General features: G+C 37.5%; 2 protein-coding genes and 1 long non-coding RNA gene across 4 annotated transcripts; 1 reads left to right on the top strand and 2 right to left on the bottom strand.

Moving 5' to 3' along the window:
* Nucleotides 1–30,691: 30,691 nt before the first annotated feature.
* On the bottom strand, nucleotides 30,692–70,893 carry LOC149817614 (uncharacterized). Of its 2 annotated transcripts, XM_089985856.1 has the most exons (3): nucleotides 69,983–70,893; nucleotides 65,216–69,773; nucleotides 30,692–30,835 (listed from the first exon to the last, which is right to left on the bottom strand). In XM_089985856.1, the coding sequence occupies exon 2, from the start codon at nucleotides 69,722–69,724 to the stop codon at nucleotides 65,447–65,449; it is 4,278 nt and encodes a 1,425-aa protein (XP_089841982.1). In that variant the 5' UTR covers nucleotides 69,725–69,773; nucleotides 69,983–70,893; the 3' UTR covers nucleotides 30,692–30,835; nucleotides 65,216–65,446. The 2 variants fall into 2 exon arrangements, with proteins under 2 accessions (XP_089841982.1, XP_089841983.1); XM_089985857.1 differs by having other exon boundaries at nucleotides 65,216–70,429.
* Nucleotides 58,075–59,569, top strand: LOC149817615 (uncharacterized). Its single transcript, XR_016427421.1, has 2 exons — nucleotides 58,075–59,457; nucleotides 59,536–59,569. It is a non-coding gene; the product is annotated as an uncharacterized LOC149817615 (long non-coding RNA).
* Nucleotides 70,894–93,788: 22,895 nt separating the features above from the next.
* LOC149817613 (uncharacterized) lies at nucleotides 93,789–95,404 on the bottom strand. The gene is made up of 3 exons (XM_089985818.1): nucleotides 94,917–95,404; nucleotides 94,287–94,445; nucleotides 93,789–94,095 (listed from the first exon to the last, which is right to left on the bottom strand). The coding sequence occupies exons 1-3, from the start codon at nucleotides 95,388–95,390 to the stop codon at nucleotides 93,934–93,936; spliced, it is 795 nt and encodes a 264-aa protein (XP_089841944.1). The 5' UTR covers nucleotides 95,391–95,404; the 3' UTR covers nucleotides 93,789–93,933.
* Nucleotides 95,405–125,213: the final 29,809 nt, after the last annotated feature.

The raw sequence follows: 125,213 nt of genomic DNA, 5'->3' as shown, positions 1-125,213 counted from the left end.
GTAGATGAACTATTGATAGGTTTCAGTCTCATCCCCTCTCTTGATTTTAGGATTAATGAATTATCTATTCATTTTGTTAATGGATCAACTATGTTTTCTTTGGATCCAACATAGTCCACAACAACCACTAACTGAGACACCAGTTCTTTTACAAATTTTATTCTGACTTGGATGTGTTGTGCTTTTAATTTTTGTAATTGTAGCCATATTATCACAATGCACATATATCACAGGAATTTGTTTGCTCATTAAAGAAAGTTCTTCTAGAAGTCTCTTTAACCATTCAACTTCCATTCATGTGATATCTAAAGCACAGAGCTCAACTTCAAAAGTAGACCATGACAAGATGGTTTGCTTTATTGACCTCCAGGCGATTGCATCGCCACCCAAAAGTAAATATATACTCAGTTACGCCATAACTCCCAGAGTTCATGGCTATCCAGCTCACATCATTATATCCTTCAAGTACGACAAGAAAACTCTTATAATGCAAACTCAAGGAAATAGTTCCTTTCAGGTACCTAAGTACCATGTCCAATGCCTTCCAATGAGTGCGATTTGGACAACTTGTGTATCTACTTAATTTTGTTATAGAGAACGAAATATTCAGTCTCGTGCAATTTGCAAGATACATCAAACTTTCAATAATCTGAGAATACCATAATTGAGACACATGAATACCAGTCATATTCTTATAAAGAGGAGTAGAAGGGTCATATGGAGTTGCTACAGATCTTCCTTTGTTATAGCCAAATTTTTCAAGTACTTTCTCAACATAATGGGATTGAGAAATAGTTATTTCATCAGTTAAACGAGTCAGCTTTAAGCCTAAGATCACATTTGCAATACCCATATCCTTCATATCAAATTTACTACTAAGAAACCACTTCGTCTCATTCACAATTCCCATATTGAAACCAAACAATAGAATGTCATCTACATACAGGCATAAAATGATACATGCATCACTTTTAACTTTGCAATAAACACATTTATCAGATTCATTGACAACAAAGTCAAATGATAAAATAATTTTATCAGTTTTTTCATGCCATTGTTTAGGGACTTGTTTTAGTCCATATAATGACTTAACAAGTCTACAAACTTTATTTTTATTACCATTAGCTACAAAACCCTCAAGTTGATCCATATAAATCTCTTCTTCAAGATCGTCATGTAAAAAGACAGTCTTCACGTCCATTTGATAGACCAAGAGATCATAAATGGAAGTCAGTGCAATAAGTACCCTAATTGTGGTCATTCGTGTAACAAGAGAATAAGTGTCAAAATAATCTATTCATTTTTTTTGTTTGAACCCCTTAGCAACCAGTCTAGCCTTGTACTTTTCAATGGATCCATCTGGTTTTAATTTCTTCTCAAAGATCCATTTGCACCCAATAGTAGAGCTACAACGAGAGAGGTCAACCAGTTTCCAAGTGTCATTAGAGACAATGAAGTCCATTTAACTCTTTATGACTTCTTTCCAATGCCTTGCTTCAGGTGAAGCCATTGCATCTCGAAAAGTGGGAGGATCATCCTTGATAAGGTAAGTGATATAATCACTTCCCAAATCCTTGGTAATCCATGATCTCTTGCTCCTTCTTGGTTCAACCACTTCCTCGGACTCATTTGGTCTAGAGTGGGAACAAGATGACTTAACCCCTACATCTGTCATCCTTTTCACATGTTCGGAAATGAAACTAGAAGTTGAAGGTACATCTAAAGAAGAAAGTTTTTGAGGTACACCAACTTTCATGGGAAATACTTTCTCAAATAATGTAGCTTCTCGAAACTCAATAATAGAGTTTACATCTATGCCAGATATTTCAGACTTAATTACTAAAAACTTATAAACATAGTTATTCTCTACATAACCCCAAAAGACAACATCTACGATTTTAGGACCCAGCTTCTTCCTGTTGTGCTCTAGGACAAGTACCTTTATAAGGCACCCCTATACTTTGAGGTATTTTAAACTAGATTTTCTATTTCTCTAGAGTTCAAATGAGCTACTATCCTTATGCTTCTGGGGAACTCTATTCAGAATATGGTAAGTCGTATTCAAAGCATCCCCCCACATATAGGTAGGTAATCCAGAACTCTCAAGTAGAGCATTTATCATGTCAGTTAGGGTTGTATTCTTTCTTTCTGCAATCTTATTAGATTGATGAGAATATGGAGCGGTAAACTCATGAACTATGCCAACGGATTGACAATATTCATCTAATTTGTTAGACGTATATTCTCCTCCTCTATCAGACCTCAATCTTTTAAGTTTTCTACCAATTTGTGTTTCTGCTTTATTTTTAAAAATAAGAAACTTATCAAAAGCTTCATCTTTTGATTTTAGCAGATACACATAACAGTATTTAGTGTCATCATCTACAAAAGTGATAAAGTACCTTTTATGATTTCTAGTTAACACTCCATTAAACTCACAAATATCTGTGTGCACCAAATCCAATATTTCAGAATCTTTAACAATCGTATGGAATTGTTTCTTACGTTGTTTTGCTTGCACATAAATTTTATATTTTTTTGTTTTATCTATGAAATATTCAGGAATAATCTTCAAGTTCATCATGCGTTTTACAGAATTAAAATTCACATGACCCAATCTATTATGCCACAAATCAGATGATTCTATATTATAAGCAACATTAGATAATAAATCAAAAAAAATATCATTCTCTAATTTATTACTATAAATATGTTCAACACAAAGTTTAAACAAACCATCATCTAAATACCCCTTGCCAATAAATATTTCAGAACGTAAAATAACAACTTTATTATATTTAAAGTTAAACTCATAACCCTCTCTAACTGGACATGAACTACTTAAAATATTCATTCTAACTACAGGCATATGGTGCACTCTATGTAGAGATAGAACTCATCCTAAAGGAAACTTCAGGTCCACGCGTCCAATCCCCAACACCTCTGCAACTGTGGCGTTGCTCATAGTCACGAATCTGCCTACAACAACTTGGTAAGAGACAAAGACAAACTTATCAACACAAACGTGCACATTAGCCCCAGTGTCAACCAGTCACTCAGTTGGCTCATAAACATGATAGATTTGAGGGTTAACAGAAACATACCTAGCATTGGTCCCAACGACCTCAGTCACCATATTGACTTGAGGAGTACCATTTGTGGTCCTATGAGCCATGGACTTCTTGAAAGGACATTCCTTGGCCCAGTTCCCAGCCTATCCACAGTTCCAACAAGGCTTATTCTGTCTTTTTCTGGATTTTGGCATTGGGTTTGAATTGGTTTTTCATTGCAAGTTTAACTTTTTGGCCCTTGCTTTTAGAAGATTCGGTCATCACATTAACTTTAGGTTGTTTAGTTGACATCATAATTTGTTTCTGACACCTATGCTCTTCCTCAATGGCTATGGCTACCATAAGATCATCCAGGAAAATCTTTTCTCTACGGTGCTTGAGAGACATGCCAAAGTCAATCCAAGACTTAAGAAAATTTTCCATATTAGTCATGACTAGAAACTTTTCAGGAAGTTTCATATATGCCTCAGCCAAACTATGAAGCAATAGCAGAAACTCATGTGCCTGTTCAATGACCGACTTGCCTTCAACCATTTGATATTTCAAAAACTTGGCAACAGAGTACTTTTCAAGACCTTGGTCTTAGGTATTGTACTTTTTGTCAAGTTGATTCCATAGAGCTTTAGCAGTGGTGGAGGAGAAACTGTATACGTCGAACAAAGTGTTGGACAGAGCCAACAGAATGCAATAATGATATATACCATCATTCTCTTTTTACTCTACAACAACAATAACAGTGGCGAGATCAGGATCAGTATTAGAAATCGAAGGGCATTCGAACTCCAAAACATAAATCAAGCCTATAGTCACGAACCATATTTTCATACGTTGTTGCCAAGGCTTGAAATTCTGTCCGACAAAATTTTTAGGCATACCAAACATGTCTACTTTCGGTATAAAACTAGATGAAATCAACATGCTTAGAATCTTCTCTAAGACTGTTAGAATCAAATACAATATCATAATGCAAATCAGATTACAATACAACACGATATGCATGTAAAACAATTGATTCAAACCGTAACAGGGTTCAAGCATGTCATGTTTAGTTTTAAACCAAAATTCAGACGAGGACAACAAATCAAACATATGCAAAGAAAAGAATAAGAACAACAATGAAAACATGTTAAGACTCTGCAATAGGCTAAGGCGTATAAAAATACTCTCCTTAGAGAAGATTTTCCCCCACATACAGTGCAAAAAGAGTTTGACGGCCTTCTCCTAGGATACAATAGCCGCAGCGATCTGGATCGGTGCACTCCGATAGTAGATCGCCCTTCGAAAATAACCTCTGTGAACAAAAGTTGCAGAACTCCCATTTATAGGAAAGCAAAGAGAGAAGAAGGAAAAACATTCACTGTAGGATTGTTCGTATCTTTGAACCCCTCCAACCATGTTTTATAGTCTCTGAAAAGACGTGGAAGAGAATCGTTCGAAAAGACGTGACTCTAGATGAGTTGCCCGCTATGAATAGACGTAACTCTGTAACGGGACTCTGATGAGTCACCCGTTTCGAACAGACATAACTTTGTAACAAAACAATCCCCTTTATTTAATCTAAAGAATTAAAAATAAAATAATTAATGTGGGACAAAAAGAATATTGGACTTAGATAATGGATATGGCCCTAAAGAGCCAATTACTCGAACCCAAACTGGCCCGGCTCGGTACGACGCGGCGGGCACATGCGCGTGTGTAGTAACCATCCCATCCCCTTGTTCTTTGAAACAAGTGATAGAATCTCCATGTAAGTTATAAACCCCCACAACCTTTTTGAGATTCTTCAATATGAGACTATTCCACATCATCAGAGTCCAAAAGTACTCCGTAAAGGAGTGGTCCCCAAATTATTTTCTTCTTTGAATTAATTCATAATCTCTTCTTACATCCAACACTTTTTACTCCCCAACACATCCAAGAACAATAATACTTGATTGGTACCCCACCTTGAGAGATAAAAATGCATAGGATTAGTTGAATCTATCTCTTAACAACAACAGAGCACGATGGCCAAAATGATGAATGTCTGAAAGAGCTACTACCTTTCCAATTATGACCAGTATCAGTGATAGCAAGTCAATCGTTGCCATGACTTATCCACACTACATAACTGCCCGTTCTTTGGACAAGAGAGATGGAGAGTAAATGTCAAACAATTTAGAGTTGTTCCACTAAGGGCACATTTGATTGCATCCCCCAAACGATAGCATCCCTTGAACGATCACCATGGAACATAACAATGTTCACGCTCTTAAAAAAAAAACAAATCAGGTCTAAGAGGTGGACACACCTTAACTCTCCCCAACCCCCGTTCATCTCTCTCCCTTCTTCCCCTTCTTCTTAATCTTCTTCTACCTCTTTCTCTCTTCTCCTTCTTTTTTGAATTAGGGTTTTGATTTAAGGTTTTAAAATTAAAGATTTTTATTTAGTGTTTTGAATTAGGTTTTTGGAACTAGGGCTTCAAATTAGGGTTTGAATTAGAGTTTTTTGAATTAGGGCTTGTCGAATTAGAGTTTGATTTGATTAGGGCTTTTTATATTAAACTTTTATATAAAAAATCTGATTTCCTGTTTGAGTCAAAACAAACAATGGATGAAGTACAAATTGTTATAGAACAGAATGTTATCTTAAATGGGCCTACATTCAGCCCATTATCTTAAATGGGCCGAGTTTTAACAAAGGTTTATGGCAACATCACTGCAAGTAAATAAGTTGTGACAGACGCAATGATGAGCTAGGAATTTGTCTCGCCATCTTTATCATTTCTTTCGAGAAAAAACTGTCCCTCTTCAAAACTGTATATATTTTTTAATTAATGGGCCAGCATGGGAGTCGTATTGAGTTGGTCTGGCCTCTGTTTGAAGTAGTCATAGGACAACCCAAATATTGAAGATAGAGCTAAAATTGTACGAAACAAGCTAAGCTTGATCAAGCAATATGGCTATTACAGGGTTCAAAATAGAAATTAGCTGCTAAAATGGATGCAAAACATGAAAAGGAAAAAGAAAAGCATGACAAACAATAACCTCAATCTGAGATTCTGAATCAGATTTAAAACGAGAGAGCAGGATCAGCAGACCGCCAGGCTGCAGTGAGAGCCTGCAGACTGCTGGCTCGTGGCTGAGAGAGAGAGCAGGGCCAACAGGCCGCAACTGTGAGCCTGCTGGCTCATGGCTGAGAGAGAGAGAGAGAGAGAGGCCGGCTTACCTCCCTCAATCCCTGATGTCGAAAAACAGTGGTGGAGCTGTGAAGGTCGGAGGGGGATGGGCAACAAGAGAGAGGTCGGTGAGAGTCGAGATTTGAGAGAGGGAAAGAGGGCCGGGTAACCTCCTTCACGCTTAGAGACTGTTGCTGGAAACCCAATCGCCGACGCGGAGGCCGAAGGGGGATGGACCACCGGAAAATGGTGGCAGAGGGGTCGTGAGATGCTGACAGTCAGAGATGGAGAGTTAGCTGTGAGAGAAGAAAATTGGGAAAAGAAGGGGGGCAGGGCATCGATTCGTGTTCACTTACTGAAAAAATAAAAAAGAAACGTAACTCGTCCGACTCGGGAATCGGCCGATTAACCCGAGTTCAGGTCATGAACCAGACGAGTTTTTGTTATTAACGAGTCATCTTCGTTTTTTTACTCTGATAGGCTCCGATCCACGTTGACTCGACTGAGTCTCTAGTTAACTCGGATTTCTCAGTGCCTAACAATTTCAGCTTTAAAAGATGGCTGGAAGATGCTATCTTAAGAAGAAAAAGTAGGTATATGGGTATATGCTTGGCGTACTGCTCCAATAATGTCTGAATTGGTTTCAATCCAATTGGTCCATCGCAGTGCATTTAAACAAATGATCTTTCTTAATTCAAGACTATCAGGAACAAAAAAATCATATATATATATATATATATATATATATATATATATATATATATAGAGAGAGAGAGAGAGAGAGTAGCTGCTAACCACTTTTCTAGCTAACTGCCCAATTAATATGGCTTTGAAAGGGTTTTTATGTTTTTCTTAAATCAGACAGTACAAGTATGTTCTACATCCTTGATTTTATGGGAATCTACTCTTGGATCATTCGACAGAGGTATAAAACACTTAGGGTCTAAGATTTTCATAAATATTCAAGGCTTAAAAAATTATGTTTTGTATAAAAAAAACAAGATCCAAGTGTCATTTCCTAGTAAATCGACAATGCCAAACACATCTAAATAGTAAGATTAAAAAAAAAACATAAAAAAAAATCTTCAAAACCATGGTTAGCTGGTGGTTTGCTAGAAAAGTGGTTAGCAACTACCACACAGACTCTCACTTTATATATATATATATATATATATATATATATATTACATTCACTTTAGACTAGCCAGCCAACCCACTTGGGTTGAATTGATTTTTTTAGTATTCAACTGATACTTGAGTGACATGAATGTAATATTTTGATGTATCAAGGGTAGTTAGTGTAATAAGTGTGATTTTTTTATAATTATTTGAATAAATAAAAATAATTTTTTATGTCTCAATTTGGGTTAATTAGAATTTAATTTGAATGTTTATTTAAAATTTGAATTTCACATTAAATTTGAATTACAAAATGAATTTGAATTTAAGGTATAATTGAATTTGGATTTGGATTGCATTTGAATTTATAAAGTTAATTAAAAGAAAAATAGTCACTTCAATTTAATTAATTAATTATGTAGGAGTTCATAGGGTGAGATGCCTCTCATGTTAGTTGTAAAAACCCTAATTTGCGAGTAATTTTCTTTCAAAAGTAAATTCTGACATTTAGGTCTAGTAAACCTTATTTTCGATACGAAGAATGGATTCAAACCAAAATTTTGATGAATTTTGACTTTTATTTTGTCAAAATTGAACTTGAATTGGCATTAGAACACCCTCGGTAATTTTTAGAAGCAATTCGAGTAAATTTGAAGCCCTGTAGGGGTATTCTTTACTTTGAAGGACATAGTCATCTCAACCTAGGTTGACTACCCAAGTCAACTGCATGCGACCCATATTGGTCTCATGCACTTTGACTAGTCTTTGACAAAGGTAGGATTTTTTAAATTATTTTGTAGAGTGAAGTGATTTAAAAAGTAGAAAATAAGGCTTTAAAGAGATAAATAGCTTTTCAAAGCCACTTCACATTGGGCCAATGCATGCAGAGCTGGGTCAACATGCATTTCAGCCCCTAAACTTGTGCAGTGGGCTCATCATGAGCCCACTAAAATGTTGTGATTGCCGCCTCCTATATCTCATTAAAAAAATAAATAAAATAAAAATATTTAATAAAAAGAGAATTGCATAACTCACCTCTTGTTGGGCCAATGCATACAAAACTTGGTCTGCATGCATTGACAACAACAGGCTGCTACTCTCATTTGGAATTAGTGGTTGTGTTGCCCATTCTGGCCAATCCATTTAGTGGATTCAAAATAAAATATAAAGAATGAAAAAAAAATAGTTTAGAAAGGAAATGATGAGAGTGGGGGGCGATTTTGGACTTAGAGAAAAGAAGGAGAGATGGGGCATCTCTCTCTCTCTCTCTCTCTCTCTCTCTCTCTCTCTCTCTCTCTCTCTCTCTCTCTTATTCTTACATAAACACGTTTTGGTGTTGTTAGAGTTTTTGGATCTTTAGGTGGTAACACTCCAACCCGTCTTTGTTGGTGCAACTAAGGAGGCCAATTAGCTAAAAACCAGTTTTGTGGAGTTTTTGAAGAGTACCTAGCCTAGAGGAGAAGGCCAAGTCGACCCTGGGTAGGTTGACCTTCTTATCTCCTTTTCCTTTATATTTTTCTCATTTTTATGAGATCCATTTTCTGGTTTCTTTTTTGGATTTCTTTGTTTTTGTTTAGGACGATTTAAGCAAGAGAATCACCGAGGAGTCCCACTAGAATGTGTGTCTAACAGTGCCTATGGATTGTACTTGTCAGACTTTGTGAATCACGATAAGTGTTGACCCCTTTTTCATGGTAGAAGCACGTGTTAGGCTCGATTCAAATTAAGATTTGTTTGAAAGGTATAGTGATTGTGAATCCATGATGATTTGATGATATTATGTGCTTTTTTGATGTGAGATATGTTAAATAAAATTATTGAGCTATGATATCCTGACTGTGATGAATGTTCTAGTACGTGCAATATTTTTGTTATTTGTTTAAACTTACCTGCTCGAAAGAGTCTGACTATGTTTTATGAGGATATAAGTGATGAACGAACGACGATGAGATGGTGCAATGTTGTGGTGAGGCTACAAATCATATTTCTATCTTTTTGTCGATCCTAGGCTTTTTGTATCTTAATTAGATTGAGATGTTTTGTAACTTTGTTGTATGGACATGGTCCAATGGTTTTAGATACATTTAATTTTTGATGAAATGATATTATATCTTTATATTTATTCTTGTTCGGTAAGATTTTTGTTGTTATTGTTATTAGTTTCTCTAACCCGCCCAGGGTTGTCACATTTGAAAATCAAAACTATTTTCGCTATGCGTCAATCATCTCGTTCAAGTGTGATTGTATTATAAAATATATATATAAATAATAATTTGGTTGCAAATTTTTACTTATTTTAAATTCAAAATTTTGGGATGTTACAATTTCACACTACCTCTTGGAAGTTGTGCACGTTCACACTCATCTATTGTAAGAAGGCTACCCATAGCTCGAGGTGAGATTAGATACCTTGTTTATATATTTCATCTATTTCTTTTATTTTTTAAGTTAAGATTTGTCTAACCCTCACATATTTATGGTCTTTCATGTTTTTTTCGAGTTTCAATGGCTCCCACCACCAAACTCAGTTTTTTAAGATTTTGTGTTTGAAGTATAGTTTTTCGCAACACAACCACCCCAACAACTATAATTCGAAGTTCCTGATCCAATGAAGATTTTAAAGAACAATCTCCACACTCTTCACAAGTTCGAATCCATCTTGGATCCACTTTCTAAAAAAATATTTTTCATGAAAAACTTATATTTTTCTCAGTTCTTTGAGCCACAAAGCACGATGGGTCCGTGCAACAAAGTGTGGAGAAAGAAAGATTGAGAGAAGGTAAAAGAAGCTCGAGAGTTCGAAAGAAAAAGAGAGGAGGTGGAAAAGAGGGAGAAGGAGAGGAAAGGTCCAAAAGAGGGGTGTTGCCTTTTTTTTTTTAATGTTAACGGCGTTTCGACAGTTCTTAGTCAGCCTGTACCAAGGTCCCACAAAAGCACGTGACACCTAAAAGAAGAACCAAACACGAAACTAGTTGGTCCAAACACCTAACCACGTCCCCCAACGAGCCTACTTGAATAAGGCAAAGTGTAATCGTTACATCTATATAGGACTGGACAACGAGCGCGGTCAGGCTTGACCAGCCCATTGATGGGCTAGGCCTGGTCAATCCTGGCCACTCGTGTTTAAGCCTGGTTTAGGTGGCCTAAGGCAAAGTTGGGTTGGGCCAAACCATCTGGTCAAGCCTGGCCCATCATTGGCCGCTCGGGTTGAGCTTGGGCCGGCTTAAGCCAGCCCCATGTCCAGCACACCAATTACGTCAGACCAGGCCTAGTCCTTTTTTTTGTAGGCCCTACTTGAAAAACTAGGCCCAGGACGGCCGGGCTATGAGCTACTCGTGGGCCGCCCAGCACGTTGTCCATTCATACATCTAGCCATCTATATAAGCCCGAACTGAGCCAATCGAACCCACAGTTAGCCCAATCGAGTCATAGTTCGACCCTTCAAGCACGAGACTTTGAAACGAGTCTTGACCTCAGGGATTCCTCAACTTACTCTCGTGTCATGTTTTTGCATAATATTCGTGTCTCGTGTCATTTTGCCAGTGTCCTTGTGATATATTTCTTGGCGACCAAGAATGGCATTATCAATATACCCAGCCGAGGCGGCAACCGAGCTCGTTCATATACGAGCGGCTCCTGTTTATCAAAATCAAGGTTAGAATTTCGCCCCCTCTATCTCTTCCACCCACCGTAGTCTCATCACCAAGAAGAAGAAGAAGAAGAAGAAGAAGAAGAATGGCAGTAAACGAGTCAAGTGGTCGGCCATCCGACGACAGAAGTAGTGCACCGGAAGCACGATCATTCCGACGGAGATCGCTGTTTCACGCAATGCAGCAACCCCCACAGACTGAGACTGCACCTCCCAAGAACCGCACCATCTCCCATCTTCAACCATCACCACCATGTCCTTTTCCGGAGACAACCAGTAGGCCACCGGAAATTCAACAACTGAGCTCATCCACGACGGTCAACATCTTTCCCCACGAATCTAACTCCAGAGAAACTCAGCCGCTGAACACGACGACCTACAGGGTGCTTGGCCTTCGTGGCACTCCTCCTCTACGTCCCCACGTTTCCAACGCTCGGCCTCCGCCATACCGGCAAGAAAATGGTGGCGGACCGTCGAGAAGGAGACGGCAGTCTTCAACAGAACCTGAGGACGGACCTGTGTATTCTTCCCAAGAAAGGGATGGTGAAGGCATCGTTCTTAACGTACCGTCTCGGTATCCGACTCCAAGAATCCGAGAACCGGTGTCTCACGTCATGAGAGCCGCCGGATACTCCGCCACCACTCAACCTTTCTTGGCTCAAGGTGGCAACAAAAAGAAGGATGTTCCTTCGATGGCTGGGCTTGATACAGAGTGTGCGTCGGCGACCGTTGCATGTTCGTATTACAACCGACTCATCCAAAGTCTAGTCGATTCTCGGCACCAAATTATGGACTCGCTGATGGAGACTAGGTACGTTCGCTACCCGATCCAAATGGAACCCTCCGATGAACAAACCAGTTCAGTGAATCCCCAGCAGGCCGCTGATGAACCAAACCAGCTTAAGCTGGGAGTTACATGTTCGTGCCATGAACGAGTCATCCAAAGACAAGTCGATTCCCAACCAGTCTGTATCATACCGAATCAGAGTGAGACGTCACCCTTGGGAATATCTCGGCACCGAATCATGGAGGCGCCGACGGAGACTCGGTGCTACCTTGGCGACCTGATCCAAGTGGGATCTGAGGATTCACCCATCATGATCCTCACCGATGAAGAAGACGGTTCGGTGAACCTTGAGGCGGCTGCTGATGAACAAACCGGTTCGGTGAACCTTGAGGCGCCTGCCGATGTGTCAAGAATATCTCAGCATAGAATCATCGAGGCACCACTGACGGAGCCTGACCCGATCCATATGGGATCAATGGACCTACCGATCATGATCCTCTCCGATGAAGAAACCGATTTGGTGAAACCCGAGTCGGATGCCAACGACAATGTACCAGTTGTAGTAGATAGAGCAGGGCCACCAGGGAATGGGCAGCTGAACCAGTTCGATATAATCCATTCAGTAAAAATTGACTCGGTTCTTTATGACCCAAAGGACCCGATTTGGCAGTGGAATTCACCGTTGTCGTCATTAGCTGCCGGTAAAGTACTTCAAGTTCCGCTCTTTCACACGACACAGCACACGAATGATGCCGATACCGGAATGCCGAGTCCAATTGTGTCAACCGGTTCACTAAAATATGACTCGGTTCAGAGCAGCACAACCACACAGAAGCAAGCACATCCATGGTGTCATTCATGAGGGGACTCGGACCCTGTTTGCCGTAGATGCTACACAATAATATAACACGGTTCGACGTTTGTCCGGCATAAGTGGGCAAGCGGGCAACCCCAGGCCAGCACTTTGGCAGACCGGCAGTTTAAGATGGACCCTGCGACTATGAGTATGACCACTCCGAGCCAGCAACATGTCCATTTTTGTGCCACTTTGGTTATATGATACTTTTGATTAAATTATTTCAGGCGGTCTATGTTAATGTTATGCAAAATTTTGATAATTATCAAAATAAATAAATGTTAAATTTTTTAAAATAAATACGGTAACGTAATATGGATTTGATTCAAATAGATCTTGAATCCAAACAAGATCAAATGGATCCAGTATTTGGATTCAGATACGATGAATGGATTCAAATTCTGGATGAATCTGAAACCCAATTAGAATTTAATTGGATCTTAATGAATCCAAATATGGTCGAATCTCAATCAAGATCTGAAAATCTAGTTAGAAGGTTCAGAAGATCTAAAATATAATTTTTATCCAATTCGTATTTGAGATTCATCGAAAACCAATTCGTATATAAATGAATTAACAAAGATCAATAATGCAACAAGAGGTGAAGTGGTGTTATCGTAAGAGGTATTGCCTAGTTATGAGACAACTTGAGTTCAAATCTCATTAACCACATACACGGATTTTAGCAAGAGGACGTGGCTTTTTGTCAAAAATGCCTAACGTCTATAAAGATTTAAGTAAATTAAGTAAGATATGAATTGCAACGAAATAAAAAATAATGCATTGGTGGAGTTCATTGCCCCTTTGGGAGGAAGACTTAAGTTTAAATCTCCCTCTGCGCTGGATTCTTTTTGCCTAGAAAATCCAACTCATTTTTTTTTAAATTTCGTAACTCCTCATTAAAGTTGTCTTTAATAGGAAAACACGATTTCGAGGAAAGAGGAGGCGGGGTGATTTTTCCAAAGGGGAAACCCAACCAAGGCCATTGAAAGTGGAAGACGTTTTGCTTTGGGAAGGTCTCCATTCCCATGGTTTTTGAAAGGGGGGGGGGGGTTACATGGGATATTGAATTGGGAAGAGTTTTCAAGAAGAAAAAAATGGCAGGAATGGAAGGGCTTTACAAAAACCAAGTCTTTGTAGAGTCATCTTCCTCCCTCTTCACGTTTCTTTTCCTATTCCAGTCATTGGCACCATTGTTTCTCTCTCTTCACCTCAGTGACTTCCGGTAAGAACCAAAAAGAGGGGGGTGGACGTGCAGAGCAAGAGTAAGCACTCTTGCAGACTTCTTCGATCTTCAATAAGGTAAAGGAACACTCTCTCTATGTGTTTGCGCAGTGTCATGGGGCACCTATATGTGTTGGACTAACCGTATGAATGTACAATAATATGTACATATAAATTTTGTTAGCCGATTTTATCTATATATAATGATTTAGAGAGTTTTTCCAGAAAAAAAAGAAATATTCTTTTGGATCTACGTAGTCTCGATCATCTTAGTTCATAGGCATACAAGCCTTTAAACAGATCTGTACATTGTTGGACGGTCAATTTTCTTCAAACTAGTACAGTCTCTTTATACATGTGCACAATGCCTTGGGATACCTGTATGTGTTTGATTACTGGAATACCTATCAATACTATATTACATATAAGACTTTTTCTTGTTTCTGTTCTCATGCGTGTAATGGTATTTTCATTATTTTGATGAAAACGTATATCGTATATCGGTGTAGACATAACAATGTAGCCATCATACTACATGTGCATACAAACATTTGGATTAGATATGTTGTTGTTTCTAATAGTTGATCTATTATTTGAGTGGCAGAAAAAAAAAGTGTAATGGATCATCTTATTACTTATGCATACAACCATCATAACCAAATTGCATGTTTCTTAAGAGTAAATCAATCATACATTTTTCTGTTACATGTAAGTAGTCATAAAAAATAAATTTCTGCATACTTTTGAAAGTGTATGTATAGAACTTACCCTTCATCTGGATCTTATGAGACTTCTTTCATCTATATGTGGATACAGAAAAAAAAAAATTTGCATACAATCATCTGATCATGGATTTGTATCATCCCGCTCGCATATTCTTGTAACTTCCGTTTTTATTTTCTTTGTTTCACATCCGTAAGAATCTGGTTATTTACTTGCAAGAAGGTTGCTCGCTAACCTCGGAAGGCACAGGTCGGACCAATCGGCCTGCACACATGCACTAAACGATCTACACCCACCATTGTGATATTTCCTGCATACATGCACTTAACGACATGTACCCACGACTGTGATATTGTTGATTCCAGAATATAATAGATGAATGTAATCGTAACTTCTTCACTAATGTGAACTCAGTCTAATGATATAAGGTTCATAGGAGTCATTGAAATAATACAACCTAATACCTAGATGGATTGTTTATATAGATCTGAACCCAAGTGAATACATATTTCTATAGGTCAGAGTACCTAGTCAAACCAACATATACCCATGTGATTCAGTTATGTTTCACTCTTGCTGCTACATCACAGAATTATACATTGTGTAAGCAAAAGGGATTTATGACTCACACACATGTGAATACGCACTTCCAGTTTAAAAAAAAACTTATACATACGGTTGAACCCGGAATGGATTGTGGTTTTGGATTGACCTTTGTTAATATTTTCCTTGCTGCAAGATTATGCTCAGACCAGACCCTAGTAGATGGTCTGACCCAGTCGGCTGCCTATACTATCACGCAGCCTGTTGTCGTGCCCTGTTGCACACAACAAGTCGGTTCTGTTGTGTGTAAACAGGGGCAGCATCGGTTGTACCCTATATGGGTGCAGCGGGTGGTCGGCGCTATCAGTGCAAGTCTCCTTATGATGAGACGTTGCAGGTTCAAAAAAAAAACCTAGTGGTATGTTTAATAACAAGTGTGGGTCTGCCCAACCCCTGAGTGCCTTTCAAAACAAAAAAAGAATGGGCGATGCAATGACTTATATATATATATATATATATATATATATATATATATATATATATATATATATATATATATATTGAATGAACTCTTTATTCGCTTCTCATGTTAAGAGTATGCACCTTAAATACAAATGCTCATAATATTGATCATATGTCGAGGATTTTAAATTCACACCTTCCATTGGTAAAATTATTTGAAATGGGTCATTCTATTCAATGAATCCATAAAATGCAAGAATTGCATTGGTTTTGCCATCATTTATGAGAATAAGTGTACACCGGTATATTTTTGCAAAAGGTGGCGTACCTTGTCATGTGTGGACTAAATGAATAAAGTAGCCTTACCAAACTCTGTGAAATACAGGAAATGGTAACTATACTTGTCACTTCTCATATAAATGATGTATGTCTCACAGAAAGAGGATATGACAGTGTCTCATTCATAGACCATAGTTTTCGCTAACTGTTTATTCTAAATAATTTATACTCTGATATAAAACCGTACCCGGAATGAGTGGATGATGCCTATTGATGTGAGGCATGTGAACTATGTTAAAGCCTTTAATAAAGATGACCCAATAATCCATTCATAATTTTGGTCTACCTTGTAGATGGTAGGTGGTACAACCTTGAGGGACTACTATTAAAATATTAAGTCAGAGTATTGCTTAATCGCGGCTTACTTGGTCTCTAGTCCTCAGGAGGTAAGAGACCTGAAACTACCAAAGTTTGTCATAGGAGAGGTAGATTCCACAACTCCTATAGTTAGTTCAGGATGCATCCTTGGTTATTTCTTCCTTTGAGGGTTTTCTCTCTCGATCTGTGCACCACCCCTTTTGGAGTCATTTCAGTTAGTCATACAAGGTATTAAAATACCAATAGAATAATAAACTCCCATATGGTCTTAATCTGACTGGACGTAGTCACCCTGTGTATATCCACAGGGTAGTAAATATTGAAACAAAGATTGTAATACCCGTAAATTTTCTATAGTCATTAAGTAAATAAATGATAAAAACAAAATACTCAAAATTTTATCGATAAATAACCCTAGTTAAATTTCATGAACAGATTTTCTTTAAGGAGGGAAGGATGTCAAACTCGCAAATTTTTTATATTTTATGACAAATAAAGAGAAATTTAATGTTACAATATTATTCAAACTTAAGATGAGAATTAATTATAATCCAGCTTTAATTTAGATTCAAAATAATTTTCAAATTGGAAATTTATTCTGAATCGGATTTTGATTTTTAATCAGATTTAATCAAGATTTAAGTTAGATGTAATACCTATAATTTTCAGGGAATTTTTAGATAATAAAATGATAATAATGAAAATTTTATGTGAAATAAATAATTTGGTTTACATTTTAATATTTTTTTTGAGGTATTTAAAAAAGAGTAAGTTTATTATGTCTGACCCTAGTGAATTCACATTCAAAACTCAAATCAGTAGAAATGACATTTTTTGAAGAAAAAAAATTAGAGAATTGTGTTAAATTAAAAAATCAAAGAGAGTTATTGATGAATTTAGAAAAATTTGACATGCATGTAATGTCATTTCAATAAACTAGGATTTAGTTTTTATTGATTTGAAATTTAAAATACAAAATAATGTTAATTAGTAAATTAGGTTTTTATAGAATGAAAATTTTGACCTAACCAAAATTTATAAATTTATTGAGGTCCATAGGTGAGGCATCCCGCTATGGGGCCCATCCTATGTGGCACCTCAAGTGAAATTCAATTTAAATATTTAAAGTTAAAAACACAAGAAATAGATAGTTTAAAAAGTTTTTAAAAAACAAGACAAGTAAAGAAGAAATATAAAATAAATAAATTCAAAACTTGCCAAAAAACCAATACAAGGTAGTTTGTGTAAATTTTTTACTTAGAGAACACATTCTCTAGGGTGGGACATCACATCCTAGAAGGTTCTCGTGGTTAGATTGTTAGGCAAGTAATAAAAAAATAAGAAGAAATAAAGGAAAAAAAATAGAAGTCAAAACTTACCAAATAAGTTAGTGTTAATACCTAGGGTAACTTGTCTTGGCTTTCCCTTCTAGTCGAGGTGAATTTGTAGTGTACAGAGACACCTCTGGAACAGGTTTGGGTTGTGTGCTGATGCAGAACAATAAGGTTATAGCTTATATATCTCGTGAGTTGAAGATTCATGAACGAAACTATCTGACCCATGATTTGAAGCTAGCAGTTGTAGTGTTTGCACTGAAGTTTTTGCGACACTACTTGTATGAAGAGAAGTTTGAGGTTTTTACAGACCATAAGAGTTTCAAATATTTATTCTCTTAGAAATAGCTAAATATAAGGCAACAATATTGATTAGAATTTATCGAGGACTATGAATTTACCTTATCCTACCACCCAGTAAAGTCAAATGTCATAGTAGATATGCTTAGTCGCAAGTCTGGTAGCGTTTTGGCCAGTCTTGTGAGAAGTTGGAAGCTTGTTGAGGATTTTATTGCTTGAAAACCTTTTGCAGTTGGTCACGGGGTCATTTAGTTGTCTAGTTTGACCATATAATCTGAGATCCTCTCAAGAATCATGATGCTCAGTACAAGAAGCTGAAAGCACGAGCGTAAGATAAAGGTACGTCTTTTCATATTGTCAATGATGGAAGTATTCGAATGAAAGGTCGACTTTGGATGTCAAATAACCCTGAGTTGAGAAAATAAATTCTCGATAAATCTCATAAGACTAAATACACCATTCATCTTGTAGGTACCAAGATGTTTAAGGAGCTGCAGTGGAAATATTCATGGAACAACATGAAGCGAGAAGTAACATCATATGTCTCAAGGTGCTTGACTTGTCAGCAAATTAAGATTGAGCACCAAAGACCTGGTGGGATAATGCAGAGAATTAAGATTCCATAATGAAAATGAAAATATATTACCATGGATTTTGTCATATGTCTACCAAGGACCCGCAATAAACATGATGTGATTTAGGTTATAGTCGACAGACTCACTAAGTTTACTCACTTTTTATTCATTAGGATCAATCAACCTCTTGAGAGCTTGGTTGATTTATACATCAAGGAGATTGTGAAATTACACAAAGTATCAATTTTGATCATTTTAAACCATGATCCATGGTTCACATCTCGATTTTAGGGACAACTACAATAAGCTTTTGGTACAAAACTAAAGTTCAGTACCATATTTTACCCTCAGACTGATGGTCAGTCGGAAAGAACTATACAAACCTTAGAGGACATGCTGCGAGCATGTATGCTTAAGTGGAAGGGTGATTAAGATATGCATTTCAGTTTGGTGAAATTTGCATACAACAACAATTATCACACAAGTATTAAGATGGTTCCATACAAAGCCTTGTATAGAAGGCCCTGCAAATCACTGACTTATTGTTATGATATCAGTAAGCGATTGACCGAATCACCAATGGTATTACAGCACTACACTCAACAAGTGTAGAAAATCCGAGATAGGTTAAAAGCTACCCAGAATCGACAAAAGAGTTACACCGACCAGTGGCATCGAGAACTCACTTTTGCAGAAGGACATATGGTCTTTGTAAAGGTATCTCCTATCGAAATTGTGTTTAGATTCGAGAAGAAGGGTAAGTTAAGTCCGAGATTCATTGGCTCGTTCAAAATCTTGGAATGAATAAGCGAAGCAGCATATCGTGTGGAGTTACCGCCACAATATGCCTAGATTCATAACATCTTCCATGTATCAATGTTGCGGAAGTACATTCATGACCATTTCCACATCATCAGATATGAAGGCGTGAAAATACAAGAGGACTTGACCGTGTAAGAACAATCGCTAGAAATTGTTGATCGTCAAGATCAAGTTTTGTGATCAAAGACGATTCCTTTGGTCAAAGTGCATTGACAACACCATGGCATCAAAGAATGCATATAGGAACCTAAGGCCAGCATGAGAGAGAAATATCATAACCCTTTTGCCTAGCTGTGTAATAAGATTTCGTAGACGAAATCCTTTTTAAGGGGTGCAATACCCATAAATTTTTGGGGATTATAAATAAACTATTATGGCATAATTTATTCAATTAATTATCATTAGCTATCTATCAATAATATTCAGGTATCTATTAAAGTTATTTGATCTCGAATAATTAATAATATTTATAATGTGGGAAAAACCGATTATCAAAAGAACTTATAAATTATTTAAGAATCTAGATATCATATTTTTTTTATTGAGTGGACCCATTCTAAATTAAAATTTGAGCATGGATCGAACCTAATTTAAAGTAATGGCCAAACAGTAAATTATGAATACTTTTAAAGATCAAATTTATGTTATTTGAATGTACAATGGCATTCACATCAAAAATTTAAAGAGAACTAATGTGATTTCATCGAAATCCGAGTTCTTGCGAGTCTTGAGCATGCCTAACAACTCCAAAGGCAAAATCATAATTTTATTTGACTATTTTTAGAGTTTTAAATGTTAGATTGCATTCATATGGAAATTCTAAGAATGGTCTTTATTTTATAAAAATTGGAGTTATAACATATTCGGATCACTCCCGGCAAGTTCTGGGGGCATAGTGGTAATTTTACTAAATTTTGAGGACAAATATGACATGAGGGTCATAGTTGTCCAACCCTTGTTAACCAGGCTGGGTCAACCAACTTTATTACTAATCTTACCTTTAATTAGAATTAAACTTAATTAATAAAGTTTAATAGAAGAAGTAAACTGCACTAAAAAAGATAACTAAACTAAAAAGGTTACTAAACTAGCCTAAGAAACTAAACTAAAAACCTAACCAAATTAAAACTCACTTAAGTTAAGATCTAACTAACTCACTTTTCTAACCCATGGGAGCCCATAGTTTTTGGCCCATGGAATTCAAAAGGGGAGGGTGCCCCCTCCCTTGGTCTCTCCAATTGGCAAGTGGCTCTTGCCACTTGGCCTCCTCTCCTCCCTCTCTACCACCTATAAATTCTCTCCTTCTCCTATCTTGTCCCTCATTCTTAGCTCATTCTTCTCTCCTCTAGCCCCCTAGACACCCCCCCGTCCCCATCCTTTGGTGGTTCCTCCCCTTAGCCACCTCCTCTCCTCTCCTCTCTCTCCTAGCAACTAGGTTAGCCCAACCCTTAGGTTCAGAACTAGCTAATCACTTGGTATGAACCCAGCCCTAACCTAGTCTACTTTCTCCTAAGGCCTAGCCCAGTATCTCTTGGTTTGAGCCTAAGCCTTGACCTACCTAGTTTCTTTAAGTGCACCCAATTTGACCAAAACCCTACTAGGTTTGACTTGACTAGGCCCCACCTTTATCCACCCTATCTAAGTTCTGCCCAAATTAGCTTAGCCTAGCAATGTTCGATTACGCTAACCTCCCTCGATGAAGTTACGCCCTCAAAGGAATCGTCAAAGTCTTCATAATATTATTGGAGGAAAATTTGCCAGGGTTATTTTGGGAATTTTTGGCTTTTATCGACAAGCATTATAAGGTAGGGTTTATTCCTATCAAATGCTTATAGAATTATAATGTTTGACTTTACAATCGGTTGTTTTATTTGATTAATGCACCAGTAAGAACATTTTTTGAGAAAATGAATTTTTTACAAATATTTTATGAGAGAAACTTGATATTTTCAAGGGAATGAATATATTATGAAGGAAATGAATATTTTTTAAAGATATAAAATATTCTTGCATGTATGATATTACGAGAAAATGTGTTCACATACATTATTTTATGCTCTCATACATTAGTTTACGTAAAAATTAAGCTTCACGTGTAATATTTTGTTCTCACATGCAATCATTTATGTGAAAAACATGATTTATATACAAAAAATGAATAGTTCAATTATATTTTTTAGGGTTCATGAAACCCTATAGGCCATGCATATACGTAACTATGTAAGGGCCATTACCTATGAGCATGCATAAGAAAAATACGGCACAAAATGAAGCCAAAGTTTGAGAAACCTCTGTAATTCAATACTATGTGATGTATGTCATGTTGAAAAGCATGAAACTTATGATATTTTGGTTGTATGCATGTCAAATGTGATAATTGGGACTGGCCTGAATAGGCAAAGTGCTAAAAAAGGACAAGAGTGTCAGAGCAACATTGAAAGATAAGATGATCTATACACACACACCTAAAGTGGCATCCGCCTTTATAAGTGCAAGCTCGTATATATATAGAGCTTTCACTGAATGGGAGAAAACATATAATTGTGTCAGAAAATATTGGCTACTCAATTGGGGCACGCGGGCCATCAATGCTCTGTATTGCTCATCAGAGGCAGACACAATAATAAAACACTTACTAAGAAAAAAAAACTCCATGTTTCTCATTCAGATCTAGGTCTACCTTGGAGAAGGTAGGAGGTACAAACTATGATGAATATTGTTGTTAATATAACCCTCGAGTGGTAATGACTTGACATCCTTAGTCATCGAAGATATGGGATAGGATCTATCACAAATGAATCCTAAGTGGGTAGTTTTCATACTTTTGCAGAAGGTTAGAGTGCATCCTTGTTTATAGCCCAGGGTGGGCTTCTCACTCGATTATTGAACCACCTCCTACGGAGTCACATAGTCAGTTAGTCATATGGGATATTAAAACACATATCATAATAAACCCTCATATGGTCTCAGTTGACTCAAAGTTTTCCCTATGAGTACTCATAGTGGAAGTTAAATATCAAAACATAAAAAAATTCTTCACACTAATTATTGTGTTATTGTACTTAAATCATGTTTTTTCCTCTGATTAAAGCATGCATACATGTTTATGAACTATGACATCTGAATGGTATTTTACTTTGGCATCATAATTTGTGTTCATTGTATTAACATTTCTAAATCATGTTTTTCTATATATCGATTGAGTTTCTAAAATATATGATCTAAAACACCATGATGTAAATGTTAAATATTATGCTTTTACTTGGAATTGGTATGGAACACTACTAGGCTTTCAAAAGTCTGACCATTTTTATAGGCTGATGCTTGCAGGTGAAGAAATACAATATAGTTATAGAGCAGATACAGGATGTTGCGACACTGTCAATGAGCCAATCATTTTCCTTTCTTGGGCACTAAATTCAGACACATGATACTATATTGGTTTTGTAAGATTTTAAATTATACACCTTTCTATAGAATGAAAGTATTTTAATTGTGTCATACTATTCGCTTTTGAATTCAGTATAATCGTTTTGAGTGAAACTCAACCTGCTCAAGGTTTTGAACCCCTTTTGAAAATGTTTCCATTGATGATTTTAATAAGAAAAGAAAAGTTTTAAATTTTTATGTATTTTTATAAGGGTTAAAATCTCTGAGGCATTATAGATGGTATTAAATTTTCATGTATTTTTCAAGGGTTGGAAATCTCAGGGCATTACAAATAGGGTAGGATGTAAAACCTACAAAATTTTAGACATTTGAACCATATTCTCAGTCATCAATATAAGAAAAATTCATTTCACTTGTTAAATTGTCTATGAGTGATGAATTTGGGAAAATATCTAGGTTATGAATTTTTCCTAAGTATTGCGACAATTACTATTTTGATTAATAACTGAGAATAAAAAACAATAATAGTAATAATAATTAGCCAACCATAGGAAAAATAAAAAAAATCCTATGGTAGTAAATTAATACTTTGGTGAAAATTTAGTACATAGATGCATTAAGCAAAACTATGATTTATAAAGCTAAGTACTAAGTATTGATTAAATTAAGTAAGCTTGGATTTGGACCGGATCTAATTAGAGATCCAATATAAAAATTTCCTAATTAAGGGTTCAAAAAATAATAAATAAAATAAATACTTTTAAATAAATTATTATATTAAATATTATAAGATAACTAACTTGGTTGGACTTAGTTGGAATTGAACCAACTAAGCCAACCAAGGGGGAGGCGATTTTGCCTAGAGAACCAACCTTGGGAAACATGTGAGGGGTGAGAATAAAGGAGGCTCCTCACATGGGATCCCAAAAAAGGATCTCTGCTTTTCTAAGAAAAACAAAAATGGTAAGGCATGGAATAAGGCCATACTATAGCTCACCATTTTTATAAAAAAACATATGTGACTTGAGAGGGCAAGAGTCAACCTAGAAAGACATTTTTTGGAGAGGAGGGTTAGACTCCATCTCAAAACCCCATCTTCCTTCTTCTATGCTCAACCACACATCTCACTTGCTCTCAAATTTTGCCTATAAATACCACTCAAAAAGTAGAAGAAAGGCGTTAATTGGCTCTCTCTCTCTCTCTCTCTCTCTCACTCACTCAACGATTTTTGTTTTTAAAATTTCTCTCCTCTTTTTCCACTCAAGTATAGTGTGGGGGTACCTTAGAGGGACTCCATTCTGCACAAGTTTGTGGTAGAGAAACTTATTTCATAAAGTCAAAGCAATACCTCAACTAAAGTGTAAGTTAATGTCGCACTTATTTGTATTTCAAATTTTATCTTAAGCTCTTCTCCTTTCCAATCCATACAAATATGCATTCTTGTAGTGCATGTTGGTATGGACAAGGATTTTCATAGATAAAACCATGAATATGCATGCAATATATCTTCTCTTATGTTAAGTGCATTTTTAATATAAATCCATGATAAAAAATGATGACCACCAATATTAATGGTGTTTCATCATTTGGCTATATTCAGTAACCAACCGATCGCCCTACCGTAGTTAGCAAAATCATCCTGCTAACAATAAAGGATAGGACAAAATATTACTCCATCATATTTCTCTTTGAACTTGAAGACTGGCGCAATAGCAGTGAAGAAATCGGCTTGTCCTTCATGATACTTGTCGACGATGATGAGGATGTAGCTGCCTAATCCTGGCATTTTACAGGCAGTCCCTTTAGAAAGAGGGTCATTGAAGAGGAGGAGAAATGTGGGCCGATGAGTCAAAAGCAAAGAAGGATTGCAAGTGGAGTAGATTCAGAGTTGGCTCTTACACAAGATGAAAACCGTATGCTGAATGATATGCTTGTTGTAAAGGAGTCCATTATATGAAATCAAGTTGAGTTTATCGATAACAATACTAGGGTCATCGAGGAACTACAAGCATACCTGAGGCATCTACAACAGTGAACAATATTTTGTAATTATAAATCATTGTAACTAAGTAAATGATGTTTTATAAATGTTTGTAAATGCAAATGTTTGTTAAATTATAACAGAAAATGTTTGCTGAATATTGAAGTTATGGAGGGTTGAAGGAATAAATATATATAGTCGTGTGTGTGCGTATACTTTAAATGTTGTATTTCTTGTAGGGCTTCAAATGTGAATGCTGAAGTTATGGAGGTTCATTATTGAATGAATGAAATGAGTGAGACATATGCTTTAGAATGAATGAAATGAATAACAAGTATGATTTAGAATGAATGAATGAATGTTAGAGTTGGTTCATATTGAATGCAAAAAATGAATTATGAAATGTTTGTTGAATTATAATAGAAAATGATGGATTTGTGATTTTAGAGAGCTTCGCAAATAATTATTGCGAATAATAATCAAGAGTTGCAATTTTTTAAAAATCCGTAACAAATAATATATGATCATGCAGAACTCTGCAACAAATTATTGCTATCATGCAGAACTCTGCAACAAATTATTGTGAACAATAACAAATATATGTGATATAAAAGAAATTCGAGATATTTGCAACACAAAATAAGCATTTTTTCTTCATATGTGTTTTCAATACAAGATATGTGATTTTAACATAAATGTTTCGCAACAAGGACGATGCGAGGATGCAAAACTCCACAAAAAAGGTTTGCGAACATAAGGAATTTTGTGACTTTCGCAAACCGTTTTGCAAACAAAGAGATACAACCGTGCAGAACTTTACAACAAATTATTGCGAATAATGATAGATATATATGATTAAAAAGAAATTTGAGACATTCACAACACAAAATAAGTATTTTTCTTCAATTACGATTTCAATAAAAGACATGTGATTTTAACATAAGTGTTTCGCAACAAGAGCGGTGCGCGGAACTCTGCAAAAAAGTTTTGCGAACATAAGGAATTTTACGACTTTTGCAGAACAGTTTTGTAAATAAAGACTTGCGATCATGTAGAACTCAACAACAAATTATTGCGAGCAATGATGAATATATGCGATTTTAAAAAAAATCAAGACATTTGCAACACAAAATAAGTGTTTTTCCTTATATGTGATTTTAATATAAGATATGTGATTTTTAACCTAATTGGTGTGGGCCGAGAATGTGCCTCCAAGGGTTGCGTGGGTGGTTTATATATCGTTCAATCACAGGTTACTCACTCAGGTCCGGCTGAATGGGCTCGAGGTGGCTCTCCCGAATCGGTGTCCCTTATGTCTCTCTTGCGAGGAATCTCATATTCATTTGTTTTTTTCGTGTATTATTGCTCAAAGAAATTGGAAAATTATATGTGCGATGTTCAGGAAGTGAGTGCCTCATTCTGAGTTTGATCGAGATTTGAAATGGTGGATGAACTCTCAGTTTGACAAGTCGTGGCTTAAAGGTTGTTGGGAGGTGGTGTTCCACACCGTTTGCTGGCAGATTTGGAAGCTGCGTAATTCTGTGTACCATGATTGAGTTGTCACCAACCGGTATTCCGTTGCTAAGACCGTCTGGGACGGATGCACTTCTCTCTTTTTAGCGTTGGACTGGCCTTCTGATTTGGCCAAATAGGTGCAGCTCTTTGCCGCTAGTGGAGTCATAGCCGACCAGTATTGGATGGGAGACAACAAACACTGTATTTTCAGATTTGCCTCTTCCTCATACAGTGACTTTGATTTGGTCTCTTTTGCTGCGTATTCTCGACATATATTTTTATGTTTTTGGTGGCTTTAAAAGGCCCAAAACCAGATTCCTGATAGAAGATGATTGTTGCCACGTTTTTTTCGGATATCCAGAGAGGGCAGCATGTCTCGCTGGTGCAGATCGTTAGCTGGAGGTGGAAGCATTGGATCCATTTCTAGTTGTGTCATGGGCTTTTGTTAGCCATGGGACATATTCTTATTATGCTACGCTCATGTGACTATTTATGTTGGAAGGATAAGCCACCGGATTGGCTACCCTAATTGGGTGATCGTATGTAATTACTTTTTTTCATCCCAATATAAAATCAGGGAAATCCCCCAACATTATTCCTTAGGAAAAAAAAAACTAAGTGTTTCGCAACAAGGATGGTGCAAAGATGCAGAACTTCAGACAAAAGTTTTGCGAACATAAGAAATTTTTTGACTTTCACAAAACAGTTTTGCGAACAAAGATTTGTGAACATGCGTAACTCTACAACAAATTATTGTGAACAATGACAAATATATGTGATTTAAAAGAAATTTGAGACATTCTTAATACAAAATAAACATTTTTTCTCATATGCGATTTTGTAAACATAAGGAATTTTGGGACTTTCGCAAAAAAAATTGTGAACAATAACGATTATGATAATTTTTTATGTTTTGCACATATCCTTATTACAAAATTTGCAGAATATTAAACTTGAAATATTTAAAGAAAAATAATGAAACTTATAATTTATATCTTTAAAGTTTGACAATTCATAAAGTTTTGCGAATTCAAGGAATTTTGTGACTTTCGCAAAACTGTTTTGCGAACAAAGAATTGCGAGCATGCATAACTCTACAACAAATTATTGCAAACAATAACAAATATATGTAATTTAAACGAAATTTGATACATTTTTAATACAAAATAAGCATTTTTCTCATATGCGATTTTGTAAACATAAGAAATTTTGAGACTTTCGCAAAAAAAAAAATTATGAACAATAACGATTATGATAATTTTTTATATTTTGCACATGTCCTTTATTACAAAATTTGTAGTATATTAAACCTGAAATATTTAAAAAACAATAATGAAACATATAATTTACATCTTTAAAGTTTGACAATTCATAAAGTTTAACAAATTTAAACTCATTAAACATGAAAAATTTAATCAGCTATAAGTTTTGGCCAAATTCAACATAAAATATTTAAAGAATTAATTTAAACTCATAATTTACATATTTAAAGTTTGATAATTTATAAATTACAATATTAATCAACAGATAGTCTCCATAATTGCCCATAGTTTGTCATCATCTATCTCTGCAACATCCGTATATGCAGCCTCCATCTCCACAGCATCAGTCAGCGCATCCTTCACCTTAGCATTCTTCCTCATTTTCTTATAGAATGAGATTATATGATTCTCACAGTTTGTGATAGAATTAAAAAAAAAAGATTATTAACAAACAACTAACATAGATTACCTCACATAAACATAAAAAAAATGACATATAAACACATACCTGAGTGAAGATCAATTCCAATTTTCTACCCAAGTATTATATATACAAAAGGACAAATATACCATATTCATACTTGTAACAATCATATTTCAAATGGACATGTACAAAATATTAATTAAATTAACAAATATATAAGTAATTACTCATTTTCTTGTTGAGATATATCATCTACAAGTGAGACCCTCCACTCGAAGTAACAGTTGTAGCATATCCACGCTATAAAAAATTTAGCTTGCAACAAAATATTAAACTTAGTAGGAGAGAGCAATGAGATCATGTTTAAATAAGTAATTGGAACTTACTATGCTACAAACATTCTTATGTGCATAAGTTGTGCTACGAATTGAATTGTATAGCTTGAACTTCTTCACCTTCAAGTTCATTTCTCAAAGAACTCAATATTTGTTGCCCTAGTTGATAGAAAATAAGACATGCAACATAAATCAAGTTTAAGATCGCTTTGGTCACCCCAAACTTATGTTTGTTACGTATGCAACATTATCCAACAAATACTTTGTTAGCTTCAAACCAAACATAGGGCATGTTGTCGTCAACATCCAAGCATCCAATATCTCTCTCTTCCTGCCCTTTAGTTGTGGGCATTTGTAGTGACCAATCAATGTTTACAAGTTAGTTTTTGTTAGTCAGTAGTAAAACAACAAAAACATCAATTTTCATACTAAAAAAAACAAGGTAAATAATCTTTGATAGATTATATCATTTTTTATGTCTTGATTGTGGTTTTTTCGAGTCTTTTTATGAATCTTGCTAAATTCTACATATGTAATACATTCATGTTAGATTCATTTGAATATGCATACAAACATAACACAAGAACAAACAAACAAAAATGCAAACCTAACACTTACGTTACTTGCCATCAAAGTATCTTTGTAAAATTCATACTCTTTCGACTCATTTTGACTTTCCTCGTGGTAAATCATGTAAAAAATATTAAATAAAACACAAGACAAGTAAGCAACCACACACAAATGTGCATGAACTTTGATGATGCTCATTTCTATAAAAAAAAAAGATTGAAATGAAAATAAAACAATATATATACATATAAGAAAGTGCATAGCTACTTGATGAATAGGTGTTTAACCCGTGTTTAATCATGCTAACCACCCATCGCACACGCGTGATGAATGACCAGTGCAAAAAAATAGTAAAAAACACTAAACACATACTTTTTGCACCAAATAAGGCTTTACTTGCTCTTTTGAATGCCACTAAAGGTCCCAATTGTGCTAGGACATTTAGCATAGGATACAAATGCATCTAAATGGTCCACAAGATGTGTGATATTTTAAAAATGGTTTTTAGCAACATTTTTATGTGCTGCTAAAGATCCTAGCTGAGACCTTTAGCGACACTATAAAAGCACCTCTAATGCCCTTTTTCATTCATTTTTGTATGTTTTTTTGTGCATTTTTGCATAAAAAAAAAGGATGAGCATCCATCATGCAACAACATCAAGCCTTCAAGCACCCATTCATTAAGCAGTTATGCATCACTTAATATATATATATATATAAAGCTCACCTTTCGATCTAACCGGGCCGTATCCTCGTTGGAATGCAATGATGAAGTGCTATCGATGATACCGAAAAAGAGTAAAAAATGCAAAAATAATCCTAGATAGAGATAATCGCTTTTTATAAAATGAAAATCACATTTATATGCGATTTTACTAAACTATTTACAAAATTACGATTATAAAGAGGTTCACAAAACTTGTTTTTACACGCTTTGTAAAAACCACAAAAAAATATGTGTGAACATACATTTAAGTAAAGAAAAGAAAAAAGTTCACACAATTTTCCGCAACTTTCGTATAAAATATACAATTTTACTAAAATATTTGAGATCTTACAATTAACAGAAAGACTACATAAATAACATAATTTTTTGCATGCTCCTAGAAGTTTGCAAAAAAAGTGCAAACCTTTTTAAATAAGTTTGTGATACCCAATGAGCAAAGCAATATATGGTGCTAACTTCGTTTCACACATGCAAAATGTAAAAGTCCTAACAAATTAAGCTATTTACGATTTTGGTCATCCAACGGATTTTAGCAAATTGTGGGATTTTTAAAAACACATCATTTTTACTGTACAGTACTATCAGTTTTTGAACCGCAAGGGTCTTACCCACTGAAAACCTGTCAACGTGTGCTCCATGCGCACACGCACACACACAGAAAAAACGAATAATAAAAGGAAAAGGTGCCTAACAAGATAGTTGACCCAGTCACGAGTTTACTATCTTAAACCAGGGAAATCATACTAGGAGCATCACCCAGACTGGATAGAAAAAAGAAAAGGAATAATTCAAAAAATAATGAACATATAGTAATTCACGAAGCCTGAGTCACTACGATATTCATGTAGGCCTGAAACCATCAGTCATGACCCAGATGGTGGATCTAGAAACCAATAGTCTAGGTTTATATTAGTATTCACAAGCCTACAAAGGAACCGTTACTTCTTGATTATGACAAGAAACACTCGTAGAATCATGAAGCAAAACATCCAATGAGATACAGAAGGACTACAACCAACGAGGCATGCCATGCGGGCCAAATTTCCAACCTGGGAAACGAACTTCCAAACTTCACCGGGTACATCCTCTCCTAGCAAAAATTGAGAGACCTTTTTTTTTTCTCGAGGATGATCTTCTTCACAAATTTCGTGCTAATTGCCTCTTCCATTATCTATTGATCCTTAGAATCTCAGAACGCAGAGTAGAGAGATAAAAGACGGCCTCTACAAGGGACCACTTGCTATTTTACAATTTTGCTGTAAAAGAATATACAAATAAAATGACACTTAACTTTGATATACATATCACGCTTCACCGCAAACCATCTCATTTTGAGGTAAACTCGAAACTCCCTGCAGTAAAGTACAATATTATTAACAGTTAGTAAATACACGACATCTTGATGCTCAGCCTCGGAGTTGAACCCAACGTTGAATGTATCAAGAGTAAATCATCCCATTTTTTTACAAACACATACAACTAATATATTGAAAACATCATTCTGGTAAAGATCAATCATTCAACATAGATGGAACTATAGCAAGGCAGAGCAATAATACTGAACAGATATTGCCAACAGTCAGAAAGCACCAATTCTCAAGTAGCAGTAGCTGAATGGCTAGGAACAACTATAATGTATATACTCAACACCACAGAAATTTAGTAAAAATCAGCATCCATGTCTCAATCGGGCATTTGAATGGCTGAATTGGCTCCTGCCACCTTCTAGAACAAGTTCTAGAATAATAATGAAGTCATTGACAAGTTCCCTTCCCCCCCCCCCCCCCCCCCCCCCCCCGCAACCCCAAAAAAAAAAGCAGATGAAGGGAATACATTTTCCTCCACTATTATTACTCAAAGAAGATAAAGCAGTCATGATGGGTGCGTCAGTATAAAAGTTTGCAACAGCAATCCCAATTACTGAGTTAGGCTGTAAAGATGCCAACTGAAACCCTGACTTCAGTTTTTTCTTTTTTAATTTCTACTGCCAACTGAACCAAGTAAATTGAGCCTTCACATCTAAAATGCCTCATTATTCCTTAATCAAGCCAAGCCCTTTCAATGTCAAGACACTTCGGACTTCTGAGAGTGTGATGAAATCCAGTGGTCATATACTATTCTGGATGACTTTATATGAACTTACCCATTTAACATATCATTGTCAGACTCACCGAATACAACATAAAGTCTGTGGTGCTCAGCCAAATCTCCATGTGATTGCAAATTTTAGTATCTATATGATCCGTTTCTCTTTTAATGAATCTATATGATCAACTTCAGTTGTTTGTATAAATATCTCACAGTAAATAGACGAGACTATTAGCTATAATGTAGTCAAAGGCACCAGGCAGTGTCTAGGCAGCAGACCCCTAAAAAGACTAGTCTAGGACTAACTAGTCAGTACTCTCATTAAAAAATAAAAAAGTATACAAAACAGACATAATAAATGTTTAATACTTTTTGTAATATGATATTTTCATCTCCAAAGTACAAAATTGCACATGCTTTCGCAAAATATACATAACCAGAATATATATATATACACAAAATATATTTGTTTTGTAGCTTGGGTGATAAAAGTTTTCCCACAAGTCTATCCTCAAATACATATTACCTGATCCTTTGCAAATTTGAAACCCCTTTAGTTGCATCTTTTATTTCCAAATAAGAAAGTATGAGGTGTTCATCACAAACAATAATTTTACAACATTCAAAGCAGCAAGGAGTCGAGGAAAAGAAGGTTTCCAGGTAGATGTCAAAATAATTACCATGATACTAGTCCATGTATTCTTCAGACTACATATGTGTAGAGTCGTAGACTTTCAATGTTGGTCATGGACAATACAAATTCAGGATACGCGAATGACAACAAGTTTGGTAACCCACTAAATGAGAACTATGGACATATAGCATGACAACTACTTGGCATAAGGGTTCATGGTGCTTGATATTGAAATAATAGGTTCAAGCAAGGCTTAGTTCAACAATTTGGAATAAATCAATATGATGTTCACAACATACTGTTGAAAATAATTCATCCAATAATGACTAACAAGTCGCAACCTTTTCTTCCACAAGTTTGGTAATAAAAAACACTGTATGATTCTTCTTGGGATATTAACAATGGGGCAGCTAACCATGTAATCCACTCATTCTATAATATGTCATTTCTCTTATTTTTCAACCAAAATATGGTTATTTGGTATGTCATTCTTGCTCCCAAGATTTGTAGGATTTCAATCTCAGCTTCTTAAGTAACCAAAGAAGATAACACTGACCTTGTTCTCATAATTGTGTTTCAATGTTTTATTAAATAATCAATACATGGGCACCACTCATGATTGTGAGAGACATCATCATCTTTATCTTTTGGATGTTTTAACAGCAAAGAGTCAAGAAATACATGCTCTATCATGTAACATACGGCATCACCATTTGGGTCATTGTAGTTGGAGTTGCTCGATATCTGTTGAGTTCAACTTGACAATCAAAATGATACATTAAATCTTTTTGATAGTCAAGCAGAAGGGTGGCCCCTGTGGGATTTGAATCTAAGACCCCTTGGTTATGATTACAACCTAATCTTCCAACTATCTCATTTACCCCATGTCATTACTTATGGTTGTCAAAATAGAAAGCATGTTTGCTGAAATAAAAACTTCTCGCATTTTGGAGTTTTTCCATTCTGATGTGTGGGTCCTGTTAGTTCTATGTTTGGTTCCTAATTTTTTGTCATACTTGTAGATGATTATACGCATCTTAGATATTCTTCTCGAGACAAAAAGTACGAAGTTTTCCAAACATAAGAACTTTTAAAGAGTTTTGTAAAGAAAAACATTTTGAATGTTCAATTCAGTTTTTCATAGCAATGGGTAGAGAATACACATTATATGAATTCTACAGCTATTTACAAGAAACCGATATAAAGACAAACTTTTCGCCAAAACACTTCTTATATGGCAATATGCATAATAAATAAGGTCCCTACTGATGTACTAAGAAAATATTGACCTTAGAAACTGCTAATGAACACCAAATTACAACTGCATGAAGAACTTTGGTTGCTGGTGCTATGTTCACTTTGATGGAAGTGAAAGGATGAACCTTGATGCCAATGTCAGTAATTTTAATATGCATAAAGGACATAGATGCTATTCTCCATCTAATCACAACGCTTGTATTTCAAGACTTACAATATGTTAAATTAGATATTTTTCAACCTCCAAATATGAAGGACAACCAAAGTATTTCAAAAGATGAAAAATGAGATTAGCAGTCTTTTTAACATGGGTACGTCTACCAGCAGCCCATACCCTTGTTGTACTTGGGTACTTTGGTATCGATCAACTGGGTTTAGGCTTTTAGTTCGTAAATTGACAGTCCACAACTCGATATGTAGAGCATTTTGTAGAATAAAGTACAATTCTTCATTTTTCTTTGTGGGTGTATAGTGATAACCCTTACCATCCTTTCCAAAATCCTTTTATCATACCTTCAATACTCATGTCATACCTTATACCGCACTTGTACCCTGTATCAAAGTATGCGGAATTGTTGGAACAAAGTGCAAAAGCACATACAAGTAGAAAAGTGGACAAGGGCACGAAGGCACAATAAGCACAAAAGAACACAAGTCCACTATGAGACAATACAAAGAGCCAACAAAGGGCAACAACTAAAAACTATACATATTGATTGAATATATGCTTAGAAAAGCATAAGAATAATAGGAGGTGAAGACCTTTATTTATACACAACAAAAACAAAGAGGGAGACTCTAAGGTCTGAAAAGACCATAGAGCCCCCATTGGTCTCCCTTAATTACATGAAAAAATAAAAATAATAATAAGAAAATAACAAATACTGTTTTCATAAACAATATTTATAAATTTGAAAAGACAGAAATGCCCCTATAGGGCATTTAACTATTACAAGGCAAAAATAAATATATATGAGTATATGTCTATATGCATATGTATATATATACACACATACATATATTTTAACACTCTCCCTCAAACTTACGGTGAAGTAACCGAAAGTTTGATAAGCAGGAAAATAAACCTAAGAGCAAGAAGAGCCTTGGAGAAAAAATTAACCAACTAATAATCTGATGTACCATACGGCAACTCAATGATTCCTCTCAGATATTCATCATGAATATAATGACAATCCATCTCAACGTGTTTGGTTCACTCATCATGGAAGGTGTGGTTGCTTGTAATATAAATTGCACTCTTATTAGCACAGCACAACTTCGAAAGTTTTAAAATTATTATCTTCATATTTCTAAGAAGACCTCTTAGTCGTGCAAGCTTCATAGTTGTCGTAGTCATCGCACGCTATTCAGCTTCTGTTAAAGATAGAGATATTTTTTGTTGCTTCTTTCATCTCAATGAAATCAAAGAGTCACCTAAAAATACACAAAAACCGGTAGTTGAGACAATATCATTAAGATTTTCTCCCCAATCAACATCAATATAGGCACGTAAATCTAATGACGAAGATGAGGATAAAAAAACTCTCTTGGTTATAGTATACTTGACATATCCGACAATTTTTAATAGAGTACTCGTGCATAGTGGTCGGAGCATGCTAAAAATGGTTGACAAAGTGAACTGCACGAGTGAACTTCAAGTGATAGACAAGTAAGAGACCCAACAAGTTGGCAGTAAGGTGTGGGATCTTAGAGCAGAATCTCATCTAACAGCCTTAATTTAGCATTAATCACTTCAAGGGTTTTTATTTTTTTTGTCATCTGAAATGCCAGACTTAGTGCAAATATCAGCAACAAGTTTCATTTGAGAAAAAACATACCCTCTGAAAGAGTATGCAACTTCTATGCCTAAGAAATATCTTGAAAAGCCTGAGTCAGACATCAAAATTAACTTTTAAAATATTCTTAATATCACTAACTCCCACATTGTCAGTTTTGGTTATTATCATATCATCTACATAAAATAAAAGAATAACTTTAGAACATATACTTTTAACAAAAAGAGTAATGTCAGTATAGCAATAATGAAAACTCAGATGAGTCATTACATTACTAAATTTATCAGGTCAAGCTTTAGAAGTTTGTTTAAGACTATACAAAACTTTTTTAAGTTTAAGGATTTTACTTTTTCAATACAAAACCCCGACGGAGGATCCATATAAACCAACTCATTTAATTTATCATTTAGAAAAGTATTTTTAATATCTAATTGGTACATAGGTCATTTTTAATAGATGTGACAGCTATGAGTGCCATAACACTAGTCATTCGAGCTACTTTGGCAAAAGTTTCTTCATAGTCAATTACATATTTTTTAGAATACCCATTGGCCACTAACCTAGCTTTATATTTTTCTAGAGTCTCATCACTCTTAGTTTTAACTTTAAAAATTCATCTTTTCTATGGGTAATGAAGTTATTTCTCATATTTTAGCCTTTTCAAGGTCTTTAAGTTCTATATTCATTGCTTCAACCCATTATGGAAGATTTTTTGCTTCATTATAATGTGATGGTTTATGATAGGAATGTAAAGTTATTAGCCAGGATCTATAATTGGATGTCAATGTGTCATAAGATACAAACTTACTTGGTGGGTTGGAGACACGATTGGATCTTCTAAGTGAGGTTTCTTCTAAAGACGAATTTTGTGAATATTTTTCAAAAGCATTTAGAGGATTCGTTTGCTCACACCGAGTATATATTTGTATGGGTTTATCAACAATATCATCATTTCTTATAGGTGATTCTGAATTCTCATCATTTGAATGTACATTATTATCACCATTTTCATTATCATTCAAGGTATTATCACCATTATCATTCAAAGAATCATCACAAGAATCAATTCTTCTTGTGGCAAGGGGCCAAATAGAAAAGCATAATCTACTTCCTTGTTTTCCTTGATTCTCTTAAAACCATTTTCATTTTCCAAAAAGGTTACATCTTTATAAACATATAATTTGTTACTCTTGTAAAAAGCCTTCACAAGTGGGCAGCAAACAAGTCTATTAAGAATTTGAAAATGAATCTCTTGCACTAAGCACATATGATTCACACGGTGCACTAAGGCACAGAAAAAATTTGGATATTATTGAGAAAGAGTAGAAGAAAAGCTTGTAAAAAGCTTAAGATACATGAGAGCATAAGCTCTATTTAAATACAAACAGAGAGAGGCTGATTAGCCATTGGGCCAGCCTCCAACGACTCTAAATAGTCATTAGAGACTGGCTAACGGATAGTCAGCCAGACAATATTATAAAAGAAAAAAAAAAGATACAGAAAAATAAAATAAAAAAAGGAACAAACTGCATAAGAACCTATATATACGAAACACATTTGAATATATATATATATATATATATACACTACCAAAAATGAGAAAAGTATGCATATATATATATATGCATATACAGTCAAGTGTATATGTATGTACAAATTCTAACAACTTTTAGGGTCAAAACATCTATATCCTTTTTTGTTTTCTCCATAACTCATGAATACGCATTCAATGGCTTTACGAGACAATTTATCACTTTTATGTAAGAGTGCAAAACACTTACAAGTTACAACCAAAAATTTGCAACCGCTAGAAATCGGGTGTTCTTTCAAATAATTTTTCATAAGGAGATACATTTTTTAAGGATGATGAGGTCACTTTATTTATCAAATACGTTGATGTTAGAGGGAACTCGGCCCAAAAACTTTTTGGAATATCTTTAGAAATAAGTAGTGTCCTAGTGGTTTCTATAATATGCCTATGTTTTTTTTTTGGCCAATCCATTTTGTTGGGGAGTTCTAGGACATAACTTTTAATGACAAATCTCATTTTGTTTTAAATAATTTTGAAACTCATTTTATAGGTACTCACCACCCGAATCGGATCTAAGAATAGAAATGTTGCTTTGAAATTTATTTTTGACAATCATATGAAATTTTTAAAAGAAAGAAAACACATCGGATTTTAAGTTAAGTAGATTCACACATATCTAGTGAAATCATCGATAAAAGTAACATAATATGAATATCCGCATTTTGATACGACGGGAGAAGGTCCCCAAACATCTAAATGCACTAATTCAAAAGGTCTCTTAGAGACAAAAGTTCTATTAAGAAAAAGGATGGATTTCATCTTTGTAAAGATAAAAACTTTTTAAATTAAATCTTTTTCATTACAAATTTTTTCTCCAAAAAAGAAGAAGATACATCTTTGAGAAGCTTGAATGTCCAAGTCTTTAATGCAAGTTTAAATACCCTTTTCTTATACATAATTACAAAAAAAAATTGGAGAAAGATTTAGATAATTCATAAAGTAGAGATCTCCCCTCATATGGCCTTGCCCAATTTGCTTCCCTGAATGGAGATCCGGCACAGAACAACCCTTAGATGAGAAAGAGATTTCACATCCATGATCAAAAATTTGAGAGACGGAAAAAAGATTTAAATTTAATTGTAGAACCCTAACTTTTGGTACACAAAAATTTTGAAAAGAATCTAAGGTTGCAATACTTTTAATTTGCAAAGATGTTTCATCAATAGTGAAAACATAAGTAGTTTTTTAGTTAGTTCATAAATCAGATAGACCATTCTCATGAGGTGTAATATGAAAGAAGGCTCTCGAATCAAGGATCCAAGAAGACATACCTGGAAGAGAAGATGAGGCTATCACAACACCCGATGTAGATGGAGATTTGGGTAATTGTTTAAGTGCCACTGATAGTTAAGCAAGTGAAAAAGAGTTTTTTCTCTTGATTCATCATTCTTTGATGTTGATTCTTCAACGGAAGCCACCTTGTTCTTGGAGAGTCATTCAACTTGGGGCAATTAGGCCTTATGTGCCCTAGTTTATGGCAACGAAGACAAATAGCTTTTTTGTAGTTACCATTATAGCTATTTTGCATCCCAAAGTGTAGAGGCTTGTAAGATTTCACATGATTGCGAGGTTTAGAAATGGACAATACTTCATCTCCTCCCTTAATCATACCAAGACGAGTTTCTTTCTGGCATATTTCGACGACGTCTTACAAAAGAAGAGGTTTAGATTGATAGAAGAGAGATCTTGTTCAAATTTGAGCTTAAACCCATGTAAAAATTGAAAAAGGTGCTCTTTTTCCATTTGTTCTCTTCTTAACTCAACATCCTCACTAGCAACCCATTTGGGTTCAAGAAGGGATAACTTGTCCCACAGAGGACCAAGAGTACTAAAATAGTCACGGACATTCATGTCCCCTTGTTTGATGGTACATATTTTTTCTTTTAGAAAAATTGCCTTATAAGGTCTTTTTGGGTATACATTGTTAAAAAATGTAATATCATTTGTAATCTCTTCAGTTTTTTAGACTAGTTATACATTCTAGTTAGAATGTAATTAGGTTAGGTTTTAGTTTTAGTTTTTTGACATTCATAGACCCCTTTGCTTTTTGACCAAAGTCAAAAAACCCTTGTATTAGAGAGTCGTTGGACCTCCAACGGCTCTATTTAGAGTCCTTGGGAGTCCAACGACTCCCTCTTGGCCTCATCTTTTGAGTGTTATAAATATGGGGTGATTCCCCCTTGTAACATATCTTTTGAAAGAGTATTTTCCCATTTGAATAAAGATTATATTTTTCTATTGCTTATATGAACCCTATTGGTTCTTGTAAGTGTGTATTGTTTATGAACCTTTGTGGTTCTTGTGAGAGACCTTTTGTGAGTATCATTTGAAGATTCAATTGTGGGTCTCATCTTCTTATATGGTATCAAAGCTCGATAGTGATCAAACTATTCTTATTGGTGCATCGGGAAGCGTGTCATTCAAAGTTTGAAAAGAAAAGTCACATTATTTTCAAGTGTGTGTGAAATTGTGATCGTGTAAAAGCTTGGAGGAACACTCATACTCACTATCCGTGGTGGAGTATAATCTCTCTCTTTTCTTCTTCTCCTTTACTCTTTTTTTTTCTTTCTTTCCTTTGCTATTTTTTTATCCAAACCTTATAAAATGGATGATGATGATAATGTCACCATTAAACCCATTAAACTCAATGATTCAAACTATGTTACATGAGCTTCAATTATAAAGCACCTTACGTGGGGAAAGGGGTTGTGAGGATTAATGGATGGGGACCGATTTGGAACCTAAGATAATTCTTACTCAGATTGAAGGAGAGAAAAAAATACCTCTTATGGAGGTTAAAAAAACTAAAGTCATTACCACTTACAATAAAAAGTTGAAGGAATGGAGAATGGAACATGCCAAAATTATGCCTTGGCTCATAAGTAGCGTGTATATCAAGAAATGTTCAAGTCTTGCAAAATTTGAACATGCTAATGATACTTGAAAATATCTTAAGAGAATGTATTCTCTTAAAGATATAGCACGTGTGTGCAATTTACAAAACCAAGTTTGGAATATGGCTTAAGGGGACAAAAGCATTAGAGAATATTATAATAGCTTGTCCGAATTATGAGAAGAGTTGGCCCTTCTTGAACCAAAGTCGCATTGCCCACAAGATATAGCACTCCGCCAAAATCAAATAAATGTGGTGCACTTTTCCAATTTGTCAATGGACTAAGATCGGAATTTGAATCTACCAAGTCCATTCTTCTTTATCGAAGGAACATTCCCTCAATAGAAAACACAATAGAAGAATTAAACATGGAGGAGAATAGGCTTAAGAATAGAATCATCAAGAATGATGATGACTCGGTTCTAGCCGTATCTAGACCAGGAAACCATGTTCGCACATACAAACCTCCAAATTATGGAAGGACAAATGATGAGAAATATGAAAATGAGTTTCAAAAAAAGAAAGTAATTTGTTACTATTGTCGAGAACCGGGACATGTGAAAACTTATTGTCCAAAATTAAATAAACCATATGAAAAGAAGGTTGCATCTATCGGACTTCCTCAAGAATCAAGTGAACCATCCATCGGAAGCATGTCCTTAATACAATTGGTGGAAGCACTTCGACCTTTGCTCAAAGGAACATCTTCATCCACTGGAGCCGCCGTATCTTTCGTTGGCATCTTCAACCCTGGTAAATCTCTTTGGCTCATTGATTCTAATGCTTTTTTTCATATGATACCAAACATTAATATGTTATCTGAATGTTATAACTCAAATGGATCAAATGTTTTTACCGCTTATGGAACATCCCTTGAAATCAAAGGAGTAGAAAATTTTGAAAAAGGTTTTCAAAATTCAAAAAGATTTTTCAATCTGCAGTTAGATATATTCATAAACTCAACCAAAATCTTTTATTTGTCTCATAATTGTCTGACCATGGATGTAATGTTTCCTTCTCCTCTCATAGATGTCGAGTGCAGGATCACCAGTCAGAGAAGCTAATTGGGGAAGGCCATAGAAAAAGAAACTTGTACTACATAGATTTTTTTTAAATACCCAAGAATACATAGTGTTATAATGTTCAAAAAGTTCACTTAGAGTTATGGCAGAAGAGACTTGGACATCCTAGTGTATCTAAGCTCTAGCTTTTTCCAAATATGGAAAATTTTTGTAATTCTAAAACATTTACATGTGAAAAATGTATTCTTTGAAAAATGAAAAGATTACCTTTTCAATAAAGAACTTTTGTCTCTTCACGTCCACTTGAGTTCATACATTCGGATGTATGGGGACCCACACCTATTATTTCAAAATGCGGCTTTATGTATTATGTAATTTTTGTAGATGATTTTACAAGACATACTTTGATCTATTTTCTTAAACATAAATCTGAAGTTTTCTCAGACTTTCAAATATTTCATAATCTAGTTAAAAATCAATTTAAGAATGATATTTCAATTTTTCGCACTGATTCAGGAAAGAGAATTTTGTCAAAAGAATTTAAAGATTATTTGAATCTATATGGTATTACACATCAAAAATCATGCCTTTATACCCCTCAACAAAATGGTTTAGCAGAAAGAAAGCATAGACATATTATCGAAACAACAAGAACCTTACTTATTAAACATCAAGTACCAATTTTTGGGCTGAAGCCACTTTAACTGCAGTTTACCTTATCAACAGAATGTCAACTTCTTCATTAAACAATATATCACCTATTGAAAAACTTTTTAAACAAATCTCATATTACTCTACATTAAGAGTTTTTTTGTGCAAATGTTTTGTTTTCTCCGACAAAAATGGCAAACTCTCTCCTCGTGCTATCCCGTGTGCCTTTTTAGGATATGCAAGTCATCAAAAAGGCTATAAATGTTTTGATCTCAAAACCAAAAAATTATATGTATCAAGGAATGTGTCCTTCCTAAAAAAAGAAAGTTTTTTAAAAGTGAGAACTCTAAGGAAATAGATGAATATTCATTTTTGTTGGACTTAGTTCCAAAAATTGATGAAGGTGATATAGATGAGAGTCAAGAAGAAGAACAAGACACGACAAATACAGAATCATTTAGTGATCATCCAGGTTGTATTCAATACTCTAGGCAAGGTAATTTAGAAAAATCATGTGCTCTTGAAAAATATACTAAAGGCCAGGAACAAGTGTCAACCAGAAAATCGTTTAGAGTGTCTAAAGCTCATGGAAAATTTGTGTCATATGAATCGTTTTCACCAAAATATCAAGCCTATATTGCTTTAATACACTCCTACGTAGAACCTTCTAACTATGATGCAGCAAAAGAACAATCTGAATGGGTCGAAGCAATGATAACAGAATTAAAGGATTTAGAAAAGGCAAATACTTAGACGATTCAAGATATTCCATTAGGTAAAAAACCTATAGGTTGTCGATGGGTGTATAAAGTTAAAACCAAGAGTGACGGCACTCTTGAAAGGTTTAAAGCTCGATTAGTTGCCAAAGGCTATTCCCAAGAATATGGAATAGACCAGTGTTGTGAAAAGCGTTGAGGCGTAGCGAGGCGCTCCACCAAAATCTGAGGCGAGGCGTAAGCCTCGAGGCGTAAAGCGTAAGCCTCAAAGTTTTTTTTTAAAAAACTTAAAAAAAAACTTAAAAAAAACTATAAAAAATATCTAAAATTATAAAAAAATCTTTATTGATGAAGCAACAACCAATATGAAATAAAAAGCCTCAAATAAATACTGAAAAAATATGAGATTAATTTGTAAAAGTAACATTAATGCAACAACTTGATCTATATAAGTATCTAAAAAATAAAGCATGGGCATTCATTAAATTAAAAAATAGCATTAACAACGAAATGCATCTTAGCATTAACAATACAATGTCATAATTAGAAAATGCATGTTAGCATTAACAACCAAATGTTAATATAATTGCGACACCATACAGATAGCAAGCACAAGAAGGAAGACTAACACAAATTAACCATGAGATGATGAGATAATAAAATTACTAAACTGCATAGTAAAAATATACAGAACACTTTTTTTTAAACAAAAGTTTAAAAGTGATATTTTGTATGGATTTTAACCATTAATTAATTTCAGCTTTCTGTTTGACAGCTCCAGTGGAAAGTTGTCTTGAAATGTGTTTTCAAAACCTTAGTCGTTTTTGGCTGCATTCTCAGAAATCAGGAGATCCTCAGAGATTACACTTTGAAAAGGACACTCACCATCTTAGGAAATTTGCGACTTCAGCACTTGTAGCTTGCTGATACAAACTAACGCATTTGATTTTGACCTGTCTGCATTTCTTGTTCACCCAACTGAACCAACAACCAGACACTCAAGCAACTCGGCCTACAGTCCAACCCAGCAGATGGGTTTCAAGCACCAAGAACTAATAGTTCATAACCAGAGGGTCTCGATGAGTTAGTAGCCAAGAATCCTCTTCCTCTCAGTCTGCACCACCGCACCCCTCGAGGAAGTAGCCAAGAATCCTCTCCACGCAATCGATGTCGTAGAGGGTCTCGATGAGGTAGGAGTAGCTCGGCAACAGCAGATCTTCCAGCATTGCCTGGTCCAGCTGCCCGACGATCTTCCTCTCCAGCGTTGTCTGGCACGACTCTGACGCGCTCAGGATGTTCGCCGTCAAGAGCAGCCCAAACAGAAGCCTCGTCGTCGTGGTCGAGCTGCTGCTCTTCCTCACCAGCATATGGCTCACCACCGTCTCCAGCAGCTCCCTCTGATCGTCCTCCGTCGCGACGGAGTGCGAGGACGACACCCTGTTCCGTCGTGACAGGCCTGGAATGAACTTCTTGGCGTAGCACACCAGCGACCCCTCGATGCTCTCGACGCACAAGTCGCGAGCTTTCATGGTGGAGATGACCCTCTTGTAGAAGGGTAGCCCCAGAAAGGTGAGCTCATTGTACCACCAGTCGAACCTCACCGGATCCCAGTGTCGGAGGCCTGTCTCGATCTCGTTCCAGAGGATGCTGCCGCCGGGGCTCGCCATCAGATCGCCGGCGACGATGGTCCTGTTGTCGTGCACGAAAACTAGAGGGAGGGAGATAGGTGGGAAAAAAAATAAAAACGGGTTGGTTGGGCTTTGTTTAAGCCCTATTTTTTAGGTCGAATGAGGGTTTTGACCCTCATTTGACCAAATAAATGGAGCGTGTGCGCCTCAGTCCGAGGCGCGCCTCGCCTCAAGGCGTGCGCCTCAAGGCCTACGAGGCGCACGCCTCAAGGGTATTGCGCCTTAGGTCTGCGCCTCAAGGCACAAAGCCCCTCGCCTTGAGGCGAGGCGCGCTTTTTGCGCCTTGAGGCGCGTTTTTAATAACACTGGAATAGACTATGAAATGACTTTTGCTCTAGTTGCTAGAATGACCACAGTTAGGATCCTAATAGCTCTAGCGTCTTCAAAGAAATGACATGTATATCAAATGGATGTTAAAAATGCATTTCTTAATGGAAATCTAGCAGAAAAAGTATACATGAAACCACCACCTGGTATCAATATTCCAAAAGAAAAGGCTCTTCGATTAAATAAGGCCTTATATGGGCTTAAGCATGCCCTAAAAGCTTGGTATAATAAATTTAGTCAAGTTATGATTGATTTTGGTTTTCAATCCTGTCTTGCTGACACAAGTTTGTTTGTTAAGAATTCTGATGTAGGTATTATCATTCTTCTTCTCTATGTAAACGACAAAATCATCACTGAAAGTGATAAGCAAGGAGTTGACAGCATTAAAAAATTTCTCAAAACACATTTCAAAATGAGTGATTTGGGTTTTTTAAAATTCTTTCTTGGTATAGAAGTTGTTTATTCTTCTAGAGGTTATTTGCTAACTCAATCTAAATTTGCCCTAGACATTGTTGACAGGTCTGGTATCTCATATGAAAAACAGGTTGACACTCTTGAAGTTGTGAACATCAAAATAAAGATTGATGATGGAGAACCATTTGAAAATCCAACACCTTACAGACAACTTGTCGAGGCAGTGTCTTATCTCTCTATTAGAAGACCAGACATTGCACATGTCGCCCACACAGCAAGTCAATTTCAGCATGCTCCTACCACTATTCATATGGGAACTGTTTTACGCATTATTAGATATATTAAAACCTCCATTTTTAGAAGACTTTTTTGTCTGATTCTCCCTCCTTAGATTTAACTGCTTATATTGATACAGATTGGGAAGGTAATCCTAATTATCGACACTCAACTACTGGTTTTTATGTATTTTTAGGAGAATCATTGATTTCATGGAGGTGCAAAAAGCAACAAAGTCTCTCTCTCGTCAACTGAAGTCGAGCACAGGGCGATAGCTACAACCACTATGGAAGTAGTCTGACTAAGGCGCTTGCTTCAGGACATAGGTGTTGAAAGTACAGGAGCATCACGACTATGCTGCGACAACAAAAGTTTTATTTACATTGCGAGCAACTGAACATTCCATGAACGCACCAAGCATATTAAAATGAATTGTCACTACGTGCGAGAGGAATTTCTACATGGCACCATTGATCTTCCCTATGTTTCCTCAAAATATCAACTAGCAAATTTATTTACCAAACCTCTCGTTACTCCTCGATTTCACTTTCTCTTGAACAAACTTTCGGTTATTTAACCGTAAGTTTGAGGGGGTAATATCATTTGTAATCTCTTTAGTTTTTTAGTCTAGTTATGTGTTCTAGTTAGAATGTAATTAGGTTAGGTTTTAGTTTTAGTTTTTTGACATTCATAGACCCCTTGGTTTTTTTACCAAAGTCAAAAAGCCTTTTGTATTAGAGAGTCGTTGGACCTCCAACTGCTCTATTTAGAGTCGTTGGGAGTCCAACGACTCCCTCTTGGCCTCATCTTTTAAGTGTTATAAATATGGGGTGATTCCCCCTTGTAACATATCTTTTGAAAGGATATTTTCCCCATTTAAATAAAGTTTATATTTTTCTATTGCTTTACATACCCTTTTTTGGGTATATTGTATGAACTCTAGTGGTTCTTGTGAGTGTGTATTGTTTATGAACCTTCGTGGTTCTTGTGAGTGTGTATTGTTTATGAACCTTCGTGGTTCTTGTGAGAGACCTTTTGTGAGTATCATTTGAAGATTCGATTGTGGGTCTCATCTTCTTATATACATACCTTAAATAAAAAACCATCCCTCATTAATTTTGTGAAACTTAGCAATGTTGGCACATATTTTGAGTTCAACATTGTTCATGAACCATAAAAGAATTTTTTCATGTTTACTTTCCCAATCCTCTACCTTGGATTGATGATCCTCAATGGCTTTAATTCGAGCATCTCCTTCCAACGCTTTTTCTTGATTTGCTTTCAACTTAGTGATTTTGAGTTGAAGCTCTAGAATAGAGCCCATCACGTATCCCCAAAGCTTCTTGCCTTTGAGGTTATTTTTCATAACGGATGCCCACATCATGCCGTTGGAATCATTTAATTTGAAGGAGAGATCAATTTTTTGTTCATTCTCCATTTTGGCTTGATAGAAGAAGAGAAAATATGGAAGACCACGAAAGAGCTCCTCCACCTTGAGTTCCGCAAGCACCACCAACCCATGAATACTTTGAATGCTATCTCACAATCATGATACAATCGTTTTCCCAAAAGACCAAGAGCACTATGGTTATGATACCATGTAACAAACTATATGAAATTGTTGGAACAAAGTGTAAAAGCACATACAAGCCCAATAGTGGACAAAGGCACGAAGGCATAATAAGCACAAAAGAACACAAGTCCACTATGAGACAATACAAAGAGCCAACAAAGGGCAACAACTAAAAAATCTATTCTTTATTGAATATATGCTTGGAAAAGCATAAGAATAATAGGGGGTGAAGACCCCTGTTTATACACAACAAAAACAAGGAAAGAGGGAGACCCTTGGGAGCTCTCAAAGAGTCGTTAGGAGCTCTCCCAACGACTCTATGGTCTGAAAAAGACCATAGAGCCCCCATTAGTCTCCCTTAATTACATAAAAAAATACAAATATAAACAAATAATAAAAGGAAAAGTATTTTTTAATAAACGGTATTTATATACATGTGAAAAGATAGAAATGCCCCTATAAGACATTTAACTATTACAAGACAAAAATAAATATATATGAATATATGTATATACACACATGTGTATATATATACCCACACATATTTTAACACTACCCATGTGACATAGTGATGCAGTGGGGGTGTCGGCTTCCTCGTTCCTTAACGACGAGTGTTCTTGTTGATGGCAGTGAAGGCACGACCTCCTTGACACAACCTTCAGCCAAACGTATCCCTGATGGTGGCTATGCAAAGGCACGACCCACACGGTCGCGTGCTGAATAAAAAAGAATAATAATGCCTACCACTATGGTGAGGCTTGATTTTTATTTCAATATTAATGTCAAGAACAATGTGCTGAATGTAAATGGAGAAAAGACAAACAATGAATAGTAATAGAAAAAGTGAAAACGACTGAAAAAAAAAAGGAACAATGTTGAGCAAAAAGAAAGGTTGCGGCTATTCTTCAAAAGTCTCTCCTCCTGCACGCAACCCTAGATGAGGCTTTTAAAAGCCCCATCTAGATCTGGGTCACGGGTCATGCGGTATGGGTATGGGTATGGGTCCATCCTGCCCTGCATCATTCTCCCCTGGTGGGAAAGAAGTCGGCTATGACGACTTGTTGTCTCCACAGTAAGCATATAGATAAGACACATTAAATGTAGGAGAAAGGTGCCAAGTTTCGAGCAGCCCAAGGAAAGAGGATCGGTCAGATAGGCCTGCTAGTTGGGGCAACCCGGTCTCTTTGGTGGGAAGGAGAACTAACCTATGACCCTTAAAGACAAATGTGTGCGTATTCCTATGGCCATCATGGATGGTCTTACGGTCAAACTGTCAGGGACGTCCCAATAGGATGTGACACGCATTCATAGGTGTCACATCACACCACACTTCATCGTGGTAATGCTCCCCCATGGAGAACCGAACTAGACAACGCAGGGTAATAGGCACCTCGTTGCCTTTCTTGAACCATGTCATTTTATAAGGTTGGGACCTATGTCACATGGGTGCGGGTGCGGGTGCGACACGGGTGCGGCGCAATTCCAAAAAATTTGGACACGGGGACTCGGCTATATATATATATATATATATATATATATATATATATATATATATATATATATATATATATATATATATATATATATATATATTAAAAATATATATTATAAATATATATATTTTAAATATTATAATTATATATATAACAATAAATTAACACATAAAGATTGTAAATTTTAAAGCAAAAAAAACAATTCTTAACAACACAAACTTACCAAAATATAACACATAAAGAAGCTTGTGAGTATGATAAACAACAAAACTTATCATAAATCTGCCTCATCGTCTGAATTAGAAGGAAGAACAGGATCAAGGTAGTCCATGTTGAGAGTATGTAAATTATGTTCTCCCTCCAAGTCAAAATCTTCTGGATTTACATCCCAATTCTTGGATGGTCCACAACTGCATCAAAAAATCACTATATTAGTATCTAACTTAAAACTTTAAATACAAATATTTAAATACAAACTTTGAATACAAAGAAAAAAAAGTACCTATACTCTTCTTTGGTGCGGCGAGAAATTAATCGTAGATTTGAGTGAACATATACCAAATCCTCTGCTCTTTTACTAGTGAGTTTGTTTCTTTTAATGTTGTGAATTTGAGCATATGTACTCCAATTTCTTTCACAACAAGATGATGTAGCAGGTTGGGATAACAACTTCATTGCAAGACGTTGCAGATTTGGTGTCTCTGATCCATATGTTGCCCACCAATTAAGGGGATCTTCCTCGTCCCTTGCCACAAGTGCTGCTAAAGAATCAAATCTCCCAGTAGAAAACTTGCCAAACTCACTATTTACAACCTTAAACATGTGAGGATCATTAAAAAGTCTTCCCAAATATATCATTCTATTTCTTGATATCTCAGGATCTTCATTTGGAGAAACACGACCAACACCTGCTGTCAACCATTTTTTTGTATAGTATTTTGGATTGAGAGAGTGTGTCATGCAATGCAAAGGTGTATTGCTTTTATCCCATCTTCTCACTAAAACTGAATGTACATGATTATAAAATTCTGAATCATCAAGTGCAATATCTTTCTTCTCATGTTTAAAAATGATACTTTGAACTTTTTCAATCATATTGTCCCACATTTCATAAATTCTATAAAGCATGGGTACATCTCTGTCAACTTCTCTCAGCATTTCCCAAATAGGCTCTGTAAATTCAACAAAATATGTAATTTTATCCCACCAAAAATCATCATAGATGCATTTTTTGATAGCTTGAGCCTTGACATCATCTTCAGTACGATAAAAATCTCAATCTTGATCAGCCACCATCATCATCAATGCATTCTTGAGTTGCTTAATTCTTTTTATCATAACAATGAGAGAAGCAAAACGAGTTTCAGCAACTTTCAGTAACTTGAGATCAGAATGCCTATTAAATATAGAAAGGGCATGATGATGGTTTACAACAAAATTTCTAATATTTCGAACATCATGCTCTATTTCCTCAATCCATAAGCACATTTCATGTGCATGTGCATCATCTTTTGATGGATTGCATATACTCTTAAGTGCCAAATTTAAATTGTGTGCTGCACAAGGAGTCCAAAAAATATGTGAATATGTATCTTCACTTGCCAAATTCATTCCTGCACGACTGCAAACTGGAGCATTGTCAGTAATGATTTGCACCACACTTTCTTCACCCACTTCTTTTATCACTTCAACAAATAATCTCTTTAAATATTCAACATCTTTATACTCTCCAGATGCATCAACAGTCTTCAAAAAGATTGGCCCATTTAGTGAGTAAGCAATGAAGTTTATCAGTGGTCGCCTTTGTATATCAGTCCACCCATCAGAAACAATCGACACTCCATGTTGTTTCCATGCAAATTTTTGGGTCTCTAGCAAGTCTTCAATTCTATTTTTTTCCTCTGCAAGAATGATTGTTCTTAGTTTTTCTGAACTAGGAGGCACATAACCACTCAAATTGCAATTAGCCAAAGATGTAATCATATCTTTCCAGTATGGACTTCTAGCTACATTAAAAGGAATTGAGCTTGAGTAAAAGAATCGACCAATCTTTTTATCAATTTCTGCTCTTGCCATGTTTTTGAATGACGCTTGTATTGTTTTATTGCTTTCCATCTTTCTTTTCTTTAAAAGCTCTTCTTGTGTATCACTAGCAGTAGGAAAAGACAAATTAATCGAATCGCTTTTCATCTCTGCAATTTTCTTCTTTTCAGCTTTCTCTTGTTCTTTTTTTAATTGCTTTAACATGTCTTTGTCAACCCCATAACATGCCCTAATTCCTTGACCACGAATATGCAAAAGATGTGCTTTCACACGCGTATAAGAACCTGTGAAAACAGTCTTACATAGATTACAATGAAACTGCACATTCCCACCACCACCACTACTAGCTTTTATCTCTTTTGTCACAAGCCACCAAAGTGGTTGAGAAACATCTAATTCAGGGTTAGAACTTGAACCAAATGTATTGACACTACCGCTAGAACTAGCCATTATATCTGAAAAGTGAAAACTGAAAAGAAAATAAGTAAATAAAATAAAGTTAATATTAATAAACACTACCTCTATGAATGGGAAACACAGGGAGGGGCCGAGCCCCTCCCCTGCGAAAACAGGGAATATTGGAGAAGCCGAGCCCCTCTTCTGTGAGCAGAGGGTGCAGGGAGGGGGGCCGAGCCCCTCCTCTATGAGTCGGAAGCACAGGGAGGGGTCGAGCCCCTCCCCTGCGAAAACAAGGAAAAATTGGAGGGGCCGAGCCCCTCTTCTGCGAGCAGAGGGTGCAGGGAGGGGGGCCGAGCCCCTCCTCTATGAGTCGGAAGCACAGGGAGGGGCCAAGCCCCTCCCCTGCGAGCAGAGGGTGCAGGGAGGGGGGCCGAGCCCCTCCCCTGCGAGCAGAGGGTGCAGGGAGGGGGGCCGAGCCCCTCCTCTATGAGTCGGAAGCACAGGGAGGGGCCGAGCCCCTCCTCTATGAGTCGAAAGCACAGGGAGGGGCCGAGCCCCTCCCCTGCGAGCAGAGGGTGCAGGGAGGGGGGCCGAGCCCCTCTTCTGCGTGCAAATGGTGCAAGGAGGGATGCTACGAGCAGAGGGTGCAGGAGGGTCGACATACCTGATGGAGGGGGAGACGGTGGTTGCCTGTCGCCGGAGTTCGGATCGCCGGCGTGGGTGCAGGAGAAAGCTGCAGGGGCTGAGGGGGAGAGGCAAAATCGAGAGGGTAAGCCCCTCTCCCTGTCGATAAACCCCTTTTAGGGTTCGGCTGCCAAAAAAAATTTGGATCTGGGTCGGGTTTGGACCCGACCCGGATCCAAAACTTATTTTAAAACTCGAAATGGACAATTTTGGACTCGGTCAAAGTTGACCGAGTCCAAAATATAGACGGACTCGGCCTGGACTCGTTGACCGAGTCCGACTCGGCGTTGACCGAGTCCGGGCCGAGTCCAAAGCCGCACCCAAGTCCGCACCCGTGTCGGGGCGTGTCGACACGGGTGCGGCAACCCTTTAGCCGAGTCCGTGTTACATAGGTTGGGACAATTTTTTTGTTTTTAGGTTCAAGGTGGACACGATACTCTCGAACACCATATTCTCGCACGCCCCTGGTATCAATGATAACATCACACGCACGCCCCTCACAGTTGCACCGGGTTCTAAAAATATTATTTTGCAACCATTTTGTCGGGGCCGACTCTTGGGATATGGTCAATACATGACGGATGGTTAACAAATTTTCGATGCTCTCATCGAACACTACGACTTTCACCTCGTCATTCCCTTCAACAAGCGACTCACCCTCGCTCTCACTATCGGACGCAGACTCAACAATGCCCTATGCTAGATGAGTGTTCGTATTCATGGTGGGACACTTGGACGCAATATGTCTTAACTCTTGACACCTAAAACAACGAACGATGGACTCACCAGGCTTACCTTTGAATCGGGTGTGGTATGTGGGTCCAGATTGGTCGGGTTTGTTAGGGTCGACTCCAGGGGTGGGCTTTGAGTCTTCTTTCCTAGGGGAGCTCGCTCTCCTGGTTGGAAAACTCGACTTGGGTTGACTGGACTGATCACTACGAGATGTCCTATGTTCCTGCCTCCTTTTCAGTTTCTCCACATTCATGGCATAACTACTTGTCTGATCTAATGACGCGACTGTAATACAACTGAAGTCGTCAGCAATAGTAGGACGGAGGCCAAAAATATACCTCGTGACCTGTTGGCGAGCGGTCTCCTCGATCTGCACTCGTAGGGAAAGACGATGAAACTCAGCAGTGTACTCTGCCACGGTACTGCTGCCTTGACGCAGGGTCAGGTACTCCTTGTAGGCCCTCTCAGTGTGATCAGACGGCACAAACTTAGACTGCATCTCCTCCCATGATTGCACGCGCTCTAGTCTCTGTCGTTCTCGCGACTTCTGCAACTCAACCCACCACGTCTGGGCTAGGCCTCTCAACCGAGTGGAGGCTAGGGAGACACGAAGGTGCTCAGCTACATCATGGTAGTCAAAGAAGAACTGGACGGCATAAGACCAGTCGAAGAATTGCTCCGCGTTGAACCGACCTGTGAACTCTGGAAGCTCCAACTTCACCCCGTACGTGGAGGGGCGCTTTGGTGCTCTTTGCTGACGGTCCTCCACCATGTCTGTGGGGTACTCGTTCTAAAAAGTATCATCGTCCCACACTGCTCCATCATCGCGGTTTTGCTCGTCTGGCTGCTGGTGCTGTTGTACTCCGACAACGTGTGGTCGACGCTCAGGTCGCGCCAGTCCCTGCTGGATCTGCCTCGGACTGGTTGGCCCGTGGGCGGGAGCCAGCTGTGGCCGGCGTTGGGGCACCGGGATGATAGGAGGTCCAAGGTAAGGTGGATGGGTCTCGGGTTCTAGGTGGATAGGAATGGCATAATATGGGTTTGGGTTAGGATACTAGAGTTGGGTCGGATACGGTATTGAATTCTGGATCAAAGTTGGGTTGATGGGTTGGTTCGGGCTTGGGTACAGGGTTTGGTTGGTATATTGTTGGGTTGATTCACCCGATGGGATGTGGATCGGGTCTATTCCTAAACTACTCGTCGGACCCAGATGTGGATAGGTTGGATCGGGGATCGAGTTATGGGGATAAGAGGCTTGGTTTGAACTAGATCCGAGATCCATATGATTGTGGGTCTGGTTTCGACCAGGCTCAAATCCAAACTAGAGCTTTGTTCGGGTCCGATACGGGTCTGGGTTGGCATTGGATCTATTTTAGGGCTCAAAAATAATGGGTTGGACCTGGTTCGGGGCAGTCCGCGAACCAGACCCAACTGGGTAGGTCGGGTGAAGGGGTTAGAGACCCAGACCCAACGGATGGTCCCAGCGAACCGGGTTTGTGTCCTGTTGAGGTGAATAGTGGACCAGACCCTCTTGGGTTCGACCCAATCCAAAGAGGCTCACCTACTCCCGCTCGCGGATGTCCTGCCACGGGGCCTCCTCGCGCGAGATGAGGAGGGCAGAGAGGATCCTTACCGGGTCGGGTTGACAAACCCAGGCCTGGAATAGGACCTAGCGTGATGCTGGGGTCCTGCAGACCCGACCCGGTCTGCGGCGCAGTCCCCGCGTATCGCTGCCACGAGCCCAGGCATACGGCTGGACCCAGCGTGACGTTGGGGCCCTGCAGGCCTGGCCCAACCTGCGACACAGCCCCTAGGCCTGCGGCAGAACCCGGCGTGACGCTGGGTCCTGCAGGCCCAGCCCTGCTTGCGGCGCAACCCCTGTGACTCTAGGCCAGGGCAGTACTGCACCTGCGATGTGGGGTTGCCCTACCCTATTTTCCTGGTTCAGATGGAAGGTACCAATCGTGTGTGACACTGTTGCTGTCGAACCTGGGAGTGGGGGGGAAATGTTGGTTGCGGGACAGCGACACAGTCGGCCTGAAAGAGTGTCGGCTGGACTGTTTTCGCACCTGCCACGACCTCCAACTCAGCCCCCATCCTTTGCCTTGAGGTCGCGCATGGCTCCACCGGCGATTCAAGAGCGGCGACTCGTCCTTTGACCCCCATCAAGTCGCCGTGATATGCTTGCCACATCTCGGCTGATACGCAACACGTTTTCCTACATCTTCGTCATCATTTCCATCATCCGCAGCATTGGGTCTGTGTTGCCGGCATCCTCCTACTCGATTTTCGTCGCTGGATCGCCCCTCACCTCTGAAGCCATCTCATTGACGAAGGAAGAGGCGCTGGCTCTGATACCACTTTGATGCAGTGGGGGTGTCGGCTTCCTCGTTCCTTGACGATGAGTGTTCTTGCTGATGGCAGTGAAGGCACAACCTCCTTGACACAACCTTCAGCCTCACGTATCCCTGATGGTGGCTATGCAAAGGCACGACCCACACGGTCGCGTGCTGAATAGAAAAGAATAATAATGCCTAGCACTATGGTGAGGCTTGATTTTTATTTCAATATCAATATCAATGTCAAGAACAATGTGCTGAATGTAAATGGAGAAAAGACAAACAATGAACAATAATAGAAAAAGGGAAAACGACTGGGAAAAAAAAGGAACAATGCTGAGCAAAAAGAAAGGCTGCGGCTAGTCTCTCCTCCTGCACGCAACCCTAGATGAGGCTTTTAAAAGCCCCATCTGGATTCGGGGCACGGGTCATGCGGTATGGGTATGGGTCCATCCTGCCCTGCATCACATAGCTAGTGCCAAACCCTTGTAGAACAACTGCCTAAGGTAAGGGAGTCAAAGAATCAAGAAGAAAATTGCTAATATAATTACAGTTCCAGCTAATCATGCAAAGGAATTTGAGCAATATTGTGGCAATGATCAATCAACAGAGGGTGACATGGTTGTGAATTAAAAATGCAAGAGAAGATGTTCATGAATTACAAGCTTCACAACTACAAACAGGAAGTGGGATGTCCAGTCCAAAAGAACTGCCACCAATCATTAGTATTTATTCTTGAAGAGCATGGCAAAAATGATATAATCAATCCATCAATAGAAACGAGGAATTTCAAATGAGAAGATCTAAGCATCCATCTTGGAGGTTTCTTTCTTATGAAGCATTTACTCATGGATTCCAAATCTTCTTTCATGAAATTGATAAGGTCAAAGAACCCACAATATTTCAAAAAGCTATAAAGGATTGAAGCAATAAGCGAAGAAATAGAGATGATGCACATTAATAGCACATGAAATGTTGTGGATTGACCAAATGATAGAAATGTTGTGGGAAGAAAGAAGATATATAAGGCGAAATATAAGTCTGATGAAACTGTAGAAAGATTTAAGGTACAGTAAGTGGGAAAAATTATAACCAGCAATATAGAATGAGGAAACATTCAGTTCATTGGTGAAAAATGTCACTGTATGTTATTCTGGCATGTATGGAACATCCAATTAGATTCTATCTAGTAGACTCAAAATGATTTGCTTGTCAACTCAACAGATCTATTTATAGTTGGAAGCAAGTTTCAGTGACATGGTTCCAAAGTTTTTATAATTCTCTACAAAATGAAAGTTTCATAAGGTCTATACCGGATAATTTGAACATAAAGAATAAAAAGAATGGTTATTATCCTATTACCCGTTGATGACAATAATAATTGGAAGTTCAAAGTTATTGATAATGAAGAAATTAAAGACTTCCTTCACAACATATTCAAGAAGGAGCTTGACAAGCTAAGATAGTTTATTGAATTTGAGGTGGATTATGATCAATCTTCTATGACTGACTTGGCAGAACTATGCATTGGATATGTTGGAAAGACTCAAATTATCTGATTGTAAACCTATCAATACTCTTGCTGCACTGGGAGAGAAAATATTAAAAGAAGCTGGTAAACCTATTAATAATGCACAGCCGCATCGAAGTATGGCAAAAACATTACAATATCTAACAATAAGACATACAGGCATTACTTATGTGGTAAATCAAGTACAAAAATGTATACATTGTCCTACAAATGTTAATAAGGAACAATTAGAAGAGATAATAGATATGTGAAAGGGACCATATGACATGGTTTAGTCTATCATATAACAAAAATATTAGATAATCAACAAAGTTCAGCTTTTATCTCACCATCATCTTCCCCGAAGGTGCCACAAAAGCTCCCCTTTTTTCTTTTAATATTGTGGGTGTAATGGGTCACCCACTTTAATATTGATGCAGATTTTTAATGTCATTTTCTATGCATTTTTTTAGTCGCAGCAGCTAGAATTGCCAGATCCTCTCTTGATCTAGATTTAAGTCTTCCCTCCTGCTCTTTGATGGAGTTGTATCGTTTCTCAGTGTAATTGTTTTTCTTTTTTTTCGTGAGCTCAAATTAGTGCTTGGTCTTAGATCTGTTAAGCATGTGCATAAGAAAAGAAGAAAAGATGGGACAACCTTGTGCTAATGAAGATCCTCAAAATAGTAATGTTTTATTTTTATTATGATTTCGGATGAAAAAATATCAAGTTTTAATGTTAACAGTTTTGAACAGGTTCTGCAACTACTGTTGTCAATTACAGCAACACCTCTTTCAGTTTCAACTGTCAGAAGTGCAGAATTGTTTGTCTCTAAAATACAAATGGAACTTTATGTGGCAAGGGTACTTGAACCTTGTTTGCCAATTCTTTTGCATGGAATTATTAGAGTACTTCATAATCGTAGTGATCTACAGAAGTCATTACTAGATTGCCTTGTTGTTCTACTGGAAAGATATGCACCCATTGTGTGGGATGGATATATTCAATACCTCAGACCTTATTTACGAGCTTTCTCTGAGGAACAGAAATCCAAAAAAAAGTGGAATAGCTAAACGGGTGCCAACTTATGTTTTTTTATTTAGTCTCCTCTTGCAATAATGATTTTTTTTTCATTTTCACTAATTTTTATTTGTTTATACTTTATGATTAATGAATAAGTACTCTAGTTTATTAAGTGTAGATTTTTTAATTTTTTTAGGTTAAACCCTGAGAAACATGGAGGCTTATGCCTCACTACGCTTCAAGGCTTACACCACTTTCTTGTTTTCGAAAAACGCCTCAATGCACCTCTCGCCTTTAAAAACCTTGGTTACCATAAGGTAGAGACTCCCTGAAAAGCACATTGTTTTAATTGGGCAACCACTCACTGAAAATCCCTTTTGAGGTAGCTATAGGAGGTTTAAACTTGTTGGTCACGATGGTGTATAGCCCTGTTAAAGTAGTAAGAAAGGGTTACTCTGGCAGAGCTTAAAGACATTGGATCCTTTGTGTCAAGCTGTTGGTGTGTTGGCCACGACTTAAACACTTGACTATCCATGAAAGGCAGTAATTTACCTATGAGGGGGACTGATATGCATAAATTTGAAGAGTTCCCATGCAGCAATAACAATAATCCCCCTTGTTTGAATTGAGGCAACTGGATCAATTCCTCATAAACAAAAGTTTTTTTGAAAAGGCTTGTAACATCAAAAGATCGACTAGTCCCAGATCTTCATCAAATCATAGCTCCATCCAAATTACACCGGCCAACAATGGAAGAAACCATTTTGACTAGCAACATGGTGGCTTAAAGTTACATGTCCTATAGACCTAGTCAAAGAGTAGCATCCTCAACCAGTGGAAGGCCTTGGGTAGCATTCAGGCTCATTTGCAAACTTCGACATACGTAGAAAGCATTAATAATGTGGGCAAGGGAGCAAGCTAAAGAACCATTCAAAGAGGTAGAGAGACTAGAAAAGGAACTACGAAACTTACAGCAAACACCAGAAGACCTTAGGTCAAGATTCTGAAAGGTGGGATAGAGGAAGAATACCTGAGCTTAAGAGAGTAGATTGAGACTTGGCATATTAAGGACAAGATGAAATGGACGCAGAGAAAAAAAATGGTACAAACATGGAGACCAGAACAATAGATTCTTCCTTTCTCTCACAAGAAGGCTATTAACTTGACACCTCATCTTCACATTTGTGAGACGATTTTGAGTCACCACCAGGCTATATAGGATGCTATAAAGTTCTATCACAAAATGTTTTGAAGGCATCAATGCCAAGAAAACCTAAAATTCCAAAATCCGGATGAAATGCAGAGAGAATTTCTGAAGGAATCATGGAAGAGGACAAACAAGTAGTTTCGTTGATGAAGAATAAAAAATCCTTGAGCCCAAATGGATTCTCAGTGGAGTTCTACAGATTTTATTGGAATGACAGCAAGAGCTCATGCAGGTGATGCAGGAATTACATGCAAACAGCAAACTCCTCAAAGACATTGGGAAGTCTCGTATGATACTCATCCCTAAAGAATCTGATCTCCCTACTAAAGACAACATACAAGATTATTTCAAAAATGTTTGGCAAAGAGATTAAAAAAGATACTTGGTCCATTTTTGAAAACCAGCAATCTTTTATATCAGGAAGGAGTATCCAAGAATGTCCTATATGAGCAAATGACACTATTCATTTCATCAAAAAGAAAAGTTACCGGCATTCTTTTCAAAGATTGATCGAGCAAAAGCTTTTGACTCAATAGATTGAGACCAGTCGGGGAAACTGGAGCGAAAAGTGATTCGGGAAGCGGAAGCGGGAAGTGAGGCACTTCCAAAATTTTAGAAAGCGGGATGCGTGGGATGACTTAAAAGCGAACCAGGAATCATCTTGGAAGCGAGGAAGAAATGAAAAAAGAGAAAAAAGAAAGAAAAATAAAAATGAAAACACAAAAAAATGAAAAAAGAAGAGGAAGCGAGCTTCCCCTAAATTGGGAAGTGTGCTTCCTAGCACGTTTCGGAAGTGCCACGTTTCATGCTTTGAGGAAGCATGCTTCCCCATGTCCTATGGCGCTTCCGATAACCCTGATTGAGACTTCCTATTCTATTATATGGGCAGGACAGACCTGGTGACTTATTGGTTGGATTAAAGAATTGTTGGGGCCAGTATCTATAGTCATCAGTATGAACCACTGTCACCGATATCAACGATATTTTCAAAATATTGCAAGAAATACTGATATTTTAAGGTAGCCGATATTAAAGGTAATATCTTGAGATATTTTCAAAATATCGTCAGAAGACAAATAATATCGCGATATTTTTGGAAAAAACTCTTTTATTTTAAGTTTGCATTTCCTGTTTTTTTGTTTCTTTTATATTTTAAAACCTTTAAAACATGTTTCTTAATATGTTTGGAAGAAAAACAATGCAAAACTTATTGTTTTTTTAGCTTTCTTGTTGTTATTTATATTTTTTTCAATGTTTTAAACTCCCGAGATATTCCCAAGATTTATCAACTTTTGAAAATCTCTCCAAGAAATACCCTTGCCAAGAAATTAGCTTTAACGATACAGGTGACTATCGTATGAGAGGGACTGATGAATACTTGTGCCCAACTAGAGTGCCATTCCATATAGTAGGTGAAGGTTTCACAATGCTGTTAAGGAAAGCAAGTTGAAAGACAGTTCAATAGGGGACTGCACTTATCCATCCTTGCTGGTTTCACACATCTAATTTATGTGGATGATTTACTGATTGCAGGTAAAGCAACGAGAAAGGAGATGTGGAGGATGTGGCCACTCTTGAAGCTTTTCTCTCTGCCTCAGGACTTGGCACCAATGAAGACAGGTGTAAGATTGTGCTGCTGAATGTTGATTCTTGGACTACACATTTGGTCACTTTTAAATTTTAATTCCCTTGTTGCAGAAAAGGTCATGCCAATGCATATAGCAAAGAAAAACAGCATCAAATTGATACGTTAAGAAACAGGAATTACAAAGGGAAATTTTCAAATGCCCACCAAAACTTTGGGTCAAATTCATGTGCACCCAAATTGGTGTTTTTCAGACACCCGGGCCCCCAAAAAAATGGTTTATCACTAGTTAAGCAAATGTCTTTGTTCATAAACCACCATCAGTTTAATGCTAGATTAGTGTTAACTAATGATTCGATTTTACTATTTTACCCTTATAACAAACATAATTCTTCTGCATGCTTGGACTAAAACTCTTTTGCCCTTCAAACATGAAATTCTTGCGATCTTTATCTTTTTGGAAACATTCTCATTTGCTTGAATGAGGGACTGGAAATTGGGTTTCTCTCTGATGGGTTCATCTTGGTATCTTTTTTTTGTTCCCTTTTCTTGAAAAAATAAAAAAATGCCTTAAAGTCACCAGAGAAAGGTGTGGTCGATAGAATGAGATTTTCCGGAGAATAGAAGGTAAAGAGAAGAAAGATGGTTCCTTTTGGGGGCATGTTGAGTTTGGGGGGAGAAAGAAAATATGTTGGTTTCAAATGCTCATCTTAACATTTTTTTTCCTTTCATTACCACCTGAAATTGAACTTGAATGCAACAGGCAATTCTGCAATGGCTTCAGTGAGGAACTCATTTGACTTTCCTCTTGTGTTCAGTCAATCTATAGATACAGTGTGGAGGAGAGAGAGAGAGAGACCATGGAAGAAAGTTATACGTTAAATAGAGTTGCTAAGAAAGAATGCAAGGTGTTACATTCCTAGGCCCATGGGTAGGTCTGAGTTCAAGCTATAGATCGGTTAGGTTTGAGACAGGGTCAACAGGAGCACGTTTAGTTTGGGTTTGGTCATGGTTTAGTAAAAAATTTGGTTTTCCCAAATTACAGCAGATAAAATGTTGAAATTTTAGTAGGGGCTTTGGAACACATTAGACAAGCTTGAATAAAAATTTCAAGATGTTGGGATCTATCGTTTGGGAGATAAATTCCTGAAAGTTCTGGGATTTTCTGGGGACAGGGTTTTGTTTGGATTTTGACCTATGTCACACGGACTCGGCTTGGGAGGCGATGCACCCGCGTCGACACGTCCCGACACGGGTGCGGCTTCGGACACGAGGCAGACTCGGTCAACGGGTGTCGGACTCGGTCAACGCACTTGGACCGAGTCCGTCCACATTTTGGACTCGATCAACTTTGATCGAGTCTATTTTTGTCTATTTTTTAGGACAAAAAATGTATAAAAACTAAAAAAATATCTTTTATATATTTTTTTAAAAATATATATACTGTGCAGCTGCACAGTCTGTCTTTAGCAGAAAGACTGTTTAGTTGCAGTCCTTAGCAGAAACAGTCTTTAGATATATTTTTTTTTAAATATATATACATATATATATATATACCCGTGTCCTCGGGTCCAAAAATTTTTAAATTGAGCCACACCCGTGTCGCACTCGTACCCGCACCCATGTGACATAGATTTTGACAGACCCCAAGAGATTAATTTATTTCTCTCAGAATATCAATCAGAAAATTATAAAAAATTCAGGGTAGGCTTGAGATAAGCTAGGGAAGGTTCGGTTAAAATTTAAAGTTCAGGGTCTTTAATGTCAGGGAGATAAAAAATAAGGGAACACAGAAAACGAGATGGGGTCTGGACTGGTTTCAGACTGGGATTTGGTAAACACAGGTTACGGTGTCGAATTTATTTCTCCACACTGAGAATGATTTTTTATCCGGTTTTTTGTGAGTAGATTAAGGACAAGTAGGTTAGCCTATGGTTAAATTTGCAAGTTGGAACTAGGTCAGGTTTGGGAGAAACGTTTGAGTGCAGTCACGTCAGATTCTGCAATTATCAACAAAATGTTGAACCTGAGGTTAGGTTTAACGAGTCTAGAGAGTCTAAAACCGGGCTCAAACTTAAGGCTTGGACTTGGTTGACTGACCAGGATTTTAAAGGGCTAGCTAGAGGGTCTTCTAAAGGTCCACAGCTGGAAGATGGTCCAGGGAAGTCGACTTGGCTAATGCGGTTGGTTCTACCGATTTGCTTGATGTGGTTGAACGATCAAGACTTAGGCTTGCACCAAGTCCGGTTGGAGTTGACCAAAAAGAGGTCTCGGCTCAAAAGAAGAAGCCTACTTCAGAGAGAGAGAGAGAGAGAGAGAGAAAGACGAGGGCCTAGGGGCCAAGGGGAGAAATGAGGAAGGCCTACAGCCAAGGGCGAGAGAGAGAGAGAGAGAGAGAGAGGAACTTCCAAATCCATTCAACTAATTTCATATATGTCTTCCTTGTAAAAAGGAGATACAAGCCTATATATAAGCTGAGAGGGCTTCATAATGCAAAATGATAAAACCTAAGAGGCTCCTTAGAGACTCAAATCTATTTAATGGATAATACATCCTTAGACTTGCCTAGTTAGATAACACCTAGGGACTTAGATAGCACCTTCCTAGCAGCCTTCATGTCCTTCTAGGCATCTTCAAGAGAGGAGGTCGACCGCTCTAGGTGGGGCCCCACATGGCTGGCTGGCCTTAAGGGTGTCCTTTGGATCCGAGTCCATCTAGACTCTAAACAGGTTTGGCTCCTTCTTGCTCTGTCCCGTCCAACACCGAACTAGATCAAGGTCCCAAATATAGAATGAAGTGATGCCCCAAATCAAATGTCTCACTTAGATGAGGATGCTAAAAATGTTGATGTGACACCTTAGGGGTGGTTCCCACTGCAGGGTAGAACTTGAATCCAGATATGCAAGAAATGGGTCTTCATTGATTGCCTGGACCACAGAACTAGGATTTGGGCCTTCCACAACAAGAACTGGGTCTTCAACATTTGGCTCTGTAGTAATGTTTGGATCCACCCAATCATTTGGTATAACGAATTTGGATCTAAGTACGTCATACTTGGATTAATTTGAGCCAATGAGTGCAGATCAGGGTCTTCTACACTGAGATCCACTTTGCTTGACAAGGGCAATGGATCTGGAGCACGATCCTCTAAAATTTGGACCGTATCAGAAGGATTGGATAACATGTCTCGTAACACCTACAATATTGCAATTGGAAAAGGCTTATCCTATAATTTGGTCATCTTAATAAATAATAATAGAAGTTTTAACGGTAACTAACCTAGGTTTCATTTGCTTAACCAAGGAAAAAACTTTGTTGGGCAAATGGAAACCCCCAAAAGTTTGGTATGCAAACGAATTGAACAGAAAATTTTGGTGGGTCTTTAAAATTTCCCAATTACAAACAGCCTCCACATGTATGTGCAGAAGAGAGAGAGAGAGAGAGCTATGGTTTCAACTACAAGACAGTTTCTTGGCCCACCCTTGCTTGGAAATCAAAGTTAAACTTTCAGATTTATTTCACATAGTCCATTTACTATTCCACTTAATTGCAAATTCCTCTAATGGCATTCACTCTTCACTGCCGAATCTGAGAATTTAAGAATGGTTTTGGTTGAATGTTTCAGTTTATCAAAATAAATACAAGAAAACAAACAAAAGGAGCAGAATTTTTCAAAACAAAGTCAAAAAGTTAATGCATGACCAGAAGGTAGGACTGGCAAACGAGCCGAGCTTGGGCTCTTCGGGCTCGACTCATTAAGGGTACACCCCAGCTCAAGCTTGGCTCATGAGCTTGTCATGAACCGAGCCGAGCTGAGCCCGAGCTTGGCGAGCCGATCACAAGCTGGCTAGTTTTTTTTTAAATTATTTTTAAGTATTTTTTAAGCTTGATAATATATATAATATATATAAAGTACATATAATATATATAATAAATGTATAAAACATATACAATATGTATATTATTATATATAATATATGTATAAACATATAATATATACATATATAATATGTAAAACAAGCTGAACTTGCCATGTTTGTGCTCAGCTCATTTACCTAAACGAGCTGACATGTAGCTCGGATCGCCGAGCTCAATTTCCGACCCGAGCCGAATGACGAGCTGCCATCTCGTTTCCCAGCCATACCAGAAGGTCCAGTCCATCCATAGAGATTTGGAGTAACAAAATGGGAGCAATTTAGAATTATTTTTCTGAATGTTTATATACAGGGGAATTTGGAATTTTTACAAGATCGCATGAATACCCTAGTGAGTGATGTCATCACATGATTCTAAGTGGACAAAAAAATTTACCAATGCCACACATGCTACAGTTTTGTTGGATGAGAACTATGTAAGCAAAAGCGCTAGGCAGTGTCTAGTCAGTAGATCCCTAAAAAAACTAGTCAAGGACTAGTCGGCACCTCAATTGAAAAATAAAAAAGTATACAAAATATGGAAAAAAAATGTTTAATTCTTTCTATAATAAGATATTTTCATCTCGCAAATACAAAATTACACGTGCTTTCACAAAATATACATAACTATAATATACATATATATATAACTGTACACACACGCATATTATATATATATATATATATATATTCAATTTGCATAACATATTAAGTGTAATAAAAAAATTACGCTTTCAGCCTTTCACAAAAAAATTGATTTAAACACACATACAAATATATATTATATTCATCTATAAATTATATTCCCAAAAAAGCAAAGTCACACACACACACATATATATATATATATACAAAATTAACCAAGCATGTTTTCATCATTTCACAGAACAAATCACAAAAACACACACACATATAATTATATATACAAAAATATAATAGAATACATGCAATAATAATAAAAAATGACTAAACCATCCTCGTGCCATGGCGACGGCAGCTTAGTCGGCGTCTAGGCACCATAGTCAGCACCTAGTCGGCAAAATAGGTACATTTTAAGTTACCCACCTAGGAATTGCAAAGATTAAAGATTTTACTTACACCTAGGCCAACTAGGTGAACTAGTCAGTGCCAGATCAGCACTTTTTACTAAGATGAGAAATACTAGAAACTAAATTATAGAAGGTTTTGTCAATTAAAATAGTTTACATCATGATAGCTCATACATTTCTAATTTTAATTGGGATACAACATGTGATACTAAAAAGAATATGATCAAGAAATTCTGTTATTTAGTATATAAAGCATCTTCCTCAACTTCTCATCCAGAAGTTGTAGACATGTGCTGCAAGTTTGAAGAAATTAATTTATTGATCATATGTCAGTCCATTTTAAGATTTTTCCATCGGATAGATTGAGTGCTTGCTTATAGTTGCCTCTCTTCCAAACAAAAGCATTATAATATCCTTTTTTGTTGAGCAAGCTCTTTCTGAAAAAATCAAGCTTCCACTTTGTGTGTTCCCCCCCCCCCCCCCCCATGATCAGATATATCATGATGCATGTAGGAATATGCAAGAAGTACAGAAGAACAGTAGGCAGATGAAAGACCACCAGATAACTCCAAGAACAAATTAAGACAGTCTTAACAAACAATTACAAATTGTAACTAAAAGATGTTGCCAGTCCAAAACTACTTCATGAAAACCCCATTAACATGAAACTGACAACAACCATGACAACATAAAGAAAAACAAACACAAAACAAAAATCAATCCCGTGAATACAATGAAGTGTTCCACGTGAAAAAATATTCCATCATCAAAGATAAAAAATTTGAAATGTCGATTGAGAAAAACAAAATACAAGTTATGTTAAAGGATACCTGGACAGACTGCATCAAGTGCTAGGACCTGAGGAAATGCATTTGCCTTCTTCAATGAAAAAACTCGGTAAAGAAAACCAACCAGCCTTCCATATTCAAAGGATTCATCATAAAAAATTGCTCAACTCAAAAATGCTACTGACAGTGAACATTGAGTCTCATTGACAAGGGTCTGGTCCAAGAACCTCCCAACCCATTTGATGATTCTGACGCGAGCTTCCAGGTGCAGTATCAATAGATCGTTGTACCTCTAAATGGCACAACATTCTCCTGTATATCAGGTCTTAAATCATTATAGACAAGTTCTGCTTTGTTACCTGAATAAACTGGTGATGACTCAACATTTAAATCAGGAGACAATTCATATCCAGCAGCTGAGCCACTTGCAATCTGGTCAGCTGAGCCATGGTAGCCCGCATCACTTACTGGTCCCATGTCAGAGGGCTCAGCACCTTCCTTTTTCTGCCTTTTCCATTTCTTTGTGGAGGATGTTCCATCATCCTCAAAATCTTCATCATCTCTCTCTCGGTGCAAATAAACCCACAATTTTCTCTCAGCATCAAACTGTACACAAGGGTCGCGTTCATAGTGCAAGCGATCCAATGCACCGCTCACGACTTGGTTAACCTGAGCATCAGATACATCTTCTACAATATATTGTGAGTCTCTTAGAAGAGTACATACATCAGCTCTGGTGCCAATACTCCCAGGAAGCCTGGCAGCAGCATCTCTAACCAGACATAAAATTGTAACATGAGGCGGCCTATCAGGCTTAAGCATAAAATGATCACGGGCCTTAGAAGTAGGCTTGCCACCACACCTTCTAAGTGGAGCAACAACAGATTTACGTCCATCTGCAGCAGTGTATGCAAAGGCCCTGTCAGGAACTGTATATCTCAAGTATTCCTCCTTACGAAAATATGCTCTTGCTTCATCAGAACTTGGACTGATTGTGGTCAAACTCTTTTGCGCCCTTAGGTCCCTGAATCTTTCTTTCTCATCCAAATAGGGCAACAGATTGGCTGGTGGCGCAGGCAGACTGCCTATCTGCTGCAAAGTCTCTTGACCATTTTTCAACCAATTAGCATACGAATCCACCAACTTCACGAGCATCATATGAGGAATACCCCAAACATCAGGAGAAGTTTCCACCTCGCCGCTATCATGACCAGATGATTTAGGTGGACGAGGGCCAATCCAAAACCAACTCTTTGATGCTTTTTCATATAAGGCAAGTGGCTTCCATCCTTTTGCCCCTAAGGGTGCCGTCTTTGCTGAAAATATCTTTAGCACCCCTCTAACTAGATCTTGAAGTGGCTCCTGAGTTTTCAGTATGGAGGGATCACCAGGTCTCGACCTCACACGGTTTACAATCTCTTGAACAGACAGCAAAGGCAAATTCTTTTCTTTGGTATGTTCAGGAAAACTCATGCCTGGGGGAAATCCATCAGGCTTTTGCTTCTCTTCTTTTCCTTTATGTCTTCCATCATTACTATCCTTACAAGTGTCTTCAACATGATCACTGATCAATGTCGTACGAACAGCAGAAAGCAGATGTATAATGGAGAATGAGAAACCAGTAAGAACTGAAGGTTTGATCAGAGCAGATGATTTCTTTGGCCACTTTGTCTCCGACTCATCTTTTGCAGTCCCTCTTTCAGGCATGCTAGGAGGTACCACACCCAAAGAACCAGTTTCACCATCTGTGGTTCTTTTCCCTCGCTTCTTCGATTGGATGGCATCTTCAACATGGTGTAGCGAACTGCTCAGGACATGATCATCATTCATGATATCCGGCTGATCTTTGCTATTCAGATATTTTGTGTCAACCTTACCCTTTTTCTTCTTTACTGGCTTGTAGTCAAAATTTGGTATCTGCAACCTCTCATGGTTTAAAGAGCTGTGGGAACCATAATCAAAGTCCTGAATTTCTATCTTGTGACAGCTTTTCAGCAATATGGTTGACCGTGACTGTTTGTGCAAATCATCTTGCTCCATATCATCACTTTCATAACTATGCTGGTAACCAGTTCTAGCTGGACCACTCAAATACTTCAGATCATCTTTTGTTTTACGCTTTTTCTCTGCACTGTAAACTTTGTGCACATCAGACCACGGTTCAAGCCCATGTTGCATTCGACTGTTTCTTGTTGATACAAGAGTTTCTTTACTATCATTGGCTAATATACCAGTACCATTATCATCATCGAAGATCCCGCCTGAATGATCATGATAATAAGCTGTGTCACCCAAGCCATTCAAAAGTTTTTTATCAGTCTTTCCCTTCTGCTTACGCTTTGAAGAGTAGATGTTTAGTTTAGGCACATGTGACCTTTCCTCAGGATTCCCCTCCAATAGAGCCGAGTGAGCCACTCCACCATGAACCTGAAGGGGTTCCTTTCTAACCTTCCCCAGTAATTTATTAGTATTTGCAGGATCATCGCCTAATCTGGCTGGAACAGGCCGCACATCAGAAAAACGGCCACCATAGCCCAGCTTTTTGGAACCAATATTGGTCTCGACTTCATCATCAAAGTGCTTAGATGAACTCGAGTTTGCGTCATCATCACTCCCTGTCATGCCATTGAGATCATCAATGTATCGTTCTCCACTCTCTTCATGCTTCTTTTTGTTTATGTCCCAGAATGCTTTAGCTTTACGGTCAGAACTAACGTATGAAAGAGGACCTATGGAAGCAAGTACTTCAGAATCATTTAGCTGGGGAGGGAATCGACTGGAAGCTTTGCTTTTCAAGTTGAATCTGCTATTTGCTTTGCTTACTTTATCATTTCCCATCTTCCACTTCTTGGTTTTCTTGAGTCTTCGACCATTAAAATTCATAGAATCGTCCAATTCAAAGGTCTCTCCCTGGATCCTCTTGTGGTCATCTGTAGGAAGGTTCCGCTGGAAAGGCGGACTTCCCACAGCCCAGTCAACGCGGCTTCCTTTTACTGCATGATCACGATCACCATGCACTGTAACCTGTCTGGTATGTTGAACCCTATCCTTTACATAGATCATCTGATCTTCCAGCAAAGGTGTCTTTTGCTTTTGAGAATGCCTAGCCCTTTTACTTGAATCTCTCGAATACAGATTGTAACCCCTGTGAACGTGGGGCTGTGCCATCAAAGTTTCTACATCTTGCATGCCTTGAGCCTTCGAGTGCCTACCATGCTGCATGTTTTTGTTTTTCGATGATAGCTGCAGTCGAATGACACCTTTGGTGTCTCCTCTCAAGCTACCTTCATTTTTCCATTCATTTTCTGCAGGGCTGATTGGGCCAACTTCAGCATCATGCTTCTTGAAGAATTTCATTTTCTTTGCTGGTTTCAAAAACCTAATGCTGGACGTTGCACTGTCTTTCCCAGAATAGCGATAATTCTGTCCAGACATTTGACAATTCCATTCCTCTGGATCATCTACTCTAATTTGACTCCTGGTCCTCCTACCAGTCGTCACTTCATAACCAACAGGCTGATCAGTTTGAGGAGCCAAAAGTGAAACTTGTGGCCTGTATTTCATATCGATAGAATGAGTTTGGTTCATCAAAGAGGATGGGTATCCACCAAATTCAGGGGACTCATTATTTCCCAAACTTTTTTGTGCTACTTTGAGAATTCCTTTTGGGTTCTGCTTTCCATATTTACCTGATTCAATAAATTTGCCAGACCCTCCTTGTGACGAGAAATTAATGGATGGCTTTGCACCCAGCACAGCTTGATGGCCTGATCTTGCTGCAAACAAGTTCTTCTGAACATTTGACTGGCGTACATAGAGATGCTTAGCCTTGGGCCTTTTACTCCAGACGCTCGATGCCAGGCATTCGCTTGACTCTGACTCAGTTTCCGACTGTATGGTCAGCATCTCTTCATCCTTTTCCTGCATCAAGACCTTCTGGCTTCTCGTAATGTTCAAAAGCCGAAGCCGCTCTTCAATGCCGTACCCAGCACAGCTTCCCCAAGTTTCCTTTATCTGCAAAAGGTTACCAACCATCGAATTCTGATACCTGTGCAGAAAATGGTAATGCTTCCTCTTCTCCAAGAAATCCAAGCCCTGTCTGGAGAGGGCAACTCGTTGTTCACAGAGGCCCCCTTTCATTTGCTCAAAGAGATTAGTGAGGGGTCTGCCAAAATGGAAATTAGCCCCGGAAAACAATTCTTTCAAGGTCCTCGTAAATGTGTCTTGGTCCATATCAGGGAGGAATTCTGATAAGGCAAACCGTTCATCCTCCGTGAGGCAATTGTTCCACGTATCGACTGATAGCACATCGCTCAAATCCGGTAGCTCGTATAGCTCAAACGGAACCAGAAACTTCAGATCCCCTACTTGACAAAGCTCTCCCCCATCCTCCCCCAATTCAACGGGATCGAGGCAATCGGACCCCACACCAGAATCGACATCCTCCTCCTCATCTGATCTAGTGCGGGCGTCATCTCCATCACTGGCGACACAATCGCGAAACTCCTCACCCAACTTGGAACCCTTAGAAACCCTCTTGACGATCGCCATGGAAACCCCCGATTCCCCTTCCTCACATCAGGAGGAGAAGCAACAATCCCTAAACAACAAAACAAAAACAAAGAAGAAAAATCCCAACTTTCAACGATCCCATGACAGTCAAGTCCTAGAAAAACAAAAATCCAACCACCAAGAGCGAAAGAAAAAAGAAGAAGAAGAAGAAGGCCAAACGAAGCGCATAAAGGAAAAAAAATTTGCATTGAATCGATTGTGCAAGAGAAAGATGAAAGAGTTGAAGACAGGGTGTACCGATCGCCGATCTCTCGAAGCGTCCTCCTCGGCGACATCCGTCAGATAATAATCTAGGCCGTGGACGGATAATGAATCTGCCTTCGCCTTCGCACCATGAAGGAGAGGCTCTCTCTATCTCTCTGCAAGCCGCAGCGGCGCCAAAGAAGGAAAAGGGAAGAACGAAAACCCTAACCCTAGAGAAGAATAAATGAAATAGCAGAGGAAGAAGAAGATAAATAAAAAGGAGGTAAAAGAAAGAGACGAGGACCAATAAATAGCAGGGGAGCCACACAAGGTGGAAGACGACGGTGGCGACGACGATGGGGACGTGGACGAATCGTAGGCGTCAGATTCCACGATGAGGGTTGGGCGAAGGAAGGAGAGAAAGGGAGAGGCTTGTGCTTGTGCTTGTGCGTGTGCGTGTGCGTGCTCTCTTGCAGGGAGAAAACGAAGCGTGCGAATGCGATTCCCCTCTTGCTCACGGTGACGACGCGCTCACGGTGACGACGCGCTCGAACCCGAGACCGACGCAGGGCCACCGACTGAGCAGTGTGCGCCATAAACCGGGATGGGCTCGCCGGTTCCGGCCGCCGGTACGCGACCGCTAGCGGTTCGTCGTGGCGACGAGGATTGGTCCCATGGCCGTCGCGCTCATGTTACTGTCCGGATGAGCACCTCTTCCAAAGAGTTGACAACGTCCCCTGGGTACGAGTCAATCCGTGGTACTCCGGGTCCCGTATGATTAAAAGCTCGATCTGGGTCCGAACCTATTGAGATGTTTGAATCAAGAAACGAGACAGTCTGTGGGAACCGTTTCGTCCCAACCCATGGCAGCGCCACGATGGAATCGAAATACCTGACAAACGCGGGAGAGTAGACTGCTGCGTCCCTTTCGCCCCCCTCTTGCATCCCCATTTCTTCGGACTGAGAGTAGCATCCCACTCTATGGGTTCATTTCCCGTGTGTCCCTCGATTCAATCGGGTCTTATCAGGGATGTGAATGAATCAGATTTTATCCCATAACGGACCAGATTTGATTCCATTTAGTTGCATTTGGTAAGTCATAACATGTCTCATTGTAATAGGCTGCGGATATGGTTTTCATTTTTTTGCTACAAATACCGAATTTGATGGATATCTTTACATGTAAAAAAAAAAAAACAAATATTGTATCACTTTTCACCGTCCAAATCCAAATATGAATTCGGATATGTTTAGCTAATATTATAATATTGGTTACATCTCATCCAAATCTCAATTGTTTACATTGCTAAGTTTTAGGGTGTGTTTGCGTAAAACCTGAGAATTTTTTATATTTTTATAAGAAATATAAATGAATTTAGTGTTAAAATATTATTAAAACTAAAGATGAGATTAAATTGTAATTTGAATCTTAATTTGGATTGAGAATGAATTTGAAACTGGGAATTTATTTTGAATTGAGTTTAGATTTTTATCGAATTTAACTTGGATTTAAGTTAGATTTAATTTAAATTTAATTTGAGTTTTAATTTAGTTGAGATTTGAATTAAGTGTATATCTGAAATTAGAGTGTTATTTGAATTTTTAAATTGAGAATTTTAAATTTGGATTTTTTATTTAATTTAGATTTAATAAATGGATCTCCGGTATTATAATTAAATTTTGATTTTTATGAGAAAGAAATATAAAAATACAAATTGGTCATAGTTGAATGCTGAAAGATAATTTATGAAGAATTAAAGTTGATTTTAGTCTGATTTTAGTGAAATTTGCATTCAAAATCAAATTTATGAAAATTTGTAATTTTTATAAGATAGTTGTCAAATTTTATCAAAATAAAGTCAAAAGGGATTTCAGGTGAATTAAGGTTTAATTTGATATGTATGTAATATAATTATATTAAATTAGAATTGGGTTTGTGTGAAATTAAAATATTAAATCTAAAATCATGCAAAATATTAAATGTAGATTTTATGAAATAAAAAACTTGAATTAATTGTGTTTAATAGAATTATGGGAGTCCAATAGGGTGGGACATCCCCTATGTGGCACCTTCCTATATTAAAAAAATTAGAAAATTTAAGAAGAAAATCTACTTGAGCTTGAAGTAAATAAATATCATCAAGTTGCCCAATTAAAAACTTAGGCTATTAAGCAATAAAATGAAACTTGAAATTTTTGGCCTTGTTAAAATGAAAAGAGGACCTCTAGAGTGGGACGTCCCTCCCTTATGAGCCCTCCTGATGTGGCTGAAATTCTTACAAGGAAAATAAAAAAAATAAAGTAGTCTTATTATATAAATTTCAAAATTTTATTATCGTGCATTTTTACACTTAGTTAAATTTTGAGATTTCTAAAATTTGGCTATGTATTATAAAAATATAAGGAAATCCTCGATATTAAGATGCGATAATTGAATTTGGGCGTAGCCCAGGTCTCATCAATAAGACCTAAACGAGCCAATAAAAAGTTTTATTTTTTACCTTTAAATTCAAGCAAAATTTAGGTTATTTTTAGGCAAAATTCAAGTTATATATTGTTGGATGTGTCTTAAAATTTTGAGTATAGTGATATTTTACTTTTCTGAATTCGGGTTACAGTTGGCCCAAAAATCACATTTTTCAAAAAAAAATCATCTCAATGGGTCGAGTCTAGATTTGGATTAGACTTGATCTAATGTATTTGATCCAAATTAATATGGAACTTGACTCTATCAAAGACCAATATTAATTTGGATTTGATCCAGTCTGGGACCCATTTGGATTTTGGATCTAGATCCAGATCTAAAACTCTTGCCCAACAAAAATACAGCTTTAAATTCACTTCTTACATTTAAATTAAGGTTATTTATAGTTAGAAAGACTCCCATGGGGACAAGGTACCTTCTGAAAGTTTCTAGATATTTAATTATTAATAATTACTTAATTACTTAATTTTAATTAATTTTGAAATTTATTTTGTTATGTTGTTTAAGACTCCTTAGAAGAGTCCTTATATATGTGTATTGGGCTAAAGAAGGTTTGAGAAAGTTTAATTGAATTAGGAAAGAGAGAGAAAAAGAAGGAATAAGGAGGAAGAAGAAGAAGGCTTCTTCTCCAAACACCTATAATTTTTTTTTCTTGATCTACGATTAAGGTATGGGTGTTCTCTCTTGTCTCGAATGAGAAAAGGAGCCTAAAAGAGTTTTAGGCAATGTTTTTGTGGGGAACCATGGATTCTATATCGATTGTTCATCATTTAATTCATGAAAATTGATGTGGAATGACATAGATTATGTGATATTCATGTTCTTATAAATTTTTGCATGTTTTTGTTGTTATTCCTTAATATATATGTATACACATGTAGAAATATGTATATAGAATCCACATGATCTTATAAATACATATTGTTTTTTTTGAGTTTTTCTCGATCTACGATTAAGGTATGGGTGTTTTCTCTTGTCTCGAATGAGAAAAAAAGCCTAAATGAGTTTTAGGCAATGTTTTTGTGGGGAAACATGGATTCTATTTTGATTGTTCATCATTTAATCCATGGAAATCGATGTAGAATGATGTAGATTATGTGATATTCATGTTCTTATAAATTTATGTATGTTTTTTGTGGTATTCCTCGATATATATGTATATAAATACACATGTAGAAATACACACACATATATACATATATATATATGTGCATTCAATGGACACCTTAGACATGTCTGAGCAGATTTGACCCATGTTTTTAGCGGACTGATCTGGACATATCAGGCCATCGTGAAGATGGCAAATCTGGCTAGATCTAAGCCCATGTCCATGTTGTCTATTTTGTCCATTCTGAACGGATCTATCCCTTAGACAAGTGTGCATGTGCGGACAAAGGAACTGAACTAGATCTATGGAAATAAAAATATATGCACACTCAGTAAAATGAAAAAAAAATGGTTTTTGGTGATTTTTGGTCAGAGACATGACAGACAATTGTCCAGTCCCAGCTTAGACAGTTGGCTGGGACAGGACAGTCTGTTGTCCAGTCCCAGACAACTATCCAGAATCGTGTTGGACCGCTGTTCTAAGTGAGAAATATTAATACCATACGCTATATATATATATATATATAACGTGAGGGTTCCAGTAAGTTCAGTCAGCTGGATTGAACTGGGACAGCTCTGTCCCAGCCGACTTAATCGGCTGGACGGAGTCCTGCTAGAGAAAAAATGCTTGTGTTATGGAAACAAAACAAAAAAATTTGTTTGACTTTTTAGGCAACTCAGTTTGCTAGACTGAACTAAGATAGTTCAGTCCCAACCAACTGTGTTTGGTTGGGTTGGTTCCTGGTCGGCAGGACACAAACCCAAATAACCTGGTTCAGCTCGGCCATGTGCCTGAAAAAAAAATTATACTTGCTATGATGCTGGCAGGCCCAGCCGAACTCCGTCGGCTGAGCAGTTGCCAAGGTATGGCCGCTTCATTTTCATAGTTCTGTTGTACTTGCTCAAGATTTAGATAATCAACATATACCAATTCACATTTATGTTTGTTCTATGTCAATAATAGCATGCTTTAACAGTTTAAGTGGTCCGACTAAATGTAAATGTGATGCTAAGTAACTGTTTTGACTCAAGAGAGGAAGATATTTAAGCCATCAAATTGTGTTTCTTCTCAAATTCACATTGCTATATTTTGTTTCTAAATGTTGAGCACCACTATGATACATGGTTCCAGATGCTCACTAAGGTTGTTCTATGTTTATGAAGTGTATATTTCACTTATTTGTTCTTTTTTCAAAACTCATCACACATTTAATGGGAAGTGTGACATGATTTAATCATGATAAGTTGTTAATAATGAATTGCCACTTGCTTTAAGATTTGTGAGCACTTCAGAGGTGCAGGGCTTGCCAAGCCCAGCCGACCTGGGTTCAGCTGGGCAGATATGTTATACAAGAAATATATATACATATATAAACATAACAAAGGAGATTTCACTGATTTAAAACCCCAAAATTTTCACATATGATAATGTGATACTTAAGTTTATTCATGAAATATTTAGGTTTACCTACTATGTTCGGGCATACATGTATAATTAAAAAAAAATCATGTTCATACGTGTGTTTCAAACTTATGTGTCTACCTAAATAAATTTAGTGTCTTGTTAGACATTATGTGTTCGGATTTATATATCTGAAATGCCCAAAGATACGCACAAATTTACATATATAAATTGCTTAGGTTTATTTCCAGATTTGCTTATAATGAATGTTAGATTTCATACATGCAGAAATATGAACTTATACATGCTTTAGATGCAACTTTTTATAACTGTACTTATGCGGATTTTTCATAATCATTTTTGGATTGTTTTACATGCTTTTGTGGGATTATTTAAATATGTCTTAGTGCCGACCAATGTTGTCCCGCGTGCGGGCAACATAGATTGGACACGGTGGGTACATGCATTGTACCCCGAGCTTGCCAAAAAGGCTAGAAGAATTACTGTTGATGCATGATCATGATATTTTTAATGATATGTTATTTACATATGCATTTAGTGGACATATGCAAACCCAAAAAATAATGTTATTCTGCATATGCATATTTGCATGAGATGATTCATAAAAAGAAACATGCATTTTGCATGATCTTATGAACATATGCATATGAAAGTTGTTATTCATGCATATATTTGTTTAGTATGTGTGAATGTGCATTTAAAAGCATGTGAAAAGAATGCATAAGTGGTATATTCTTTATGATTTTTGCATATGAATGCATCAATGATCAAAATGGATCATCGTGGGTCGTGTGAGCCTTGCGCATGTGTTGCTCCATATTTAATTGTTTATGCATGGCAAAAATCAAACTTGATATTATTGTTCTAGTTGCATTGTTCTATGTTGCCATGGGTTGTGATCCCGTGAAGAGCTTTACATGTTGATTTGCGAATCTGTGTTATTAATTCTGCATGTTGAATTGCAAATTAAAGAAGTTAATAAGATAAAAAAAAGTAAAGAACAGTGTAATCTACACTTTCTCGATATCTCTTATATCTTATGAGAACCCTGAATATTAAATATTTGAGAAATCATGAGGATACTAAGACTCTGTGTGGGTTGTTGTGCCCTTGAACTCGATATGGAGGTTCACCTCCCAGATACGATTTTAGAGAGATTCTGCAACTTTGACTCGGGGTGGTGTATAGACACAACTGTTGTTTTGGGTTACCAAGAAAAATGACATTAGTAGATGTTGATTTCCATAATGTCTCGACATTAGATATTGATTCTTGATATCGATCGAGAGTTGAGTGTGAAACCTAGCAATAAAATAAAATTGACTACAACTAGAGACCCACTTGACCTCAGAAAATTTATCTGTTTTGTATATCTACAGGAAACAATAGTAAAAAGAGAAACTAAAGTTTGTGTGCATTTAATAGAGACATTCATATAAAAGAAAACTCTGATAAAAGATAATAATTTATTCATACATGTACACTGAAATTATGTATATTCTCGTTATGCATTAGATCATGCATATTTACTTATTTCCTTACTTGTGATGTATTGGTGATTGCATGATATTGCTCTCTATTGAATGATAAATGTCTTTATTGCTCAATTGATGTTCCTTATTGATAATAATGGTTCTATCTTGCTTAGCAATTGTTTCATATTGCTTGAATGATTATTTGAATTATGAATTTATCATAATTGCATCTCTCTAGAATATTTCGTGAATCTTATTTATATTCTTTTTACTTATTTGATTAATTAGAGGAACCTGTATGCATGATCTTTAGATTCTAACACCCTTACTTTTGTGTTTTTCACAGTTTCTGAGACTCAGTGAAGGGACTTACTTTTGCAATGAGCTATAAGGGTTGCACGACTACTTGACAGATTCTTTTGGGACAACGTGACTTCATACTTTTACTCTATTTATATGCATTTGCTTGTGTCTTTAAAGTATATGTATTCAATTAACAAAGTTGGTTTAGTTTGGAAGATGGGTATAAGATCCCTTGTGGTTGTGGATGTATTATAATTGTAAAAGCCTTGGACCTCTGAGAATGTTTTCGCAACTATTTAAAAAAATAAAATAAAATTTTGCCACTTTTTCAACGGGTATGAGTTGGGGTTGTTACAAAAATTTAACTATTTAAGATAAATTAAATTAGTTAAGTAAGTGAAATAAGATTCTAATCACCGAAAGTTTGCTAAGAAGATACAAAAATTAAGGTAGTGGAAGAGCTTTGGTGAAGAAGTTTGCAATCTGAAATTCTGACTGGACATATGGCAACGTAATGGTCCCCTTCAAATATTCTTCGTGAACATAGTGACAATCCATCTCAATGTGTTTTGTTCGTTCGTGAAATGTGTGATTGCTGACTATATATATGGCACTTTTATTATCATAGCATAGCTTTGAAGGTTCTGAGACATCAACACCCATATCGGAAAGTAGTGCTCTCATCCACACAACTTCAGTGGTTGTGGTAGTCATTGTTCTGTACTCAGCTTCCGTAGAGGATAAAGACACTTTCTGTTGTTTTTTGCATCGCCAAGAAATGAGAGAATCAACTAAAAACACACAAAAGCCAGTAGTTGAGTGACGGTTATTGGGATCTCTTCCCCAGTCAGAATCAGTGTAAGAAATAAGACTTAAAGATGAGGAAGAGGATAAGAATAGTCCTTTAGATATAGTTTTCTTGATATATCGAACTATTCTTAATATTGCACTCACGTGGACGGTTGTGGGCGCATATTGAAATTGACTTGCAGAATGTACATCATGCGCAATATCTGGCCTTGTAATGGACAGGTACATCAACGATCCAATAAGTTGTCGATAATGGGTTGGATCATCTAATAATACTTTTAGCCAATTATTTTTTATCTTATTAGCTAATGAGGTCAATAGATACCAAAATTTTAAATGGCCTTAGGTAGTAAAAAACTACAATTTTCTTTTAAAATTTATTTAGAAAGTTAAAATCTATAAAGGAGGTCACACGCCCCCTCCCCCCTTCCTATTTAGCTTGGACTCTCTCTTCTCTCCTTATTCTCTCAACTTTCTCCTTTCATCTCTCTCTTCGCCTACACGCGTTGTTAAAGGGCTGAGTTTTGAAGTGGAGAGGTAGTTGGGCAAGGAGGATCGGTGCGAAGGAGATGATGTTTGGGTCTACGTATGTAGCTCGATGTTTGCAATTTTGGTTTCACTTTCAGCTTTACAAGGTAGGAGTTCTAAACCGATACTTGTAAGCTAGGGTCCATATGTATGAACATACTTCGAGGTTAAAAGATTGATATTGGAACCTTATATCAGTCCTAATTTCGTTGAGACTGATATAAGTATCAATTTCGCAAACACCTAAAATCAATTTTTGAGAAAAACTTCGATTTCAATAAAGAGACAGATTTTTCTCAAAAACAATTATGGAAAAATTTGCACTCTACACATAACAGTCATCAGCCCCATTAGGTGAACCATAACAGTCCTCAGGACTGATCGGGTCTTGAATATATATATATATAGCTCACGTGTGAATGTCCAAAATATGAGTGTTTTTCTAAACATGCCAGCGAGATTGATGCAAGGGATTTATTCACTCGTGAAATCAGTTTTGGACATTGCTTGGGAATGGTCCAGATCATAGTGACAAACGTTTTTATCGGCAATTTCTCGTTTTTCAAAAACTTGCAAGAAATTGAAAGAATTTCGTAAATCTTGCATTTTTTGGCAAAATCTCATAAATAAAAAAATTAATTAAAAATTCAAAAAATAATTTTTGTAAGAAAATATTAATAAAAATTATTTAAAAATAAAAATACAGATTTTTTGTGACAAATAGCCATTTAAAACGTAAATATCATGTTTAAATCTCGTATTTATATTTTTTTATAAATCTCACGATATTTTGAAATTCTCGGGAGAAATTGCTGTTTTAAACTTTCAGGCAATTTCTCATGATATTATCACGAGACTTTCATAAATCCCGTGATATTTGTCACTATGGTCCAGATCAGTCCCTGACTGGGATGGGACTAATCGATTTCAAAAAAAAAAAATTTGTTTTGTAAATAGCTGGCTCGATTACTTTGACTACGATAGTGTTGACTTACCTTCCAGCTATCTCACTCGATCGATCCCCCTCTTACATACACCACCGTAAATCAGAAGAAAATGGCCAAAAACACACTAGTCCATAATCAAATTTCCAATTTAAAATGTAATGGAAGCAATGCCTTATTGCATTAAAACCCACCTCTGAATATTTAAAAATAGATTTTTTTTCACATCCAGTCCGTACTTAGAGGTGATTTGGGATATCCTTTGGATCTGGCCCACATTGGACCCAGATCTGGACCGTGGGAAGATGTACAATTTTTATTTATTTTTATTGATCCCTTATTGCTCGTTAATCTACAAGGGCAGGTTCCAAAGCATATTAAGTATATCTACATAACTAAATAAGACTGATTGGGCTCAAATAAATTAAGACCATAGATGGCACTCATGGTAACTTCGATGTTGGTTTTTGAGTTACTTGTTTCATTCAACCTAGTTGTCATTGAGTGTCAAGTTCATATGGTCACACGAGATAACTGGTTACATTTCTGTTGTTGTTCCCATTGCTTTTGAATCTCATTGTTTCCTCCATATGACTGTCAAACACAATTACCGCTAGACTGCTATCTTTTTTAGGTACCTTCTGTTGTATATACCTAGAGCACAAAAGGGTACATGTAGGTGGATACGATCCGGAGAACTGATCCACCACTTGTGGATCAGTTCTGGATCGTTGTTGGGAAATGTGAAAACCAGTCCCTGGTAGGACAGGGATTGTTCAGTTTTCGCATATGGGCTTTTAAATTCTCTATGGCGTCAACCATCAGTTTGATTACATCATGTTCTGTTCGAGCTGGGCAATGAAATGTTTGATAAAACTATAGCACAAACTCTCGTTCTTTTACCATCGATCATAGACGAACAAGAAGAAGAGGAAGGGAACAAAGGAGGACAAATAGGGAAGGAAAGTCGTTCTTTGGGGGATGTGTATATATGAAGTAACTCAGATGGATGTAGCCACCTACCTATGAACTACGAGAAGATTGAATTGGCATAATGAACTTTTTGCTTACCACAGAAGATAAAAAAAAATGCAGACGGGCTGGGGTTTATTGACCCCCAGCCGGCCGTCCTAAGCCGCTGCTGCAACACCATTTTGCTGTGTTGATCAGTGGGCAACAGCTGTTGCACCTGTATGGATGCGCCAGGCTAGGGTCAGCCTGACCCTAGCTCGCTTACTATGCACCCAGGTGACCAGTCGGGTGTGCCATCCTGCTGGTGCACCTTGGTTAGACTTAGTTGCAATCCCAATAACAAGAAAAAATATATATTTATTTATCATTTTTTATAATATCATATGTCAATTGCAAGAAAAAAAACTGTGTATATGAGCATTTAATTGTCTTGGTTACCTATGTAAAAGAGAACTGACCACTACCTGGTAAAATGTTCATAACTTTCTTGTTATGAGAAGTTTTTATGAACAGCCCTGAGTCCTGTTATCAGAATGTGTACAAAACCGTGATAATTGGAACAACAAAGCATATACGATTTTAAATTGATCGTGTCTCTTTCATTCGGAGTTCTTATGAATGGTTTAAGGCATTGAAAATCTAACAATTTTTTTTTTATATTTTATGAAAATTTGAGCTATATTCTCAGATTATACATAAAGTTGTGTAAGTAAGAACAATAGAGAGATATGGGCCTAAGGAGGTCTCAAAGCAGCTATGAGTTAAGCGAATGAATGTATTACAGGAGCTTATGTTTTAAATGTTAAATGAACTTGTAGATGAAACCTATGTCATGTACTAGGCATAGGCATGATACCCTTCAAAAAAATACTAGGGACTCTTAGTATGCATCTTCACATCTTCGTACAAGCCAATGCCATATTATTACACAACTCAACTCTATATCAAACACGAGTAGCTCCTTCTCAAATGAATACCTAAAACTGCATAAATCCATATCCAATCCTCACAAATGAAGAGACAAAACTACAAAAAATTACATCAAAATGGGGCAAGGGAAAAATTACATCACTTATTGAGAGAATTGATAACATTCGGCGATTGGTCTACTCACAATGGATGGATATGAGCATAGCATTCAACGAAAAAAAAACAAGAATCATGCTCTGGTGATGAAACTCTGGCATGCAAACTAAAGATCACCATCAAAATGACAGAATCCAAATTCATCATTACAACTGAAGAAAAGAGAGCAAAATCAAAAGAGACATAGAGCAAGCGAGAGCAAAATCAAAAGAGACATAGAGCAAGCCAGAAAGGGTCAGAAGTAAATACGACCAGTTCGGGGGGCATAACAGATTTTCATTGTCATCCTTCTGCAATGGGCGAGGGCAGATCAGGTGATCTCCGGTGATAGGGTGAGAGATAGAGCAAGCCTACAACAGTAGAGAGAGAGGATCGCAGGTCTCCATCAAGCTGAGAGACGGGTAGATCTCCGGTGAGAGAGGAGAGGCCTTGCATCTCAACACACACACACAGAGAGAGAGAGAGAGAGAGAGAGAGAGAGAGATTGTGTTGGTTCTGGTGGGTACGAATGTACGATGAGGCAGAACCACCCCCCCCCCCCAAAAAAAAAAACAAAAAAATAAATAAAAATAAGGCCAACTTTGATTTTGGACAGTCGTCCGATCTGAGTTGATCAGACGACTATTTTGGGTTCTGAACAGCAAACATATTTCCCAGTTAACATATTAATTCGAGCTACTCATGCAATCTAATCAAAAACACTCTTTTTTCCTTTTTTTTTTTTATATCTATAAACATCATAAACGTGGTTAACATAGTTTCCATAGTAGAAAAGGTCTTTAATCATGTTTCGGCAACATATTATAACTTTGTTTCCCAAAGACTATAAAAGTCAGCAGCCTATAATGTACCAAATTTTCATAGTTCAAAAAATTATATTTTTAGATAACAAAAAAAATGATCCAAAGTGTGATCCTTAGCAAACAAACATGCTAAGCATATTGACCTATTATGTCAGTTGACTGGATCAACCATGCAAACAGATTCTACATAAAGTAGGCAGCAACAAATATACGTGTGTGTACACCACAAATCTAAAATTATCGTGTATACCTGATTACTTTGACCACTGATGGACTTATCATGGCTGTTTACCAAAAAGTAAATTATGAATTAACCATTAAATTTAAACATTAAAATATATTTTGAATTATTAGCCAAGAGAACCAGACCCGTTCTGCTGAAGATAAGATAAGGTCAGACGAGCAGCAACTGGATAAATCCAAAATAGAAAGAAAAGTTGACAGACTGTTGGCAGAAAGGAAAGATAAAATCAAAGCAGAAAGGAAGGACAGATGAGTATGCAGTTGGACAAATCCAATGCAGAAAGAAAAGCTCAGCCAGTGGCTCATTTGACTGCTAAGAATAGAAGCCCATTAGCGATAATCCTCATTTGAGAAAATATCTATATAATTGTAACAGCTTGATGAATGGAAAATACTCTTATCCGTCTCTAGAGAGAAAGGTCTCAAGAAATGGAAAAAAGAAGATAATGAAGGAACAAAAATATCTTGTTCATCTAGCGATAATCCTCATTTGAGAAAATATCTATATAATTGTAACAGCTTGATGAATGGAAAATACTCTTATCGTGTTTGATTCGTGGATGTAGGCACGTGTTGCCGAACAAGGTTAAATATGTCTTATCTTTTCTTCTTCTCTCCCTTATTCTTCTTTCGGGAAAAAAAGTGTTTAGAGTGCATAAACTTATTTAAGTTTATATGAGAACATTTTTCACATCCAAATTGTTGATGAAAAGCAAGATCTGTATGAAATGAGCGACGTTAAACTCCTCTGCATGGTCTCATACCCCTGAAAATTCACGATTAGTTGAGACTGAACTCATTGATAAAGTTTGACTATCTGCAATAGAGTTATCCTATACATACCATACAGAGAGAGAGAGAGAGAGAGAGAGAATTTGGTGGTTAAGTATGACTGGCATGTTTGATCGTTGGAAAGCGTTCTCTTTATAAAAAAATAGTTCGAAACCTTTCCAAATGATGTTTAAAAGGGAAGAAAAAAAAAGTCCTATTATTAACAGGAAGTACCATTTATGCTAGCTAATGATGCCCTTTGTCATCACCCTTAATGTCATTTTTTTCATTTTTTTATATGCTTTGTAAAGAAAATAAAGATTTCTCTCCCAAAGCCGCACTGTTTGCTACAGTGCGTGTTCGGGGTTTCGAATGAGCACCACATATATAAGCACGTGAGTTTCGTATTCCTGTGTGTGTCGGCATTACTTAGCATCAGAGTCCGGTACGGTTGCAAAGACTTAAGTACCCTTTTCTACTATTCTCGCCATGAAATGACAGTTCGAAAAAGGATTAAAATGTCCTCCATTCAAAAAAAGGGAAACAACGGTTTGAGAAAAGGACAAAAATGTCTTGAATCCAAAAAGTCGAGGATGATGTTAACTCTTCAAATTCCAAACGTTTCGTTTTTGCCCTAAGCAGTAGACTTTTGCACCATCTGCTGTAACAGGAACTCCTTTTGACGATACACCCTTTACCATTGTTTGTTGTCGTCGAAGCAACATTTTCTGTCGTCTCAAGTCCAGGTTTGCGCCTTGGTTTTTAGCTTGTGTTACAACACATTGCCGCCTTCTCGTTCTTGCCTTGTGTTACAAAACATTTCCGGATTCGCGATCGACTGGTTTGATCATTATGGGCATCATAGGGGCATTTGTCGGCCATCTTTTTTTACAGTCTTCTTTTCTTTTTTTGTTGTCATTAGGCAGTATGGAAGAAAGCAATGATGCACAAACATTCCAACAAGTGCCATTAAGGCATCGTGAGTGCCTTTCCATGTCATCATGCAATTGTTGAAGAACGTATGTCATTATGAGTGCCATTAAGGCATTTTGTTATTGCAGGTGGATGTATTTTTGACGATTGAAAAATTAATAATATTTGTAGGGTTGTGGAACCTGTTGACAAGAATGCTTGTTTAAAAAAGCGAGGAAGGGCCTCTACTCCATTCAGTATCGTTCATTCACTTAGTATATGCAATATAACACAATTCGCAGTTGTAGTAACATAATACCAATTTATGAGATATTCTATTGTTTGTTAATATCGATTTGTAAGCTATAATGATGAATTTTTGTATCGATTTATAATATATTATGCGATATGTATATGGATTTGTAAGATATTATGTATTTTATAGTTTCAATTTGTAAGCCATTATGCTGAATTGTTGTATTAATTTATAATATATTATGTGATATGCATATCGATTTGTAAGATATTATATATTTTCTAGTATCAATTTGTAAGATATTTAAAGTATGATTTAAAAATGTGTGCGTGCAGAAATACATTGTTGCGCGCCTGCGGTGGAGATTTGTGTATTCAAATCACTGCTAATTTTAGCGATTTCTATTAAAATCGCTTTATAACTTTGTACATATAATTAAATTGCTCTCACGTGAATCGTTATCGTCAACACATATACGTGAAATCATTTCTTTTATTGGCAAGGTAAATAACAACTCGATGCATAGTATAAGCAAATACTATGAATCATTCAATCGTTTCTTTGACTTGCTTAACTAATCTGTATCCGTTGTTATATGCCTCTTGAGTAAATTATAGTAAACGTATACGCTGGCTAACACAAATTGATATCTTGCTTATGACAGTGGTGAGCTTATCATCTGGTTGCAGTGAAGATGATGTATCTCAATCAGTGGAAAGTTATGCGGAAGTGAACATCAGTACTAATAACACACCTGAAGAAGTGAACATGTGCACTAATAATGCACATGATAAGAAGGGTGCAAGCATTGGATTCACTCATGACTTAAATCTTTCAGCAGAAGAAATGCAATTTGATAATGAGGTAGATGATCATGACAGTACACTTGATAAAGGTACATGCACTAGGAATATACGTGATAGTACACTTGACTCTGTTCCCGTAGAAGGAATTCAGTTTAATAATAAGGAAGCTGCACATAAATTTTACAATAATTATGCCTTAAAACTTGGCTTCAGTATTAGAAGGTATTATTGGTCAAAAAATGCACAAGATGTCGTGGTGAGAAAGACATATGTTTGTTCTAAGGAAGGTTGGAAGAAGTCAAGTGAAAATCCAACAAGAAGCAAGCCAGATTCAAGATGTGGTTGTCCAGCGAGAATGGTGTTAAGAAGACTTCCGAATGAGAAATATGTAGTTCATACTTTAATCAGTGATCATAATCATGAATTAGTAGCTTCACATATGAGTCCTATGTTAAGGTCACATCATAAAGTAATTGATGCATATGCTGCAATTGCTGAAATAGTTGATAGCGCCAGCATTGCACCAAGGAAGGCATACAATTTGTGCATGCACATAGATGGTGGTTGCGAGAATGTTTCATTCACACCTGTGGATCTAAGAAACCACTTAAGAAGGAAAATGACAGATAACATGAAGAAAGGAGAAATATGTTTTTTGGTTGATTACTTACAGAAGAAATCAAGCAATGACCCTGGTTTCTTTAGTGCAATGCAACTGAATGAAGATGAATATCAGTGTTGTGAGAGGCGTATGCCTCAGTACCTGAAGCGTACGCCTCAGAGGCGAAGCACACGCTCAAGGTACTGAGGCGTTGCAGAGATGCGCCTAAGGTAAATATAAAAAAAGAAATCTGATTATGAGCATTAAACAATGGTTGTTCTGAACTTCTGATGCAGTCGAATACGCATTAAATTCAATCCATTAACATCCCTAAAAAAATGCCGCATATTTTTATGATATTTTAGATATACCACGAATACTTGAGAGTCTCACGTTGTGAGAGGCATACGCCTTAGAGGCGAAGCGCATGCTCAACGCCTCGCTTCGCCTCAACGTATTTAACAACCTTGATGGATATGCTGCGAATATGTTTTGGGCAGATTTAATGTCAATAGTAGATTATGAATGCTTCAATGATATGCTTGCTTTTTATACGACAATGAAAATTAATATTGAACAGTGGCCATTTGCGCAGTTTGTCGGAGTGACACTACAAGAAAAATGTTAATTAGCAATAGAAATTTGTGACAAAAATAATCCATTGCAAATTTGTGATGGATTAGCTAGAGAAAATGAGCCGTCCCTAAAATTGGAATTAGGGACAGACTTAGCGACAAAACAATTCTGTCTCAAAATTCATCGCTAATTCACGATGGATTAGTGACAAATTTTTTTGTCTCAAACTTTGTCTTAGCTTTGCGACAGAATTTTTCTGTCTCGACTTAGTCGCTAATTGGCAATGGATTTGAGACGAAATTATTCTGTCACTAAGTCCGTCGCTAATTTCTCCCGTAAAACCCTAATACGAGTCTCTTGCTTTCTCTTTATGTTTCATCCACCAACCGTCGTGTGCATTCGCTGATAATTGTGGCTTGTTGCCCATCGTCCGTCACTCGTCGCCCGTCGTCCGTCGCCTGTTGCTCATCGTCGTGTGCCATCGTCGCCCACTGACCTTCTCTTCTTCTGCCCCCTACCGTTGTGCTGCTTGCCATCTCTACCCCGGCTCTCCAATGACCCACCGACGATGCCCTCCGAAGACCTTATCCCTTGCATCCGGCCCACCCTCTCTGCATCGCCGGCAACCCCACCTCCCTCTCTGCCCTCATCTCACTTTGCCCTCTCTCCTCTCCCGTTCGACCTTCAGCCTCTGGCAACCCCACCTCCCTCTCTGCCCTCATCCCTCTTCGCACCCTCTCCTCTCCCGTCTGACCTCAAGTCCCCCACCTGCGACCCTCCCTCACCGACCTCCTCTTCTTCCTCCCACTCTCATCTTCCTCCCTCTCCAACAGTTGCCTCATCGTGCACTTAATAGGCCACAGAGGGCCAAACCCGCCTTCTTCCTCTCTCTCTCTCTCTCACTCTCTCTCTCTCTCTCTCTCTTTCTCTCTCTCTCTCTTCGACTGCACCTCCCCTCTCACCGTCGCCCTCGTCCCTCTTCACCCTCTATCCTCTCCCGTCTGACCTCCAGCCTCCGGCCGACAGCCGTCGGAGTCCCCCCCCCACCTGCGAACCTCCCTTGCCAACCTCCTCTTCTTCCTCCCCCTCTCGTCTTCTTCCTTCTTTGGCAGCCTCGATCACTCTCTTCTCCCTTAACCCACGTCGGTGACCTTGTCGTCGGTCGTTCTTCTGTTCTGGTAGCCTTGCTCTGTAGTTGATCTGTTGCTGAATACCCTTCGTCAGTGAGTTTGTAGGTATACCGCCTCTCTCTCTCTGCCAAACGGTGGCGGAGCGTCGCCCCTGCCATATATAATTGTGTATTGTAGGTACGTAGCTGAGCTAATTGCGCGATACTTAGTGCTAAGCATCGCATGCAGCTAGAAATGCAATGCAAAAAGAAATAAGAAAAAAAAATGCAAAGGCAAAACCAATGCAAATCGGGTAAATACCCGTGGTGAGTAAGTGATGCAAGCATATCACGTGTTTTTTACTTTCTTAGATGCAACACTTTTCTGTTCACACACTCACTTAGTTGTGGATCTCTAGAATTGCTTTGCTGGAGTTTGGAGATCATGCTGAGCATGATTTGAATGTATATAAATAGAAGTGCTATTATTTTTGTATTTCAAAGTCCATACTAGTCATGTCATTAGTAAGTGAGATATTGGAGTGTGTTTGCTGCAAGTACACGTTTGACATTATTGTGATATAAATGATTGAATGTATTGCAATATTTGACATGACTGTGTCTATGCTTGTATGAAGTTATTTCTTAATTAAATATGCCCTTTATGTGAAATTGTATTATGAAAATATGCTTAAATTGAATGTATCGTATTTATGAACGTGATTTCATCTTTCTAAATTTGATATTTTTTTCATCGACGCATTATTATGATTCTCTTTTAACTGGTGAAGATAATATCTATAACATTATAGGATAAAATGACTGCAAACCATGAATAGATGTACCATAGAATAGTTGATAATGAGGTGTTGCTTGAATATATGGATGGTGTTAACAGTTTTATTGAATTTGCAATGGCAAGTATGAATATAGTGGATCCCATCGGTCATATCTGGTGCCCCTGCACATTGTGTAAGAACAATAAATTTGTAGAACCTCATGGTGTTAGACATCACCTATACAGAAAGGGTTTTGTGAGTGGTTATCAAAATTGGATGCTTCATGGTGAAGAATTTTGGAACAATTTTGATATATGAGTGGGTGTGATGCACGATAATCCATATGTGAATTTGATATTTGATGTCGCAGGACCAGAACTGGGTTCTGCTATGGGTGCTAGTGTTGTACCAACTGGGGTAGAGGAAGAAGCACCAAACAATGTAGCTAGTAAATTTTATGACTTAGAGATGCTAACAAGCCACTGTGGAATGGTTGTGAGAGTCACACTATCTTGTGTGCAGTTCTTCAACTACTGAATTTAAAGTCAGAGTATAATTTGAGTCAATCATGTTTTGACCGTCTGTGCTCTATTTTGAAGAGTATGTTGCCCAAAGATGAGAAATTGCCACAAAATTTCTATCGTGCGAAGGTTATGGTCAACGCTCTAGGTACGGGGCATCAAAAGATAGATGTTTGTTCAAATCATTGCATGTTGTATTTCAAAGATCAAGAAAATAGCAGACCATGTCTGTCATGTGGGCATCCTCGGTTCAAGCCAAAGACAATAGACAATGGTAGCACAAGGTCAAAAGAAGTGTCATACAAGTCACTCCGCTACTTTCCTCTCACCTCTAGATTACAATAACTGTATATGTCTTCGAGGACAGCTAAACACATGAGATGACATACAAATAAAGTTTGACATGATGAAGACAAAATCATGCATCATGTTGACGTAAAAGCTTGAAAGCACTTTGATCGTACTCATCAGACATTCGCAATGAAAGTGAGAAATGTTAGGCTAGGTTATGTACATATAGATTTAATTCATTTGGGGATAGATCAACCCCATACTCGTGTTGGCCAGTATTTGTCACCCTATACAACCTTCCTCCAAGCTTGTGTATGAAGCATCAAATTTTTTTCTTGTCTCTATTGATCCCTGATCTGATCTCTCCAGGCCAAAATCTTGATGTATATTTAAGGTCATTGATTGATGAGCTGAAAATTGTGTAGTTAGACGATGTTCTTACATATGATGCCCACAAAAAACAAAACTTCAATATGAAAACTATTGTTCTATAGACAATTAGTGATTTCTCTGCATATGGTATGTTATATGGTTGAAACACACATGGGAGCTTGTCATGTTTGTACTACATGAAGGATACAAAATCTTTTAGATTGATGCATAGAAAGAAGTCGTGCTGGTTTGATTATCATCGTCGATTTCTACCCAGCGACCATCCATTCCGACAACAAAAGAATGTATTTCGAGCATGCACAACTGAAATAGAAGATCCACCTACACGGTTGTCTGGCATAGAGATTTTAAGACGATTGCGATACTTTCCATATGGATTGACAGATGCCCGTAGTCCGACACCTTTCCTTGGATTTGGGAAGAATCACAATTAGACAAAGAAATCTATATTTTGGGAACTACCATATTGGTCAACCTTATTGATACGACATAATTTGGATGTGATGTATGTGGAGAAAAATGTATTTGATAATGTATTCAATACGGTAATGAATGTCAAAGGAAAAACGAAGGATAATCCGAAGGCCCGTATGGATTTAAAAGTAATATGTAAAAGACCAGAAATGGAACTCCAAGAGATGTGTGTCACCACGTACTTGGGGAGGGATGGGTTTGGCATAGTGGGTTGGGGCCTAGCCTAAGAGTTTTACACTACTAGGCCGATGATAATAGGTATGGCAGTATGAGCCAGCGTGATCAGGTCTTCGAGAAACAACATGAAGAAAAGCAGGAAGGGATGTAGCATTAATATGCAAGAGTATATTTGTATTTTAATATGAAAAATACAAAAAGCAAAGGAAAAGTGAGGACACAATAAGAAAATAACAGGAAGCAAAAGCGACTTTTAGTTTTACCAATGGGGGGCTCTGATTGTCTGACAAGAGCAGTTAGTGCAAGTCACCTTGTGTTGGGATGTTGCAAGTTCGAATCCCATGGATATGGTTGTATACCAGTAGGGGTCTTCCTAACCCTAACTTCCTCTATCTAACAAAAATAGGAAGCAAAAGAAAAATGCTTAGAAAGCGAGAAAAAACTAATTTGGGCAGCAAGTGGCAAGCGCGTTGAAGCACACTGATCTCAATTCCATAAAAAAAGACAATTTCTTGGACCAATATGCACCTGACATGAGCAGTTAGTGCAGGTCACCTTTTGTTGGGATGTTGCAAGTTTGAATCCCAATGGTGTATGATTGTATAACTGGTAGGAGTCTGCCTTACCCCAACTTTCTCTATCCAAAAATTATGCACATTGTTGGCATCAAGTGTTGAAATGACAAATATATACTCAAATGTTGGTCAATGTTCCTTTTGGGGTCAGCAATTTTTCATAGTGGTAAATTGACACAATAAAATTCAATGTCAAGTTTCCATCATTTACTACTTTAAAGGCCGTAGAAGCCAAGTGTCAAGACTTATTATTAAAGTAATATTTATATATTTATATTTTTTCAATGTTTATATGTTTTCTTTTATATTTTAAAATTAAAATATGCCAATATTTTAAATTGAAATTCAATAAAACTTTCAACACCATTCATATATTCATGCGATAACTCATTGTCAACTATCCTACGATACATCCATTCACGGTTTACAGTCATTTTGTCGTATGATGTTACGAATAGTATCCTAACCAGTTAAAAGAAAATCATCAGAATGTTATGATGAAAAAACTATCAAATTTATCATGCAATATATGATGTCATACAATCACAGGAATTATGATGCATGAATTGATAACTTAATATTTTCATGTGCAAACTATTCATAACATGATACATTTATTTAAAGCATGCTTTTATTATACAATTTCACATGTAAGTCATAATCAAATTGAAAGTAACTACATGCAAGCATGGATACAATCATATCAAACATTGAAATACATCGAAAACATTCATATCAAAAAAATATCAAACATGTACCTGCAGCAAACACACTCCAATATCCCGCTAACTACTACTATGCCTAGTATAGAATCCGTACACAAAAAATAAGAACACTTCTATTCTCATACATTAAAATCATGCTCAACATGATCTCCAAACTCCAACAAAGCAGTTCTAGATGTCAACAACTAAGTGAGTGTGTGAACAGTAAGGTGTTGCATCCAATAAATTAAATAACATGTGATGCACTTGTATCACTTATTCACCATGGGTATTTACCCGATTTGCATTATTTTTGTCACTTACTTAACACGGGTGGCGGGTATAAGCGGGATCCGTTGAGAAATCTGCAAGAGACACTGTGTTAAAATGAATACACCCTCTGCAGAAAAGAAAACATTTAGAATAAATATCGAAGTCGGACGGGATTCCGGCGAGGCAGAATGCCTCTCAGGCGTCGACCACCTCTCCATTCGGCCAACAAATTTTCGAGTTCGGCTGGCCAGTCAATAGGCCAGTGATGTACGACAGCGACATGAAGTCTCCGAAGGTAGTGATCATCCCCTGGAGCGGCAGGCACGAAGTGATGTTGTGGTTCAGAAACCCGGCGATCGCCGAGAGCCCTCTGACCCGTCGCCCCCCGTACCAAAAAAAAAATGAGGCAAGAGGGGCGCCCCCCTGCCAGAAAAAAAATGAGGCAGGGGGTCATCCCATTGCTAGAAAAGCAAGGGGGTGACCCCCTATCGAAAAAAAGCGGCAGGGGGTCGCTCCCCCCCCCCCCTGCCGAAAAAAAGAGGCAGAGAGGCAAACCCTTGCCGGAAAAGCAGGGGGGCGACCCCTTATTGGAAAAAAAATGAGGCAGGGGTCGCCCCGTTGCCCCAAAAAAAAAGAGGCAGAGGGGCGACCCCCTGCCCCCCAAAAAAAGAGGCAGGGGGGGCAACCCTCTGCAGAAAAAGCAGGGTGGCGACCCCCTACCCGAATAAAAAAAATGAGGCAAGGGGGGTGACCCCTTGCAGAAAAAAAAAGAGGCAGGGGGTCGCCCACCCCTCCTGTCGAAAAAAAAGAGGCAGGTGGGGCGACCCCCTGTCGAAAAAAAATGAAACAAGGGGTCGCCCCCCCCCCCCCATCCTGCCAAAAAAAAAATTAAAAAATGAGGCAGAGGGGGTGACCCCCTGCCGAAAAAAAAAATGAGGCAGGGGGGCAACCCCCTGTCGAAAAAAAAAATGAGGCAGGTGGGGGCGACCCCCTGCCGAAAAAAAAATGACCCACTTACCTAGGAGACGTCGGGCGGCGGGCGGGGGGGGGGGGGGACGAGCGGCAAAATGGGAAACGATGGGTCAGGGAAGGGATGGGCGGCAGAACGGGGGGCGATGGGCCGGGGGAGGGACGAGCGATGGACCGGAGAGCGACGGGCGGCAGACCGGGGAGTGCATCGGGCGGGAGAGGGCAGCGGCCGGGGGAGTGCGTCGGGCGGGATAGACGAAACAGGAAAGAGAAAGAAGGGCTCTGATTAGGGATTTACGAGAAACTTAGCGACTGATTTGGCGACGGCCTACTTTTGTCGCAACTCCGTCGTAAATTTACATGACTAGTTAGCGACAAAATATTTCTGTTGCTAACGTCGTCGCTATGTAGCGACAAAAAAACCTCCATTGCCAAATCCGTCGCTAAATGTCGCGGGTATTGTGACAAAAACCTGACGTCGCTAAGTCGTCGCTAATTAGCAACGGATTTGGTGACGAAAGTTTTTTCGGTGCTATTTTTGTAAATATTACGGATTTTAGCGATTGGTTTGTTTCTCTCGTTAATCCGCCGCAAAGTTGCGACGGAAAAAATTTGTCGCAAACTTCCTTCGCTAATGATCATTTTTCTTGTAGTGTCCTGTTACAACAGATGTTGCATCATCAAAGGGTGATCCGCTGGCAGCATAAAAGTTTACTGCTTAGGGCAAAAACGAAATGTTTGCACTTTTTGAAGAGTTAAGATCAGAACTCCCTTTTCTGGATAGAGGATATTTTTGTCCTTTTCTCAAATCATCGTTTCATGGCGAGAATGGCGAGAAAAGGGTACTTAAGTCTTTGCAACCGCACCGAACTCCGATGCTAAGTGATGCAGACACACATGGGGATACGAGCCCCACATGCTCATATACGTTGCGCTCATTCGGACCTTGAACACATATTGTAGAAAATCGTGCGTCTTCGGGGGGAGAACACACAACACCCTCTCATCAGTTGGAGATTAAAGCAGGCTGAGCAGCTGTATGAGGAATTGTAGAGTGCATTTGAACTGAAGTTGGCTTGGAAGACCTGAACTCAGTCCTGAATCCCATAAGTTGTTCGCCGTCTACGTAATTATTTGAAGAATAGACAGATCTTGTTTAAAATTTTAGAGAACCACAAGGCCAGAGTAAGACATAAATTTGAAGATTTTCATTTTTTTAGTTCCATGGGTTGGTAATTTGCTTTTTTATTGTGTGCAGCTCGAGTATCAAGTTCTAGATTCCAACTTCATTTGGAAATCAACAGAGTGAAGTAATTGGCCCTTCCTCATGGATTGAATAAATTGAGGAAACAAAGGAGCAAAAGCTGCCCAATTGCATGCCTCACTTTTGCTTTTATGTACAGAATGAGAATTGACATCAAGTTCACAATGTCCAAACTAGAAAAGGATCTTCATGTTAAATTTGGAAAACCTATAATGCCAGCAGGCATGAATTGTTAAACCTAAACTTGAATTATTGAATTCCCATATGCTCCCATTTTCCAACAATTACAATGCAAATTGTTAATCAAATCTATCAGAGCTAGCAAATTTTCTGCAGAAGTTGAAATACTTTGCCTACATAAAGCTGGTCTACAGTGTCATGGAATTGGCACATCAAAGAGATGAATCCAACTTTCATCATCATCATCTTCAATCTGATTCCACTGAATCTGATCAGAATTCTCTCCTTGTTCTTCATTCCTTGCAAATCGACCCCGAACACGACGTCGGCTGTCCGCCAATGTCTTCCGGCAAGCATACTGGATATAAAAAGCAGCGAAAACAGATTCAGCAAATATGAAAATTGGCCTGTTCTAATGATAATTTTCTTTTCTTCATTTTTTTTTTTGAAAATCGGCATGTTTTTTCCAATTTGAGTCGCTTGTTCAGAGCTTCCTAAAATCAGAATGATACTTTCTTATTGAAACAAAGTTCTAGCCTTCCTTCATACCGTGATCTTTTTAGTGAAGTTCCTCTGGTTCCTTTTGCTCCTGTATCTTTGTATCCTTTCCTTTTTCTCCTCTGCATTATACCGAGCGACCTTCTGCAATCCATTGCAAAAAATTTCGTGTCCTAATGGACTCTCTGATTCATGGGCTGAATACGTCCTCTATATGCATAACACCCACAATTTATATCATGAGAAACAAGTTCCGATCATGAAATTCTCATTAAAGAAGATCCAAAAATTAACAGTAAGAAATGACAACAGTTTCAGACTCGAACACAAAAACCATTTTTTTTTGGGCTAGGTCAAGGGAAAGCCCTCCATCATTCACTGGCAAACCTACGATTGGTAAAACCCTTGCCCCACCAATTCGAGTGAACCAAGCTTCAATCTTGCGGCAAGGGACGCCACCCGTGAATTGCGATCTTGTGACGTCCTATCAACTTGGTGACATTCACAAGTTGCCTCTACTACATGAGTGGAGGGAGGCCTTGTGGGCACTGGAACAGAAAAATTTTGGTGCAGAGAACATGGCATCTACATTACACTACTATTTGAATGGAGTACTACTCGGTGACAGAAACATCACACAGATTGCACTAGAATATTTCAGCAGTTGGTCAAGATACTCACCTGCAAATCACCAGTACTAAAGACCCTTCTCAACGTTGAAGTAAAGGATTGGATGCCGGAAAATTCGGACCGAAACGCGGAATCCTCTGCCGGAGACCAGAGGAACGGCTGAAAAGGTACACTTTTGTGCCGCAGGAGAGGCGAACTCGGTTGCTCCAGTGACCGGCTGCTCAGGCTCCTCTGAAACATGGAGGACCGCTGCAACTCAGCGAATCCATTTTGGCATAAGCGAGGCGCATTTTCGGGCGATTCGTGGCCGGAGATGGCTTGGAAGGCAGACGGCACGATCATGCGGCCCAGCTCGCTCGGACTCTCCGGCAGAGGGAGGGTGGCTGCCGCCGGCGCGGACCAGATGCCGTTGGTGGTCGCTGGCGGCACCGGAATCGGCTCGGACAAGGGCGTCGGCGGAGCCGGCGCCAGTAGGTGCCGGAATTCGGTGAGTCCTGCGTCGGCGCCGTACAGGGCGTGTGCCATCCTCGGTCTCGGGTTGTGTCGGAGCCCCCACGGGCCTCTCCGACATTTATGCAAGAGCCTGGGTGACCTGGAGGATGACGTTATCTACCGCAGGTGGCGTCACAGCGAGGGTGTTTGACTCTCTCTCTGTTATCTGGCGGACATTGGGCCACGTCATCGGGAACATGGGAGTGGAAGAGGAGCGTTGACTATGGTCTTCCAGTCTCACACGTGGCAATAGACGTACCTGCCAGGCTGCCACCACCAGACGCCCGGGGTTGCCTTCACTCGCTGGATTCGGATCGAGAACAGAGTGGACCTAAGATCCGGAAGAAGCACGACTGTAAAGATGTGAACGGTTAGGACTTAGGACTCGGTTGTGTATGGATCATTTGGTTTTGTGCTGTCGTTTCATTCCTTCAATGGAGAACATGAGTACATGATCCAGTTCGGAACCGATCCATATAGGATCTAAAAGATTTTTATCTTTACGTTAGGCTGGATGGCAACGTGTGTAGCACATAGCTAGACAAGGAAGATGATAGCGTTGGTGGTGCATGGAGAAGTCCCAAAAGGCTAATTTACATCACGTGAAAACGACCCAAGTTCGTGAACTCCAGTGATTCTGTTGCCTGAAGGTTATGTCTTACACCACGTGAATGCATACCAAAGCATGAACTTGGCTAGGTTGCATAAGAGAGAGAGAGAGAGAGAGTAGTACTCGTGCAATTTTATACTGCAAACACCAAAATAGGGTCACGGTCAAGGGCGCAGGGAGGTTTGGGCTAGGGTGAGCATGTGCCCACCTTGACCTGAAAAACCCCAATATAGAGGTTTATGCGAGGGTGGCTAGTGCCCACCCTAGGCCTAGAGTACAAAATTTTGGGCAGGAGGTAGGTTCGGTTAGGTTAAGTAGGCTAACTCGAGTGGACTCAAGTAGATAGAGTCTCTGTTTCTGACAGTCTCGGGAAGAAAAATTAGAACTCCTAAATGGTATCACAAAAAAAAAAAAAAATTAATTTTGATATATGATTCTAGACACCTTGAATTATGTTTCAACCAAATTTGAAGGTCAGAGGACTCAGAACTAGGGAGAGACAATTTTTGTAACTGGTAGGTAAATTCAAGGTTAAACAAAGGCAGACTGAGTTTGGGACTGACAAACCTGAAGTGTATAATCGAGTTCTCCATAGAGAGAGATCAATAAATGATGAAATTTAGGGATGAATACTTATATTCCTTACGGTTTGGGCTGGATGAGTTCGCAAATTCTGACAAATTCAAAAAGGGTTGAATTGGGTAGGTATGGGTCAAGGAAAAAGCTTAGCTAACTTATTTAGTTTAGGCTAACTCAAAAGGGTTTCTTCAACAGTGGTTGGGAAGGTTGGGTGCACCAGGGATCTGGCTTGGAGAGATGATGATTGTTGGGGACTTGGTTTTAACCACGCAACTTGAGTGAACCTTGGCAGCAACCTTGGTCCACTTAGTGGGCTCAACCGACTAGAGGTCAGCACACCGAGGTAAGAGAGAGACGATCCCTTGATAGATAAAGAGAGAAGAGGAGCAGAGAGAGCCCAAGAGAGACGGAGACGTCCTTAGAGAGAGAGAGAAGGACGTAAGCACGCGAGAGAGACACGAGTTTTGAGAGAAAGATTTAATTCTAATTTTCTATCCCCTTCTCAAGCCAAATGCAAGGCCTATATATAGGCCAAGAGCATATCATTAAGCCTTACACAAAGTTACAAAATATTTCTTAAAAGCAAACCTAAATCTTGATAAACCTTAAAAGGGCCAGGATATTTCTAGTTAAGCCCATTTTATACCAGTTTATTTTTGGAGTCTTCCATCCCAGAAATAAACCAACTCTTTGATCTACCATCTTCCATTATTACGGGTTCTTTAAGCACCTTGCACGATCTTCTTTGAGCTTTAGAAATAAGTGGGGCAGTGTTGTGAGAGGCGTACGCCTCAGTACCTGAAGCGTACGCCTCAGGGGCGAGGCGCACGCTCAAGGTAATGAGGCGTTGTTGTGATGCGCTTAAAGTAAATATAAAAAAAGTACCACGGATACTTGAGAAGTAAGATCACTTGAGAGTGTGATACGAAGCCCTCCAAGAGAAGTAAGATCACTAGTGTGAGGCGTTGAGTGTGATTCCACATATTTTTACAATATTTTAGATAATACTTGAGAGTCATATGTTGTAAGCCCTCCAAGCGTACGCCTCAAAGGCGAAGCGCAGGCTCAACGCCTCGCTTTGCCTCATCTTATTTAACAGCACTGAAGTGGGGTGCCAATTGGGTGGTCTCATAATGCCTTCAAGTCCAAAATTAGGAGGTAATATCCCATGAGTATGCCCCACTAGCTCAAGTACTTGGTTAATTGGGTTTGGATTCTTATCTTCCAAAATTAGATATGTATTAGTACCCACCTCCCCATGCCAGAAGTGCCCAAAACTGTGCCTTAGTAAGAGTCACTTGAAAAATAAGTGATTTTTTTTCGGATTGAGAGAAAAATTTTATTACCAAAGAAAAACATTTGATCATTTGTTTCCTTTACAACAAAGTGACACCTATTTGAAAAAAGTAAACCAAATATGTTCTCATAATATTTTTCAATGGAGACGGAATATTGGTAAAGGATTTCCCAACTCCTTTTGTTGCCTTCAACAACAATAAGTGTCCAAGCCAGAATGGATGACTGTAAAAAAAAAAGTTCCCTTTAGAATAGCTTAGAATTAGAATGTAAAAAACATCACCACTTCAAATGTCCCAAACCTTTGAACTTATGCTAGTTCTACGTGTGCAAACTAAAGTACAACCACCAAATATCATGTTATTTTTCATGTAAATATTTTAAGAGGTCTATTAATGCTGAAAGAAAAATGTCACAATAGATTAATTAAATATATGGCTTTGAGATATTATCACATTTTTATAAAGATTGTTTTTCAAGAACTATTATCTTCATTTTCTTCAAATTTTTAATTAAAAAGTGGAAAGATTTTGTTAACAAAAAACTTTATTAACATGTGGGAAGCATATGATAACATAACATGAAGTCCAAATTAGGTAAAATATAGCGGCTAAATCACAGAAGCAAGAATCAGGTAGAGTTAGGAAACTGAGAAGTAGGGCTGGGAAAAGAGATGAGCTGCTGGTTGTTGGACTCGTGTTTGGCTCATAATGTGCTTGTTTGAACTCGTGAAATAGGCTCGGTGAGCTCGAGCATGAACAACCAATGTTTGTCTCATCTTGGCTTGGCTCATATAGACTCATTTATTAATAATAAATATATTTTACACATCTTTTATATTTTAGAATAAAGATGGTTGAAGTATTTGGCAAGCAAGCAGTTCCAATCCTATTGCGTATAAGTTTTATTTTGTAAATAAGCTAGTTTGAGCTTGACTTAGTAGGTTTAGTGTCTAAATTTTATTGTTTTTAACTTTTAAAATATATATTTTTTATAAATGAGCTTGCTCATGTACGTCTCATTTAGCTCAGACTTTTCATGAGCTCAATCTTGGCTAGGCACGACACAAAAATGAGCCAAGCTTGAACACTCTATGTTCACTTTATTCGGCTCATTTACCATAGCTGCTCACATTTTGGTTTGTAAAGAGCTTGTTCAAAGTCATAAATAGGCTTCACAAGCCAAATATGAACATAGGTGTTAAGCTCGGTTTGGTTTGTAAGGGCAGTCATTTGAGCAATTCAGGTGGTCATGTGAATGAATTTGAGTTGAGTTGGACCCAATAATTATCATGTCAGGTTTTTGGTGGTTTAAATCAGTTTAGGGGTTTGTTTTGCTTTTTTCTTCTTCAATTAGCATAATATATGATCTACGTTAGGGCTTAAGTTTTCGATATTATAAAACCCGAGATTTTCTTCAACATTTAAATTGAATAAATGATGAATTATTATGTGTATTTAAGACTTGAGTGCAAATTCTTGATTTTTCAGAAATTCTTGATTTTTTTGAAATTTTTTATTTATTTTTATTTATTTTTTTATTTCGATTAATTATGATATTTAGCCTCAACTTATGAAGAACATTGCAAGAATAATTAAAAAAGTTAAAATACGTAGATCAAATAAGAAAGCAAATGATTTGAATATTTTTAAATTATGGATATTGGATTTGGATCTAAATCTTAACATTCAGATCCAATGTGAATTTTAAGTAATAATTTAAATTGAATCTAATTTAAATTGTTAATTGGATCCAATACCAGTGGATTGAACCCTCATATGGGATGACTTATGTGCACCCCATTTGGATTCGAGAGTCATTGTTGTGTGAATTTTATTTTGTTCTAAATTGAAAATTAATTAGGATTTTATTTGAGAAATTTAATTTTTCCTAGTTAATTAAACTATTAATTAGGAGATCAAAGTTGGTGGGACGTCTTACACCTATTAGAACAATTAGAAAACCCAATTAATTGTTAGTGGTTCCTGTGGTAAAAAAGTCAAATAAGAAGAATCCTAATTAACTAAGAGTTTTAAAAAAAATAATAAACACATAATGAAAGCAAGTTTAAGAGAGTTGGTAGTTGGTTTAGGCTAGGACTCTTCCCCATCCACACATGTTTGAAGGGAGGAGTTCTTATAACCATTTTAGAACATTATCTAGGAGAGAAAGAGGGTTATATAAACCCCCTTCCACACGCCCCTCTCATTCTCCTTGCTAATTTTTTTTTCTCTTTCCTTTCTTTTCTTCTTCTTGTTTTATTTTATTCTTCCTCTCCTATTCACGCCTAGGAGGTCTGGTGTGTGAGGCTTGAGTAGTCATTAAATCTGCATATTTTATCAAGGTGGTGGTAGTGGTAAGACTATAGGATCATCCGATTTCCTTTCAGTTTAATGATCTATCGATTCTTTCATATAAGATTTACATAGTTTATGCTTTATATATATATCAAGCATGCATATTTGTATAATATAATATTTCAGACGTATATTTTTATTATTAGATCAATCATACACATTTTTTTTGGAAGATATTACTTATTTGGATTTTCAAAAATATGAACCATTGATTTTTTATAAAAATATTTTTGAAAGACACATCTAAACAAGGTTTAATTGTTGAACCATGTTAGATTTAGCCATAACATTTTTCTTTTTGTTGTTGTCTGTAGGTTAGTCATTATGTAATATGGTTAAAACAAAAAATATTGAAGTTTCAAAGATTTTATAGGCTTAGGATAGTTTTTAGCAAAAACATTTTTTGAGAAACTTGTGTTTGAGATGCCCATTATATTTTCACGCCCAATTTCAGAAATAATTTTGTATTTCTAAGAATATCAATAAAAAAAAATACTAGAATAATATACACATCCAGGGCTTAATTTTAGTATCTTATTTTTCGATTTGAGTCCGTTTTAAGGAAAAAATGACTATCCTAATGGAGCTCTAGTTTTAGGTTCTACTTACATGACTATTTTGACCTGTCTTCTTAAAAGGTATAGAAGCCTAAGCAAAATCACTCCAAATAAATTATAAAAAAATGGGTAAAATTCAATATATAATACAAGACTGTATAAAAAAGGTTTTGTCAAAAATATTTTCTGTAAATTCCAAGAAATTCTTTAATTTGAGAATTTTTTTGCAGTTTATAAAATCTGGTTTATAACTCTGTCAGAACAAAGTTCGGTAGAAAATTTTTTATACCCATGATTTTGAAAATTGGTTTGTTGGGTTGTGTTCCTAACAGTGAAGGCAGCCTCAGTAAAAATATAAAAGTTACATATGTAATCTATAATTTATTATAGATTTTATAAAACGAGTTATTACGGATCTGAAATTTTTTGATGACTTGTGCATGTGATTAAGCAGCAATGTGTATGAATTTTGTTGTTTCACTATTTTTCTTTTATGTCCTACATATTATCTGCATTAAAACATCTTACTGAACCATGAACATAGACCCAAGCATTAGGAAAGAGCTAAATTCGAATTTGTGCAGGTTGTGTTTGAAAATTACTGCAAAAGTTTATTGTTATGCAATTTAATTATTTTGGTTGATTTCAAATAATTATATTTTTATATGTATGATTGTGCTTATCATGTGTAGCTTGTTGAATAACTGAAAATCATACTTCATTGGATGAGAATTCAATGGTTTGTATTGAGAGAATCAAAATCCTTTTTTTTCAAAGATTGGTTTAGGGTTTGGGTTCTTTTCTTGGAATTCGATTTCTATAATTTATATATTGTTGGGGTTTGTTTTTTAAGTCATGTGCAGCATGAACTAAGTCAAATTATGTAGATTTACTTTATGTAAGCTTGGCTATGACTAAACATAATTAAAAACCTATGAGTCTTCCGATTTGCGCTTATGGGAGCATTGATCAAAAAATCAGCCTGTGTTTTTTGTTATGAGTTAGTTGTAATAAACTTATTGATTCAATTTGAAATCATTAATGTTTTAATTAGGTCTGATATAATTTGATGTACTAAAAATCAATACATTAATCAAGGTCATATAGAGTTGCTCTATAAGAGTTTATGAGAGCTCATATCGGGAAAGTCGGGTTTCGTAACTCTAATTATGTTTTGATATTTTTTTAAAAATTTTATAAATCTAAATTTTGAATTACATCAGATCTAATGTAAATATTTATGATTGAGATAAGGATGAGTTAAATCATAATCGGTAAGTTATAGTTTTGGTATATGGATGTCATGTTTCAGAGAAATATACTCATCTGTAAATTGTGATTGATGTTAATAATTAAATTCACTTATGACAACTTGACTCAATTTATTTTTATGATAAATTGAGCATGATTATGTTCTTAACTAAAATGAATATGAATATGAATTCGGGCATGTTTGAATGCAATGTGATTGGCAAAGTATGTTTTGTTTGTTGCAATTCTGGGCTACTCTAGCCACAGGACCTGAACAACTTAACTGTGATGTAAACTATGATTCATAAAATGATATATATTTGTCATGATAATGCATGTTGATTTTTATTCATTGAAATTATGTGATATTGCATAAATAACTCTTAAATAATATATTTACATGATTCATTCATTACAATAATGCATGTTGTGCTATATGATACAATATTTATGAAATGCATGTAGGGTGACAGAAATCCCACAGGGGTGTATGGGCATATAGGTGCTCAATAAAATGCTGAATTAAGGTCTTAGAAGGAGAACCATATGATGAATACCAATGCACTAACTTAAATAGTAATTGCATTTACCCATGGCGTAATTAATAAGATAACCCTGAACAAGATTTTGGGTTACCAAGGTGTACTTAACCGAAATAATTCTTGGTCTACCTTAGAGAGGGTAGGCGGTATGAAACTCTCTGGGACCTTCTTTTTGTGTTTTGAGGGCCAATGCCTTGATAGCTTTCGGTTCAGAGAATTTAGGAGGCCATGACTGCCAAATTTTATCTTAGGTCAATATGTCCTTGAGACTTTTGCAGAAGTGAGTGATCGATCTGATATGGTCGAAAGCAATGCCCTAGACAGTGTTTCTCGACGTAACGCCGCTCCTAAAAAATTACTCAATTAGCTACTCAAAAAATTAAAATACATAGCATAATAAACACTTGAGTAGTCTAGTATATTTTGTAGTGGGTCTATGCATACCCGATAGGTTTTTTGGTAAACAAGTAACAATTTAAAATAACTACACACTTTACTTTTTTGTAATTCTATATATGTTGATATGATTATGTGAATGCATGGATGTGATAGAATGTCTTAAATTTGAAATGTATTGCTGTTATATATGCCTGTAATGAGATATTATAGTTATAAATATCCTAGAAATATGATTTCTTGAACTTTACTGTTTAGTGATTCAGTTGCACAGTTAATATTGAATTTTGTATAATATAAATGATACATGTTTATGCAAGCTTAATGTATTGTATATTTGCATTATCTGTGTGAATTTTACTAATACTCTCCAAAGTCTCAAGTTTTCTAAATAAAATATTTTCAGGTAACATGTGATCTGCTGGAGCGGATGCAAGTTGGTGCAGGGTTGTTGTGTGACACTGATAATTTTGAGATCCTGAAGGCTATCTCTCAAACTTAAATTAAATTTTATTTGGTGTTTTAAATGTCGATATTTGAACAAATGCATAGATGATTTGATAATTTGATAGACTGCTTAATATTTCAATTAATTTCTTTTATGAATGGTTGTATGTGTGTGCTCTAGAATGTAATGTGTTTGAGAGGTTTAATAAAAAATCTTGAATGTTTGACTGATTTTAAGTTAATATTTTATGTTGTGTTTTTCAACATAAGTAAAAAAAAGGTTTTCGTTAATTGAATGTCTTTTTCTTGAACTTTGTTCTGAGGAGCTATTAAACACCAATGTATGCACAAGCTAAGTCTTTAGAGCTTAATTCAGCTAAGGCAATGCCGATGATGAATCATTTAAATTATTGATTTTTTTATGTAATGTGTTCAATTGGTTTGTTAATGGTGGTTCTGTATTGGATCTAGTACTAGGAGTTTAAGACACGGTCGCTTGCACTCAGGCGAGCTATCTAGTGCTTTGTACAGTTGAAACATGTCTGTTGGTGAAACTGTTGTACTATTACATATTAGAAAAATAATAATTTCACCTATATTTTTGGGTTAAAATTTGTCAAACTGTTATAAATATGTATAACATGAACATTTAATTAGGGTTTTAGGGTTGTGTGTGTGTTTCCAATTAACATTATGCGTGGTTGGTTTTAGTTAAAATATTAAGGGTTTTCTTGGACTTCTTTTTAAATAAATTATTAGTATATTTATTAATAACTATATTTTCCTTTTTACTGTGTGTTTGTTCTTAAGGGTGTCAACAAGTTGGATCTTGTTTGGACCTAGATGGTATGAACTTGGATGTGGCTTTAAGGTTCTGGTGCCGGGTTCAGACCTGAGTATGATGGTTACACTATAAGAAAAACCACACCAGGTTATAAGGATTATATGAACGGGTAATACTTTTTATCTATTTCATATTGAAAAAACATGGATCTTAACTGAAATTTGTGCCAGATCTGGGTTTGGAATGAAATTTCATAAACTATACCTGGCTCTTATACTAATCACATCCTTAAGATTCAACTCAAATTCTAATCAGACTTTTATCACCAAATTCTAACTCTATAAGGTTTGGCATCGATTGAGTTTAGGTCAAACTCGACTTATTGACCCCTATTTGTGCAATTGTGTCCACCCTAATTTAGATTGCTGACTCAACCCTAGTTACGGTCAAAGTCTTTGTACCAGAGTTTCCATACCATAATAACGGTTTCCCATAAAAAAACAAAAAAGAGGTTGCAGAGCATGTTCAAATAGACACATCATTGATCTCCAACAAAAGGTAGAGAGAAGAGAAAAGAAGGTGCTAAGTGCAACTATGAAATAGAAAAATGATAAACCACTGCTTACAAGATGATTGATATGCTGAACATAATGAGTCTGGGTCCAACCCACAGGGTGACTCGGTTTGACAACCATTAGTGGGTCACATTAGTGGCCACATAATGGGGTCAGTGGGTGGGAGTTACGTGAATGTGGAGAGACCACATTCACGTAACTGCCTATTTCTCCCATTATATAAGGGGGTAGGATGCTATGGAGATGATGAGAGATTCCTAGCTATAATCCTACCCAAATCCCACATCCAGTTTACGTGGTATAGGGTCATGCTCACCGTCAACCTAAGGCCTGGGCTCATTGTGGGCGTCGACCGACTGAGGAGAACGTTGAATTCCTTGCACACGCTCTATGGCGAATACATGCATGCTTTCTGTGTTTGTTTTACAGAAAATGCCAACATTTGGTTATGGGCCCACCACACTTTTGTTGTGCGTGCTGGTGCGTAGGGCCTTCTGGCGTTTTGCTGCCACTGTCGCCCTGAGGCGACTTAACTCGCAGGTTGATGGCAATAGTCACCGTGAGGCGACTGTTAACTATTCCCGGCAAATTGTCGCCATGAGATGACAAAGTTTCTGGTAGACTGTCGCCATGGGGCGACAACCTTCATCGACAACAACGCCATTCTAGTCGATGTCCGCCCGTTGCCATGGGGCAACATTGGTTGCCAGACGACGACAACTGTCGTCGTGGGGCGACAACCATTCCCGGCATTGGTTGGCTCAGGCGACCCTCTATATATATATATATAATATGCAGAGGGTCGAGGCTTTAACCTGCATCGTTGGGTAGCAGGGAAGTCTACCGGCCCAGAGAGTCGCCGGGGGAGGGGGTTTTGTCGGACTGCTGGATTGTCGGTGGAGTGCGGCGAACTCCTTACTTGTTGCATTGGTCGCCGAAAAAAGCAGGGTTGAAAAAACCCTTTTCACCAAAACCCTTCAGTCGTCGGGCTGGGGATTTCGGTCGGTGGCTTTTCGTCGGGGAGGCGAAGGGGCAGTGGCGGCCTTGCCGGCATCGCCGAATGTTCGGTGACATCACCGATTTATCGACTGTTTCGGCGGCAAATCCATAAAAAAAGTAGTAACCCTTATCTGTCGTTGGGGGTGAGTTCACCGGTGGATTGGGCTGATCGTCGTGGGGCGATATGCTAGTAGGGGCGGCCGGTGGTCACCGGCGGCTTTGTCGATACCGCTGGGGTGTTGTCCGGGGGAATTAGTGCTCCTCTGGTGCACCGGCTGCCGTCGCCATCTGAATCTGCCAGTGTCGGGGGTGTCACCGGCGGTACATCGTCGGGGGAGGGGACCGTCGTTGGCTGGTCACCGGCGTCGGTCGCCGTATGACAACGTGGGTCGTTGTGGGGCGACGAAGGGGAGAAACCCTTCGGTTTCTCAGTAAAACGAAAATAGAAACCCTTAGTTTCTGTTTTTCATTTTTAAGTTGTTAGGGCGAGACCCGGGTCCTTGTTCGGACCGGGTCAGACCCGGGACCACTGGGTCCAACCCGGGTCCACTTGGGATCGGGTCAGACCCAAGTCCTTGTTCGGACCGGGTCAGACACTGGTCCCTTGTTCGGACCGAGTCAGACCCGGCTCCCTGTTCGGTCCCGGACTACCGGGTCCACTTAAGATCGGGTTAGACCCGGGTTTTTGTTCGAACCGGGTCCACTTAGGACCGGGTCAGACCTGGGTCCCTTTTCGGATTGGGTCCAACTCAGGTCCACTTAGGGCCAGGTCAGACTCGTGTCTATTTTAGACCGGGTCAGACCCGAGTCCAGTTCGGACCAGGTTAGACCCGGACCCTATTTGGACCAGATTGGATCCATACTTCTGCAGGATCCGAGCACTATTTGGCCTGAACTGGATCACGTACTGATTCGACCCTTTTGAGAACCGGTTCAGAGCCATTTTTGATCGGTTCCTTGCAGTTTTTCACCGGTTTCGAGATGCTAAGACCATGTTTTCATTAAGATAAGAAGATACAAAGATTTTGGCATACGGTTATAGGGTTTTATGAACTTTTGTTCATATTTGGTACTAGTTCATAAGGTTCAAAACCGGTTCAGACCCTTAGATGACCGGTTCAAGGCTGTTTCTGACCAATTTAGAGTGTTTTCAGACCGGTTTTATTGGTCCTTTAATGTTTTTATTATACATGCCTAAGCACTGAAGGTGAATTATAGTATAGTACATGGAAATATGACATTTCATAAAGAAGTATTCATATCCATGACTCATTTGATTTATCATTGTGATAAAGGGTGGCATGTGAACCCACATGAAGAATTAAATCGAGATAACAGTATACACCTCGATTTAGTACACTTTTGGTGTCAATGGGTCAAGTGGGAGAATGTTGGACATAATGAGTCTGGGTCCAACCCATAGGGTGACCCGGTTTGATCAGGCTGAAAATAGCATAAATCCCAAGGTAAGACATTGGGCACAAATCCCCAAAAAATCCAATGTCAAATGAAAAGGATGGGTCCACCACTTGAATTCCCTAAAAAAAAGAAAAGAAAAGATGAAGAAGGAAGTGGAAAAGATGATGAAGAACTCACCTAGGCATGAATCTCTAGAAGAACATTGTTGTGGGTGGCACAAATCCCCAAAAATCCATCGCGAACCCCAATGCAAGGCATTGGCTAGGATAAAGAAAAAAGAGAGTGGGAGATATGTTTTTTTCTCTCAAAACCAAAAGATAAAGAAGGTAATGAAGTGTCGACCTTGAACTTGAGAATGAAAAGACATAGGGGGGTCGGGTGCCCTAGTGGGCCCCACCCAGCTTCTCATTAAACCCTATGTGTGCTCAGCTAAACCAGATCCAATTTGGGTCTGGTTTGGTTCCAAACTCTAAATCGGGTTCTTTAAGAATCAATATTAAAATGAAAAATATATATTCTATGTAATATTATATCCATATATATCATTTCTATTTTAAAATAGAAATAAATATATAAATCTCTCTAACCATTAAAATTCTTAAGAACCTTAATTTGGGTCGACCCAATGGATCCAAACCCATATGGACTATGAGTCCATATTAAAATTTTATTTTCTTTTACTAAGCAAAATTCTAAACTTAATAAAACAAAACAAATTACTCTAATTCTCACAATTATTGTTTTAGCAAGTCCTTGATTAAATTATTATTTTGAAATAAAATGTCTGCTTAAATTATTTTTAACCAAATACGTTTTTAATAAAAATTCATTAGCGAGCTACTTAAATACATCTAGTGAAGCTCAAAACCCTCTAAAACACTTCATAAGTCTTAGCCACACTTAAATATATATTTTTAATTATAAATTAAATATTTTTAATAGTAAATTAACTGAAATAATTTTAAAAATATCAATTATGCTTTTATTAGTCAGAAATGAGCAAATGAACACTAATACATCAATAAATAAAATTTAAAAGCCAGAAACACATTTTTAAACTTGATCACGAAGATGTTCACTTTTTTTTATCTATAATTCTCAAAAATCAAAGGTTTTAGCGTGCTCAGTCCAATTTTCAGGTCAATTGGTTCAATATGGCCATGGCAAAAATGCTATTTATGACAGGTCCGTTGGGAAGTACAAGTTTAGTTCACAGTTTAGTAAAGACAGGTTGCACCAAAAAATAATCTCACGATACAGATTTCAAATGAGTGCAAGATTTGGAGAAATTTAAGTTAACATATCAATACAATACAAAATTTAGACCCGAACTCCAAAAAAATTGAGAGATAATTTTTTGAATCTTTCTAATTTTTGGAAGCAGATCAGGTAAAATGAGCGTTTTTGCTCATGCGGACATCGTGGCCATCCGATTTGCATTTTAAAAAGCTCAAAAGTCAACAAAACCACGTGGCATTCATCCAAAATGCAAATAGACGGCCACGATGTCCGCATGAGAAAAAACGCTCATTTGCATGAGCCTGAACTGAAATTGGGCTGGCCTGAACTGAAATTGCACCCGTTTCCAAGTTAAGAACGTTGTAGTCCTTCCAAACTAAACCCACAATTTCTAAACACTCCAAATTTAGAAGAAAAAAAATCGCAGTTGCAGAAAATTCAACCCAACACCTGAACTCAAGTAACAAGATCAAGTTCTTGGAACTCTAATGTGGGATTTTCATGCAGCCACATGAATTCAATCAAGAAATTGATCCAAAAAATCATATAAACTTCAAAAAACTCTGCAAATATTAATATATCTCAGACCCAATAATCACCTTGCAGCAACAAATCTTCATAAATTTCCACAAAATCGCAGTCCACAGTCCAATTTTCACGTCAAGTTCTAATATTCTCACTTATTCTCAACAGGTGGATGCTGAAATCTCATGCAAATGGAGTCTTGCACGTCCACTTCTTCTTTGGTTGGCTAGATCTTCAAGAATCAGTCAAATTGGCACCTCCTTGCCAGTAAAGCCTAGGGTTGGTAACTGAACTGAGCAACTCATGGCTCGGCTCTCGGTTTGGCTCATCCCAAACTCATTCATGTTCGGTTTGTTTGGATGGCGAGCCGAACATGAGCTCGTTCGTTATACATAGCCGAGTCAAGCATGAACAAGAGGTATTCGTCTCGGCTAGGCTCATATAAGCTTTTTAAGATAGCTTATATAGAATTTATTGCACTATAAATGTTAAAAAAGCCTGTTAGCTCAACTGGGAGGTTGGGGCTTACTTGGATGTAACAGTTCAGGAGTTTCATACACGCTAATGAACCCTTTCAAAATAATAAATTTTTTATTTATTTAATTAGACAAGTCAGTTTGGACTCGGCTAGTTTGTCTCGGGCCTATACGAGCTGAGCTCTGTTCGCATGAGACATACAAGCCGAGTCTGAATACTATATGGTTGAGTTTTTTCTTAAAAGTAATTTTTTTTATATAAAATTTAATTTTATGTTGTAAAAGATTTTCCTCGAATGAATAAGAACAATTTTATTTATTTTATTTTTTTCATGAAAGACAGAAAACCCCACCTTCATGAGCAGAGGCCTAATCACGCTGGTTAAGCTTGTCGTACTTACAGTCTCTTTCTCGACAGTGTAAACCTATGGCGCACCCGTTACCCCAAGAGAGTCCTCCAGCTTCGGCTGAGCATGAGATAAGGAATGACTTGTCTCTTGACCTTTACCCCTTGCTCTCATTAATGCAACGGGTTTGACACTCGTGAGAATGGAACCCTAACTACTGGTCTAGTGGTCAAGGCTCCTTTCATTGCACCAAACCCTTTGTTTTATTTCATTTACAAAGTTTTATTGGAGACATGTTTTTGAATGGAGTATATACATATTTGAAATAGATTTATGACAAAACCCTTTTCTCCAAACACTTGTTAGAATGATTACTAGCACTTGTTAGTGGGTTCAGCTCAAAGAAAATTTTTAAATGATTTCATGTTGCGATGATTAGAAGTGGGACAGGATGACTGAGATGTCGACACCATAGTTATGCCCAGTGTTGTGAGAGGCGTACGCCTAAGTACCCTGAAGCGTACGCCTCAGAGGCGAGGCGCACGCTCAAGGTACTGAGGCGTGCTGTGATGTGCAAATTGCCCCTCATCAACCTCCAGAACCCCCTCCTTCATCCCCAAGTCTTCCTCCTCCGCCCGATTCGTCGGCTGTGCTAACCCCAAGTGCTAGTGGATCCACCGCCACGTGCCAGCCAACTGCTCCTCCGCCGCTCCCTGTCTCCCCTCCCACTGCTTCACTTCCATACCAGTTGTGAGAAGCATACGCCTCAGAGGCGAAGCGCAGCCTCAACGCCTCGCTTTGCCTCATCGCATTTAACAACCTTGGCTATGCCTACTGCAGTAGTCGAAAGAACCAAGATTAGCTACTTTGCCGAATCAGGAAAACCTACTTCAACTCAATAGAATAGCAATACATCCTACCGAGCCTTTTGTGCCACAAATTTTTACCCTCATTTTATGGGCTCAACAATAGCATTAAGACTAATGTTGTCATTATCGGCTATTTTTTAATAAATATGAAAATGCTTAAATTAATTTCTTTAATATTATTTTAATGGTTTTAACACGTTGTCACGTTACGAAATAATTTTTAGCCGATTCAAAATGATTCATTTGAGAATCGGTATCCGATGATTCACCTGAATCGTTGGCTAAGTGATTCAGAGCGGATACCGATACTGACAACATTGATTATGACAAAGGCTAATTATCAACTTGCAATTGTTGCACACCTGGCTAAGTGCAAAGCAGGTTATATGTTCCCCCCCCGAACAGGGCAGTTAGCCACATCTCATGATCGGGGGTCCCAAAGAGCACCACGTATGTAAGCATGTGCGTCTCGTATCCCCATGTTTGTCAGCATTAATTAGCGTTGGAGTTTGATGCGATTGTAAAGACTTAAGTACCTTCTCCTCCATTGGTGCAAAAAAAATGACGGTTCTTGAAAAGGAGTGGTTGTAAAGACTTAAGTGCCCTGTAGATGATTATTTAAGACCCAGTCTCTGCATTGCAGGATTATCCGAGAAAGAAATCTCCCCTGGAGGAGGCCATGAACATCAACCCTCTCACTCTCTCTCTCCCTTCTATTTCTGCTTCTGTGCACATCCATTAGAAGATCATACATTGCTCCATCAAGCACCGACTGACCTGTACATTGACTCTTGTGGAGCCTCATTCAGAGTTTTTACCCTTACAAGAGAGGGGTAAAACCTCATCTCACTCTCTCTCCCTTCTCTCTCTACTTCTGTGCACATCCAACAAACGATCCAACATTTCTCCATCAAACATCGACTGACCTGCACACTAACTATAGCATCGTTCAACTTGATGAGTTGTGGAGCCTGATTCAAAGTTTTTCCCCATTCATATTTTAAGGCATTAGATCTCATTTTTGAACATCCACGCATGTGTAGTTTGCTTTCATCATGTTCAGTTGCTTTCTAGATTATACTTTGAATTCTGGTGCATTTTAGATCTATCGATTTGTATGTAACCAGAGCTCATTTTAATCTAAATTTTTTACTGCAATTTCATGCATATGTCTTCATGCTCTCCACCAAAAATCAGATCATTCTGAGTTTTTTTGACCCACTTTAAAAATCGAGATTCAAAACCTGTTATTTTGCACCGTCAGGATTTTAGCAGAATCAGGACCAACTTGCGAAAGTGATTTCTCCCTAACCAAAGATGATCTTTCCGATCCGTAAAAAGGGTTGTTTTCTAAATTGAATCTAGTTTGTTCATACCAAATTTTAGCGATTTCTATGGTGTTTTCATACCAGTTTCGGGTCAAAAACCATAACCCTGTCACCCTGTGTCATTTTAACAGCTCAGATTTTGATCCATTTTGTTTGAATTTTAATTTCCTAATGGGAGATCATTTTTCAATTATGTAAAACGGGTTCTCTTTGTTTATGTATCTAGTTAATACCTGTAATTTTTCAGAATTTTTCATGGTCAATTACTATTTTATTTTGATTAAATACCAGAACCTTGTATCCAGATTTTATAAATGTTCTGATTTTGGCCCCCATATCATGACTGTTGTAGCACTTCTTCAACAAATCGTTATTTGATTGGCAATATTCTTCAGCAAATTGTTGTTATGATTTTTTTGAGTCTCTAATGAGTCCCTACTATGATTTGTAGTATTTTTGGGTCTCCAACGAGCCTCACAATGATTTACAGTGTTGTCTGATCTTTTAACTATGATTTATAGTGCTTTGGGGTTTACAACGAGCCCCACAACGATTTTTAGTATTTTTCGGTCTTTTAACTATGATTTATAGTGTTTTCAGGTCTCTAACGAGACCCACAGTGATTTATAGTATTGCTGGACCTCGCTATAGCGATTTGTAGTGTTTATCGCTAAACACTACAGCGATTTGTGATACAAATCGTTATCCGAATCAGGACCAACTTGTCAGGGTCATATCTCCCTAACCAGAGATCGAATTTCAAATCCGTAAAAAGTGGTGTCTTAGTTATGAAGTGTAGTTTATTACTGTAAATTTGCAGTGATTTATATGGTCATTTGATACCCCATTTGGTTCTAAAACCAGACCCCTATCAGTCTGCCTTATTTGAGTGACATATGTTTTTATTTCATTTTGTAAGAGTCATATCTCCCCAACGGAAGATCATTTTCCAAATCTGTAAAAAGGGTTTTATTCCTCTATGTGTCTAGTTTATATCTGGAAAGTTTTATAACTTTTTATGCTCATTTGATATTTCAAACCTGTTAAAAATTGAGACACATAGAGGAAGTTTCAAACTTTTTAAGTTTTATAACATGTCTCGATTTTTAACAGGTTTGAAATACCAAATGAGCATAAAAAGTTATAAAACTTTCCAGATATAAACTAGACACAAAGAGAAAGAAACCCTTTTTACGGATTTAAAAAATGATCTTCCGTTGGGGAGATATGACTCTTACAAACTGAAATAAAAACCTATGTCACTCAAATAAGGCAGACTGATAGGGGTCTGGTTTTAGATCCAAATGGGGTATCAAATGACCATAAAAATTGCTGAAAATTTTCAAGAATAAACTACACTTCATAACTAAGACACCACTTTTTACGGATTTGAAATCCGATCTCTGGTTAGGGAGATATGACCCTGACAAGTTGGTCCTGATTCGGATAGCGATCTGTATCACAAATCGCTGTAGTGTTTAGCGATAAACACTACAAATCGCTATAGCGAGGTCCAACAACACTATAAATCACTGTGGGTCTCGTTAGACACCCAAAAACACTATAAATCATAGTTAAAAGACCGAAAAATACTAAAAATCGTTGTGGGGCTCGTTGGAGACCCCAAAGCACTATAAATCATAGTTAAAAGATCAGACAATACTGTAAATCATTGTGAGGCTCGTTGGAGACCCAAAAATACTACAAATCATAGTAGGGACTCATTAGAGACTCAAAAAAATCATAACAACAATTTGCTAAAGAATATTGCCAATCAAATAACGATTTGTTGAAGAAGTGCTACAACAGTCATGATATGGGGGCCAAAATCAGAACATTTATAAAATCTGGATACACGGTTCTGGTATTTAATCAAAATAAAATAATAATTGACCATGAAAAATTCTGAACAATTACAGGTATTAACTAGATACATAAACAAAGAGAACCCGTTTTACATAATTGAAAAATGATCTCCCATTAGGAAAATAAAATTCAAACAAAATGGATCAAAATCTGAGCTGTTAAAATGACACAGGGTGACAGGGTTATGGTTTTTGACCCGAAACTGGTATGAAAACACCATAGAAATCGCTAAAATTTGGTATGAACAAACTAGATTCAATTTAGAAAACAACCCTTTTTACGGATCGGAAAGATCATCTCTGGTTAGGGAGAAATCACTTCCGCAAGTTGGTCCTGATTCTGCTAAAATCCCGACGGTGCAAAATAATAGGTTTTGAATCTCGATTTTTAAAGTGGGTCAAACAAACTCAGAATGATCTGATTTTTGGTGGAGAGCATGAAGACATATGCATGAAGTTGCAGTAAAACATTCAGATTAAAATGAGCTCTGGTTACATACAAATCGATAGATCTAAAATACACCAGAATTCAAAGTATAATCTAGAAAGCAACTGAACATGATGAAAGCAAACTGCACATGCGTGGATGTTCAAACATGAGATCTAATGCCTTAAAATATGAATGGGTAAAAACTTTGAATCAGACTCCACAACTCATCAAGTTGAATGATGCTACCCACGCTGGGAGGAGCCCTCAGACCCCCCTTTTCTGTAAGGGTAAAAACTTTGAATCAGACTCCACAACTCTTCAAGTTGAATGATGCTACCCACGTTGGGAGGAGCCCCCAGACCCCTCTCCTATAAGGGTAAAAACTCTGAATCAGGATCTACAACTCATTTAGTTGAATGATGCTACCCATGCTGGGATGAACCCCCGGACCCCCCTCCTGTAAGGGCAAAAACTCTAAATCTGGCACATAAGTAGAGAGAGAAGGGAGAGAGAGTGAGAGGGTTGGTGTTCATGGCCTTCTTCAGAAGGAACCATTTACCTCCCTTGATTTCTTCTCTAGAGAGAGAGAGAGGGTTTTACAGTGTTTTACGAAGAAGGAAGAAGAAGAAGATGACGATGGAGCAATGTAGGATCGTCTGTTGGATGTGCACAGAAGTAAAGAGAGAAGGGAGAGAGAGTGAGAGGGTTGATGTTCATGGCCTTCTCCATGAAGAACTCTTTGTTTCCCTTGATTTCTTCTCTAGAGAGAGAGGGTTTTACAGTGTTTTACGGAGAAAGAAGAAGACATGTTTGTCCTTTTTTTTAACAGAAAAAGAAGAAGACTTTGAAGAGTCAACATCATCCTCGACTTTCTGGATGGAGGACATGTTTGTCCTTTTTTTGAACTGTTTGTTTTATCTTTTTTGAATGAAGGGCATTTTTGTCATTTTCTCAAACCATCACTTTATGAGAAGAATAGCAAGAAAGGGTACTTAAGTCTTTGCAACAACACCAGAGTCCGATGCAAAGTTATGTCAACATACACGGGAATACGAGCCCCATGTGCTTGTATACGTGGTGCTCATTCAAAGCCCCGAACACAGACGTGGGATTCAGTGAATCATCGGGGGCGAACATACACCACCCTCTCGGCTAAGTGGGTAGGCTCAAAGCGTTTTCCTTTCTGCTTGGGAGCCATTGTTGAGGTGAAAAGATCAGGTGCAAGCACAAATATTTGTGCATCAAGCACCTGATCACCCTCCATCTTGGGGATAGGCCTGTCAGTTGTGGGGCCCAAGACCTGACGGAGGGCAATCAAGTGCTTATTGCACAAATTTTGTGCCATATGATTGCACCTGATCCTAACTCGTTGTTGAGAACGGTGATGGAAAGGGGTGAATTTCTTTGTGAAGACGTTGAAATCTCCCCATTTATAACACCATCTCCCCTCCCAACACAACTCCAATATCCTCTCTTAAAAGTGGGGTTCCAAAGTAGATTCCTAGGAATATGAGTGTGTAAGGTGCTTAGAGTTCAATATTTCTTATGAAATAACTTTCCTCCACAACGGAGGAGAGCTCCCATCATGGTCACCAAAAGATTTGTTGATGAAAAAATTCACCACCAAAGAGATTTTTAATGATTTTAGAAAAGATTTTTATAATCTCACCTCTGTTTCAAAGGTGATGAAATCTATATTGTTCGGTACGAGACCCAACCATTCCCTTCAAAATGGTAGGGTGATTGGGATCTTTTACTTGAGATTTTTTTTTCCAAGCCTTGTTGAAGGCTTCTTGTTCACATGTGAGGTAAGCTTGGATGGTTAACCCACCCAAGTAAGACCCAAGAATAAAAAATGTGTGTTTGAGTATGCTAGCAATCATGATTTTATAAGAAGAATCAAGAATCTAAAGAAAATTCAAGAAATGAACCAAGAGAGTAAGAGAGAGAACTTACTTGGGTTTCTTGAAAACCCCTATCTCCTTCTCGATGGCAATCTGATAGTGTCATAAGATCACATGTTCTATCCAAGGGGTTCTTATGATAAAAGGAGCTTTCCCACAATAAAAGGAATTCTTGGAATAAAGATTCTAAGAAAGATGGGTTCTTGAGCAAAAGAATCCCAAAATGGATAGAATCTTGGAAAAAAGATTCAAAGAAAAGCAATGATATGATGATGAAAATTGAAATTTGAATGAAAATAGAAGAGCTTTAGTGATTATCTCGGTGCCTCTCCCCAGTAGGGAATGTACTTCAATTGGGCCCTACTTTCCAAAATAGTTTTTCATAAAGACTAACTTGTTTTAGCTATAACCTTTCACTTTGATGTTGGATTGAAGAGCTTTTTATTAGGTTGAAAAGCTTAGAAGCTCTAGTTTTTTATAATAATATTTAAAGGATACATTTTGTAGGCCAAATATGGTGACAACTGATTTTGTCTAAAATATGCCGAAATACGTTTTGAAATATAAGGCGTTTTGGAAAGTTTTGGTGCTTCTTGTGGGATATTTATAAGAAAAGTTTATTGCTCAACTATTTAAAACATTCTGATGGATTTGTGATTGGACTGTGTTTGTCAATCTTACATAAAGGAGTCCTTCATGAAGTATTTTTGCTCCTTGCAAATGAAAATACTTTAAATTTAAACCCAAGGTCTTTGATAAGTGAACAAGTCATCCATATAAAATCTCACACCGAATGCAGAAAAGCATACACAAACCAACTTCTTCCAGACGTCTATTCTTGTTCATATCAATAAAGGATTACGGGCACACATATTTATAAATTTTCAAGTTGCATGAGAGGACAAACTCCTCTTGAGTTGGACTTATGAGTCACCCTGACTTCTTTTTTCATTGAGATTGGAATCCTTTTTACAATGAAACTCTTGTTTATGTTGGGACTCTTCTTTCAGTAAGCCTTCATTGAAGGGTTTTCTGGAGTCTCTGCTCTCCTGGGACTCTTCTCTTCCTCTTAGACATTTCTTGGAGTTCCTACCATCTTGGGACTCTTCTTTCTCTCTTGGAAGACCCAGACGTCCTGACACTTCTTGAACTCCAACATCCTCCCTCAAGCTCAAGGGTCCTAGATGGATGTTGAGCTACACAATACAACATGTCTTTGTGTAGATAATGGTTTTATGAGAATGTCAGCAATTTGATCTTTTGAAGATATATATTAGATTTTAAATTCTCCATTGGATAACTTATCTCTTAGATTTTAAATTTTTCTTTGGATAACTTATCTCTGACAAAGTGCGGATCTATCTCAATATGCTTGCTTCTTTTATGAAACATAGGGTGAGATGCCAGATAAGTAGCACCAACATTGTCACATAGCATTGTTGGAACCTTGGACATTGAAACACCCAGCTCTTGTAGAAGAAACTTCAACCACGTGGCCTCTGCTATTGAATGAGCCATTGCTCTATATTTTGCCTCAGTGCTCGACCTTAAATTTGTAGGTTGCTTACGAGCACTCTCGATATCATATTGGATCCCAAAAATATTGTGGTGTGAGTTTTATAAAATAGATTTTTAAAGCAATGTTTTTAATAAAAGCAGTGTGAAAGCCAGACACCAAATAATAAAAATTGGCTTGCACGAGTGGTGGAGTCTGGGTCGATCTCAGGGAACGAAAAAAATATTTTATATTCCATAAATAATTAAGCTACTCTTTATTGCCAAAACAAAATGAATTCATTAAATAATTAAACTAAGAGTGTTGCCCCTTCAGAGGGCTTAAACAAATAATAATAAAGTGCCTTATTACAAACCCAAATTGAATTGAATAAAATAAAATAAAATAAAAGCCTAAGCTAAAAATAAGGAAAAGGTCTTCAGTGCTCTGAGCTTCTAGTTCCTTCTTTGTTGAGTTTCATTTTTCTTGTTATTGAGGGCTCTTTGAAGGCCTTTTGAGGGAACCTTTTAGGGACCTCAGAGGTCTCTTCGAGAGTACTTTTGAGGGCTCACCGCATGTCCAACCGCTTTTTCTACAAGAATCAAAAGATGAAACACAAAAACTCACAGAAATTCAATGTTAGTTTCAACCAAAAATCACAAAAATATGAATTAAACTACATGAACTAAACTAACTACATGTAACAAAAGATGAACTAATTTGAACAAAATGACAAAATAGTAAAACTAACTAACTAACAAGAAACTAATCCAATTAATTATAATGTAATCAACCAAAAGATTCTAACTACTCTCAAATCAAAACTAACTCAAACTAACTAATTTAACTAAAGAAACAAATAAGATCTAACTCCGAATTATAAAATATTAACTGCTGTGGAAAATCGTTAAAATGTGTTAACTAACCTATAATGTAAAATAATGACATAACGCCTAATCAAACCACGATACAATCACCATAAAACAATCTAAAATAAATTAACTGATTGTAAAACAAAGCCAAAACTAACTCTATCTAATGAACTAAGCAATTCTAAACTTAACAACTAACTCTAAGAAACGTAAAGTAGTCTACCTAATGAATGATATGAAGTAATATAATATAAAAATCTGATCTAATCTACTAGCTGAGAATAATTAACAGAAAAACAGATTGAACTACTAACGATTCAATAATAAATCAACTAATTAACTACACTAAGAATTAAAACTATTCTAGCTAACTACTGTATAGCAAATCAAAACAAGCTAAACTAAATAAAATGTTGACTCAGTTTAACTACCGGATTACACGCATTAACTATGACAGAATCTAAGCAAACTAACTAAGTGCCAAAGAATAAAAATAAAACATGTCTAGCCTAACTGACTGTGCACAAGGTTACGTTAAATCTATCTAGAAAAATTAAGTGGTTAACACTAACTATTCTGATTGATGCAAGATATTCAGCTATGCCGACCTGAAGCAAAATATGATCGATGTACTCTTGGATTCAGACCAGCAATGGCAGATCACGTTGATCTGATTGCTGCGCACGTTGTGCTGCTGAACTTTGTGTTTTGCGACCACTGCTGACCCACAACCTAATCGGATCAGGCTGCTCGGCTGCCCAAACAGCAAATCAGATCAAATCTGGTCAATCCGATCAAAGGATCGGATTGCCCCAATTTGACACAAATATGCAGCCTGCACAATATAGCGATTATTATTATTATTATTATTATTATTATTATTAACCAAACTAGCAGCAGACTACCTATGCTAAAAAAATTTAATTAAACAGGGATTTCTATTATGCAGCATAAAGAAAAAGAATAAATAAGAACCTAGAAAGCTAATGCATGCAATACTACGTAAAGAAAAGAGGGAGAAAGAGACGTACCTATTGGTCCATCTCCGACGAATGATTGAGATAAAGAGCGGCCTCTCCACGATATGTGCTCGTCACTCTGCCCCCCCTTGTTGAAAGAAGAAGAAGATGATGTCGGCGAGGAAAAAGGGTAAAGGAGAGAAAGAAGAAGAGGAAAAAAAGTAGAAGAGAGGAGAAGAAGAAGCCGACTGAGAGAGAAGGGAGTGAGAGAAGGAAGAAAAAGAAAGAGAGGAAAGGAGGGGAGAAGGAGAGAGAGAAGGAGGGGGATGAATCTCAAGGTGGGAGACGCCCCTCTCTTCTTTAACAAAGCTATTTATAATATTTAGTTAGGTTTTTAGAAGACTTTTTTCAAAAAGAGTCCGTATATTTTTCAAATATTTCAAACAACTCCATTTTCTTAAAGTATTTTCCAAAAGCTTAATTAATTTCACAAAAAGACTCAAAAATGGCTTAAATTGTAATTTGATGAAAATCAATGAAACCACTGACAAACAAACATTTTTAAGCATTTATCACACATAATCATGCATGTAAACATATAAAATTATGCACGATCATATTGCATAACCACTCGTAGAAAGTTTGTCATCTATGGATCTCCCATATGCATTCGTGTAAACACATAATTCCACTGATGTCATTGGTTTGATAAGAAGTCCATAATGAATTGTATTATTTAAGTATCTTAGAATTCTCTTCACTGTCGTTCAATGACTTTCATAAGGATTTTGCATAAACAGACACACTTTATTCACAACAAACGATATGTATGGTTAAGTTATGGTAGCATACTGGAGAGCTCCAACAATATTCTGGTACTGAGTCTGGACTTAAAATGGTCTTCCCTCAAATTTGGATAGTGTAGCAATAGGTTTAGCTCTTGCTATACCTGCACATTTTAACAACTCAAAACACACCATCATCAGTAGACACAACCTCAATGCCAAGAAAATAATGAAGTAACCCAAGACCCTTAATGCAAAATTTCATTCCTACTCGTTTAATTAGATCTTGAACTTGATTGTCTGAATTCCCTGTAATTATTATATCATCCACATAAATTAAGAGAAACATCACAGTCCCTTGATTTCTGTAAATAAACAAAGATGCATTTGCTCGAGACGTTTAAAACCAAGATTAATTTTAAAAAATTATCGATCTTGGAGAACCAGGCTCGTGGAGCCTGCTTAAGGCCATACATAGCCTTCTTTAGTTTGTAGACATATCCTGGATGTCTGAGATCCTCAAAATCATAGGGTTGATCCATATATACATCTTCAGACAAGATTTCATGAAAAAGGCACTATTCACATCCAGTTGTCGAATACACCACTTGTTGACTTTACCATTTTGCAACCAGTTTGGCTTTATACCTCTTTAGAGACCCATCTGCTCTGTATTTGATTTTATATACCATTTGCAATTGATAACATATGGAGCTTCTTCAGATGGAACAAGGTACCGTGTTTGATTTTTTATAAGGGCATCATACTCGGCTTGCATAGCTTCATCTTGGGTTTTGGTATGCTTGTTTAAAATACATTGGTTCTTCATCTTGGGTCAACACAATAAGAAGTGCCATAGGTATAGGATGTTTTGTTGCAAGAAGGATCTTAGGTTTTAAGGTTTCATCCTAAAATCTAGTGATCATGGGATGAGTCTGCCCTAATTGGGCCATAGTAGGTTGAGTTACCACAACAAAACTAGCATCTGATGGGATTTATGTACCTGAGGACTCTAGTGAGATAGTCAAATTAGGCTCAAGGAATGACTCTCTTAAGGGGAACGACCCAAAAGGAGTCCTTGGCAAACCAAGAGTTTGTCTTTGCTAAGTTACTCTAGTTTGATCAACAATCATAGGAACCTGAGTGGGCAAAACTTGTTTCATGCTTTGGGTTATGAACAAAACCAAACACATTTTCATCAAACACCACATGACGATATACATGCAACTTGCTTGTGTTTTCGCTTAAACAATAGTAACCCTTATGCAGAGGCACAAATCCCATAAATATGCAATGCTCACTATGAAAATCAAATTTATATTATTGAACAAACCTAAGGCAGGGATAACACACACATTTGAATGCTTTGAGAAACTTGTAATCGGATTCAATATTGAATAAGACTTTATAGGTGACAGATTTTGAAGAACTTTGCTAGGCAACCAGTTTATCAGAAAGACTAGTGAAAAAAACATATGACCAAAATCTTAGAGGGATGTTAGCTTGAACCATTAATGCCAATCCAGTTTTAATAATGTGTTTGTGCCTTCTCTCAATAGCATTGTTTTTCTCATGGGTATGAGGGAATGTAATACAATGCCCTATACCACATTCTGACATGAACTTAGAGACAATTTGATATTCTCTGCCTTAGTGAGAATGCAAGTATTTATCCCATGTCTAGTTATATTTTCAACGAGAAGTTTAAAAATTTTAAATACTTGCAAGACATCTATTTTTTTAATCAAATTAAGCCAAATATATTTAGAATATGCATCAACAAATGCAACATAGTACTTGAACCCATTAATACTAGTCATTGGGGTTGCCCCCCACACATAAAAAAATGACTTCTAGAGGGGTCCTAATCTCATGAGAAGACATAGCAAAAGGCAAATTATGACTCTTGCCTCTCTGACATGCGTCACAGACACTACCATTATCAAGAACCTCATCAAAGTTTAATTTATATTTATTTAAAGTAAAATAGACAATTTTTAAGGCAGACCACTAATCAACCAAAATTTTCTTGCTTAGTGTAACTGCTTTATCCATTGGTCCCAACTTACTTTGTGGATTCCATTCTCAATTGACCTTTGCAAGAGCGTCCTCCTTGTAAGTTGACCCTTTACCAAGCAATGATATGGATAAAATTGAAAAATATGTTATTATCTTTAGAAAACCTTTAAACTGGTAGCAAGTTCCTAGCAATTTTTGGGACATATTTAAAGATAAATTATTAGAAACACTAGATGAACCAATATGTTTAATATGCAAACCTATACCATCACCAATTTTCACTGAATCAGCTCTTTGATATTCAAAATGAATAGCAAGATTATTCAGATTACTAGTAACATGGTGGGTGGCTCCCGAATTAGGATATAAGTTGTCATTAATGAACTCACTTGACGATGAACAGGGTGTTCACCCTAGGGCATCATGATAAGCCTGAGTAGAGTTGGCATGCCCAAGGAGGAGAATGGTATACTAATAACACGTGGGAGTTGTCTGTCCTACTTTCTCGTATATTTGACACACGGGCTTAGGAGTCAACTTATCTTGAGGCGAGCAATTATTCTAGCCTCCAAATCTTCCTCCATGGTTTTTGAACTTAGATTAAAATGACCCTCTATTGACACGAGTTTACCTGCTGCGACCAGCTGGTGAGCAAGCACTTTGGCTTGTTGAACATACTCATCAATAAACTTAGAACCCTTCTCCAAGTCTTGGAATATAAACTTGAGATGCATCACTTGAGATCGTGAGTGTGAAGCATATGACAACTTTAAACTCTTCCAAACATCAAAGGAGGAAGTCAAGCCAACAGTTTGGCTATGAATGGGTTTTATGAAAGACGACACTATCCAACTCATCAATATAACTGGTCACATCTTAGCCAGTCAACATACTCATGATTCAATTTGGTAGAATCCTCTTTGTACTTGGGAGGAGCTGGTTTAGACCCATCAACAAACACAAGCAGAGATCATAGGTGATCAAGATCGGTGTGAACTTACTTTCTCATAACAGGTAATTTTCTGATGTGAGCTTGATAGACAAAAAATGTTGGAGGGTATTAGGATTCTAAAACAGTGAAGAAGACATACCAGACGATGAGGTTAAATCATCAACTGAACTAGATGCACCACTCATGATGTCAAGCCTTCTCAACTTTGATACCATGTAAAATCTCACAGTGGATGCAGAAAAACACTGACACATTTATGTGGTTCGGTACTGAACTGTACCTACATCCATGGCCCAACTCCCTCCATACGTGTATTTTTATTCATATCAATAAGGGAAAATAAGCACACATATTTATACATTTTCAAGTTACATGAGAGGACAAACTCCTCTTGAGTTGAACTTCTGATTCACCTTGAATTCTTCTTTCATATTTTTGATGAGTCATCGAGATGAATTAAGTGTATCGAAGACAATATGTGCTGGTTGGGAACACAAAAAATTTTGGGAGTCAACAATGTGATTCTCCATTCACTACATGTTTAGGTGCTTAATTTTTATGTGTATTACTACCAAAAATATGCTTGGTGGCACATGCTTAACTTGGCTACCAAGAAAATGAGAGTCTCATGTCAACAACCAATGAAAAACATAAGAAGTTTAGTTTATAGCCAACAAAAACCATGACATCCTTAACTTTTGCAAATTTCAGAGCTGGAGATGCACACATATTTATAGATTTTCAAGTTACATGAGAGGACAAACTCCTCTTGAGTTGGACTTCTGATTCACTCTGACTTCTTCTTTCATTGGGATTGGACTCCTTTTTACAATGAGACTCTTCTTTATGTTGGGACTCTCCTTTTTAGTAAGCCATCATTGAAGGGTTTTCTGGAGTCTCTGCTCTCCTGAGACTCTTCTCTTCCTCTTAGACATTTCTTGGAGTCCCTACCATTCTCTCTTGGGCAACTTGAGATGTCCTGACACATCTTGAAGTCCAATAATCCCATTTCTGACGAGTCATCAGGATGAATTAAGTGTATTGAGGACAATATACGTGTCGGTTGGGAACCCAAAAATTTTTGGTTGTCAACAATGTGATTCTCTATTCACTACATGTTTAGGTGCTTAGTTTTTATGTATATTTAAAACCTGTAATTTTTGAGGAGTATAAATAAATAAATAAATCATCTTTATCCTCAAGTTAGAAATGTGCTTCTGGCTTTGAAATTTCATTTGTTGGTATTTTACATATTCATTTACTCATTTTTGGCCAATAAGGGTAATTGGCATTTTTAGAACTATTCCAGAACATTAACTATTTAAAATATTAAATTTATAGTTAAAACTATATATTTTAGTGAGTTATGACTTATTAAGGTGTTTTCACAGTGTTTTAAGCTTAACTAGAGGTATTTTGGAAGCTTACGAAAGGATTTTAATCAAAAGGGTATTTTAGTCATAAATAATTTGAGTGGATATTTTAATCGAATATAATTATTAATTATGGAATTTCTAAGACAATAAATTATTTAGATTTAGAATAGTTATTTTGTTTTAGCAAAATTTAGGATTTAGTTTTGGAAAAAAGAAGTAGATTTTTAAAATAAACTCGAGGACCTTATGGGTTTGGACCTTATTGGATCGATCCAAAATGAGTTTTTTTTATGAGTTTTTTAATAACTAAAGACAATTAAATTATTTTATTTTTAATCTAAGAATTTATACATAGGGTATAAGATTTATATTTGTTATTTATTTCAACACATAACCTGATTTAGAGTTTTGAGTTGAAATGGACCCAAATCGGATCTGATTTGGACCCGGTTTGAATAGGCGCATAAGTGAGACTAGGTGGATCCCACTAGGGCATCTGAATCCTCTTAATCCCCTTATCTTCTTTCATTTCCATTCCCATAAGGTCGACACCCCCATTCCTTATGTTTCTTCTCTTGAGTTTTTTATAAAGAAAGCTATCTT

This window comes from Nuphar pumila, chromosome 13 (assembly GCF_984573655.1).
Source record: "Nuphar pumila chromosome 13, dmNupPumi1.hap1.1, whole genome shotgun sequence".
Lineage (NCBI taxonomy): Eukaryota > Viridiplantae > Streptophyta > Magnoliopsida > Nymphaeales > Nymphaeaceae > Nuphar > Nuphar pumila.
The sequence above is the reverse complement of the archived record's forward strand: the minus strand, read 5'-3'. Positions and strand labels throughout refer to the sequence as shown.

Coding starts and splice junctions, on each gene's coding strand:
- LOC149817614 (XM_089985856.1), bottom strand. CDS start 69,724: ATGGCGATCGTCAAGAGGGTTTCTAAGGGTTCCAAGTTGGGTGAGGAG.
- LOC149817613 (XM_089985818.1), bottom strand. CDS start 95,390: ATGGCACACGCCCTGTACGGCGCCGACGCAGGACTCACCGAATTCCGG. Junction 94,446..94,916: donor TTAGTACTGGTGATTTGCAG/GTGAGTATCTTG, acceptor TTATGCATATAG/AGGACGTATTCAGCCCATGA. Junction 94,096..94,286: donor ACTTCACTAAAAAGATCACG/GTATGAAGGAAG, acceptor TTTTATATCCAG/TATGCTTGCCGGAAGACATT.